At 28.2% G+C, this 144,179-nt stretch overlaps 4 protein-coding genes and 1 long non-coding RNA gene across 6 annotated transcripts; 4 read left to right on the forward strand and 1 right to left on the reverse strand.

The window, feature by feature from the left end:
- The first annotated feature begins 61,128 nt into the window (after positions 1-61,128).
- LOC136075144 (NACHT, LRR and PYD domains-containing protein 9C-like) lies at positions 61,129-116,318 on the forward strand. Of its 2 annotated transcripts, none has more exons than XM_065787487.1 (6): positions 61,129-61,276; positions 84,946-85,227; positions 85,672-85,722; positions 102,930-102,977; positions 103,126-104,475; positions 115,668-116,318. In XM_065787487.1, the coding sequence occupies exons 2-6, from the start codon at positions 84,951-84,953 to the stop codon at positions 116,243-116,245; spliced, it is 2,304 nt and encodes a 767-aa protein (XP_065643559.1). In that variant the 5' UTR covers positions 61,129-61,276; positions 84,946-84,950; the 3' UTR covers positions 116,246-116,318. The 2 variants fall into 2 exon arrangements, with proteins under 2 accessions (XP_065643559.1, XP_065643560.1); XM_065787488.1 differs by lacking the exon at positions 61,129-61,276 and adding an exon at positions 68,293-68,431.
- A 546-nt stretch (positions 116,319-116,864) lies between these two features.
- On the forward strand, positions 116,865-118,511 carry LOC136074800 (uncharacterized). Its single transcript, XR_010635450.1, has 2 exons — positions 116,865-117,310; positions 117,406-118,511. It is a non-coding gene; the product is annotated as an uncharacterized LOC136074800 (long non-coding RNA).
- A 17,709-nt stretch (positions 118,512-136,220) lies between these two features.
- On the forward strand, positions 136,221-137,653 carry LOC136075146 (uncharacterized). Its single transcript, XM_065787490.1, has 2 exons — positions 136,221-136,538; positions 136,871-137,653. The coding sequence occupies exons 1-2, from the start codon at positions 136,399-136,401 to the stop codon at positions 137,646-137,648; spliced, it is 918 nt and encodes a 305-aa protein (XP_065643562.1). The 5' UTR covers positions 136,221-136,398; the 3' UTR covers positions 137,649-137,653.
- Positions 137,608-139,056, reverse strand: LOC136075145 (putative nuclease HARBI1). The gene has a single exon (XM_065787489.1). It carries the CDS (start codon positions 138,931-138,933, stop codon positions 137,734-137,736), a length of 1,200 nt encoding a protein of 399 aa, XP_065643561.1. The 5' UTR covers positions 138,934-139,056; the 3' UTR covers positions 137,608-137,733.
- Positions 139,057-139,630: 574 nt separating this feature from the next.
- LOC136074160 (uncharacterized) lies at positions 139,631-140,107 on the forward strand. The gene has a single exon (XM_065786465.1). It carries the CDS (start codon positions 139,631-139,633, stop codon positions 140,105-140,107), a length of 477 nt encoding a protein of 158 aa, XP_065642537.1.
- The last annotated feature ends 4,072 nt before the right edge of the window (positions 140,108-144,179 follow it).

Raw genomic sequence — 144,179 nt, forward strand, 5'->3', positions numbered from 1 at the left:
TTACATGCATTGACTATTTACATATTGCATGCACAGCCTTAAAATTTAAAACAGTTTAACTCTCACTAACCCTAGTTTTAATGTAATAAATCACTGCACTTACTGTCATTCATGTCAAAAAATCATTTACAATTGTATGCAAGTTGTACTGAACTCAACCAAATGTCCTCTAGTCTCAGTGTCAATGCAGAATTCTGTGGCAATTGTCCTGATGAGATACACTGGAATAGTCCTTTTGGGTTAACAGAAAGGAATACTTTAAAACAAGATACCCTGGTGTACGCCCAGAGTGGAACTTCTTATGGGATATCAGTCTCGAATGAAAGCTGGAGGTCTTCTTGTGTTCATAGTGTACCACAAGGTACGAACCCATGCCATCCTCAAGACATCCTTGAAACCCATATATCTATAATGTAGGTTTATCACGCTAAAAATACAGACCACATAGTAACTACTTATAAAACAAATAATTTTGCTCCATTACTGACACCTTCTATACATCACATTCACGCTCAACGCTACATCATTTCAGTAACAAAATAATTAATGACTCTTACTTTCGTCGACTGCTGTTTATTATCCCTGTTTACATTTACTACATTTTCTTTACAGCAATTTTTAGTATTTTTCTTCTTAGAGGCACTTTGTATTCTACTTGACAACTGTCCTTTTGTACTTTTATCTCACTCTGCAACACTCTTTTTAACTTATTTTGCATCTCTAAGGCGTTAAATGGTCGTTACAAAATATCAAATTCTGCAAAGTACTTCCTTAAACAAAATTTTGTGGTAAATAGTACAATGTTTAATAGACTATATTTTTTTCAACACTACGATATCAGACTGGTCACATAAAGAATACAAATTATTTGCAACTTTAGAAAAGAAAAAACCTTTGTCGGACTTTAAAATTGAAAGTATAAATTCACTACGCAGCCATATTAATAAATTGATAAGTAAAATTCTAATATTAAATTTTTGTACTACATTAAAAATTTAAAAAAATTTATATATTGTAGTCTTTTGACAAAAAAACAGTAGCACTCTATAAGTAGTATATAAGGTGTCTATTATAAAAAAAATTTTAAAACCATCCAAGTTGAATTTACCAAATTTTAGTAACTATTCTAGAGTCCCCTTAAAGCCCATAAATGTTTAAAAGGTATTTCAACAAATAACAGTTTTTACTGCTAATAAAATGAAATTTTGTAACTAAATTTTTCGTTTTTTCAAAAAAAAAATTTTTTTGATTATTTGAGATCCAACAAGAAATACTTTTGAAAAACCTTTTAAATATTATTAGGGACCTGTTAAATCTTCAAGAGCTTTAAAGGGGTTCTAAAATGGTTATCAAAACTCGTTAAAATATTTCTTTATATAGTACACGAATACTGAAATAATAAAAGAGAAAAAATTAATTAAGACGGTTTAAAAGTTTTTTGAAAAGTGGATATCCTATTTTGCATAATGGATATAAGATAGCATAAATTTATTTTATTTGTTTTGCTTAAAAAAAAATTATTTAAAAAGTGTTGTTTAAGAAAAGAAAAGAGGCTTAAAATTGCTTTAAGAGTACTTGATAAATCCATTTATAATGCAATTAAATGTTTAATAAATATCTAATTTAATATTTAATGTAGATAATTTACGTATAAAAAAATTTCTTATGCTTGTTAAATATACAACAAATAATTAAACAAATAATTTTTGTTAGAAAATCATTAGTTTCCTACGGACAGCCAGCTGTCCATTTGCAGTCAATTTGTTCGTTTTAGATTGTTTTGACACACACAAAACAATCTAAAACGAACAAATTGACTGCAAACGTAGATCAAGAAGTTTCACCCCTCCCTCCCAACAAAATATTAATAATATACAATCATAATAAATACTATAAGTAAACTATATCATAGAAAAGGGCTTCCATAAAGCGAGTACCGACTAAACCACTATTTTTGCCACCCCTCCCCACCCTTTTTTTGTACAAAGCATTTTTTAAAAACTCTTCCTGCTTTTGCGGATGTACATACAAAATCAAGGCCGTCTCGTAAAATTTCAATTTCTCGTAAAAATCTAATTTTTTTGTTTGAAACTCACTTTCATTCCTCTTCGGTGTTTAATACACGGGAGAGGACGTTTATTAATTTTCGGAAATTTTTCTTTCCTTCTACAAGATTATTAACTTTATTAATTTTTATTTGTAATCAACAAAAAACGACATTTCAAAACTAAAAATAAACAAAACATATATATACATATATTGAACAATATAATATAGTTTTGTTAGAGAATATCAAATACTCGACTAACTAAAGCTTTGATCATTTTAAAAAATCTATATGTCTTAAAAACAACCTAAACAAAGTAGTCATTTTGTTCATTTATCACCAATAAAAAAGGAAAAAACTCTATGAAAGTCCGTAACGATATCTATAAAACATCCAGCCTGAAGACAATAATGATTCGTCTCTTTTTCATGGACTATTTATTTCAAAGTAAAAAATTAAATTTCTTTAATGATAATTTTTTGATGCAATCATTTTCGAAAACTAACCTTAGTCAAAACTCAATTTTGCATATCATTTCTTGGAGCGTATCTTTGAAACAAAGTTATCTTTTTTTTACAATTTAAATTTTTCTTTCAAAACGAATCATTTATCTTTCAAAAAAATTACAAGGAGTCGTTATTTATATTGGCATATTATCAATTTGAAAAACCATTTCTTGAAAAACATTTCAACAAATGTTCTTTTAAAAATTTCTGTTTATCTATTATTTTTATCGGTTTGTAAGATTGGTATGTATAGTAGCCGTAGCGCAGTGGTTAGAATTCTGACCTAGAACCAGGAGGTTCGTGGTTCGACGCCTAGTCAACCTCAATAAGCAATTTTGGTAATGAAGAAGGCGTGAACCTCCAAGTTGAATGCTTCTCCGAAGTGTTCGGAGGAGCATTTAACCTTAAATATTTACGATCTTCAAATATGTATTATTCTTAAGAAAGATGTGGTAAATTTTTCTTTATTTGAAAATCTTGTTTTTTTTAAAATAACAAAACCTTTCCTATTATGGGTTGTCCATTAAATGTGTTTACAGTTTTTTTGGGTTTTTACCTCACCACTTCTCTTGTCAACAAATTATTAAACTTTCCAAGACTCCTCTGAAAAATGATTTGCAAATTTGAATACGACACCCCCTCCCTCCCTTTAAAATGCAACTTGTATTTGGAATGATCAAGCAATAAAAGTAAGAAAAAACCTTTCGATTTCTGATTCCAATTGTGAAGTCTTTACAATTCAAATCATCAACTCAAAATTTAAAAAGCTTTCACCTGTTTTAGACCATCTAAAGATAATGAAAATTTTCTGACTACTTACAAGATATAATAAAGATGTTGTTATAAGTCTTTTTCCGGTGATAAATCTTTAATTTTAAATGGAAATGTTACAAATAAACTTAAAATTGCAAAAGCCATACCAATATTTATTACCAGAGAGCCGCTTTTGAACCACAACTCTAATCACTGCACCTTTGCTGCCAATAATAAAAACTACTAATTAACGCTGCAATTATAAAACGACTGCTAATAATAAGACTACTAATATTAAAAACTAATAACAATATAAAAAAAAAAACAGTTCGTGTTTCAAAAGCAACATGAAAATGCAATGCTTGATCTCGTAAACAAAATAAATGGCTAATTTTGGAAAAATTAAAAAATGGCATCTTTTTTTGCTATACATCAATGATCTTTCGAAAGTTTCAAACTAATTCAATACTATAGTGGTTAAAGATGATACTTATGTATTTTATTCATCTACTTCAATTACAGAACTTTTTGAATCTGCAAGTATTGAACTTGAAGTACTTAATAAATGGTAATAAATGTTTTCATTAAATACAGAAAAATCAACAACGTTCTATTCCATATAGCATGGGCAACTGCCCAAAGACCAAACCTTGTGGCACTTTAACGACATCAAATACATGCTGCGAGAATTGTCTTTAATAAAGATAAATTCACTCATGCTAACCCATCGATAAAACTTCCAAATATGCAAAACATTTATTATGTTAGCATCTATTAGAAGTTGCTGTTCATGCTAAAATATAAACTTGGACTTGTCTCATCACATTTGTTAATAGAGTTTTTAAATGCAACAGAAATACGATAATTTTATGTACCATATAAAGTCACGCTTCTCTATTTCATACATAAGTGTGCCAAATACAGTTTGTATCTGTTTTTAGTTATATAATAGCTTATAAATGTGACTGTTGTGCTACCTTGAGGCTTTGCTAAACTGAAACTTTTAAACACTAATGTGGTCCTCCACAGTTAAGGCTAACTTTTGATTGCAAAGCGTTATTGATTTAATTTTTACCGAAAATGTGGTTCTTTAAACTATTTACAAAAATCATTAAAATAAAAAGCCTTGATTACCCAGCTTTTTAAAACAATGAATGAAAAAGCTTGTAATTTCTGTGACAAGCTAGCAATCAATGTACTTGTTATATTCAGCTAAAGACTGGTGTGTATATTCATTGAAGTATATTAACGAATGAGAAAAGGATGTTTTAATTTTCGCAGTATATAAAAAGTTACAATATTTGAAACAAGTATGGAAAAATTGGTTGATAAAAATTTTACAAAAATAAAATCAGACTATAGGCTTAAACGAGTTCAAAGTTAACATTTTTGAAGATTTTATTCGAAGCAAAATTTTATTCTCAGAAAACAACAAATATATAAAATGAAAGAATAAAACCATAATAAAAAGAACTTTATAGTTATTTTCATTGAGTCTCATGGATGTAACATATTCTGTTAGTTGAAATTTAGTTTATACAGAGAGGATTTCAAGCAAACCTTCATTAAACTCAATAACAGCTGAATTAACTCCAGACTCTTAGACTATCACCAAAAGTATTCTTTGGGTTGTAGCAGCAATACTTTTAACTTCAGTAAAGTTAAAAGTATTGCTGTAAAGTAAAGGGCTTTTCCTATGATTCTTGCATATTAGATGGCTCTAGTTTTCTTACATTAGGCATCTCAATAGAGTGGAGTGGTTTGAAAAATTTTAGAAACTAGATTTGCCTGAGTTGCAAACAATTGTCTTTTATAAAAAATTAAACAGCCACAAAATGATGAGTGTTTAAGGTTTCTCTAGAATCCAATATTTTTGACAAGTCCTAATTTGAGTGAAATTTTTTTAAAAACTTTTTCACACTGGGACTAAAAAAATAAAATAAATGATTGGAATAAGTTGAATGCTTTGAACTTTTTTAAAAAAATAAGAGTTATTAAGGTTTCTCGAGAATCTAAGATTTTTGACTGGTTCTAATTTAAGTGAAATTTTTTTATAAATCTATAAAAGTTAGCTTTAAAATGTTGTAGACTGCAACAAAAAAATTTACTCGATCTAGATAAGTGTTTACAACATGAACTTTGTCTGAATGAAATTTGCAACAAATGTTAGTGTCATTTGTACGCATACCGTGTCGTCCTTCCTTGTCTTCAAAATCTGTACAGTGAAACAGAACCGCCCTAACAGCTTTTTTCATAGCATAAAAATTGTCAAGATTGTTTCTTATGAGTAGGCAATTAAGTTCTGCATAAAATAGATTACGAATCTAGTTAACTTTACTCTGTCGTGTAAATTCCAATTTTGCGATGTTAGTATTTAAATCTTTTTATGCCACTATCCATTACATTTTTAAATGAGGAGGTGTCACCATCTCCTTTAAAGATGATGAAACCTCTTCCTTTAAAGATGTAATGGAGTTTTTTTTTTAACTACCCCAGCAGATTCCATAGCATCTGAAGAACTAACATGGGATTGAATATTTGCTAACCATCCTAAATATTCTGGAATTGATTTTTTAGTTTCCCAAGAGACACATCCATAGCAAAATTTTGAGAGTATTTCAACATTAATAAATTTTTATCAATGGTTGTTATTGCTACTCCATTCTGGGAGGAATATCCTCGGATTTGCGAAGTTCCCTCAACGGTAACAGATTTTTATGTTGGGGAGTTCCAGTTAAACTGAAAGCTTTCAGCAGCTTTTAGCATATTTTTAACAGCTGCAATATGATATGCTAACTTGATAAAACCTTGATTTTGACAATGATAGCAACTGTTAGAAATATTAAACACGTTCAAGCAAAAGAATACTTCCATGATTTCAAATTGCACACCAATCTCTTGCGCTATAACCCTAAAAATTCTGCTGTTTACAATGATTTTAATAAAAAATACGTTACAGAAATAGAATCTATGATGGTAATTTTTATATCTAAAAAAGCTAATACAATTTTTTTTTTAGTTTTCAGGGGGAGGAGTGGGGGAACCCACCTTAAAGATTGATTAAACTGAAAGTTTTTATTTTTATCATTGACTAATAAAAATAGCTAATAAATAATGATAAAAATTACTGATATATTTTTAAATTTGTAGGGATGGGATAACAACTCGATGTAGATATGGTATTTTTCAAGAAATTGTCGTCATTCAGTTATTGTTTAAACAATCAAGATATTACAGTAAAATATATGGTTTGCAAGATAAACAATTAAACGTTATTAAGAATAAACACCAAAGATCTCACTGAGGACAACAAAAAATCTTTTTAAATTTGTTAAAGGTAGTATCCCAAGAAATAAAAGTCATTTTAAAAAGTTGGATTTGGTTCATTAATCTGTTGATCACAAATACAAAAACTTTTAATACAATTTACCTTCGAGTAAGAATAGTTTGGGTTTTTATCAAACAAGTAGTTTGTAATTTCCATAACAACGCCATAGCCACCTTTATATAAAAAAAAAATTTCCAATCTTCAGTGGTGGCTCAAAAAATTAGTGCCACCATAAAATTTCCACATTTTTAAGGTTTAGGTGCCAAAATCACCTATTTTGGTATACATTAAATTTCTAAAACAAATGGTTCATGAACATTTAGGTATTTTTGAAAAAAAGCGGTGATAACTTTTTTATGTTTTATTACAAAAAAAAAAAAATACACTTTAACATCTACATTGACATCAATATTTTGTATGACCACTTTAAGCTGCAATGACGGCTGTAACTCTCCTCGGCATTCTCTCTATCAAATTTAAGCACTGTTTTTAAATGTTTTTGTCATGGTGCCATACTTCAATTAATCTTTCAATTAAATTTTGTTTATTGGTTACCAAAATTTTAGACATCTCCCGCTTTAAAAGTTCCCATAAATTTTTTATTGGATTTAGGTCTGGTGAATTTTCTGGCCAGGGTAAAACAGTAATTTTTTTGTTGTCTAAATATTTAGATATGCTTTTTGCTTTATGGCACGGAGCCGAATCATGTTAGAAAATAAATTTTCCATCTTGAAACCACTCCTTTGCCTGAGGTATGAGACGTTCCTCGAGAACTTTAATGTACTGATCCTGGCGCATCGTATTTTGTTCAATATACAGCCTTCCTGTTCCCTGGCCGCTTATAACAGACCACACCATTATTTTGAGTGGGTGTTTTACTCTTTGCACCAAACAGTAATCATTAAACTTCTTGCCTTCTCTTCTTCTCACAAAATTGGTTTTATCCATCATGATCTCTACAGTGGATTCGTCTGAAAAGCAAACCTTAAAAGTCAAAGTTATAAAAATTACAAAACACCATTTTTTTAATAAGTAGCCAAAATATGTAAAAGAATTCAGTTTATAAGAATGATTTTTTTCAAATATACGTTTTTCCAATCATCAACAGTAAAGTGTAAATAATTTTTTTGACAACAATGGTTCATTTTTCCCCATTTTTTTCTTAATTCTATCGACTGTTGCCCTAGAGACCTTTACATTCTTTGCTATTTGTGAATAGCAAAGAATGTAAAGTGAATCAGTCCAATTAGAGATGGTGAAATATCCTTTTGTTTTCCCATTGCTTTAAAGATAACAAAAAAAGAAGGTTAGGTTATGTTAAAAAATAAAATAAATAGAGACAAAAAAATATTAGATTTTTTAAACGTTCAAATAGGAGCATTTACCTTTGTTCAGAAAAAAATAATTTGTGAAAAATATGAAAATAAAAGTAATTTGTTCTTGGACTAAATATTGCTGTCAAAAATCCACGTGTATTCAAAAAACTACCGTTAATAACTCAAATGCTACTAACTTCATTACAATGCAATAAAATGTGTTGCCACTATAATAAAATAATTGCAAGATGTGGCGTAATGCATATTTGTGACACATTTACTAATTGAAATCAAATAACTACAAAAATTTGGTATTTCAAATACGTATTTTATGAAGAATTTAGGGCGGCTCTAATTTTTTGAGCCACCACTGTATAACTGCAAAAATCTTTACCCTGCGGACAGTTCTGTGTCTTTTAATTTACTTTAACTAGATTCCTGAGGCGAGTCCCAAGACGTTTTTCCACATGATATATACATGATATATTGTAAATGTTAACAAACATTTTGAGTATTGTATTCTACCTTGCTTATTTTTTGGTCATAAGCTAAATGATCATATGCATTCTTAATATAAAATCAAGATATTAAAAGGTTTGTGAGGCAGTATTTCTAGTATTTTGAAATTTTGCAAGTTATAAAATTTACCGTTTGTACTATTTTAAAAGTATAATGCCTGAAGGTAACAAGCAAAATTTTGTATTTAAAAAGAAAAGAACTAACGTTCACTTTAATAACCGTTTTAAAAATGATAAACAAACAAACAAACAGAGTACCCTCCAAAAACAATCTTCTTTCAAAAAAAAAATAAGTTTTAAGATACTGAGAGCCATCAACCAGCCATACTTCATTTTGATTGATATGACTATTTTGAAGAAAATATTTAAAATTGTTGTATGTAAATTATGTTTTTTAGCTTACAAACTATTTCTACTGTAAATAATGTAGGTGGAGAGTCATATGAAGTGAATATACCTGCTATTGCATTCCGCAAAAATAGATGAGGCTTTCAGGCTATTGAAATTTTTGCAATGAGTATTAACACATACAATATTTCTAAAAACGCTTTTGATAATTAAAAGTAAAAAATAAACGTTCAAGTAATACTGGTTATTTGAATGCTGCAACTAAAAGTAAGAAAAAGGCAGTCCAAGAATGCATTAAAAAGGATCTGGTAGGTCACTAATATCATTATATAACAATCTATAGCATGTGGTTAAAGCGCGGGTATTTATCTCTCAGTGGAGCCACAGCAGCATTGATTGGTAAAAAGTGCATAGACTATGAAATTCTTTTAAAATAATGTAGCGCTTGTCAATGTTTAGAAAATAAAATTAAAATCCCTGAGTATGATGAATGGGGTGTCAACCATATGGCAATACTAACCATAAAGAGTTTCCTGGTTCAATGAAATCATTTGGTGCTTTCTCGATATTTAAACGCTCCGTATAAAGTATAATTTTATATATAAAAAGTATCTTTGAGATGGAGACACTTTATCATTCAATGATATCATGCAAAGTGACCCAATTAGGAGTATATATCATGTGCAAAAACGTCTTGGGACTCGCCTCAGGAATCTAGTTAAAGTAAATTAAAAGACAAAGAACTGTCTGCAGGGTAAAGGTAGACTTACAGAATCAATAATAAACTTTCTCCAAAACTATTATGGTTTAGCAATATTCATTGTTTTTATGCTATGAAGAAAGCAAGCTTGGGTAGAACTTTTTCACTGCACTAAATTTGATGATCAAGAATACCAACATAGAATGTGCCCGCGATACAAAAATAGAGGGTGTATATATCACTACAATAAGATTCATGATACAACCACCCAGTGGGCACCAGATCAAAAAAAAGCGTCTTTTGAACGTTTAAAAAACGTCCAAAACGTTCAAAAGGCATTAAAAGACGTTCGAAACGTTTTAAAGAAGTTCAAAAGACGTCTTTTTTATGTTCCGTCCCAATGGGCACATACAAAGAACATATATTATTATCAATAAAAATTTGGAATTTATTAAAAACAATTTTCCAGGATTTATTAGCAGATGATCTGCGTTCAAAATATCTTCATGGTTGAACACAGAATGCGAGGTGCTCAATTCAATATTCTGAAAATGCTGTCCTAAAATGATTTTTGCTATCCGATCAACACTGGATATTGGAGTAAATTTTGTAATATTGAATTTTAATGATGGTCCGAGTATTTTATCTATATTATCAGAGTTTAGTATTTTTTGTTATGCAAGGGCAATCATAGCAAAGCAAATAGATCTACTCACCTACTATTGTCAATAAAAAAAATCAATCCCCCAAAAACATTTAAAAAGTATTAAAAAAGGATACTCAAATGAAATTAAGAAAACTAAAAAAATATCATATGAACCTGAAGGTTTTTAATTTATTATATTTCCAGAAAGTATATATAATTTTTGCAAAAGATATAATTTCTATTTTGCAAGATCTCAAAATTTACTAATTCACTAACTTTAAAAGTTTGCAAAATGATAACTTTTTGAATAATTATGCAAAAGAGCTGAAATTTTTACAAAATGTTCCTCATATTATTATGATTTATTTGACAGAAGATTTTTGTTCAAAGCGTCTTAGATCTTTAAATCTAATATATATTTATTCTGGTCACTGATTCCCTGATTCCTTGATAGTGTAACACTGACGTATGATGGCATACCGGTCATGTTTCCATAAAAATTGGTTTTGGTGAAAAATTGATTAGACCTACATGACTATATTGACTTTACATAAGTTTTTGTGAAAATACGCCCCTTATGCACAAATAATGTTTTTATAATCAACAAAACTCGATTTTGGAGTGTGCTGCTGTCGTTTCCCTTCAAATATTTAAAATTGTGATTTTGTTATTAACTGAGCAGAAAGAGTATTTTCATGCATTTTATATCCAAGTTTTGTGCATTTAGTGGAATACTTTAATTTTATCTTTTGAACAAGGCAGAGACAGCTCGTTTTAATGAAAATGATGACTTCTTCCCATGATAGCATACTGTTGGGCATGTTGCAATATTAATGAGTTGAGAAAACTTTTTTTTTTATAAGAAAAACTTATTTTTAAGTAAAGTAAAAAGAAAGCGATGGTCCGAAAAATTTTTTTTGGTCCAAATAATACATAAAATGCAGTATATCATATGCGCACGCGCGAAACTTTACAATGTTGCTTTGTAGCATAAAATGGTAAAATAGGATGGTTACAAGTAATTTCTGGGTTTTTTGAGGAAAGACTCTAAGGTTAAATGAAATCATCAAGTTACCCGTAATCCTAACCAGTCCCATATTCCCCTATGCTATCATAGGAGCAGTAGTTGCCTATAATCGCACACTTGAGCTTTTTTTTGAAATAGGAATAACTTATAAAAAAAAACTGATGAAAACTCTGAGGGTTATTATTGTTCTACATGTAACAAAGTGCAATGTAGTTTTACAATGCAAAAAAGTGCTAACTTTTGTGGTTATTGTGCAAACCGTGTGCTGATTGTACAAAATTGTGCTAATTGTGCAATAGAATTTTTTTTGAGGCACCCTGTCGTACATATATAATTAATGGCCGGAGCAAGAAGAAGACGCAAATTGTCTTTTCGTCGAGCCCTGTTTATATTGTCGCCTTGAGTTTACGAAACAAATTAAAAATTAAAAGTTAAAAATTTATAGGTGGAAAATTATATAGTAAAACAAATCGTATATTTATATTTTCTTTTAGCTATTTATTTTTCTTTTTTATAAGAAGAAAATAAGAAATAAATAAAAATAAAAATAATTGAGTAATTATGACTTTTTTCAATTTAATTATATAAGGTTCTAATTAAAAAAAAACTTTTTAAGTTATTTTTTGATGGAAATCGTTTAGATACTCTTTTGAATTGTTCTAAGGAGAAGTTTAGAAGAATTTTACTTTTGATAGTATTTTTCACAAAACTTTTCCATATAAATGGTCCACGGTATTGAATTTGAAATGAACTGAGATTTAAATAATATTTTGGAATAATAAAATTATATGTTAAAAACTTTGTGGGGAATTTATGAGTAATTTCAATGAAGTAAGAGTGAAATATACTAGGAGATAAACCATGTTTTGACTTAAACATTTGAAGCATAACTTGGTTATGTTCTAATAAGTTTATAAACATTCAATTTAACTTTATATAACATCGAGATATTTTTGGAGATTTTGATTTCAATAGATTTAATATGATATTTTGCATGACATATTTTCATCTATAATCACTCCAAGAAAGCTAACCATTGACTCCTTTTAATAACTCTTTCATTCATGAAGAAATTAGGTAATTTTAAAGAAAGGTTATCTCTTCAACTAGTTTTGTGGAATAAAATAAGTTTAGTTTTCCCAACATTTAGTTAAAGTTTATTAATTGTAATCCAGCCATTTATTTTTAATAATTCTTCGTTAGATATTCTAAATAGGTCTTTCAATAATACTATTTAAATAAAAAAAAATTCGAATCATCAACAAATAAAACAACATTAAAAGTTTGGGATACAAAATATAAATCATTTATGTAAAGTAGAAATAATAGCGGGCCTATGATTGATCCCTGAGGAACACCACAAATTATAATATGTTTTTTCTGTTTCATTTGCTGCATATATTATGAATTGTTTTTTGTTTGACAGGTAACTTTTAAACCATGGTAAGCTATTGTTTAGTATTCCATTCAGTTCTAGTTTTTTCATAAGAAAAATATGGTTAACAGTGTCAAATGCTTTTGACAAATCAATCAAAACTCCAAATGTATAGCAATCATTATTGAACCCATTGGATATATACTCGGCGTTTACGGCGAGCAAAGATGGTAGTTTAATTGAACATCAATATTCTTTTCTTTTAAACCGTGGTTATCAAAGCAATCACCAAAGAAAAACGAATAAAGAACATAATCAATTTATTCATAATTCAATATATTCAGTTGTTGTTGTTTTCTGGTTGTTGTTTTTTTCTTGTAAAGTTGTTCAATATATTCAGTTGTTGAAAGTTGTTGTTTTCTAATTGTTGTTGTTTTCTGGTAAGTTTTTTGTTTTGCTTTGTTTTGGTAAATTTGAACAGATTAATTACATTATGATTTGAATTTAATAAATGAAAAATAACTTAATCTTAATAAAGTAAATAAAGAAATAACGAAAGTTACATTAAAAAATATCGAGAAATTAATTACAAACAAACTCGAAGAACAAATAAATAGTATTTTTAAAGAAACAGAGCGCCTGTTAAAAGATCAAGAAAAAATTTTAACTGTTATAATAAGGGCAAATTTAAAAATGCTCACTAATCTTAAATAAAATCGAAAAAGAAGTAGACACCAAAAAATCGAAAGTCTTGAGCATAGAAAACGACCTACGCGATTTTAAAGAAAGTCTTAACTTTCAATAAATATGCATCACGGAAAAATTAAATCAGATCACGAAGCGTGATGAAAAAGAAATGAACAATTTAAATAAAAAGATATTAGATTTGGAGAACTGGTCTCAAAGGAATAATTTAATAATAAACGTAATATATGAAAAACCAAATGAAAATTGGGCTAAGTGCGAAAATGTGGTAAAGGAAATGTTCAAAAAACAACTTAAAATTAACAATGATGTTATAATAGAAAGAGCTCATAGAATAGACCAACCTAAAGAAGATAAGAAACCAAGAACTGTTGTCCTAAAATTATTAAATTTTCACGACAAATCAAAAATACTCAACGCTACAAAAAACTTGCAAGGAACAGGGATATACATGTTAATGTACATATATGTACATTAATAAGGATTTCGCATAAGAAACGATCTAAAGCCGAAAAAAGTTGTGGGAAGAGGTCAAAAAGCTGCGACTTGAAGGTAAGTATGCAGTTATAAAGTATGATAAATTTTTTCTGGAGAATTTCGGAAAAAAATGCGTTCGTTCTTAAAAAGAACTCCTTTTCAATTTATTTGTTATAATTAATCATGGCTTTAATAAGTGATATTGAAACTCTTGCCTTTAATTTTTTTGAAACGAAATTTTTTTCATTACACGAAAACTCCGACCCAGATATTAACTATTTTTGTAATAAATAAAAATCGAATGTTCTTACTATTATCCAAATGAATAACAACATAGTCATAAAAAGAATAGTCTGGAAACGCAGTCCGTTTTCAATTGTTTTCATTGTTTAAGTTGAAAATCGGGTGGTCCGCGTAAATAAGGTGCAAAACAAACTTTAATGATGGATGAAAGTTCAGAAGCTTTGAGTCATTTTGAGCCCATTTTTGAGTTGCATGAAGACGAGCTTGATTCTATTTTTACAGTTATTGACCAGGATTTGTTAAATGCTGCTGCTGAAAAACAGCATGCTTCAGATATACCACAAATAACACTTTTCTGTATATTTTGTAACAAAAAATGTTTAAGCTCGAGGGGTTTTCACATTACTCGGATTTGAAGTATGTAACCATGTATTGTCGTATTTTTCTGGTCAATCAGTTTAGAGGGATATAGTTTCATCTGGAAACGCTTATGTATTTTCAGATAGAGATATATCTGTTTTTATGTAGCCATGTTTTTAGCACATTTCGTTGTATCATGTTTTCAGATATTTATAAGGAAGAATACTATCAACAGTATATTTCTATTTTATTTGCTGCTCAATTTCAAGAAGGCGATGATTTGCCTGAGCACAAACTTGTTAACTCGCATACAAATCAGGCTTGTGGAAAATGAAAATTGAGGCAATATATATTTTTATTACTGCTGAAACAACCTTTAAGAATATGGTTAGTAAGCTTCCTAAGACTTATAGACTTATATACTAAGACTAAGACTTATAGACTTATAAGTCTATCAATAAAATTGACAGCAAAGATATTCTATTCTCACTTTTTGAAGATACAAATTTTTTCATAAAATTTTTCAATGATTGGAAGTGAAACTGATACTTTTGTTATTAAAGAAGTTTGTTTATATGTTCTTGATGACATCTTAAACTTATATGTGAAAGCAAGGACATTTTTCTATGTCAAGGATAATCTACAGGTTTACAAAATTAAAGTTCAACAACTTAATTCCAAGTCACCACGAACATCACTAAAAAAGAAGAACACTTATAAATAAGTATATATTTCTTTTTATAAGAAAAGGTTTTCTACAATTAATCTAATTTATCAAATAAGGATTTTGCTTTACAAAAAATTTGAGTAATTGGGAGTTGAAATCAAAAGATGACTATATAAAATTTACAAACACTTCATTTTGTGGGGATTGTAAACATTACATAGTTAATGGTTTTTAAATAACATTTAGGGCCAACATTTTAGGGTTTTTATTGCCATATTTTAATTTTTTTTAGAAACTTTCCCATTAATTCTGAGCTTATTGAGTCTGTTTATTTAATTTTTTTATTTGATAATATTATTAAATTGAAAAATATGTCTGTTTTAAAAATTTTACTTGATATCAACAAGTTATATCTTTTTTTAAGAAACTAAACTTAAAAATTATAAAATATAAGTGCACTAATAAAAATAAAGCATTTCTATCCACCCGTTTCTTAAGCCCCCATACCCAGTAAGAAATTAATAAACAAGAGCAATTATTTAGCACCTCAGATTTTGATCAATATATATTTTTGAGAGTATATAAAATAAGCAAGTATCAGGGAGGGTTAAGGTTTAGTTTTCTCAAAAATTTTAGGTTTTGCAATCAAGTTTAATCATTTAGTAGACTCACTCTAACTTCAATTTCATCCGATTTTCTAATTTAGATACAAAAAGAGATCATATTTTTTGTACTATTCTTAACTAGTTTTATATTCATCGGTAAATTTTCAATTTCATAGTAAAATATTTTAGCATTCAAAAATTAGGACCTTTTAAAGTTTTACCATCCCTTAATTTAAGGGGGTTACAAATTTTATATTGTCATAATTTTTGAACATAAAGATATTAACAATAAAACTTAAAAATTATTGATGAATATAAGTCTAGTTGAGAATAGTACAAAAAATATTTTATCAAATTCTTGCCCTCACGTTTGGGACTGGGGGAATAAAACTATTTTTTGCAAAGCATCCTTATTCGACATAAGTATAAACATTTAAATGTTTGGAGTTTGCTTTATGTCTGGAAGTTATCTCAAATACCAAAAAATGCTGGATCCGCCACTGACATAGATTGAAAGAGTTTTTCAGTAGTCTATATTTTATGAAAGCAATCAAAAAAATTCAATGTTTGCTTTCAAAATAATGCTTAACAAGGGACATTTTTTACACAAATGTTTTGTTTTAACTAAAGATTTTAAGCAACTATATAAATAAAAACTAACTAAATAAAACTATTTGTTAAATTTTTTTACTTAGTTAATAATTATGATTTGAATATTTGAAAAATACATGGATTAACAATTTTTAATAGTTAATAATTATGAAATTTTAGCCTTAAATTGTCTAATACACAAGTGCCAACCCTGCTTACATTGTCAAATTAATAGAGCAAGAAAAGAAAATAGTTTTTACATAATTACAACTTAGTACGTTACTTAAATGTATTAATCTTTTTTTGAGCAAGTAAATCAATATTTGGTCATAAAGTATCTGCTCATTTAGCCAATAATGTGTTTTAACAATTTGTGGCAATGAAATAGCCGTTTAAACAGGTGTATTATAGAGAAGTTTTTATTAGCTTTCTGCATGGTATTGGTTTTTCATTAATCTTAAAGTGAATATCTTCTTAGGAATTGCCATCTTTTATAGGTCTGAAGACTTTTTGATTTCGAATGGTATTATCATTATAGCTAAAAATCACAGACAGATGGATTATCCTTGCCAGAACCAATGTGGCGTTATGATGTCCATAATAATTTTCTTGTGGATCTTGACAAACTTTTTCTGTTAATACATAAGACACATCAGTAAAAAGTAAAAAATTTATAAACTCAACAGCAGAATTAACAGTAATTTCATAGGTTTACCACGATATAAACCTTTTATATCTATCGTTTAGAGTAAAATTACCTTGACTGTTATTGATAGAAATCAAACACTTTTAAAAATATGGCAAAATTTCTGTTTTAAGCCAGTTAAAACGATAGACATCAACAGGAGAAAATAAGACTGAGAATGGCTTTGACTTTTGAATTTATTCCAAATGATAACTATAATATTAAAAAAACTCTCAATCATTGAACCTATGGTAGCTGTAGCAAAAGCATCTGAAGATTCATAGTTAAGAAGGACTTTACTAACAGTAGTGCTAAGAACTGGAGCTGCCCATTAGACGTTCATAATAGAATAAGTTAATAACTTAATGTGTTCATATGATAATTTTGGAAGTAGATGTAAACCACATGTTTTGTGTTCTTTAAAAATGTCTGCTATGTGACTCAGTTTCTTGTTGTTTTAAGAAGATGCGAGGGGTAAGATACAAAGTAAATATAACTTTCAGGTAGAATAATAGTTTTATATGTTTTATATGTTTTATATGTGACATTTGCATCCTTTTTATTATTAGAATTAGATATTTTTGAAATGCAATTAAAAATTTTTGGTAAAGAGCAGCACCATCACAAGTTGTTGCTTCATCTTTTAACTTGCATTCCAGTTCATATATACCAACAGATTTCTAAAACTATGGAAAAATTTGGGCTGCATACAGTTATATACACTTGAATATGTGAACACTTAGCTTACTTTTATTAACTTTGTGTTCTTCAAAATGCCTCCCGCATTCATGTAATGATTCACTAGCAATTTGTTTTCTTAAAGCGATCTTTTATGATAATCTCTATCAATTTTCTTCTTTCCAGTTTGTGTAATGTGTAATTCATTCTTATGGCTATGATTAAAAGGAATTCTATTTAAGAATGTTAACGAGGAAAGCAACGATCAAATTAGAATTCTTCGCAAATGTCGTAAGCATTAATTGTAAGTTTTAAAACTTACTCGAGGAAACTAAATACTTTTTTAACATTGTTTTCTTAACTGAAACTTAGGCAAACTCAAACAACATTAATAAAAATTCTAATTTTTATCTTTCTCATTTTAAAATGATTTCTCTTGAAAGGCAAATAAATAAGCGCGGTGGCGGAGATATAATTTACGTTCATGAAAATATTAGGCAATTTTGTAGAAGTTATCTTTGCGTTTCTGACGGCGATGGAGAAATATTAATTATTGAGATTATGAATGAACGAACAAAAAACATTTTAATTAACTGTTGTTATCGACCGCCAGATAGCGTGAGCGAGAACTTGAGCATGTTTTTACAGCGAAAAGTTATTGCGAAAGGTAACAACGAAAAGAAAAAAAACTTTCTTGTAGGTGATTTTTATATGAATTGTTTTGACAACAATGACGAAAACAAAGTTAAAAATATTATGATGCAATTTTTGATTCTGGAGCAGTTCCTTTAACAAATCGTCCAACAAGAATAACAAAAAATTCAGCAACTTGATGGAAATATTATTTGCACAGACTTGTTCAAAAGTGATATAAAATGAGGCATCTTAAACAGTTCAAGGACGTAGGAATAAGTCCGGCAAGTCTGGCTTTTGCCGGACCACTTTTGACCAGCTCATATTTTTATTTATTTGATTATTTTAACCTGCGTCTATTCATTCTACTATGTACCGGTACATTCATTATTACGACCGCAAATCGATCAATTTACGTAGTTGCATAAATAAATTTTAAAAAAAGAGAAGGTATTACTAGATTGTAACTATTAATTTGTGAGTGTCCGTGGTGTCATTTAGAAAGCTGACCGTTTGCAACAATTGATCCAGTTTCTGATTCCCGTCATCTCCGATTGGCATTTGCATCCGATGTGGCAAAATTTTCTACTAGCTTTTCTGAGAGTTTACCTTCTCAAACTCATGTATCTAATCCACCTCACCAGCCATCAGTAGGTTTCAAGTTCTTTTGGAGTCAAAAAGATAAAACAGAGAAGTTTCAAGCCACAATGGTTCGCTAGTGGCCTTTTTTACATTATGATGAGGAAAAGGGCGCAGTATTCTGCCATACATCTACTGAAACCTGCAAGCTTAAACGAATTACTGCTAAGAAACCCAAGGTAGTATTTGTAGGTATTTTTGTTTACTGTTTCTATATAACATTGCAATTAGACTAAAACAATTGACATAACCAAATCTAACTTTCTTACATACCCTCTAAAAAACTATTTTGTTGTTAAAAATATCTGTGAATTCATAAACCGTTAATAAATTTCATTGTTGTGGCAGGTGGTGGTTGGCTTCTTTAATTGGAAAGTTGCTACAGTATCGTTCAGGAGCCATAAGTTGAGTTATTTCCACAAAGAAGCAGTCATGGTGATGGCAAATATTCCTTCTACAACACCAGATGTTGGAGAGCTTTTGTCAAAGCAACATACTGCTCAAAAACAGAATAATCGGCACTGTTTGTATAAAATCACTCAATGTATTCGGTTCCTGTGTAGACAAGGATTGGCTCTCAGAAGTGATAATGATGATCAAGATGGAAATCTTAAATAAACTGTGTGTATGAAGGCTTTCAAAAACACTCAGCTTAAAGACTCATTGTTTGGATAATTTCATTTTGTATTTCTGCACTGGTATAAACTTAAAGTTTATACCAGTGCAGAAATACAAAATGAAATTATCCAAACAATGAGTCTCCAGTTGCTGAGAGAAATCATGGCCGAGCTTCAATCTTGTCCTTTTCTGACCATAATGATAGGCAAAACTGCAGACTCATCCTACACGGAGCAAGTTGCATGTGTCACATCACTGAAGAACTGGAAGTGCATGAAGAGTTACTTGGTGTATATGCTGTGGATTCCACTGATGCTTTAGTATCTTATATTAAGGATGTAATGATACGAATGAATCTATGGCAAAACTACGAGGACAATGCTATGATGGGGAAAGTGTGATAAGTGGGATAAGGAGTGGTGTTGCCAAATAAATCGCAGACATTAAACAAAGAGCAATTTACACTCATTGCTGCGGTCATGCTTTAAATTTTGCTATTAGTGACACTGTAAAACAATCCCAGAGAAATGCATTAGAAAGCACATATGAAATCATAAAACTAATAAAGAATTCCCTAATGAGCGAGACACTGTTTGAAAACATTAAAGCAAACTTATTTGATGCTCCAACTGTTGGAATCAGAACACTATGTCCCACTAGATGAACAGTAAGAGCTGATTCACTTGCTATTAAAATTAGCAACTATGATGTTTTACAGACGTCATGGGAAGAGGCAGTTAATGTAAGCAAGGATACTAAAATTAGGGTAAGAATTCATGGAGTATCAGCTCAAATGAAAACTTTTAATTACTTGTAAGGAGTTATTTTAGGTGAGACCATGTTGAGGCACTCAGATAATCTTAGTTTCACTTTGCAATACAAGTCCATGCCTGCTATGGAAAGACATCAAATTGCTCTTATGACTCTTATTGCTACATTATAATCTTTTGGAAATTATACATCTTTTTTTCTACTGTGGGGCAAGGTTAATCTTATGGCATCTAAATTTAATGTCGATGAATCTCGGGTTCCTAGATTTAGGAAAATATCTAAGAAGTTTCATATTGGTAACTCTGATTATGGTTATCATGCAGACCCTAAATCATTATACAGGCAAGGTTATTATGAAGTAATAGATGTTATCATAGCTGTCATACAAGAACACTTTGATCAACCAGGTATAAAAAAATATCAGCAATTGAAAACTCTCTTGATAAAAGCAATTAAGCAAGAGAGGTTGGAAAATGATGTAAATGGTGTTTGCTCCTTATATGGTGATGATTTAAACAAAGGTCTACTTGAGGCACAGCTTGCCACCTTTGGACTACATTTCAGCAGGTCCTTAAGGAGAAAAATGAGTAATTGAAAAATGGTTTAAATATCTTTGATGTCAAGGATTACTTCACCTTTCTCTCTCTCAGGGTCGACAAAGTCTTATGTCTGAAGTGAAAAAAGTACTTCAACTTGTTTCATTAATGCCAGCATCAAATGCAACATCAGAAAGATCATTCAGTGCTCTAAGGAGGGTTGAAACATATCTCAGGACAAAAATGTCTCAGAGACGGCTGAACCATTTATTAATACTTAATGTTCACAAAGAAAGGAAAGATACACTTAATGACTTTGTTAAGGATTCACAACATTGGTCAACGTTGTTTTCTCTGTTTTGATTTGTGAGTTTGCTACTACAGTTTATTGCTGAAAACAGTTTTTTTAATGTGTTATGAATATAATTTGCTGGATCACTCCTATAATGAGTGCTACGTTTCTGCTGTTTCGTATTCTCATACGAAAGCAAATAAATTCAGCACAAAAGTGCCACATGCTAAATCTATCAAAAAGTACAATGCCTTTACTTCTTAAAAGAAAAGAAAAACCAAAAAGTTGCATAAACTTTTGAGAGAAAAAAAGGCCAAAAAGTTTCATTGTTTGGGCAAATTTGGCTAAAAATCCATCATTTTTAAATATTTTCACCCCGTAAAAATACAACAGTTCTAATTTGATCTTTAAGGTTTACTTTTTGTTTATTTATCAGAAATCAGAATATGATAGACTAATAACAGCCATTAATACTACTTTACAGTATATAAAAGCCTAATTTGGGCAAAATTGGTAAAAAATACTCCATTTTTAATTATTTTTACCCCCTGAAAATAAATATCAGTATTAAATTTCTTCCTTGATGTTCAGTTTTCTTTTAATTATGACAAATCAGAAAAATATAGGTAGATAGTAGTCGTTAATAACATTTTACAACCTACAAAAGACAAAATTAGCTGAAAATCCGCCATTTTAATTTTTTTTGAACCCTAATATAATATTTTCTAATAAAGTAACATTTTTGTTAACTTACAAATATATATAAATATTTGATAAATATAAATTTAAATGAGATTAAATTAGTAACTGACAAGTTCATATTTTTTATTTGAATAGAGGTGCTGTTTTAGGATTTCATAAGATAACCATATGTTTTTGAAATTTAATGTATTAGGTACCTCACTTTGACATTAGATTGTGAAGAACGCTCAAGGGGAATGCAAGTGGGGTTTTAAATTTCAGCAATTGAAGAGTAGTAGAGACAAAAAAAAAGAGGCAAAAAACTGCTTTTGCGCTACTTGGTTTCCACTTAAACAATTTTAAGATCTCTATTTACCAGACTAATAATGTAATTTTTTAACTCAGAATTTTTTTAACTTAGAATTTTTTATTTTTAACATTCATTTTAAGTCATTTAAATTTTTAATTTTCATTATTTTTCACTTATAAACACTCGTTAGGTATGCATAATATATATAAGATTTATTTGCCTTCACCGGCTTCCCTCCACTTCTCAAAATAATTATCATTTACAAGTGTAAAAGGTTGCAAAAAAAGGGCGCCCGTGAACTTTCTAATTTTGTTATATTAGTGTTGTTTAGCTCGCTTACATATAGTGTTTCATGCATAATTTCCAAAATATTAACTATTCTTATTTACTTTCTCTTAAATAAATTATGTTGCCATGATCAAAAAATGTTCTAAATTTCATGTTAAAATGACTGGTAGATTTTGAGTAATTATTTCACAAAAGTTTGGTTATTTTGAATTTTTAGGTGGTAACTGAGGTTTTAAGTTTTATAGCTTTTTTAAATTCTTTTTTAAATTATGTAATAATCTGGTAAAAATGAAATTGTGCTCTAGTTCCAATCAGATTTTAATGTATTTCTTGTGGTACCACCAAAGTAATATGCATTCAAGATTTTTTATGTCGTATAATTTAATATAATATAATTGCTGTTTTATTATATTACCTACTATAATTTATTACATATACTATTAACTTCAGCTTTAGTTTCCAGACCTGTGAAATCTCAAGTTCTTCAGTGGTATTTTTAAGTAAGGACTTTGCTCGGTGCTAAAATTATTTTACAAATTGCATAGACAATTGCGACAATAAAATATTCATCAATGAAATAGAAGAAAAAGAGTTACTAGTACCAGCATATAATTTTTTTGTTTTCTTGTACTTGTTAAGTGGAAAACATAACTTTAAGCAAAAAACAAGGTTTTTAAATAATTTATGGATTTTAACACTTTGTAAAAGTTCTAGATCTTTTGATCTATAATCAGGTTTAAATTAAGGACGTTTTTTAACTTTTATTTAAAACACCTTGAAGCAAATGCACTAAGTAAAATCTCAAAGTAGTTTAAAAAGAGACTTGACAAAAATATTAAATTCTGGACAAACAAACAAAATAAAACATTAAGAAATTTTTTAAAACACAAACAAAAGTAGCTGCATTAAGCAAAAATAAATTTTCATTTATTTCATTTTATTTAATATGAATACTAAAGATTGCCAAAGATGAAGTTTTTATAAAAATTTTTGATTTAAGTTTTACTTATTCACCATAACTACGTTGAGTTGGGATCAAGGTCAAGAACTCTAAATAGTCCAATAATATAAAGATTACTGGGCTATGCCATTAGCCTACCCTGTTAAATTTACAAATGTAGTATGTAATAACCAAGCAGACGCCAAAAACTTTTATTACTTTCTTTTTTATTAGATACTTTACTCGATCTGTCAGCAGACCAACGCAAGCGGAGTAAGTTGAGCAACAGTGTGAGTCAAGTCAAGAAATTAACAAATAAATGAATATAAATGGTGCGAAACTTGGGAGAATCATTAATAAAAATTTCACTAACAATTAGTGGTTGTTTATAAAGTACGTACGCTTTTAATTCGATTTTCCATCCTCCCCCGCCCACTCCGCATTTTTCAACACGCTTTTTTGAGTACCCTCCACCTCCTTAAAAGTAACTACGCTTTTAACCTTCTGACTTAACATTTAATGATATTTTTTTAAATACGTACCCAGCGTACGTACTTTATGGACAATTTTTAAGCGTGTGTATTATTTTATAAACTTTTTATTTTGTACCTTTTTAAAGAAGAAAAAGTTTAATAGTAAGAAAGTGTCATTTAATATAAAAATATTATTTTATTCAACTATGTTTAAAGCTTAATTTAAAAATTTCTTATTTTAAATGAAAATAATGTACAATAAAAATATTTCTTATCAAAATTATTTTTTGTGTTTAGTTCAGTTTTTCTTATTTTTTTAAAGGTGCTTAACTTACCATACATACTAGGGCAGGTTGAATTACTACTTATTATGAATTTAAGTGTTTGGTATTATGGTGATATTTTATAAACAACCCAAAAAAACATCCTGAAAAATTTTATGAAATTAAAAAAGTTTTTTCATTAGCGATTTTAGCTTTGAAGTGGTGTCCTATGGCTTTCTGCTTAACAGTACTGCGGTAGCGGTGTAACACAATAACGGCGTTTCCACTACTCTGTTTCCTAAATTCCGTGGCGTTCCAGTCTGTCCAAATTATAAATTTTTTTAGTTTAAAACTATCTTTGAAACATAGTAAAATAGCCATCCTGCGGCTATTTATTTACAAAAGATTTATTTTAATTATTTAAGCAAAAACTTGTCTACCTAAAATAGGTTGCATAACTCAAAAATTATTATATATTTTTATTAAATTTTATTTTTACGTGTACAAGTAGCAATAAATTAGTTTTTGAATTAACAAAAAATATATCTCACCGTCATAATAACATTTAGACATAAAACTCTTTCTATGCTTTCTGCTTGGAGTTTTTCTAAAATATGCTTATGACGTGCTTCCTTTCCAAAAACAACATAAAAAGCCATGGAAACAAGTTGTACAGATCTCACAACATTCTTTAAATGTGAAGATAGATCTGGGAGTTCAATCTTTTTCCAGTCAATAACTTTTTTTCAATCTTTTCATCAAAAAAACCTTGAGTTGTTGCTGGTTCATTATATCATCATTAAAAATATTTATGAGCCCGTACTATATATGAGCTTCAATGATAATTTCTGGAATTTTATTGATTCTGTTTATAGTTTAGTCATCTTTTTTACGATTTCTAATGCCAAGTAATATCTGCATTGTTATTGATCTTATATTTATTTCCTCTGACTTTAACATTGAGTAAAAAATAATTTCAGGAAGTTGGCAAAAAGTATTGAGTATCAAGTTTGCTAAGCAAATATCTAGCCCCTCTTTTCCTTGGAGCTTGACTTCGTTAATCATAAAATGTATATATGATGAAGCTTTGTGTAACTTATTGTTATTTTTATGGAGGAACCATGTAAGAAAATAGATTTAAACAATATAGGTTACGAAAGAAACTTGTTCAGAATCAGGAACTAGTCCTGATTCTGAATAAGTTTCTTTCGTTTCAATCTCGTTGGTTAACTATGTCAATGTTAACCAACAAGAATGATTAAGGGGCTTCAATTTTCTAACTTAAATAATGTACACTCATACTTCCAGTAACAACTCTCATTCAATATTCATATTAAAGCGTCTGGTCACTACTTAAATCAATTGAAATTTCTATTTCTAAAGACATAATAAGACTAAAATTAACAACTAAATGATGCTCATAATTGATATTTGCCAGATTTTTTGTTTTTCCAGCAAAATGGTTAGGTGATTTAGTTGCTCAATCAATTATTTTAAATAAAGATCTAGAGGGAAGCTCATTCTGATAAAGATTACAGCCTATAGTCTAAAAGTTTCGTTCAGTTTTTTTCTCTTACTCTAAAGCCATTTCTGCTTTATGACCTGTGTTTGTTATGACCTGTGTTTGTTGAAGGATTGTCCACTAATACTGCTTTTAGATTGTTTAAAAAAACATACTCTTCAAGAACTTCTTCTAGGCACTGAGCTTGCTTTTTTCCTGTTGCTCCAACAAGAGGTAAAATTTTGTGAGTATGATAATCCCACTGTAAAGGTTAGGGAGAAGTTCTTTAGTCACAGTCATGTGATACTTTTCTCAGTTGATGACTTTAATACACCCTTACCATCTTCTTTTTCTATATCTCTTATAACTTAAGTTTTATTATTAATTTTACCATCAACATCAAGGCAAACAAACCCTCTGTTATTCTAATCGTTTTTAAGTCTGACAATACTTTAACCCACTTCATTTGTCTATTTACTTTGGATTTGTCTAGAAATAAAGTTGATATAGTTGTTCGATCATTAAACAGTCCTGATAGATCAAGCATAAGAGCGTTTCCTAATGCAGCTCCAATTAAACTTCCGTTTCTGATCAACTCAATAGCAAACTTTGGAATCTTCTGAAGATTATAAATTCCTGATAAACTTTTTTTTCAGGCTGCCATATCTAAAAGAAAAATTATAAAGTTCACAACAATATATTTTGATATAAAAAAGTTTTGTGTAAAAAAAGTTTTTTTTTTAAAAAGTGTAAAATAATGACACAAATTTCAATTTTTAAGTTAGTTAGAGCTAGAGATGACCGATTCTCAATCAGATTCTGATAATGTTATTTCTGGAAGTAAATGAGATGTTTCTTCTTTTAATGATTGTTCTATATTTTTATTTTCAGATTTGTGTTTCTTTAAAGATTTTTTCTAGACATTTCACAATCAACTGAACTAAGTTGAAATGACCTTTTTGGACCTGATTTCCCTCTGGTCTTTATGTATGCCCTTTCTTCTTCAGGAATCTAAATATTATTTGATAATATTGAGCAATTGTATATAAAGTTCCATAAACATTATCATACTAGTAATAGACTAATGTTCAGTTTAATTAAAAATACTTTTAATTTATTTATCTATCATTAAAAAATAACATTATACCTTTTTATCTGGATTCCATGAGCATAAAACATGAGTATCAGAATAATAATCTTGACTACACTTGATATTTTTATCATCACATAGAACAGCTTTAAGGTCACAGAAGCAGGAACTAGTGATCGGCCGAAATTCTGTTTCCGTATCGGTTCTGGCCGTAATTTTTATTCGAACCGATACCGAAATAATGTTTCTGTACTTTTTAGAAATTCGGTAAAAAGCGAAATTTCGGTTGAAAAGCTTACCGAAAACCGAAAAATTTGTAAGGTTTTAAATTTTTATCTAATTTAGAAAAATAGTTATTTTTAAGAACTTTCACAAAATATTTTAGGAATTTTCATAAATTAACTTGAAAAATTCTTGTTTTGCAGAGGAAATCTGTCAGTTGTTAACTTTCGCTATTAACTTATATCGTCAACTTATGTATTAAATCTCAATTTGTGAAACACGCGCAATCAATTCTAACTTAATACACCTATAAAAAAAAAAGCAAATGTAAAATTGCATTTTTAAATAAACTTTCTAATAAAATTAAATTTGACTTGCTGAAGCGTCGGTATTGGTAAAATATTTGCCGAAATGTCGGTTTCGGCGCGGAACGAGCGTGCCCAAAATTTTGGTTAATTTCGGTTTCGGCGATTTTTCTTCTTCAGTCATTAGCAGAAACTGATATCAAAAAGCCTATCCAATTTTTTAGAAGTTTTTTCTGTTAATACTTTGCTTTGGTTAATTAACCTGGATATGTCTACAAGTACTCCAACTTTTTTTTCTACACAATAAGTGATTAATAATGGTAAGCAAGTGTTTACTTTTTTCCATATCATAAATATTTTTCAGCTATAAGTTTTATAATGTTGTTAAAATAAATTTTGAATAACCTTTCAGTTTGTGGGTGGATCTGTATTTGCAAGAGGGTTCCACTAAGAGGACTTCAACCAAACTTGACTTTTGTGCAATTATCTACAACCCTGCTTTGAAAGCGTTATTTTTCATTCTCCAAAATTTTCTATTTCCCACATAATTATAAAATTTGTTTATTTTGCATAAATGCGGCAATCTTTAATTTATATGAAAATTTAAGTGGTAAAGATTGCGTTGAAAATTTTTTTTTAATAAAATATATCAATATTTAAAGTTATTTTAACTCAAGTTAAACTTTATTAAAAGAAAAATGATTTTGCCAAACACATTTTTTTCACCTAATAATAAAATCTCTTCATTAGCAAACCTCTGATTCTGAAATCGATCTGCCTTACCCTATACAAAGCACGGTTATACATAAGTTAGGTTTTAAAGAGACATTTAGGAGACGTTAGGCCATTTTAGATTTTAAGAATTTAAGAATATAAGATTTAAGAATTTAGGACATTTATGTGACCTTAGGTTTTAAAGAGATATTTTGAAGAGAAAATTCATTCTCAAAATTAACTGTGAACCGACGTGTTTTAACTGCTAGAAAGTTTAAAAAGGTGAAAATTTTTACAATGGCTCAATTGAAAGAAACTTTGAATATGCAGGATAGTACAATTATTAAAGTTTTTAACGACAAAATAGAAAATTTGGAGAAGAAAGTGAATTTAATAAACAATGAAAGTAAGGCTCTTAAACTAGAAATTGGCGAATTAAAAAAAAGTGTAGATTTTATAAGCTAAAAATATAATAAAGTTTTAGTTGAACTTGCCGAAGCAAAACCAAACAAAAAATTGAAGCAAATTAGAAAATATTGTAACAGAAATCATGAAAGACTAATTGGCAGAGTTCAAAGAAGTAGGCGTAATTATTTGAGAACGAAGGTTGAAAAGATTGCGAAAAGAAAGTTCAAGATATTCTAAAAACAAAACTTGAACTAGAAAGTGATTTTGTTATTGAACGGGCGCATTGAGAAAGAAAATTTGACAATGGTGAAAATAATAAAAAACAGAACAGTCATTGTGAAAATATTAGATTTTTAAGACCAATCTATTTTTATTAATAAAGATTTTTACGAAAGAACAAGAATGCTAAGAAAAAAGTTGCTTACAGACGTTAAAGAACAAAAAGGTAAGTATGCTAAGGTTTTTCATAACAAACTTATGAGGCGTGAATTCTAAAAGAGTTTCTTTTATTTAATTAGGTCTAATAATAAAAAAAAAAAGTAAAAATTCAAATAACTACAACAATTTTGATTTAAACTCATTTTATTTTTTTGAAACTGACTAAACCATGAATCGGATCCGGATTTTAATTAAGTTATGGAAGCAACTGCTGTTCGAAGCAGCTACGCATATTATTATTCCAAAGAAATAAAAGAATTTCTTAATTGTAATAATTTTAGCACTTTGCATATTAACATAAGAAGCTTATCAAAAAAAATTTTGATGAAATTTTCAAAAAAAATATTTCTATTATAATTAATTAAGAATTTTAATACCTTTTCAAAAATGTGTTTCGTGAATAAGTTTATTAATATAATTGTCAATATATTAATATAACTGTGAATTGGTTGCTGCTAATTTTCCCTAGCATTGCCCTAGCAATATGTAAATGTCTTTAAAAATGCAGCAGAGTACCATTTTACAATAGCGACTCAGAATACTCTAGTTACTATTAGCTATACTTTAAAACTAAAACACTTTTTCAAGTTGAAAAGACTGGCATGAAGTGTGTCTGGTGACATAAATAGCTTATCGAAGGCAAATTTGTTTTGTCTTTTGAAGTCTATTTATCTGAATTTTTTATTTTTTAGATTTTAATTAGTAAAAATGATTTCAAAAGAACAAAATTTGTCAAGAAAAAAAAAAGTACCACCAAAGAACGCGTTACAATAGGTGCCATGGAAGCTGCCGGTGTTATTCAAATTTTTCACGTTGCATCCAGAAAAGCAATATAATTTATTCCCAATATTTAGGAGATGGAGCTACTTCCTTTTTTAAAGAAGTTGTTGAAGCTAATCCTTTCAAAGAGAACGGAATTAACGTTGAAAAATTGGACCATATACAAAAGCTGCTTGGTACAAGAGTTCGAATTTTTTTTTTTAATTTTAAAGAAACAAAAACACCAATACATGGTAAAGGGAAACTTACTAGTACTATTATTAATTCCATACAAAATTATAACAAGACCATGGTAGTTTTGTAAGTTAAATGGGAAACCAGTAAGTTTCCCATTACCATGTATTGGAGCTTTTGTCCCTTTAAAGTTTTCAATAAATTACTTCAGGCTAACTTTTAATCTCTAATTTATGAGTCTGGTCTTTTTTACTACTTCCTAGAATAATGCAGAACTATATGCAAAGAAATATTAATCTAATTTGACTTTTAAATATAATGGCTTTACTATTCCTGACAGACAAACAGATTAACCCATTGCTAAACATGGAAATCACTCTGACTTCCAATGCTAAAGTTAATTCTCAGTTAAACACTTCTGCAGATTGTGCTCCAGAATAGATTTACATCATAGTATCAAAAAAGTGTTTTCTAGAACTCAATTCAATTTTTGCCAAGCTTTTAAAAAGTGCTAAATAAGTGGTTTTAGTTTTTCAAAACTCTAGAAAACACTTTGACCTCTTCAACTATCCTACAATTAGTCTTCACTTTGTTATTAGTTTCTTTATGTAAAGTTTTTGAGGTTATTAAATTATTTCTTTCTAACTGAAGTAGTAAAGTTATTCTTAAAGGCCTACGTTCTTCTTTATTTTAAGTAACTTTAAGGGTACCACAAGTTTCTCTCTTTGCTCCTGCATTTTTTCTATCTTTGTTCCTGCATGTTTTCTCTATTTGCTGACGACTCAACTTTTTATCCTTGTCTTGACAAAAAATCTTTACTTTTTAATTGTTTAAAACAAGCAGCCAATTTTAAATCTGATCTCTCTACTGTAAAAGCCTAAGCATTGCAGTGGCTTATGAATTTAAATTCTGGACCTAAAACAAATGTATGCCAGAATTTAATAAATAGTAAATGTAACCATAAAATTAAAATATATTAAGTATTATAAATTTTTTTCTAGCTATCGTTCCCGGCTATCAACTTCTGCTAAATCTGATAAATTTGCTGAGCCGGGCGGGTTTGCAAAAAGTCTCATATTTAGCCGGAATACTTAAGGATTTCTTAGATGTAAGCAAGGAAGTTAAAGTTGTTTTTTATTTTTTGAATTTGATAAAGTTGTTTTTTATTTTTTGACTTTATTTGGTGATAACAGAAATCAGTACAGTTAGCGTAAATTTATAGGCAGTAATTAGCGGCTATCATCTAATAAAAACGCTGTTAAACTTTTTGCGTTGTTAAAATAATATCATTGCGCATAAATAGATCTGTGGCGAGAAAATTTGGTACTAAAAAAAGGAAATTAATTTTTTTATAAAGAAAGATATGTTAGCTAAAAATCAAATCAATTTTTGTTTAAAAAACAATGCATAGAAGCATTTAGTTTTGACTTTATTTAAAGAGGCCATTTATATGTATTATGAGCATGCTCAAATTTCCAAGTGTTTTTTATTGAAATTACCTAGTTTAAAGTGCAAAAATAGCAGTAGTTTTAATTGTTTTTTGAATTAAAACGAAACATAGTAAATAATTTAATAATACTAAATATTTTTCTGTAATTCAAGTTCAAAAAATTTAAATTTTTATCTTTCAAAGGTTTGAGTTAATGAAATTATAAACGAGTTAATAACGAACTAATTTATTTGAGCTAATTTAAAGTTATCTTATTAACAAGTGGTTTGGATATATGAGCACTTTAGCTACTTTTATTAAATCTTTGTGTTTTTAAGAAAATATTTCGGGTTCCCAATTATCTAAATGGATAATGTGTAGGGATCCCTAAATATTGTTTATTTGCAAAAATTTTGAATCCAGTATAGTTATTCATAAAAATATGCGAATTTTCGCTTAAGGTGCTCATTAGGTGCATCATATATATATATATATATATATATATATATATATATATATATATATATATATATATATATATATATATATATATATATATATATATATATATATATATAATTTTATATAATTAGGGCTGTTTAGAAAAGAAAACTTTTAGAGTTTGAAAAACCAAACCGTCTAGATTTGAAGCAAATATGTTTAAACTTACTCACACAAAATTTCAGCGCCATTGAACCACTCTTTCCTTGCCCTCAAAGCACATGTTTTGAAAAAAAAGGACCCAAAAATGACCAAAAACGGGTTACATTATATGTCTTGAGGGGCAAGGCTAGCATAAATATTTATAAAAAAACTTTTTTTCAGCGTTTAGATAAATATCTATATTTTTGATTAAAAAAGTTTAGTTTTTTTCTTTCCAAAAACAGTATAATCTACATTTTAAATTGGCTTAAAAACGTTTATTACGTGGTGCGGCGTTGTTTTTATAACTTTTTCAACAATTAAGTTCAATCTTTGTTATTTAGATTTATACCATTACCAAACCAAAAAATATTTTCTTAACTTATAACTACAATTTTTTTAATTTTATAAGTAGTGATATGAAACAAAATTAAAATAAGATGTGTTGTATATATCATTTAACAAGTAAAATAAAACTATTTAAAATATAGCAAATATTTAAATAATATAACAAGTATTTTGTTTGGCTTTTAAAAATATTCACCAATATATTCTTGGTTATTTAGATTAATGATAATGATAAATACTAAACTTTGCGATAAATATGTATAAAGGAAACGAAAAGTCCAAGTTTGAAAACAAATCTAAGTTAAGATCTAATAAAATAAAAAAAATTGTTCATTATTAAAGCAGCTGAACCTAAAGTTATTGGTACCAGTCTGTAAGAAGCTTGAACAATATAATGTATATAATATATTTAAGAGAGAGTGATCTAAATTATCTCAATAAAATATAATGAACAAAAACAAGTATGCATTTAGATATTCCGCTTCCAACAGGCAGGGATATTGTACAACATCTAGCATACCTGCAATCTATACTGCCTAAAACCACCAAAAAAATCAGTTCGGTTACGTGCTCACTTCGAAAAATTGTGAAAGATCAGAAAATTTGAATTGTAACTGTTTTAGCTAAGGCTAAGAAATCCTGGATAAAAGCAGGGTTTGAAGTTGTTAGTGACACTCAAATATTAAAAAATCTTATTAAACTTGACATGCAGTATTCTAATTTAAAAAAAACAACCGAAAAAGGAGGCTCTTCTAAAGATTTAAGGAATCAGAATAACTTTGAGAATTTCTTAAAAAAGGTTTTTTGGGTAGCCAAGCCAGATTTGAAGAACATTATTAGGACCGACACAAAAAGATTTGACAAGGATAACCTCAAAGACTTGATGTTTTAGAAAGATCAGAAAGGAGAAAGAAAGTTTATTCTTGACCCAGAAGATAAGAAATTTTGTAAAAAGGTAAAACCTAAAAATTAAAAGCGTTAATTGAAATATTTCTTATAAAATATTTTGTGATAATTAATATTATTTATGCTTGTAGACAGCAGAGAGTAATAATAAATAAAAATAGAACAAAGAATGTGCGATCAACAAAATCTAATTATGAAATTGAACTTAATTCTGATTTAAGTTTTGATACATCTTATGATTCCGATCTTGAGCCTAGTAACTATTATCAAAAAGAACCATCTCAATCTAACTCTACAGTAAGTGCAGAAATTCCAATAGGTGTGATGCCGGGAACGTTCCCCTAATGGCTACGTTAAGTGATGTTTCGCCGAATGTTTTGCAAAATGTGACAAGTGCCATTTTAACTGAAGCTGATGTTGAACGTTTAGATATACATTGCAGTAAATCAACAGCCTTTAGAAAGATGAAATTAGCAAATGAAAATATGTCATCCTTAGCAAAAGAGGATGAAAAAAATCCAATAGAAGCTTTTCCTTATCCATGTGTTACACATTTTGAAGAAAAAACTCTTTATGAAATTAATGGAGGAAAAAAGTTCAAGATTGACTGGGATTAAAAACGGTTCAATCATAAAGATGTCCAACGATTAAAATGCATATCTTTTAAAACTAGTATGCAGGCATCACATAACAGAATTAAGAATGGTGCATTTTTGAAAACATGCAATAAATGAGTTGACTACAGGACTAGAAAACTTATTGTTTCAAAAATTTAAGAGCCAATTTAAACATCCTAATTTTAGTTATGCCCCAAGTGATCTGTGCAAGTTTTACTGAAAGTAGGTGAGTGGTAGTATAAGTGAAAAGAATGTTGAAAATTACTTTTAACTTTTGCAAAGCATATATAGAAAGAAAGGGGATAACAGGAGTAGATAAACTTGAAGTCAGAGGAAAGCTGGCTGAATTAGTTGTGACTTATCTATCACCTTCTGTTTATAAAATCAGGAAAACTGGATTTATCCATCATGCTTGTTTTCTTGGTAAAGTAATATACTATCTGAAAATTAAGCTATTGTTTTATCATCTTAACTTGGTTGTAAAACATAATCTCATAAAAGAAATCAAGCTTATTGCGGAGTTTGTGGTCCGTTTTTTTGCCAAGTGGTATTTAGAACCGAATAATGTGTCAAAGGCCCCCAACTTAGATATTAAAACTATCCATTAGATGCATCAATTTAGAAATGTTAGTTGGAGCCCAAAAGCAGTTAATGATGTGCTTGATTCGCTTTACAAGCACACTTGTTACTTAGACTCAACTATGATTCCACTAGCTATATTGGATGAGGATTTGCCTTTTCATAAAAAACAAAAAGTTGCAGATGCAACTCTTTTATTTAAAATACCTAAGACTGAACACTTTAAAAATAAAAACAAAACAAAAAAAACAGACATCAGAAAGGAGATAGAAAAAAAAGCTTATACTGAGGAAGATCTACAAAACGTAGCCCTTTTGGTAGATAAGTTTTCTTGCCTTATGTTAAGTTTTAGGAATTTAATTGAAATAAGAATAAAAGACTGGCTTTCACTTTCACCGCAATACTAGCATACACAGTTTTTGTTTAAAATTTTTGAAAATTATGCCAATAGCCTTTTGTTGTCAATGACCATTCAGAAAGAGCTTAATTAAAAAAAGATAAAAAATCTTTAATTCATTATTACTGCATTAACAAAGATAAAACTTCAGGGGTGAATGTCTTTCCATTTTTAAACTAGTATTTTTTGAAACAAATGTTTGGTATTACAAAATCTTTTCTAATCAAGAGATATTGATACTGATTTATCATAACACTGTTCTACATATATTGGCTAAACGGTTTCATCTAGCTTTTCAAGTTGCCTCAAGTGCCTCTTCAGTGTAGTAACCAATTGGCAGTTGTTCTAATGCCTAAGATATATGCACACCATGTTCCAAGAGTTTATGAACTGTTGGGGAAATCAAATACTAACAATAGTTTTTGAGTATAAGAGCTGTAGTTTCATTGTAATATTGACCAAAACTATCAGAGATCAACTCATAACAGGAGCATCCTGATATTAGAATTTAACTCAGCCTAATAATTACATCTACCAACACTTCCATTATATCAGCAAAAGTTTCAGCATTTTCATGCCGTTTTGGCCGTGTTCCCATTGTAAGTGTTGCCAAAACCCTGTTTTGGCATATCCACTATAAGACTTAGCTTATCTCTAAACCTCAGTTAAACATTTTTTTCTATATTTTAGTAATGCTTTTTCAGAAGGGGATCCTAAATGTAAACATATTCAAAAGATTTGAGCTAGTCATGCATAGTAGAAGGACCCAATAATAAATCTTTTTCAATGATTGATTTATATCTGATCAAGGCTGGAATATTAAGTTCACTTAGCTTAGCTTTGCAATCATTACATGATTGAGAGGACAGAGTGTTAGTGAGTGCATTAACCACTTTACCATGAAACATGGTTAAATATAGTATAAATTTAAATTTGATAGTCGTATCCGGTTTTCTTTCTTCAACTGTCAACTTTACCTCAAACTTGACTGGTCTATTCATTTCTGCTTTTAAAAGTTCATATTCATTTTTTATCAATTCTTTCGTTTTCTTTTGATGATTGAGATGCAGAGGTCACAGTAATGTGTACTAGAGGGCTTCTTATTTAACCATACATTTTCATTCATGATGGTTAATTTAAGTGGAACAATAGCTGTCTAGAAAAGACTTTGCTTTATACCTATAGGTATTGTAGTAGGGGCAATGGAACAATTGTAAAATTTAGCGGGTACTTAGCAAGTTAAAACTAGACTTGGTTGGAAGACTATTACCAAAATCTTTCGGGATTGAGATTTTGAAATTTGCGGTGAATGCCCGAGGCAGTTGGGATAATGATATAGAAGCTCAAAGTGCGACTTGCTGCACGTATGACAGTTGAGCAATAACTGGATTGATGAATGAATGAATCACCGTTACTGAATTGTTATATGTTGACAGCATTTAAACAACTTTCTGTTTGTTACCCAATTTGTCTTTAGTTGCACAATATTTGCAGACTAACACTTTATTGTCTTTGCAGCTTTTGTAAAAAACAGCAGTCCCTTCTGCAAGTTGCTTATTTAACATCTCTTTGCTGTAGTATTTTCAATTTGCGCGAATATTTCTACAAATATAAATCTTTTTGGACGAAAGGAAGCTGGCAAGAGTAGGGCTTGTTTCGTTATTATCAGTAAAGACTCCATGACTTTAATTTAGAAATGGTCCTATCAGATCTATTGGTATACGGTATACGTTGGTTTGAAGGCATTGTAGAATTTGTATCATCATCATAAATCCCAGTATTGCATTACCCTAGAAAATCAAGAGTAATACCATTAGCTGTAGTCAACTCATGTATTCTTATTCCAAATAATACTTTAAACGAATGTTTAAAAGAATGTGTTTTTTTTAAAGAGATTTCTAAGTACTGCAAAGTTACTTTTCCGTATGATCTTTTTTTTTTTAATTAAATTGTAATTAAAAAATTGCTATTATAAAAATATCCTCCCAAATTTTATGATTTCTAAATATATCATTTTATGTTTGATATTGATATTATATGCGTCGATTGATTTAATATTTGATGCGTACCTCGAGCATCAAATATTTCTTATATTAAAAATTATGCTTTAGCTGATGCATATAAAGTTGATTTTGTATAGATTCAATAAAATACGCAAGCATTTTTATTTTTATTAACTTTGATCAAGTTGTTTTTGGAATATGTCATATGGTTTATATTGCTGCATATGATTAACTACTTTAAAAAAAAGGGAGAATCAAACCTTTAAATAAAAATGAATTATCTGCAACACTTCATTCAGTTTTAAAGAAACCAAATTCTGATGAAAAAGATAAGTTTACAAAAGATTTAAAAAAAAAAGGAAAAGTGAGACTAAAATAAAATTTTTATATAAAATATTTTTAATATCGATTTCGCGGATGACTTTAAAGTTATGGAAAAAAAGAAATTATTCAGAGTGAAATCAGCTTTTGAGGGTATTGAAGAATACGCAAAAGTGATACAGAGTGCGCATAGTAATTACTTGTATAACTTTCTGACAAGCAAGGCTATTTTCTGCATTTAATTTATCAGGTAATCTGCTTTTCTCAGTTGAACCAGATTTTTGATAAAATTTATTTTATTTTTATTTTATATTTATTCTGATTCACTCCAAACAAAGTAGCGATTAATCATTATCAAGTTAGGAGTTACTAGAAAACAAGGAATATTGTGGCAAAGCAAGAAAACGGACAGAAGACTTGAAAAGTTGTTGGTTGTTTGAGTCAGAATGTTTTTAGAGCATGGTGTGACAGATCCAGTAAAAGAATAAGTCATAAGAGATTGAACTCTGGATAATGGAATTAAAAATAATAGCTCAATGATAAGCACAATAAAAAGAAACAATCTTAACATTTGTTAATTTAGCAATCAGTTGTAAATATGGTTTACATGAGAGGTCAGTAGTAAACAAGAATCCTAGAAGACATAAAAAGGACTCAGTTAGAGGGTTGCCGTTCATTATTGTAAGAAAGTTGAGATTTTATTTGAGTGTTAACATAGTTGTTTGCAGCAAATAACTTAGTTATGTTGAATTTAAAATTCGCTAGCCTTAAAAAGCTTACATCCGTTACAGAATTGAGATCATATTCTAGATCGGTTGCTTGTTATAAGGAATCCTAAAGAAACTACTTTTTTTCAAGACAGGAGTAAAAAACAATCACCAGCAAATAGAGCAACTAGAAACGCAAGGTTATCAGAAAGATTATTAATGTAGATAAGAAACCAAGCAGGACCTAAGACAGCACCTTGAGATACCTCATAAGTTTATGGAAATGAAGAAGGTTGTTGAGCTTTGAAGATTAGTTAAAGGATTTGGTTAAAAAAAATGATTTCATAATTTCAAAAATTTCCCAGATATACCATGAGATGCACGCTTTTGAAAAAAACTAGCATGACAAACTTTATCGAAAGCTATAAACATGTCAATTGCAATAGCTCTAGCCTTGCCGCCTAATGCAATACAAAACCTTTCCATAGTTAGCAAATGAGCCAAAGAGTAAGAGGATCAAAAATCTCATTGATTTGATACTTGACTCTAGAGGGAATGTTAAAAATTTGTATATAAAAAAATTTTTATAAACATTTAACAGATAGAAGACTGATTAGATTATAGTTAAAGTAGAAAAATGTTCTCTGTAGTTTTAAAAATTAGAACTACATATGCCATTTTTAAGCAAGTAGAAAAACAACATTCAGTCAAATACTTATCAAAAGTTTAGAAGGAAGTGAAGAATGTTCTGGAGAACACTTTTGGAGAAGACATGAAAAATTGTCATTACTACAAGCCTAGAAGAGTTTCATAGCATTTGAAACTTTTCTAGGCACTTTCATAGACTTTGATAACAGAAGCCGGAGTCATTTAAATCGAATGGATTTACAAAAACAGGTTAATCCATTGTTATGCACAATGGATTAACCTGTGCTTGTAATGGAAGGAAAAGTATGACCAAAAGCATCAAAAAGCTAATAAGAAAAATGTACTTTGAAAATTTTTCTGTCTTATTTTTACAGAAAGTTTGTTCTAGAGAGTGTTGTTTTTTTTGAAAAAAAAGGAAGAAAATGATTACAATTAGATTTAGCAGCCAAAAAAGAAGATAAAATTAAAGTGCAAAATTAAGTTTGATTTGAAACAAACAAGAAGTAATAAAAGCCTCGATTCTTACCTGGATCCAGGTGGTTACGAAGGAGGCACGATCTGTAGATAGAGAAAAAACATTAGCACAAAGACCATCAAAATGAAAATCTTAAAAAAAATTCGAGTCAGTTTTATAGTAATAATATAAAGTGAGATGATAGAGCTAATCTAAAGAAAGAAAAAAAAATAAAAAGATGAAGAGGAAAAAAAAAAAGGAGAAACAGAACACAAGTAGGGTCAGAGACAAAACACAAATTAAAGAGTGTAGGAAAGTATTTTAGTTCAGTGATTAGTGTTGTCTGAAAAGTGAGTTACAAAGTTAACTATCGAAGTAAGAGATTAAGAAATGCAGAAGTTATTTGCTTAAGTCCTAGCAGGGTCAGGGATTTCTTGATGAATAGATTTATTGGTGTGCAAGTATGCTCCCAAGCTAAGAAAGCTATTATTAGAGCCTTTATCAAAGTATCCTTCAATACTAATACACATATATATATACATATATATATATATATATATATATATATATATATATATATATATATATATATATATATATATATATATATATATATATATATATATATATATATATATGTATGTATTACATATATATATACATAAGGGCGTTCCAGTCTATCAAAGTGAAGTTTTTGTAATTTTCAAAAGGCATACCCTTTTTATTTTTTTCATTTGACTTCAAAAACTTAAATTTTAAACATTATTGAGATCGAATAACTATAACCCGTGCCGGCTTGATGTCAAAGTTTAGGTTGAAAAGTTAGTACGGCTCAAAACGGACATTGTGTAGTTTATTATTTATATTCCGTAAATTAAACACAATTTATAATATTTAATATACATTTATAGTAAAAAACACATTAATTGTTACGTTTACTTTTCAATGTTTGGTTATTTCAATCAAGATACACGTTTCTTTGTTCTTGTACGCAACTTAATAAAAATTGATTTTGCTCCTCTTTAACGGTGATTGAACCATGTAAGTCTTGCATTAATTTAACCGCTTTTTCTGCCGTATCATTAACTGCTCTCAGTGTCAATAGTTTCGTTTTAGCTTGTTGGAACGAATCATTATTTGACCAAAAACCAGGACACTTCTTAAAAAAAATGTTATCAATTTGTGAATCGATTAAATCGGAACTTTCTTTTGACATCAATATTTTTCTCTTAAATTAAAACAGGAAGAACTGATATCAATCATATCGTAAACTATAGATAAAAATTGAAGCATAATGACATATAAGACATAACAAAAAACGAGCCACAAAGTTCTTCTTTGGATGCATTGTAACGTTTATGGTAACAAACATCCAACAGAGCTGTCTTATCATTGTTTAAAATTCTGAATTAGGAGCTTAGTAATAATATTTTTAACGAATAAATGGCTCTTGTTATCCACCGAGTTTGGTGCATAGCACTTGGGTGCCGAATCCTAAATTTTTTCTCTGTATCTCCACCAAAATATATAGTGAAAAGCTTAATTAGTTCACAATAGTCATTTCTAGCTGTTTATTTAGTCAATTTAAGTTGGTAGAATTCTAGCGGTTATCGATTTCTTAAACATTTAAACAAACTTTAGCGTTTCGGCACTTTTTAAACAACAGAATGTCTAGGCTTGTAGTTATTAGGCTAATTTTCTCTTCAAGTACATTTTTAATACTAGTAATACTAGTTCGTAGACGTGATAAAGGCTATCAAAAAAAGCATTTTTTTTATCCAGTTTTTGTCCGAGAAGCACACATGAACCATTAATACGGTTTGTATTTGAAGTAGTAGTGTCTGCACTATGTCCTTAAAATTCCAGTTGATAATGGAATTGATAGCTGATCAAGAGGCAAACAGCCTGTGCTTGTTTGCCTCTTGATCAGCTTTCCAATTTTGCTACAGCGATAAGGTGTTCGTTATCATCATATTAAACCAGAAAGCATTCTTCTTTTGATTTACGCAAATCTAGAGCCGGCAATAGTTTGCCATCCCAGTGAACGTTACCGTTGACTGGGATGGCAAACTATTGTATACACCGTTCACGTTTTCAGATTGTTTTGAAAACTAACATTTATAGCTTTAGCCCGCTCTCTATTCACATTTCAGAACATTTGTGTTAATAGTAGCTTCAACAACAAATACAGAGTATCTCACACTTAACTGACATCTATCCAACGCGGCAACAAACTTTGTAGAAATATATTCCACATACAAGTTTTATTAGGCTAAGTGGAAGCTCCACTTAGGCTAGCTCTATTTTTTTGAAAATTTTTTATTTTCGAATGAGAAGATGCCCAGCAAAAAATAAAACCGCGTCCCACATGGGTTCCACGAGGGTTCCGTGTGGGATTGATGGGATTTACGTGGGACGGATTTTCCCATTTGGTATCCGTATGGAAATTTGTCACTGAAAACCCATGTGGGTAATCCCACATGGGTTACATGTGGGAACCATATGGTATTTACTCACGTGGGAAATCCCACGTGGATTTCTTGTGGGATTTATATGGGAATTTATTTGAAGGCTGGAATTTAAAAAAACCTTAAACTTTAAATTCGACATTGCATTGCGACGAGGCTTCATTTACACTGTGTATATATATTTTATATTATTTTAGAGAATGGCAAGCAAGTATGTAAGTACCACAAATAACGTTTTATTTCTTTATGGAAATAAGATTAAGATTTGTGCAAATAGACATATTAGGATAATATAACAGTTTTTTGAATATAGTTTTTGAGTATAATATCTGCAAACAATTAACTGATGCAAGTTAAATGTTGTCAAAAACCAAGCATCCATGCATGGGACACTACTGTGTCCCATAAAGAAATGCAGGTTTGAAAGTCAAAAAATTCCCAATTTTCTTTATTAAAAAAGAATAAAATAGGGAGGGTGGTGGTGGGGGAGAAGTTTCTGTAACTTTTTTTATGCTCCGAAACTTTTAACTTTAGATATAATAAGGCCCTTAAGACTTAAGGGACTTACAAACTACATTGAGGAACATAAACAGGATATTAACAGAAACTTTTAAATTTTTAATCTGGAGTACCACAGTGTTATTGGGAATATAGACTCTGGTAGGTATGCTACATGAAATTTTTTTATTGAATAAATTCTAGGTTGTTATAAATCATTAGAAAGAGCTTCTATTGAATATTTTAAAAGTGAAAAAATTATTAAAATCAAACAATTTCACATAAAGTTATGATGTTTTAAGTACCGATTTTTAGATATATGGATTTGTTGATAAAACTGTGTTCAAAATAAAGTTTTTTTTAACTAAAATTGTTATAACTTTGTCAACTCATATATATATGCCTAAAACTTAGTTTCAATAGATAGATATAAGAATAGCCTACACATTAACACTGTTTTACACCCTCAGGGTGTATCTGGTAGGCTAGAGTGGCCACCCAACCTCCACCTTCACTGTCATAATATCAATAATTCATCTTTAAAAGTATTTTTTTTTTTTATTGCTCGTTTTTATATGCAAGTAGTTGTTTTTATTTCCTTCTAGAACAAATACGAGAGGTTGATTTTTGAGTCAGGGTGTATGTGGGGTTGGGGGAAGCACCGTATTATTGAAAGCACCCTATTAAGGTGTAAGACCCCTCATAAATCATTAAAGAATCAAAAAAAAATTTTTGTGTAACTCTGACACGAAATTTATCGCTGAACTCGAATTTAAAAACCATTTCTTTAAGTAAGATTTAGTTCTTGAGATATAAATCTATTCCTTCGACTGGGTAAATTTGATCTGCCTAGCAACACACATAGCAACAGGTTTTTAATCAGAATTGCAAGCTATTTATTTTTTTCTTTTTTTTTTGTCATTTAAAAAACTTTTTTAACAATGGGTAAATCATGTAGAGTCAAACAAAGTACTCAAAGTAAAAAATCCAGAAAATTTCATGGAAATAGATACACTAAAACTTTGCCAATCGATTCATCTCTATCAGTTGCTCCTGTTATTATTTATAAAAATGACCATATTTCTTGTAAAACTTCTTTAAATTTATTGATATCTTCAATAAAAATTGAGAAAATTGAGACAACTCAGCATAATAAAAATAAAACCGTTGGTTATTGAACTGTTGGTATTGAAATTTTGTCTGGTGTAATTAATCAACTATGTTGATTAATTACACCAGACAAAATACAGCAATCAGAATTCAATATTTCAGAATGTTTCTTCAAAACAAGGACTCAACTCAATGTTTAATATTTGCTGCTCTAACTGCAATGAAAAAACTGAATTTTATACTTCAAAGAAATATTCTGGGAAAAAATTTTGAATGTAAATAATAGAATAGTTTATTCAATGCGTCATGTGGTCAACTTATTTCAGGATTAGAAAAGTTTACATTTTTAATGAACATTCCTAAACTTATGATTAAAAATGATTACAACAAAATAAATAAATCTGTCTCTGATTGTGCTAAAATTATTGCAAAAGAAACAACAATTGATGCTGTTTAAGAAATTTGTCAATCTTCTTCAAATATTGTTGACACTGCCTTATCAGCTGATGGTAGCTGGCAACATAGTGGGTTTTCTTCATTAAATGGAGTTATTACAGCAATATCAATGGCCATAGGTAAAATTCTTGATTACGAGCCAATGAGTCGGTCATGCAAAGCACGTAGTCTAAAATTAAAACTTAAAGAAAATAATCCTTTTGCATTTGAAGCTTGAAAGTTATCACATGTTTTTAAATAAAATTATCGTGGCTCTGCTTCTGGCATGGAAGTAATTGGTGCACAAAGAATATTTGGTCGTTGTATTTCACAAAGTAAACTAAGGTATGTTAACTATTATGGTGATGGCGATTGCAAAAGCTTACTCTTTATACCTGGTATATATACTCTTCAAGGCTGTTCAATCATAAACAAAAAGCGTTTAATTTTCATAGAGTATTAAAATCGACCAACATCTAAAAAGCGAAAACAAATTATTCGTGGATGCAAAAAAAAAGAAGATGACTCAGAGAATGACCAAGAAGGTTATCTATATGATTCTGGCTCTTGTTCTTATAAACAACAGATTTTAAATTGAGTATTTGACATATTTATTTGGTAAAGTTGTTAATGTAATATTTAAATGCTTTTTTCTCAAATTATCAATTTCTAACCTCCTGGCCATCTTATCTCATTAACCGTATGTCAGATGAAATTTTCACCAAATGTTTATTGCATCTAGTTTTACAATTGGAACTAAAAATTTTACAATACTGTTAGGAGTTTTTGATTTATAGAAGATTTAGTTTACAAGAATGCATTTTTTTAAATACGTCATTTTGAAAAACTCAGCATAGCTTAAATACTTTGGTTTTTAGAACAATTTTAGTTCAGTTTGTAGATTACTATGTTGTTAATCATATGCCAAAAAGTCATATTCTATATGCTTTCGGTTACTGAGATAGAATGGCTGGGGTGGCCTAAACATTTTTGGGTGTTTTAAATTAAATTTATTAGTTGCCATTTTACTTTGTAACCATGGCAACTAATAAATTTATTTTGGATTATTTAAAATCCTGTTCAATCAATCAATCAATATATTCTGAATTACATGATTTTACAATTCAAGGATGTTTACAAATAGTATAATTACTAATGATGCGTAAACACCTAATAATAATGAATATAATAATAAAGAACATAAGAATAAAATAATAACAACTCTTAAAATCATAACGTTAGCAATAATAATAACATTAATAATAACTATATTAATAAAAATGGTATTAATAACAATAAAAATAATGGTATTAATAAAAATAATAATATTAATAAAAATAAAATAAATAATAATAATAACATTGGTATATTTAAATATGTCTATACTTATCTACATACGCACATACATAAATATACATACACATTCACACACATATTAACACACAACACACATACATACACATATACACACATTTGCACACATACATATACCCACACACGCATACATATACCCACACAGGCATACGCACATACACATTCAATCATTGTACAAGGACGACAAAAAAGCTGTACATAAATGTAAAGAATCTAAAAAAAAAAAAAAAAAAAAGATAAAATAAATAAAATATACAAGAGAGAGTATTTTTAATAAGACTATTAACAGTGATATATTGCTTTTATTGGTGTTATTATTCTAGTAGCTATCCAAATAGTTTTTAATTTATTGTGAAATTAAATCAAGAAATTGAGTTTTCAGTTTTAAAAGAATGAGGGAGATTGTTCCAAGCATTGGTGCACTGATGTTTAATTGATTCGCTGCCAAATTTTATTGTCCAAGTGTGTTCTACAAAGATATTGTTGCATGAAGAGGATCTTAGGAAATGAGAATGTTTGTTACATATTTGAAGGAAAAAGATCTTGAAGGAAATTGGAAGTTTATCATGAAGAAAATCTCATACAAATAAACAATTTAAATAAGTAATATTGTCGTTAAGCCGAAGAATTTTAGACAATTTATGCAGTAGAGAAACATTGTCAAATAGGAAATTTTGAAAGTGAATAATTTTAAGGGCTTTGTTTTGAAGTGAAACTAGCTGGTTTAATGGACCTTTTTTTTTACCCCAAATCTGACACGCATACCTAAGGTGCGATCCAAATATGGCATGATAAATACTCATAAGTGTTTCAAAATTTACGAAATGTCTGATCTTGGCTAACATTCCAACTGATCGGCTTAGCTTAGTCTGTAAGTAATTTTGATGGTACTTTTTTTTTTTTTTTTTTTTTTTTTTTTTTTTTTTTTTTTTTTAGATTATTCACCTCCCCAAGGCCCGAGGGGGGCCACTACAGTCGAGGAGGCTACTCATTTTTTTGTGTTTTTATTTTTTAGTTGTTATTCGTGGTGCAACCCTCTCTCAACTCTTTAACTCCGAAACACGAACCTTGCCGAGCAAGGCCGCTGCGCGGAGAAACTAAGTTGAGCGCGGTACTTCCAGGGACGTGGTGGGAGTCGAACTCCGAACCTCTCGCTTACAAAGCGAGCGCTCTTACCACTACACCACAAACGCATTTAAAAGAAAGACTCTCATCCAGCCAAACTCCAAGGTACTTCACAGTTTTTGACGAAGTTAATATTTTTCCATTAATGTTAAAAGTGCATTGTTCCTTGTTTTTTTGGGTTTTGGTTTTAAAGATAACTATTTTAGTTTTTGTAGCGTTTAGTGAAGTTCTATTTGCTCTGAGCCAATTAATAACAGAAAATATGGCCTCATTAGTTTTTAACTGCATTTTTTCAAGCGAATCTTCAACAATTAACAGGTTAGTGTCATCGGCAAAATGGTATGTTAAAACATTATTAATGCAGGTGTTTAGTTCGTTGATGTATACAAGGAAAAGCAGAGGCCCCAATATTGACCCTTGTGGGACTCCCAAAATTATAGTTTTGGTTATTGAGGATGTTTCCTTAACTGTAACGTATTGAAGTCTGTTATTTAAGTAGGATTTAAACCATTTAAGTAGAATTCCACGTACACCATAGTATTGTAATTTAGCAAGAAGAACATCGTGATTTACTGTGTCGAATGCTTTTTGCAGGTCAAGGAAAACACCACAAACAAACTTATTTTTATCAAGGGCGTTTCTTAAAGTTTCTGTAAAATCAATTAGCGCATGTGTAGTAGAATGATTACGTCTAAATCCGTATTGTAATTAATGAAAGCAATTAAAGGTATCAAAAAAGCTGTACAGTCTCTTGTACATAGTTTTTTCAAATATTTTTCCGATGTTGGATAACAAAGAAATAGGTCTGTAATTAGATGGTTCAAGCTTTGACCCATTTTTGTGAATTGGAATAATGTTAGCAATCTTAAAAACGTCAGGAAAAATTCCTTTTTTAAATGAGTTATTAACCATTTTAGAGATAATTTTTTCAGATTCAGATATAATTTTTGAAGATAGTTTAAGAATTGAAGTGGGAAGACTATTAGGGCCAATACTTTTCCTATCATTCATCACGGAAATAATTGCTTCAATTTCTTCTTTTGTAACAGGTGAAAGAAAAAAGGAGTTAAAATTTGGGATTTTAAGAAAATCGTTAAATTTATTAATTGAAGGTTCAATTTTTTCAGAAATATTCACTGATATATTTAAAAAATAATCATTAAATGAATTAGCAATAGTTTTATTATCGATAATTAAGTTGTTGTTGATCATAAGATTATATAGTTATATAGTTGTTTCTCAGAATATACTTGGTTTTTTATGAAAGAGATTTTTTCAATAAATAATTTATTGAGGGGTCTTATACCTTAATAATTTTACACTAATAGTAATATTATTACTAATAATAATAGTATTACTATTAGTTTTACAGTTTCCATTCAAAAATCAACAAATAAATTTCAAAATGAAATTATTAAAATTCTTACAATTTAACTTTTCACTCATTTTATCTAAATAAAGCAACATTATAAAATTATTAATTATGACAGTAATAATAGTAATTTACACTCGATTTATTTAAAATATTACTTCAAGTTTCACGCAAATAGCGATTATTAGATGTTACAAATCTAAAAAAAAACAAGGACAAAAAAAATATTAAAAATACCGTGGAGTGTCTTCTTTGATGACATTAAAGTTATTCATCATATATTTGTTTTCATGGCGACACTTAGACGCAAGTTCGTTTCGCTTATTTAGTAAAGGCAATGGGGATGAAATTATATGATATTTTTCCATCAAGCATAAATTGCATGACTCACCACCAGGTTTAAACGGTTCAGCCTGGTCTAAAATTTTCCACGAAAGGACAGGATTTAAACCTTTCTTTTTAACACTCCACACAAACTTAGAAAGTTCAGTTGAGTTTGACCCACTTTCATAACGAAAGGAATTATTGTGCTTGTAAAGGCGATCTTTAAAAGTTTTTTCTGTAAGCCCAATATAATATCTGCCTTCATCTTGCGGATTTGTATATATATATATATATATATGTATATATATATATTGTTACTAATAAAATCACGTTCAACAATGATAAATATTCTTACTGTAGTAAGAAATAGTATTAAATAACAAATTTGAACAAATAAGTATAAAATTAACAAAAACAATGAACAAATAAGAACTTTATTTTGAACTTTAACTAAATCTTGAATTTGAATTAAGGGTCAAATCATTATATTTCAACCAATCGCCTGTGGGTCACCATCTCTGATTTTCCTGATTTTTACATATTGTTATGTGCATTATTTAGATAAGTTAAATTTGAAATTTCAGACTTCCAAGTACAACTGCCCCCTTTATTTGTGCCCCTATCTACTATAAAGAACAGATCAGGAAGAGGACAACCAACTTTATCTTTCTTTTTATTAAGAAATTACTTATGTTTATTTGCAGCCTTCATATAGGCTAGTTGGCAGATTAGATGGGCACTAGTTTCTAGTTACACATTCAACCGTTGATGATTGAAAAATAGGGTTATTTAAAAATGATGGCATTTTTGGTGTAGATTCGACAAGTTTATAATGTTTGCATTTTCAGATAGTTGGGTCGAATGGTCTTATATGCTGCTAATCTTAGATCAAAACAAAGTATTAGAAAAATTTACAAGCATCTCAAAATGGCTGAAAATTTGACTTTTTAGGCAAGTGGACATGTTGCTTTTAGATATATTTAAGTTTCCTATATTTTGCCCATTTATTGCAGACAGTAGTAGCTAATCAGAAAACTTATCTGTAAAGACATGCGGATGAACAGAATAATGCTACAGTTAGTTTCATTTTAACATATTTTAGCAATTTTAGGATTTTTTCCAAAGTTGAGGAGGTCATAATTTTTTTCTAGTTTAACGCAAGTTAACAAAAACCACTTTTTTAAATAGAGAACTATCCAGAAAATAGTTTTACAAAAAATGAGACACTTGTTAAAAGTCAGAAAAAAGTTATACAGCTCTAAAGTAAAGTCTGTTTTGACCATTTGAAAATCAAGGGGGGCCACTATGTCATGTTTTTTAGGCTATAATTTCCGAACCGTTGTACTTGGAAGTCTGAAATTTCAAATTTAAGAAGAAGATAAGTTCTGTTATATCACCAAGCCCCTTTAAATAAAAATGTCAATAATAAATATACTAAACAAAGTAACTCGTAAAATAAACGTTAAACAAAACGTTGCGTTAAAATAAAATAACGATAAATAAAAACTAAAAAACATTTTACGCTATATTACAGAGTAATATATCCAAAAGTATACAAAGATTTTTTAATTAATTATTTTAATTAAATTTTTTTTTCCTAATTAGTTTTAGATTTATAAACCTTTTGAATTTAAATAATAAAATAACAGATAATACACGAACAACAAACAAACAAAAAAAAAAAAAAAAAAAAACATTTTTAAAAATATTTTTAGTATCATAATGTGTCTTTTATATATGTAAAGTTTATTATATCAGATAAAAAACAACGTCAAAATGTACAAATTGAACTGTATATAGAATATATATTTAAACCATATTTATAAAGAAATAGACAACGTTATTACTCCTAATCAAAGGCTTCAGAAAAATTTTAATTCGTTGTCATTTATTAAAAGCTTTTGCTTAAGTTTGTTTTTAAATTGTTTAATAGAAGAAATAGTTTTTAACTCATTATTTATAATATAATATAATATAATATAATATAAAAATTGCTGTACAAACTATTTGAGTTTGGTGAGTCAAAACTACGTAGAGTTTTGACTGTAACAGCCGTTAAATGTAAAATTTCGTAAATAAAATTAAAAAAAAAAAAGTTCGTAATTGAATTTTGTATCAAAAGTTCAAAATTTTGTCTATTCTATTTTTGAACGTGTTTTTGTTTGCAGAATCGATTGCATCTTGTGACAGTAAATTCCAATCGTCGACCACTCTGTTTGTTAAATAATAATACCTGCATAATTTCTTAGTATATTGTCGATGAAGTCTTTTATTATGACGATAGCTGTACATGCTGTGATAAAAACTCAAAGGCTCTTCAAATCTAATATATTCGGTTGAATTTAATATTTTAAACATTTCTATTAAGTCGCCTCTTCTTCTCCTTTCTTGTAAGGTTGGTAAACCTAATATTTTTCTTCTTTCTTCGTAACAGATACCTTTCAATGATTCAATCCTTGTCGATCTACGCTGTATTTAATAGCATGTTCCATAGTTTAGGACCTCTGTTAGCAATTGAGAACTTAGTAACAGAGTAATAGGTTTTAGGTTGAACATAATTGTTTTCTGAAAATCGTGTTGGGTATAGATGATATATTTTTTCCAAAAAAGAGTTAAATAAAAGAGGTGCTATTGTTTTGTTAACTTTGAACATAAAAATAAGAATTTGATAAAGATTTAGTTGAAATACGTTGAGAATATTTAATTTAATGAATAGAGGTTTAGTGTGTGAGAAACGATCTACATTTCCAATAATTTTTAAAGCATGCTTTTGTTTAATTAATAGTTTATTTATTTTAGTTACGTTAGTGCTACACCAGGCAACGTTTGCATAACTTAGGTAGCTATGAATAAATGAAAAATAAATGTATTTTAAACAGGTTAGATTTAATAACTGCTTAGCTTTGTAAAGTAGACCAATATTTTTCGAAATTTTATTTTGAATTATTTTTACGTGCTCCTTCCAACTCACATTTTCATCAATAACAACACCAAGAAATAACAATGAACGCTCTCTTATTATACAAGAGTTATTTACAACTAAAATTGGAAGATTTAATGGGATGAGTCTCTTTTTATGAAGACGATGGAAGAAAGTATATTTTGTTTTTTTTTTGTTTATGGATAATTTATATGCTATAAACCATTCACTTAGTTTTGCAAGCTCTTTGTTTACTGTTTCAAATAAAGAATTAATATCCTTATCAGAATAAAATAAGTTGGTGTCGTCTGCAAATAGGATTGAATTTAAGATACTTGAAAATTTATTTAAGTCATTTATATAAATGAGGAATAAAAGGGGCCCTAAAATTGATCCTTGTGAGACGCCGCAGGAAATTGTCGCTAAATCCGTTTTACTATCATTAAACGAGATGTACTGTTTCCTGTTTGCTAGATAACTTTTAAACCATGCTAAGTTAAAACTTATGATACCATAATTTTTAAGTTTGTGCAGGAGAATATTATGATCCACCGTATCAAAAGCTTTACTTAGATCAATAAAGACGCCTAAAGTAAATTTGTTTTCATCAAAAGCTTTAAATATTTCGTGTACTAGATGAAGGATTGCATGGACGGTTGAATGGCCAGATTTGAACCCAAACTGTTTATCGTAAAGAATTTTATTATTAGTTAAAAAATAAAACAGTCTGTTATACATAACACGTTCTAAAATCTTGGAAAAGCAGGTAAGAGTTGAGATTGGTCTGTAGTTTGCGACATCAGAAGGATCACCTGTTTTATAGATTGGTGTAGGCTTTGCACATTTTAAGTATTCAGGAAAAACTCCGTGTTTTAAAGATAAATTAAAAATATGTAAAAGTGGTATTTTTATAAAACTTATTGATTTAATAATGACAATACTACTGACATCATCAGCACCCGAACTTTTATTAGGTTTTAGTAAAGAAACTGAGTTTAATAATTCATCTTCTGTAAGTTCATGATTAGACATGTTCAAGCATAACCTTAAAAAATAAGTTTATATAATAAATTATATGTATAACTAGTTATACATATAGTTAACTATCAGGAGTTATGTCTAACTATATGCATTTTAAAGCATTTTATTTAATTTAAACATTACTTTAGATCATATTACTTTGAAAACTGGACCCATAGGCTTTATTCCCAATAACACTGTGGTACTCCAGATTAAAAATTAAAAAGTTTTTGTAAATATCCTGTTTTTGTTCCTCAATGTAGTTCGTAAGTCCTTTAAGTCTTAAGGACCTTATTATATCTAAAGTTAAAAGTTTTGGAGCAAAAAAAAAATTACAGAAATCCATCTCCCCCCCCCCCCCACCCTTTTTTTCCTTTTTAATAAAGAAAATTGGGAATTCTTTGACTTTCAAACCTGCATTTCTTGTGAGACACTGCAGTGTCCCATGCATGCATGCTTGGTTTTTGACAACATTTGAACTTGTATTAGTTAATTGTTTGCAGATAATATACTCAAGAACTGTATTCAAATATAATATGAACATGGTAGAGAATGTTCGTATGATATTTGAATATCACAAATTTAATAATAGCTAGAATTGTGATGTGTTATATAAATAATACCATAATAGATTATGATATGAAAATAAGATAGGATATGAAGACAATGATCAAAGAATAAATTTACTTATAAAAATTTAGATGTTTGTTTATTAGTTTCAGAATATTATATTATGTGTGACGAAAAAGTAAAGATACTTTTGCATCCAGTGTCTATTGCACCCGATGTCTACATCATTGTAAAGTAGGTTTTTACATTTTTGTTTTTGTTTTTTTGTTTAACTACTTGTCCTAATTAATCACTTTTATTCAGGATTCATGGGTACAAGCTCATTACGCATAATATGGGTTCAATTACCCATAACACGATAGCCATTGTCAGTAATAAATTAGGAAATAATTACTTGTGAAATATTGTAGTAATTAATGACTTCAACCTGGCAAATAATTAAAATTGCTCGACTAAAAAGGTTCCTTATAAAAATTGTTCTCTCTCTCTCTCTCAATATATATATATATATATATATATATATATATATATATATATATATATATATATATATATATATATATATATATATATATATATATATATATATATATATATATATATATATATACATATATATATATATATATATAATGAGATATATATATATATATATATATATATATATATATATATATATATATATAAATATATATATATATACATATATATATATATATATATATATATATATATATATATATATATATATATATATATATATATATATATATAATGAGATATATATATATATATATATATATATATATGTATATATATATATATATATATATATATATATATATATATATATATATATATATATATATATATGTATATATATATATATACAATATTGGACAAAACATTTACAACCAACAATGAACAATGCTAAAAAGTGTTCCTAATTTTACATGTCTTAAAAACGAAACGAACTATACTACCACAGCAAACAGCTCAGAAGTCTGGAGTCAAAGCATGCCATGGCATGAGCAATCAGCTGACAGGTGACAGCACACAGGCAGAATTTTGTTGACAAGTGCCATTTTGCAGCGGACAAAACAAGGGCAACTTTTTTGGTTTGTTTCATTTTCTTAAGTCTGGTCCGTGTCAACGTCACGGAAGTTTTTTAATAATTAAAGGAAGTATCCAGAAGTTTTTCGAAGCATACAGAAGGTTCCAGAAGTTTCCAGAAGAAGCATCTTGAAGCATCCAGTAGCATCCAGAAATATCCAGAAACATTCAGAAGCATCCAGACGCATCCAGAAGCATCCAGTAGCATCGAAAAGAAGCATCTAGAATCTTCCAGAACAGGTTCACACAGGTTCATTTTACTAAATAAGAGACATGTAAATCGACATATAATTCAGTCAGTATATGGAAGTCAATCAGTCAGTATTATCAAGACAGTTTATCGAAGTGAGTTTTATCAAAGTGTTTTATCGAAGAACATCAATACAAGAAGTGAAACACAACAAGTGTTTCATTACATCAATACAGTCCACATTCAACCAAGACGTTGTGTTCCATAGAGCATTATTGTATCATCACATGGTAAATATAACTCGAATAGCCTTTAGAAGTGTAATTATTTATTTTTATTTATTTTGACTTCAAGTGCAAAAATGGCTTCCGACAGTCTTGGATTGGAACTAAGAAAGAAAAATATTGGCGATAACGTAAGTGGAATGTCACAAAAAAGTATTTGTGATAAATATCGCGTGAAAAAATGAACCGTATCAAGACTATGTTCCAAAATCGTTCTACAAGGAAGTTGGCAGCAGATAACAAAGATGGAAGACCGCGTTCCACCATTTCTAGAGAGGATTCTATGATCGCCAGATCCGTCAAGAAGGATCCCTGGATATCATCAGTCGAGATACAAAAGCATTTAGAGCTGCCTGTATCGGACCGAACAATCAGACGACGTGCTGTTGAAGCCGGATTGTTTTCTCGACGCCCTGCAAAGAAACCGCTGATTTCACTAAAAAACCAGAAGAATTTGTCGAGTCGAAAAAAGCATTTGTCGTGTACGTCGACCGGCCGGAAAACGCTTCCATTTACGTTACTGCCATAAGAGCGCGAAGCATGGTGGAGGCAATGTAATGGTCTGGGGGTGTTTTTTTGCTAACGGTCTAGATCCAATACATCGAAACGATGGAATAATGGACCGTTTCATATATAAAAATATCTTGAAAGATGTTATGTTACCTCATGCTGAATGGAATATGCCAATAAAATGGGTTTTTCAGCAAGACAAAGATCCGAAACACACTGCAAAAGTAGTCAAGCAGTGGTTTCAAGACAACCACCTATCGGTGATGGATTGGCCGCCTCAATCTCTGGATCTCAACCCTATTGAGAACCTGTGGGAGATCGTCAACCGCAGAATTAATCGTGAAGGTGTTCGTAATAAAGATCATGTGTTTGAACAAATCCAAAAGGCCTGGGCAGCGATTTCACAAAGTTTCATTGATCACCTGATCGAATTTATGCCTCGAAGATGCAAGGCTGTGATCGTCAACAAAGGATTCGCTACGAAATATTTATAGGGAAATACAGCTTGGTCAACATTTGGTCGAATTGCACTAGTTTTGTCCACAAGGAAATCAACTTTTTTTAATACTTTTGATTAATTTATTAATTTTCGTGTACAAATAATGAACTTTGTGATGAATAAAACTTGAAGAACTTTGTCTCTAAACAGTTACATAGTTATTTCTCTATATTGAAATAATGCAGCTCTTTTATATAAAGAAACTAAATTAGCGTTATTTGGTTGCACTCGTTTTGTCAGATACTGTATATATATATATATATATATATATATATATATATATATATATATATGTATGTATATATATATATATATATATATATATATATATATATATATATATATATATATATATATATATTATATATATATATATATATATATATATATATACATACTTGTATTTATATTTTTTTTTTCAGAAAATATTTGAAGAAAGTTAGAAGATGCCTTGGTATTATGCAAGCCGAGGCGATTTAATTAATTCAATCGACAAAAACGGCGCGTAAATCGCAAAAGAAAAAATAATATTTTGAATATTCATTTTGTATTTATTAATAACATTTATTTTAAAATAAATTCATTATGCAACACGTTTTTTAATTTTATAAATTTCCGTCATAATAGTTTATGGTAAATCCCATATAGGTTTTAGGTGGAAAACATCACATGTAAAGGATCAAAAATGCTACACATTTTGAATACCAAATGGGATAAAGTAGTAAATACCAGATTAAGTTAAGCCTCTGAAAGCTTCGATGACTAATTTTAAATTACTATTCAAGTAATTTTTTAGTTAAAAGACTTTTAAAAATTATCATAGAAGCATTCGGACTTTCATTTGTTTAGTATCGACTATTTTATACCATTTGGATTAAAATATGTGGCATTTAAGATCTATAACATGTAGTATTTTCCACCTATATCCCATGTAGGATTTACCATATAATACCCATGTGGGACTTAACATACGAAACCCACATGGGACAAAATAATAATCCCCATATGGGTTACATATAGTAAAAACCCACGCGTATCCCATATGGAACCCATGTGGAATTTACCATATGAAACCCACATGAGACAAAATAATAATCCCCACATGGGTTACATATGGAAAAAATTCACGCGTATCCCATGTGCGCTTTTTCACTGGGTGAGTTTTCTGGTGGCGGTTCATAATTTAATGTTGATGGAGCTATTAATTCATAACATTTAGCATGTCGCTTTTCCTCATCAATGCTTCCAAGACACGTCTTTTCTACTTCTTCTGTAAATTTTTGTTAACTCCGGCTTAGCGACCAGGCTGACCTGGTTCTTTTTAATACACCAAGAAGATCCTATCTTAATTTATTTTAATTAGTTGAAGCGCATCGGCATGATCAATTCAAAAAAAAATATTTTAAGTTGGAAAAAGAAATTAAGTTGGAAAGAAAATCTTGTTGTTTAGACGCTTCCCTTTTTTTTTGCATTTTTTACAAATCTGTCTTAATTGGTTATAATGAAACTAGCTTGATAACACAGTTGGGTAATGATTTTATCGGCATACGTGCTTTTCCCAGTAAATTATACACTAAAGAATAGTGAGATTTGCACTATCATTGACACTTAAATTCGTTTTACAAATATTATAGGACAAAACTATTAGTACTTGTCCAATAGAGGCAAGTTTCGAAGCGATGATTTGATGCTTTATTCTATAAAAGTAAAAATTAAATCAATTTTAAAACGTTTTAAATTATTCTTTTAGAAACTTATCTTTTCAGCTGTTTTGTCAGCTTCTTTTTTTAGCACAACAATACATATTTTTGTGATTAAAATATAAACAATAAATTATAAGCAAAAACTTTTGATTATGCACATTTGTTTAAATCAAAAACTTAACATTCTGTTGATTGTTCTAATTTTTTAGGGATTTCGGTTTGATCCACTAAAAGTTGTAAACACGATGCATAAAATATATTATTTTATGAGAAGTGCAATTAAAAGTTTCTATATAAATTATATCCATATAAACTATATCCGTATATATATCCATATAAATATCCATATAAATACAAGTATAAATGATGTTGTTGAATGACAGCACTCTTCCGCAAGTTTCTATCCTTGGCACTAGAATCTTTTTAATTTAAATTAACAATCCCCAGAAAATTCTCACAGCTAAGTTGGCGTTTTTTGCAGATGTACTCGTCTTAATAAAAAGCCAACAATCTCACAATGTTAAAAGGGGCCTTTTGAGCTTTTAAAGGATGTCATTTTTGCTGGGGTTCTTATAAAAGTTCTAATATTAAAGCGTAAAACTTTTACTAAAAAATTCAGTATTAAATAATTATTGTTTGATTGAAAATGCATGCTTCCGTACCGTAGTCATAACAAAATATATAGAAGTAATAACTTAAAAATAAATAAGCAATTGTTAAAAAATAGTTATGGTAACATTTTTATGGGTTTCAATGACATAAAACTTTCTTTTGTTTTTTATTTCACATTTTCACTTCTAACATAGCTGCGCACAACCACTATTAAAGTTGAAAGTGCTGGATGAAAAAAGATGATATTTATAAAGCAAGATAACGAATAACAGACGACTTAAAAGATTGCAAATTAAATGAATCAGAAAAATAAGATGAAGGAAGCAAATTCCAAAGCACAAATTTTTGAGAAAAAAACTTGACAAATTTTTGGAGCACTAAGGAACAGTAAATCGATAAGATGAATTAAATGAATAGTATATGTATGTATATATATATATATATTTATTTGTATATATATGTATATGTATATATATATATAAATATATATACACATACATATAAATATATATATGTATATATATATATATATATATATATATATATATATATATATATATATATATATATATATATATATATATATATATATATATATATATATATACACATATTGCTACTCTTTATATATATATAAAGAGAAGCAACCTTGCCACGATGTAATAATGTTTAGAGTTCGGCTGTAAGAGCAGGTCTACCTATGTTTAAAATGCAGAGAAAAGTATGAAAATGCAGCATTGGATGATCCACCCCAAATAAAGCAACAGTATTGTAAACAAAGACGGTTTTGAGATTAATAGAGGTAAAAAATTGAATCCAAAGTAATAAAATGGCGACCTTAGGAAACATTAAATTGGCATTCGATTTGATATATGGTTTTCAAGAAAGCTCAAAAGTAAGATTCAAACTTAGAAGACTAAGGGTAGATTACTCATCAAGTACATTACCATTCATAAATATAGAAAGATCTAAATTATATATTGATAAGCAAAAATAAATTTCGATTCTATCTTCTGAGTTAAAGTTCAGCAGCCATAAGAACCTCAGCAAAAATGACATCCTTTAAAAGCTCAACTGCCCACTTTTACCATTGAGAGATTGTTGGCTTTTTATTAAGACGAGTACATTAGCAAAAAAGGCAACCTTAGCTGTGAGAATTTTCAGGGGATTGTTAATTTAAATTAAAAAGTTTCAAATGCCAAGGATTGAACCTTGCGGAAGAATGATGTCATTCGACAACATCATTTATACTAAGATTTGTCAGGAAGAATTCAATAATTTTAAAGATGTTACCTGAAGTATTGTTAGAGGAAAGCATTTGGAAAAGACCAGCATGCCAAACTTTATTAAAAGAATCTGTCAAGAGCGATAATCTTTTGAGCAATTACCGTTAACAAATCAGCAGCAGAACGAAAAGACCAAAATCCATATTGATGACCAAAAAGTAAGTTAGAAAATTTAAGATTCAACATTATGTTATTTAATAATTCAAGACTCAAAAATCTTGTTTATGATAGCAAAAAAACTAATTGGACGGTAATTAAACGAGTCAGATTGGCCTTCAAAATTTTTCAAAATAGGCATAATAGATGCTGTTTTCCAACTGGTTGAAAATCAAGACTCTAATAAGCACTTGGTAATTAGTTTTGAAAGTATAGACAACAGGTTTGGAGAACACTTCTGCAAGATAATAACAGGTATGTTGTATGAACCACAAGCTGTAGAAGAGTTATAGAAGGAAATTACTTTAAATACAGAAGTGGAGTAAAACGAAAGGTGAGGCCTTGTCAAGTTTTACCTTGATACCTGTTGTTTCAAGTAAAACGTGGCTAGTGGAATCAAAAGATAATAACGATAAGATGTTCTTAGCACACAAATTAGACAAAATCTAATTAAACAAAGAAAAGTTTAATAACAGACTTGTTATAATTATAGATACTGTTAAAACTCTCCAGAATTACGAAAAACTAATTTTAAAAACGAAATACGAGATTTCAAGACCTATAATTAGCGGGCTTTGAAGTTAGGCAAAATTTTTTTACAATGGTTTCTAACAGTTGTAAAAAAACTTTCTGCAGAAATGTTTTGCCGAAAGATATGAAAGTAATGATTACGATTGTAAATTGCAGTAGCACAATGAGAGGAAAACACGGAGTAAGTGAGGATTGACTTTTTTTATGGATTCATAATTTTCCAGAGGGAATAAAAGGTTCTATGCCAGTCTCAATCCAAGAAGTTACGTAGGAAGCCCATTTGTCAGAAACTAGATGAAAAATTTTTACCCAAGACTAAATACTAAAAAAAATCATGTAAAAAGTCTTAGTAATTTTTACAATAGTTGTAAAAAATAAAATGATAGGGTGATTCTGATGATAAAAAACATGAGATAATAGTTTTAAGTCGAGTAGAGATTATTCAAACTGTCTCGAAAGCGTGTTAGAAAACTGAGAAATGGAGAAGAGTTGGGCTTTAACGCCTTTAGAGGCAATACTTCAGAGTTACTGACATTACAGTCATGCCATATTTTGTGATGAGCATAAATGTTATCAATAACAACGATATTGGCTAAAGGTAAAAGTTAGACAGCTCAGTCAATTTGATCAGAAATAAAATAGAGTGCAGTTTTAAGATAAAAAAGAGCACTAGAAAACATAAAGAAAATTGATGATGGAGTTAAGATTGATGTGTTGCTTAACAAAAGCTCAAAAAAGAATAGTCCGTAGATTCAAACTCAAATATGTGACTTCTCACGAATGTAAATGCTGGTCCAATCATGTGACTAGTTAAGTGATCACAAATTAAAATAAGATAATCGTCAACACTAAGATTACAAGATGAAACAGCTGAACTTAAGTTAGACTAACAAAAAGCAAGTGGTTCTGGTGAGCCTTGCAACTGATTAGATTCAACAAGAAAGAAATTTCTGCAAAGGCCACAAATATTAGTGAAGGAGAGATTCAGAAAACTCCCGTATGACGATGGTTTTGTGCTTTTTATATTTTTTGGTAAATTAGTTATTTTAAAATTTGTTAAAGAAATTGATTCATAACACAGACAGTGTTCAGTACACGATTTAATAGTTCAAGCAATCACCTCATTACTGTTAATAAACTCTAAGCCGTATCAAAAAGCTTCAAATGTAGCCTCGACAATGTTCACCGAAAAGATGAACAGGGACAACATCCATGCGCACCATGGCTTTGTAGGTACTCTGATACTTAACAGCTGTTGATGGAATCAGCCTCTCGGAGAGCTACCACAGAGTTTGGAAATCTGACTACCAGTCGGCCTCAGAACCCTAAAACTGAGTTTCCTTATTAAGAGATAATAGAATGAGTTGCCAAATCATAAAAACAGGGACACAAGCAAAACCCATGCGTTGAGTCACAAAGAGCCAGTATTAAACAATTTAAACTGGAAACAACGTATTATTAATAAATTTGCGCTAGCCTAATAGATGAGGAGAGGGTGCAAGGCTGGTCAACAGATATAATCTGTTTACTCCTTAACATTTTGTCTAGAAGACCTTCCACAAGACAGTAGCCGGATGCATTTAACGTGCCTAAATTTAACTGCCCAAGATGAGTATTTTATGAGACACTATCTCTATTGTGTTCATCGTTTAAAATACACTCAAAAAAGTATGTTATTTAAACCAGTCTTTTTTACATTGGAAAATGCTACGTAGGTTTATGGAGTTGATCTCAGTCATAACATTAATACCTGATTTTGCATTCTAGAAACATGCAAACCTCCTTATTTACATTTTTAACAATTTTTTTCATGCTATTCTGCATAAAAAGAAAGTTGTGTCAAAATATGACAATTAAGGCGCGCAGAATTATATTGGATTTCCGGCATAGACCGCTTTGCGAAAAAAATATAAAGTGTGTTTAAGCTTGAAGTGAATTTTTATTTTTTTGATGTAAACATTTTTACTGAATAATAAATTAGACACGCGGCAGTTGACCACTTGCAGCTCGGTAAACCTCTTATGTTTTAGTAAAATGTATCAACACATGATGGCATAAATGATGTTTAATTTGAGTAATTTGCTCAATTATGTTTAAATTCAGATGTTGAATAATTTGAGGGTTATTAACGTAAACTTTGCTTTTCAATAAAACTTTTGCTTATTTTTTAATTAACTTAAATAGATTTTAACAATGAAGACGCGTTGCTCTATTGTAAATTTGTACATATTTACTATCTGCATTGTTTATATTTGACAGCTGTCAATCTGTCAGCAAAAAACATTTTTGTACAAAAATTACAAGTGGCGCAAATTTAAAAAAAATTAATCCATATTTGAACAGCCTGTATTTCTGTCACCAAAAATCAATAACATATAAATTAATCAAAATAATGTTATATCTCACGAAATAACCGCCACGATGATTTATAATTTCTTTTTCAAACGCGTTTAAAAGAAAGTTCAATGCAACAAGTAATTTTTTTTTTAATATAAGTTTAATAAAGTTTCATCATTTTTTTTAATGGCATGTTACTTTTCATTAAAAATGACAATTATATCGTTAAGTTTTAATTAACAGCAAGAATTCAAAAACAATATTAAAAATATTTTTATATTTTAGATAAGTCAACAACGCATAAATACAATTTTTTTTTTTTCTGTATACAGCTTATAATTTTAATTTGATATTTTTCATATTTAAAAAAACAGATTGACATTCGAGATTTTTATTATTTTTTGCTTATGTACATAGTCTTGGAATATGATACTAATCTTTCATTTATTTAGATACAAGATTGTTATATATTATTAGTAAGGCAATTATTACGAGTTAACGAGGCCATTATAATTAAATTCAATAAATTCAAATAAATCTACTATTGGGAAATAGGTTTTCAAAAACAAATTTTGACAACACCATTTATCTCAAATTCTATTTTATTACTAAACTCTTTTCACTCTGAACTCTTCCTCGGTTTCTTAATACATGTTACTTATATATAGTCATCAAATTTAATTTTTTCATTTTAAGTGATATCGTTTAAAAAAAGATAAAAAATTCAAAGTATTTCATATTAAGATCTTTATACTGTTATACTTAGATTAAAACTTTTTCTAAATAGTGAATTATTTGTAAATAGCGCCTTCTATCTGCCCTGATCATATATTATTTTTTCATTTATATTAATGATCTTTAAAATGTCTCAAATTTAAAACAGGAATGTTTGCTGATGACACAAACTTTTATCTGTCTAGTCGGCACTTCACATGGTTTTGATTTCTCTACTATCTTTAGCCATAATTATTACCAGAATATGTGAAAAATATAGATATAGATAAATATAGACGATTTCAAAATGAAATCATTTTTTAAATTTAGATAATTGCTTTCCGAGTTATGACAATTTATGTGCTGCCCAATAATGCTTATTTTGGGTCGAAATTTGAGGATTTTTTCTTAAGGATTTTTGGTACCAAAATTCAAAATTTTATTTACTTTTCAATTGACATTGACGAGGAGACTTACAGTTGAGCACAAATAATAAAGTATATTCATTCTATTCTTTTTTGAACAAAGGAATGAATGAATCAAACTACACAAATGGTTTTTGTGATATAGTTGGCCTAGGCGTTGTTTTTCCCTTTTGGGGCATTTGAGTCAAGAGCTATAAAATCACGGTAACAATAGTAAAAATTAACTTTAGTCGAGGAAAAAAAGAGCTTTTTATTATGTAATTAATTGTCAGAGTGAACTAATTCGTACAAACTTATGAAAATTTAGAAACAATATTGGAATCGCAGGGCTCGTTTCCCCCATTTGGGGTAATTGGGCCAAGAGCAACAAAATCTCTAAAAAAGTTCAAATAATAACTTTAGTTAAAAGACAATAACCTTTTCAATCTATAAGAATGAACAAATTCATAAATTTATAAAAATCCTAAAAATATGTAAAAATCCAAGGGCTTGTTGCCCCCATATGGGGTAATTGGGTCAAAAGTCACATTTTTTTTGTAAAAAGCATAAAAATTAACTCAAAAAACAGTTTTTTTATACTATAAGAGTGAACAAATTTATATAAACTTATGAAAATTCTAAAATAATGTAAGAATCATAGGGCTCAAATTCCCAATTTGGGGCAATTGAGTCAAACAAAAACGATTTCCGCGAAAGCCGTAAAAAACAAGAGTTTTTTCAAATTATCAAAGTGAAAATACGCATATTATGAAAATGAAAAAAATATGTAAGTTGGTCATAAGCAGTGGAAACCATATAAAAAACTTTAGTTGAAAACAAGAGCTTTTTCAACCTTTAAAGCATTTCATAGTGTTCATATGTTCCTGAAAGAAAAATGTTTATAATAGGTTTCATTATCATTAAAAAAATATAATAGATTTACCTTTGTTTACATTTAAATAGTAGGATTTGAAATAAAAATCACAAGATTTTAAATTAACAAATACTAAAAAAATTTTTTAGTGATTATACCTTTCAGTGATCATAACAAGATCTTATCTCATTTATCAAAGTCAGATAACAGTGGAAATGTGTAAATACTTCCAGCTTCTGCTTTATAAATAACATTATATAATGTTTGCTTAATTTTTTTAACCGACTTCCGTTATTCTAACAACATCTGCTTTGCACCAAAAATACTTTTCTTCATCAACTTCTTTTATTTTATGAATAACAACTTGCCCAACTAAACTACCTGGATCATCTGATAAAGTCGGAAAAAACTGGACCTTTTTTTGTCTTGCAAGATGTGACATTCTAGAATCCTTCAACTTTCTAAACAAAAACTCTTCTTTTTTTTCCTTAATCAAGTCATTGCATTGGCTTTTTTCTTTTAGTGTATTGTTCCTTTGTTCTGGTGGAGGCAAGTTGCATGTGCGAATGATAGTTACCAAGTTCTCCATCAGCTCACTTGAATTTAAATCAATACGCTTATTTCCAGAAACTTTAGTTTTAAAAAACAACTTCAAAGAACATTTTTCCTCATTACATAACGATAAAAATCTAATTGGTTTTTAATAACTTGCTTCTTTAAAGTATTATTATCAATTTTTGAAGATTTATCTTCTGCTTCTTCTACTGTTATCCAAACTTGTGATTTCAATTGAATAAGCACATTTACTTTATTTGCTGTTTTTAGTGGTTCTTTCTTTTCTGCATCTGCTTTGAGTTGCTGTTTTATTCTCAACATTGAAGTTTTCTTTGAAATTAACTCTACTAGTCGCTCTTTATACTTTAATTTCATTTTTTCAACATTATGAGAAGCTGTTTCAATTAACATGTAACGCTCTTCTTCTGATTATGTATTCAACCATGCTAAGGTTTTGTTTCGGTACCACATTCATACCGTATATGCTTTGAATTTGATCATCTGAGTTCCAATATTTACCGCCTGGGAGCTGATCAATTGCTTGTCTTTCAAGTATTTTTAGAAATGCATGGGAAATAATTTCTAATAACTGTTGCTTCAAGACATCAAATTCTATATTGCCAGTATCCTCAAATAGTTTTTCATAAAGGTTATCTTTATGTATTTTAACATCTCTTGGTGTTTCATTGAGCATTGGAATGCTCAATGAAACTATATATCTTCCTTAATATATCTTCCTTAACTGCCTTCAGTAGATTATTAGGATTTCGCCATAGACACAAAAATTCTTTAATAGATTTAGAATGAATATACAGTGCAAACCTATTACAAAACAAAGTGTTAAATCTATTGCCTATAAAAGGAGCAAACGTACACTTGTCTTCACCTTTTTCAATGAGAAAAGAATTGAAATATCCTGCCACACCAGCTTCATCACTACCTCGTTTGTGGAATGCTTTACAAGCAATGCGTATCAGTCTTGAAGCCCCAGATTCAAAAGATGCAAAAATGTTTTTATGAGCATTACTCAGAGCAATTTTTTCAAATGAATCTAGGACTTCATCTGTCTCAGTTGCAAAGTTTGTTAAACGATGTACCTTGCAAAAAAAGTTTGACATACTCTTAAATTCATTTTTCTGTTCAATTGTTAAACTATCCCAATGTTCTATAACTTTTGGTAACAATAGCTCCCTCATTTCTTTGAACTTACTTTTAAACAGTTGATTGACGAAACCTAAATCTGACATTTTAATTTAATCATTTAAAACAGTTTTAAATGAACTGTTTTAAATTAACAAATTAACTTTGCAAAGTTAATTTGTTCATTTAAAACAGTTGTTTTAAATGAACAAATTGACTTTGCAAAATTTTTTTTCCTGTCCTTTGTGTCTATAATATCACAAATACCATATAACATTTCTGTTAAAGAACTCAAAGTTGATGCAGCATCCTTAGAGACCATTTCTGATAGTCCACATGATATTTGGCTACCAAAATACTATCCAGTTGATAGTATTTTGGTAGTCAACTGAGAGTTTTGATAATGTCTGTAACATTTGGTTGTTCTATCTCCATGTATACAGTTTCCTGTGACTTTTTCAATATTGTCGAACATTTATTCTGATAATTGAAGTTGTGCAAGAATTAAAGCTTCTAGCATAAATCTAGATCTTCTACCTACTGAGGGAAGTTTTGTAATTCCTTTTTTTGCAAGTTTCTCTACAACAATTTTAATAACATCATTGACCTTGTTCATACTGAGATTTAATAATAACAGCTTCCTACAATTTCCTCATCTTCCAACAATTCTAAAAGACCATTTAAACAAATAATGTCTTTGTTTAACGATTCAACTTTTGTATTAAGTTCTTCAACTTCTGACTTTAAATAAGAGAGATTTTCAATTGCAGAAAAGGAAATTGTTTCCTTTGTTTTACTTAAATTATTTTTCACACGGCTTAATTTCTTTTTGAGATTTAATTTTTCTAGACACAAAATTTTAACTTTTGCATTTTTATATTCTAGCATTTGATTAAGGTTATTGAATTCCATTTTTAAAGTTTGAGATTTTCAAATTGTGCTTTTAATGCATCAATTTCTTTTTCTTGTTTTTTCAACTTTATACCTCGATAAAAAATCTTCTTGTTTAAATTTCGAACTTTGTTTGTTTTATTCTTTAGTTTCAATACGGTAAACTTTTTTTCTAGACTCAACAGGCTTTTTGTTTGTTGCTGTATATAGTGCTTTACGCTCACTGCATGGCTTACAATTTTTAATTTCTCTTCACTGCTGGTTTTTACAGCTAATTTAAGTTTTTTATTTTCACTTTCAAGACCATTCAACTGGTTACAGTAGTTTTCCGAAACTTTTTTAAAATTGTCAATTTCTTTGCTCTTAAGAGTTTTATTTTTGACTTTGAGATGTAGGTCTTTCATAAAAATTTTTTCATTTTCAGATGACGTTGATTGTAAAAATGGTTGAACATTTGTTTCAGATAATGGTGATATTAAATTTAAAACCAAAAGTTCTTCTTCCTTTTTTTTAGTGAGCAACCTAACTTTTTGAATCACTCTTTTTTTTTCGAAAACAAAGTAAGGTTATTTTAAGCAACTTGGAAATTGGAAAAGAAGTGTTGTCAAAAAACTGAGCGCACATTGGCTAAGCTTTTGTCTTCTAAATTTTGATACCAGAAATACAGATCTTTATTCTGCATTTCAAACAGCTAGATATAAAAAACTAACTATATATCAAAGTCACCTTAATAAGCGCTTTCTAAACATCTATGTAGATAACTAACTATACAGGTTTAACGGAATACCATAATGGAGCGTGGGAAAAAATCAAAAGAATGATGGGAAGTGTATTTTTTAAATTGATAAGTCCAGATATAAAAAGAAAATGGTTATAAAAACTTATTTCAAAGACTATAATTTAATAACCTTAATATTCTTTTTTGAGGTGCTAGAATGCCATAAAAGCAATGTAAATCAGCATATTTACCTGTCAAAATGTGTAAATTAACGTAACTATGAAGAAAACGACTTGAAAAATTTTCTGGCCTTTTTTTTAAGGAACTTTAAAAAAAAACCTTCACAGAACAACATTTTTATTTAATATTTGCGAAAAGTATACAACGGGAAATTTGGTTTGAAATTAGATCGCTTTAACATATATCATAACACTATTTAATGACATAAACATGAAGCTAACTAAAATTTTAAAATTGTTCAAGACAAATAAGTTATCAGTTAACATTGAAAAAACTATTTTAAAAATATGCCTCAAATATAGACAATATTCAAATAAAACAATTAAAAGTTATTTTTCTCTTGGTGTTCTTATTGATGAAAATCTGACATAGAAAAATCATATTGAAACCTTGCGCAACAAAACATATTGGAGTATTATACAATGCGGGAAGTTTTGTAAATAGACACAAATTAATTTTTTATTTCTCACTTATCCAATGTCATCTAAATGCAACAGAAGCATCTAGCACGACTAATAAACTTTAAAGATGGTTTTACTGATGCAAAACCACTTTTATTCGAAATTAATTTTTTTAATATTTACCATCTAAATGTTTTTAACGTTCTTTACTTTATATTCAAATGTAAGATAATTTTAACTCTTATATCTTTTTAAAATTTATATGCAATAAAGCCCAAAAAAAAATTTGATCCAAGAAATGAAAATTTTATTAAACATTATTCGCTAACAATTTTTAGAAGGTCTCTTATATCTTGTTGCGGAGCTTTTCTGTGAAACCAAGTAGTTTAAAAATTTTTTTATTTTATCCCAAAGTTGGCATTTTTCTACTTTCAAAAAAAACTAATAAAAATTATTTTCTCAATAGATAATATATTCGAATTCTTCTGATCTCGTTTCTCTTTTATAAGTGTTATCTAAATGTAAATTAAAATATTTGATTTATCTTTTTATTGCTTTGTTAAACGGTGTCTTATAATTGAGATACCTTATTATATTTGTATGTAGGTTTTCTTAAACGGTATTTACTTTTCATTTTATATTTTTTGAAGAAACTGGTTTATCATTATTGTATTGTTAAACGGTTCTCGATGACAGGATTTTATGGTCCTCTTCAAGTTTTTGTGTTTTTAAATATTATGTATAACGAATTTTATCAGAAAAACTGTTAAAAGAAAAAAAAAATAAACAAAAAATAATGTTCAAAATTTATGATGAAGATGACAAACATAAAATTTTAATATATATTATTAAAATCAGTAGAAACATTTATCTAATTTTTCCAATTGGTGAGAAATGGAGGATCAATCACGCAGAAACAATTTAAGGGTTTGACGGGTTAACTGAAAACAATGGTCAAACTTTGATTAACATTGATTTAAGTCACTAAAGTTTTTTTAGAGCATTTGGGATTAAAAAATGTTATCATTGAAAAAGCTCATAGAACTGGTCAGTGAAAGTTCAGCAAACCAAGAACAATCGCATTAAAACTTTATACTTTAAAGACAAAGTTGAAATTCAGAAAAAAATTAACGCAACTAAAATGGAAAATTATTTATATTAACCCTTACGTTCCGAAGTACGCCTTTTGGCATTCTTGCTAGATACAAATACATATATTTATATTAGGTCCACATCAGTCCGGATAAACAACAACTTCGCATGGTTTTAATACAGACTTTGCTTGTACTTTTACTATTAAAACCAGTTACATCTTGACTTTGAAGTTGAAAACACTATTGATGAGCTCAAAAATAGTAAGAATAATGATTCTAATGATAAATAACTGATTTGAATGTATATATAATTTTGTTCTCTTTTTCTAACCTTAGAAAGTTAACTTTGGCTTATGATTTGAAATCTAAAATGTTATTTACACTTCTTATCGACCTTGTTTTATAGACATTATTTATGTATAAGTATATGTAAAAAATACTAAAGAACATGTAATAAAGCTATATTTAAGTAAGGTAAAACACAAGTACTCTACAGAAATGTATTTTCATGTTCTTAGTGTCAATATATTTTCAATGCAACTTTGAAGAGTTGCATTGAAAATATATTAACACTACTATTATGTTGGTTTCCTTAATTATTTACTCATAGTTTTGCCGAAACTATGGCTACAACATTTTTTAAATATGAAAAAAACTGTTATATTTTTATTTATTTATTCATTTTGAATATGCTTATGGGATGTTAAAAAATTTAATTTTATTACCTACATAAATGTTTCCATCTGTTTTTTCAAAAAGTGTCTCTTTTTAAAAAGTGCTAAGTGAACTATTTCCTAACAAAAAAAAAAGAGGTTTTTAGACCAATACTGTATAAATTTTATGATAGGTATGATGTTAATCTATAAAGGTTATGTAAATACTTATTTGCTTTTAGAAAAACTTTACTTCAAGGTTCAGATGTTACGATAACATAACAAGATTTTGTTTTTCACATACAATTATAGCTAAAAATACTGCGTGCTGAGTGGTCAAACCTAAAAAATTGAGCGGAGCTTTTAGTTTAATGAAGATTTTTGTGCCAAAACTATCAAAATTTAAATAGTTTTACAGGATGAGATGAAGGTTGAACAAGCAGCCGGAAAATATGCATGCATCTCTTACATTAGGCTGATCATTTGGTTTTGGGCTGCCAACAAAACAAAAGTATCATCTTCCTAAAATATTTATATACACTACATTTTTATTTTGCATATATCATTGTTTTATTAATTATTTTAAGTTTTGCTTATTAAAATGGACCACATTTTTTCATTAAATATTATTGATGAGAAAAATTTAATCGGAAAAAACTTAGAAAGCGAGTGCAATTTATTGCACTTTAAAATATTTTTCATCTTAATCTGCTCCATGTCTGAGTCAGAGCAAAAAACTTTTTTCATTTTGTATGTAAACAGATAAATTAACAAAAAAATTTGAAAAACTCAAACTTTTATTGCACTTTAAAATATTTTTTATTGAGTAAACTTGGCTTAAAACCATTGAAAAAATTCAAATTTTGAATTAGGAAATTACAAATCAGTTCACCAACCACATCATAACTACGCTGGTGGTGGTGTAAGTATTTTTGTTGATAAATCAATTTGATTTTTTTTAAACAATTAAATTTATTTTACGTCATAATCTCAATGTTGAAAAATTAGGTTGTGAGTTACTGTGTATAAAAGTTATGAAATTATATACTTTTGGGGCCCCTTAATCCATCACTCCCCCTTCCCCAATATAATTTTTGTTACTATGGGCCTGTAATTAACTCTATTTATATTTAAATTTTCTGTATTATCTATAGAAAATTTTAAACTTATCTAAGCAGTTTTTCAGCCACATTTAGTAAAACCTGAAAATATGTTTACTTATCTGGTGATCTTAACTTAAATTATGCTTTAAATATAAATGTTCAATACTTAGCTTAATTATACTTTAATTATAAATGTTCAATACTTTTTAGATAATCTTATCCGATATTATCTAATACCAACTGTAAATAAATCAACGAAAATATAATAATACAAGCCCACAATGCACATTTATAAGAAAAAAAGAAGAAAAAGAAAAACACATTATATGTGCTGTGTCTAGGGATTGCAATGCCAGGCTTGATTTACGATCCCGGGATTTCAGGATTGAAGAAGTTAAAATCCCGGGATTATATATAATGTGAGGTATTTGCTAAAAAACAGAGGTTAATACTGCATATATGAATATACTTTTTGATGTTATTAATTTTTTATTTAATTTCATTATGCCTTTATAACTTGAGTTAATTTTCTATGGCGCCTTAAATTGTTTCAATTATGTAATAGGCAGCAGATGTATATAAAGATCTTAAAATGATGCAGAAATATATATACGGTACCTTCCATATTATGTTTTAAGATTACAGACTTTACAGAGTAATCTTTATCAAATAATGGATATGTAAATAACATTTGAACATTTAAAGTGTATTTGACTAAAGTCACTAAACAATCAAAGTTTCAAATTAAATTTGTAAACATAAATTTTCTTAAATTTGGCTACCGATGTCGCAGCTGTAGCAACTAGCTACTTTGTAAAAAAATAACAAAATAAGTTGTTTATTAATATTGAGTAACAAAAATTAAAGAGAATCTTTATTTTATATTTATTAATAAATGGTAGTTAAATAATAAATGTAAAACAAAAAAACAATTCATATTAAATGCATATTTTATTTACAAACTTTCTTTTTGTGTCTGAAAATATTTTTGGAGGAATAGTAGAGCATCTAAGGTTTAGTCATTTAGCCTACTCCTTATTTTACTTCCCAAATATCCAGCTGCAGAAAATGCCCGCTCAGGTTCGATGCTCGTCGGTGGAATAGATAACAAATATTGGTATACTAATTCCAAATTATGCCCCCGGTTTCCACCATTTTCAAACAGATGCATTTCTTTCTTTATTATTGACATTAAATTTGAAGTTTGTGTTTCTGGTCCGATGGCTTTCATGCTTTGTGCAATTTGTTCTTGTAACTTTTCTCTTAAAGACAGGGAGGTTCGAACTTGTGATTCTTCATTTCTAACAACAGCCATTATATTTTCATCAACATCAATACTTGATTTTTTTAAATTATCATTTTTAAAAGCAGCTAATCTCTCAATAAGTTTTTTTATCTGCTTCCTGATAAGGGTTTGAGGAGGAATTCCAAAAATTTTGCAGACATTTGTTTTATTATTCACAGCATCATATTTTGGATTTTGAAGGTATTTTAAAACACTAGAAATCTCTTCACATCGTCTTTTTCCATTCTTGTTTTTATAGCTTGGAACGTTTTATTAGCAAAGGGAGATTGTTTTTGAACAATCTGCTGGAATAAAAATAGGAGTACTGCATCTGCAGTGCATAGATTAGCATCTCATCTGCATAACGCATCTACTGCTAATTTGACAGGTGCAAGTACTTCTATTATTTCCGAAAGAACCACAAAATCACTTTCCTTTAAAGAAACTGGGTGGTTTAAGTCTATTAAAGCTTTCTGTATACATATTTTTAAAGCAAGGAAACGCTCTAGCATCAATAGAAAAGAGTTCCATCTTGTTTTGCAATCCAAAATGAGCAAAAGCTCGCTGCCTTTCTCTTCTTTGACATATTTTTGCAAGACTGCATCATTTTTTGTTGGGGATTGTTTAAAAAGAACAACTACCTTACGGACTTTTTTACTAGTTCATTGATATTTTAACATATTTTATATATGGTTTTCATGACAAATTTTTATCTAGTATTACATCTAGAAAATTAACGATTTGTTCCCCTTTAATAAATGTTTTATTGATAAAGAGATTCTGTAATATTAATGGAACATTTTCACCTTTACTATATTTGTAGAATATATTAACTTTAGATTTTTCTACATTTAATGAAAGTCTGTTACTTGTAAACCACTCGTTTAACTTTAGTAGTTCTTTATTAAATATATTTAAAAAAACTTTGATGTTTTTGTTGGATTAAAATAGATTGGGGTAGTCTGCAAACAATATAGCATAAAAATTTGTCATGAAAACCATATATAAAATATGTTAAAAAAAAATCTCAAGATATATTTCCATTTTATATAAAACAAAACCATTTCTCAGATGCATCTTTATTGATTCTAAAATATATACTTTTCATTTATTCACACTTTTATCTCCTACTGAATAATGTATGGGGTATTTAGAACTATGGTAAATTAAAAAATCTTTATAGTAAACAAAAATACACATGTAGGATTGTATAAGGTTCACACAAAAGTTTTTATTTCAAAACTTTTTTAAAGAAACCTTGCGCCTTGAGTGTTCATTAAATTAATATAACCAAGTTCTACAATTTATGTTTACAAGTTCTACAAAACATTGACATTCTCCTTCTGTATTCAAGTTGCTTTTTAATAAAAGTTTGCAAAAATATCTTTCTCAATTTTCAATTAACAACTTTGTTGTTTCAAGAACTTATTTAATTCTAGGCTCTTACCAAATCCAATACCATGGACCGTTTATATGAAAACATTTTTCAAATTTATTACAAAAAAAAAACAATTTTCAAAACATCTCTTCGGAACAGTATAGGAAAGAATCTAAGAGTCTCGTATTACAAGAAGACGAAGAGTCTTCTTGTAATACTCTACAAGAATTCTTGTACAATTCTTGTAGAGTACAATAGAATTACAATTCTCTGATTGTAGACTCTACAATTCTTTTCAATTGTAGATTCTCGAATTGTAGACTCTACAATTCTTGTAGAGTCTACAATTCTTGTAGAGTATTACAAGAAGACAAAGAGTCTCGTATTACAAGAATCTAAGAGTCTCGTATTACAAAAAGTTATCCTGCTACTGGTAACATGTAAACCAGTACAATCTGCTTCATGTCCTGCTGCCTTGTAGGATACGCCTTTTTAGGCAAAGGCTAGGAGATGCCAACTCCGATTTAAAACACCCCCTGCCTTGGGGCTCTTGGTTGAGTAAAGGCTAGAGATGGTGTCTCGATAAAAATACTCATCTTGGGCAGATGTTAAATGCACCCAGCTACTGTCTTGTAGAAGGCCTCCTAGGCAAAGACTTAAGGGGTAAACAGATTCTATCTGTTGACCAGCCTCGCACCCCTTCTTCATCTATTAGGCTGGCGCAGATGTATTTTAATACATTGTTTCCAGTTTAGGATGTTGAATGCTGGATCTTCTTGACTCAATGCATGGGTTTTGCTTGTGTCTCTGTTTTTATGACTAGGCAACTCATTCTATTATCTCCTAATGAGGGTACAGCTCTAAAACTTAGTTTTATGGTTCTGAGGCCAGCTGGTAGTCAGGTTTCCCGAACTCTGTGGTAGCTCTCAGAGAGGCTGATTTCATCAACAGCTGAAAAATATCAAAGTATTAACATTGCCATGTTGCGCATGGATGGTGTCCCTGTTTGTACTTTTGGTGTGCATTGCGGAGGCCACATTTGGAGCCCTTTGTTACGGCTTAGGGTTTATTAGTAGTAATGAGGCAATTGCTTGGGCTATTAAACGGTGTTCTGAGTACTATCTATGCTTTGAGTCAAGTTCTTCAATCCAATTTAAAAATGAATAAAGTACCAAAAACTATAAAACACAAAAAACCATCATCATCACCAAGTTCTCTAAACCTATCATTCACTAATATTGGTGGTCTTCGAAGTAACTTTTCTTCTGTTGAGTCTTATCTCTTGCAAAGTTCACCAGACCTACTTGCTCTTTGTGAAACTAATTTGAGTTCGGTCTCATTTTATGATCTTAGTGTTGATGGTTATCTTCCTCTAATTCGTAAAGACTCCAATAGTCACATGCTTGGCCTGGGCATTTACATTCGTAAGAATTCACCCATTTGTTGTGAAACTAGGTTTGAATCCACAGACTATTCTTTTATGTGCTTTCGTTTAGCACCACTTCACTCTATTGCCTTTCTCTTTGTTCTATATCGCTCTCCTTCATCTCAAGACTGCACACTTTTTGACGTTATTTCTGATCATATTGACCAAGCCCTCTCTCTTTATCCATCAGCTAATATAGTTGTTGTCGGTGACTTTAATGCTCACCACTCTGAATGGCTTGGCTCTAGTGTAAGTGATTTGGCAGGCATTAAAGCCCACAACTTTTGCCTTTCACAATCCCTAACTCAAATAGTCAACTTTCCAACCCGCTTTCCAGACAACCAGAATCATTTACCTTCTCTACTCGACTAATGTCTTGTTTCTGATCCTAGTCAGTGCTCAGTTTCTCCACGTTCACCCTTAAGTTCTTTTGATCACAGTTTGATCTCTCTAAAACTAATACTTCATTCTTCTTCATCACCTGAATCCCCCTATTATCGAACCTCTTACAACTACAGTAAAGCTGACTGGGATTTTTTCTGTGATTTTTTTCTTGATGGCCCTTGGGTAGAAATCTTTTGTCTTCCTGTCGACAAATGTGCTTCTTACATAACTTCGTGGATTCAGGCTGGCATGGAATCTTTTATTCCCTCTCGATGATTCCAGGTCAAACCTCACTCTCCTCCATGGTTTTCTTCACACTGTGCTGCTGCGATTGCCAATCAAAACCATTACTTCCATATTTATCAGCAAAACAATTCTCCGGAAAACAGACGTCTGTTTATTACTACTAGAAACAATTGTAAAAAGGTTTTGTCTAATGCTAAAACCCGCTAATATCAGGTCATGAAATCTCGTATCTCATCCAAAAAATTAGGCTCTCGTGACTTCTGGAGAATCTTTAATAATATCAATAATAAGGGCAAATCTATAATTCCACCTCTTTTGTATGGTTCAGACTTTGTCTCCTTACCTAAAGACAAAGCCGAATTGTTTGCTAAAAACTTTTCATCAATATCATCTCTTGATTCCACTAGTTGCCTTCTACCTGATATTGCCAACAAACAGGTTGACTCATTGCTTGACATTCATATCACTCCAGCATCTGTATCTAAAGTGATTTCCTGCCTAGACTCTTCTACAGCTTGTGGCCCGGACAACATACCTGTTATTGTCTTGCAGAAGTGTTCTCTGGAGCTGTCGTCTATACTCTCAAAACTATTCAACAAGTGCTTATCAGAGTCTTGCTTTCCAGCCTGCTGGAAAGCGGCATCTGTTATTCCTATCTTCAAAAGTTCTGGAGAGCTATCTGATTCGTCTAACTACCGTCCCATAAGTCTTCTTCCTATCATAAGCAAGGTTTTTGAATCTTTAATTAACAAACACTTAATTTCTCATCTTGAATCTAATAACTTACTTTCTGACCATCAATATGGATTTCGATCTTCTCATTCTACAGCTGATTTGCTAACAGTAATAACTGACAGGTTTTATCGTGCATTAGATAAAGGTGGAGAGGTTAAGGCCATCGCTCTTGATATTTCAAAAGCTTTTAATAAAGTTTGGCATGCTGGTCTTCTCCATAAGCTTTCTTCTTATGGTGTATCCGGCAAAATCTTTAAAATCATTGAATCCTTCCTTTCCAATCGTAGCATAAAAGTTGTCCTTGATGGACAACACTCTTCTTATTCTGTAACTTTAGGGGTTCCTCAAGGTTCTATCCTTGGCCCTATACTCTTTTTAATTTACATTAAAGATCTTCCAAATATTCTCACATCTAAGGTGGCATTGTTTGCTAATGATACTACCATTTATTCTTGTCGTGATAAGAAACCATCACCCTCTGATTGCTTGGAGGGGGCATTTGAGCTTGAAAAGGATCTCACTTCTGCTACAGCATGGGGCTCACAGTGGCTGGTGAACTTTAATTCAGATAAAACTCAATTTTTTTCAGCCAATTGTTATCGCAATAATTTAGATCTTCCTATATTTATGAACGGTGATGTACTCGATGAGTCACTTACTCTTCATCTTCTAGGATTAACTCTTACTTCCAATCTTTCTAGGAAACCATATATCAAATCATTTGCAAAATTAGCATCTGCTAAGGTTGCATCTCTTTATCGAGCTCGTCACTTTCTTTCTTCGGATTCTATTCTCTATCTCTATAAATCTCAAATCCGGCCTTGTATGAAATATTGTTGCCATATCTGGGGCGGTTCTTCTAATGATGCCCTTTATTTTTTAGACAAGGTGCAAAAACGCATTGTAAACATAGTTGGACCTGCTCTTGCAGCCAACCTCCAACCATTATCACATTGTCGTAATGTTGCTTCTCTTTCTCTTTTCTATAAATACTATAATGGGCACTGCTCTAAAGAGCTAGCGTCTCTTGTGCCATCTACTATAATTCATTCTCGTGTTACTTGTCATTCAATTAAGTGTCATCCTTTTTCTGTGACTGTTCCTAAGTGCTCCAAAAGCGCTTATTCGTCTAGTTTTTTTCCTCGAACATCAGCTATTTGGAATTCGCTTCCTTCATCTTGCTTTCCTGATTCATATAATTTGCAATCTTTTAAGTCGTCCGTCAATCGTTATCTTGCTCTAAAATCTTTATCTTTTCTCTTTCAGTAACTTCCAACTTTAATTAGTGGCTGCTTGCAGTCTTGTTGGAAGCGAAGATGTATTAAAAAAAAAAAAAAAAAAAAAAGACATTGATTTAAAATACCTTATTTAAAATAAAAAGGGAAAGAAATGGTTGGCGAAATTGCAAATGTTTTGAAAACCTTGAGTTTGCAAAACTCTTAGCCATGAAACAATAATACTTAGTTGATATTATTATGTTGTCATTACGATTCATTAACTACAAGAATTTTTAGTTTGCAAGTAGAAAATTTTGAAATAAAAATAAAAAAATAAGTTAATACATTTTTTATCTGGTCATGTGACCAGGGCAAGATGACTTGATATACAATGTTTACCACCAATTTTACAAACTTTTCCTCCCAACTAACTATCAGCTACTCTAACACAAAATAAACACACATTGCAATAAAATATTCCTTAAATAGTTATACCGGAAAGACACCATTCATTAAGAATAATCAAAACCAAGGTATTTCTTTTTAATTGCAATGGCCAAACTTCCCGTTATTTTTCGGAAATAAGCATTGCATGTAAACAAAAGTTTCTGTAAATATTGGGATATTTCAGGTTAAATACAATTGGGTTTTTTTTTGTTAAGCAAGGAGAGGTTTGGTTATCGCAGCTGCCAGATAGTTTCTTCAAATAAAAGGAATGTTTCTGTTAATATTTTGAACATATAAAAGTTTGAAAAATTTGTTTCTAGCAAGTAATTTAGATATAAAATAGATTGTATGTTATCGAAAAAATTATCTAAAAACCATTTTTTTTGATATACATAAAAATTTAAATTTCTCGTGATTTACATTTCATTTTAACGGCCAATACACAAATAAATAACAACTTAGCAAATAAAAAATTTTAAAAAATTATTAACAATTTAGATAAAGTATAAATAAGCACATAACAATATAATTATATTACATATTCCTATATACATTTACAATATAGATATACGTAAAAAATCATTTTTGAGTAATATATATTGGTTTCACAAAAAATAAAAAAGTCAACCCAACTACACAAAAATACAGTCATAACTTTCTTTTCCATTTCAAATCAACAATAAATCTAAAATGAAAACAAAAAAAAACAAAGAGTTTTTGAGAAAGATTTTAATATTTAACAAAATAATAAATTATAAAAAACACTTATTATGTGCAATGGCTACCTTAAAGTTGTAGAGGTAAATAGAGGTTTTAAAGTGCAATGTAACCAATCTCAGTTTGATTGTAAATGTAATGGTGATAGCTGAATTTTCTGTTTATAACATTGTTGGCGCCATATGCCAAATTTACTCCTAAATTTAAGATTAAACTTTCTTATATTGTTAAATGACTAAAAAATTTTTTCAACTTCTTTAAAATCAAATTCAAATAATTAATTAATAAATTATTTATTTGAATTTAAATTGGACAAAACAACTCAACAGTTTAACAATGAAACCCAAATTTTCATTATAGAACAGAAATTTTTTTTTTTCTGTTCTATAATGAAAATTTAATTTATCAAATTTCTATTTTTATTTAATATAAACCATTTTATAAGTAAAATTTAAAATTTAATAATAAAGACGCATACTTAGTTCTAAGCATTAGCTAGCTAAAAAAAAAAAATTTATTAAACATAACCATAATATAGAGGAAGGTTGCGTAAGAGGACTTAGTAAGGATCTTAAGATGATATAACCTCTTTTAAGAGTAGACTACTGATTTTTTGCGAACTTTTTTAGTTAAGTATATTCGTACAAGTCCAACAGTGTTATTTATTTAAATTTCTTGGTTGTATTTAAAATGGTTGTTGTTAAAATTCTTTGAATGTTTTATTGCATTTTAAAATTTACCATCCCCATTTAATTTTTTTATTATTCAATATTTTGTAATTACGCCAGAACGAAACAAGGTCATCAAAAATTTATTACATCCTCAATATTTTATGCTTATTTACTGCTAATTCCATGGTTTATATGTGATAATACATAAGCTGTTGTCATGCTATTTAAATTATGATAGTGCTTAGTAAAGTTGCTAAAGACGATACGTTTTTAGACGCTCAAGATGAGATGCGTTTTTTATTTAGAAAAGCGCGTTCTATTAAAGTTATTTTTCACAGAGCTTTCATTTGGTATTTCAAGAGCCAAAGTGTCTTCAAAAAATAGTATTGCAAACTTTTTTAGAGATAGAAAAGATTTATTTTTGTTTTTTTATAATTGAGATAATTACTTTTTACTTAAATATAGTCCTTAAAAATACATTTTTATTTAATTTTTTTGTGTGATTATTTTTTTGTTATTTTGAATTTTTTTAGTTCTGTTAAAAAAAGCTCATCCTAAGAAACTGGTTTCCTAAGATGAGATGATTGGGTGTGTTAAAAGTAACACTATTCATTTATATTCTAGATTAAGTTTAAGATAAAGATTAAGTTATGATAATCTGCAAAAATAAATATAAAAGTATTATAATATTTTGGTTTTAAAAAAACAATAGACTATTAACATGCTCAACATTCGCAACCTTCTCCTAACAGAAAATTGATAACTTATAATAGAAATAATTTTTACCTATCTGCTCCATTATTATCACGAAAATGCTTTTTATTATTTAAAAAAAAAGTTATTTTTTGTGCTCATGCTAAAGTTAAAAATTGTTAAAAACCAAAGTACAATTTTGCATTGCTTTTCGCGGACCCCACCTATGAAATAATATTGTTTTGCGGAATTTTGATCTACCAACTTCCTTTGCTTCAAGACTAGTATACAACAAAAACAAATTTACTCATGCTCAACCCTTACTGATACAAATGAATGCACTAAATATATTTCAAATAAATATTTTTTTAAATATACTTTTCATGTTTAAATATAAACATGAAAATATAATTCTGGTTCCAGAACATTTTACAGCACACTTTTTTAAAAACAATTCAAATAAATATAATACAAGAGACACAGGCAACTTTAAGATACCGTTTGAAACAACAAGACTCGCAAAATTCTCAATTACATATCGTAGTCCCTATTTATTTTACAAATCCAGAATCGAATCACTATTAAACTTAAACAATGAACACTCTCTGAAAAAAATGCTAAAACCAACAATAATCAAACTATACAACTTTAAGGAATTTTTTAAAACTTAAATAAAAAAATGTAAATTAACTTTTAATACAAATTGATAAAAAAAAAAATTTATGATATTAAAAAGGTATATATGCATATATATTAAATAAGGTATATGAGTTAAATCATTATATTTCAACCAATGGCCTGTGGCTCACCATCTCTGATTTTGCTAATTTTTACTTATTGTTATGTGCATCTTGTAGATAGGTTAAATTTGAAATTTCAGACTTTCAAGTTCAATGGTTCAGAAATTATAGCCTTACAAACATGACACAGTGGCCCCCCTCGATTTTCAAATGGTCAAAACAGACTACTTTAGAGCTCTTTAACTTTTTTCTCACTTTCAACAAGTGTCTCATTTTTTCTAGAACTTTTTTCTGGATAGTTTTCTCTTTAAAAAAGTGGTTTTTATTAACTTGCGTTAAATTAGAAAAAAAGGGGTTGAGGGGGTGATGGAGGGGGGGGAGATTTGGGGTGGCACCAATCAAATTCAACTAATTTTTAGTGATTTAATTAACTTTTGTTAATTTCCTTTTAAGACCATTACATTGTATATTTGCTGGAAAATCTCGCACACATTTTTGATAGTAAAAGTAAGAAAAAATGCAATAAAGATCTAATGCCTTTAATTTTATATTCATTAGAAAATGAATTATGTATGTTTCATGCTAGAAAATGAATGCTTATATCTTTGTAAGTTGGTTGCCCTTCTTCCCCTTTTGATTGGTGCCACCCCAAACCCCATCACCCCTCACCCCACCCTCACCCTCACCTTGGAGTGCGTGGGGGGGGGGAGGGTCCAGACCACATAAACACCACTGATTACCTACAATAAAATAGAATTTAAAGAAATAATTGTTTCATTTTGAAATTAATTTAGATATTTAGGTACTTAATACTTTAATATCTAAATTAATTTCAAAATGAAACCATTATTTCTTAGATATTTAGGTATTAAGTACCTAAATATCTAAATTTATTTAGAGACTTTTATTTAAACCATAATGAAGATCTCTAAAAAGTTACTGCCCTCTTTATTTGTGCCCCTATCTACTAAAAAGACCAGATCAAGGAGAAGACAACCAACCATATCTTTCCTTATATTAAGAAATGACTTATAATTAGTTGCACCCTTATTAGAGGGTGTAGGATTAGAGGGGCACTGGTTTCAAGTAACACATACAACTGTTGATGATTGAAAAATAGGGTAATTTAAAAATGCTGGCATTTTTGGTGTGGATTTGACAAGTTTATAATGTTTGCATTTTCAGATAGTTAGGTCTAATGGTCTTATATGCTGTTAATCTTAGATCAAAACAAAATGTTAGAAAAATTTACAAGCATCTCAAAATGGCTGAAAATTGGACTTTTTAGGCGAGTGGACATTTTGCTTTTAGATATATTTAAATTCTAAACTGCAACAAGCTGCCTATATTTTGCCTGTTTTTTGCAGACAGTAGTAGCTAATCAGAAAAGCTATCTGAAAAGACTTATGGATGAACAGAATAATGCTACAGTTAGTTTCATTTTGGCATATTTTAGCAATTTTACGATTTTTTCCAAAGTTGAGGAGGTCATAATTTTTTTCTAATTTAATACAAGTTAATAAAAACCACTTATTTAAAGAGAGAACTGTCAATAAAATAGTTCTAGAAAAAATGAGATGAAAATGAGAAAAAAGTTATACAGCTCTAAAGTAGTTTGTTTTGACCATTTGTAAATCAAGGGGGGCCACTGTGTCATGTTTGTAAGGCAATAATTTCCGAACCGTTGAACTTGGAAGTCTAAAATTTCAAATTTAACCTATCTACAAGATGCACATAACAATATGTAAAAATCAGCAAAATCAGAGATGGTACAAAATTTTCTTCAAATTGAGATGGTACAAAGTTTGGTACAAAATCAAAGATGGTACAAAATCAGATGGTACAAAGTTTTCTTTAAATCTTTTCCCACAAAGTTTTCTTTAAATTGGTTGAAATATAATGATTTGACCCATATACACTATATACTATGTTATATATATTATATAAGGTATATATAATGTCTCTGAAAAAGTTACTCAATGACAAGACTGACTTTAGTCTTCTGCAAGCTTCCTATAACTACAAACAAGTAATTCTTCTTATCAATCTTACACAAATTTCATTTTTATCATATTTATACACAAACATTTTTTTTGAAATGTGGTAAATAAACTTATAGTGAAACATCTAAACACTCCTCCGAAAAATCAGCAGTTTTATTTTTATTTATTGTATTTTTTATTTTTATTAGAAGAATATAGAGATATATTTCTCAGATTAATTTTACATACACATAATAAAGTGTAATTATATTGTTGTAATTGGTATTTATTTTAATCATGTCTTGGAGTTGTATGCAACTATATTTTTATTTACTTCGTATATTTCAAACTTTTTGTTTATAATATTTATATTTGTATATCTTTACCGTCAATCTGTGATTGGCTACTTGTAAATACTTTGTAATTGTAAAATAAACATGTTTAAATATATATATATATATATATATATATATATATATATATATATATATATATATATATATATATATATATATATATATATATATATATATATGTGGTTGCCAGATGCCGGGCTATTACGAAGAAGAACACGGTAAAAAATCTATTTTTACAGGTTTGACGCTGTATTCTCCTCAGATAAAAATCAAAAGTCTGGCAATTCTATATATATGCATATACATATACATATATACATACATACATACATACATATATATATATATATATATATATATATATATATATATATATATATATATATATATATATATACACACACACACACACACACACACTGAACAGATGAATGATAATAAAATCAACATTCAGACTAAAATCTAATGTTGCCTTGCTAAACAATACAACGGAACCAATAAGTTGTTGAATTTGAGAATGAAGTAGCACAAAACAAGATGTTGTCTGCAGCCATGGAACTGTCAACAATTGAGGTGTACAAAAAAGTATATGTAAGACCTGATCACACTCCTGATGAGCAGGCTAAATTTGCACAATTGAATAAAGAGAGAAAGGAGGCAAATGAAAACTTACATTGCAATAATAACCTAGACCAACCCTTATGATTTGTCATTAGAAGCGGAAAATTGTTGTGTATTGACATCACTACAACAATAGATATTGGCAACCGCAAAGTACTCATTTGTCAAAGAAAGCATAACCAAGCAGCCCATATCAGCCAATCTTATCAATCTCATCAAAAGTTACATAATGAACAACTACCTATTTATTTGAAGCAAAATAATAAACTAATGCTACCTCATTTAACTCTAATAAATTATCAGAAATTTCCTTGTTTTAATATTTATTTCAACATAAGGAAAATTTCCGTTCAATTTTCTCAAATGGGTACTTTCCGTACTAATAACAGAATATAATTTTGTAAAGATACAGTAACTTTTAATAGTGTAGTAAATGTGCATAATGAATTTATTTGATAATGAGGTAGATTGTTATATTTTGATTGATATTAGAATTTTTTGTCATGGTCATTTTGGTAATATCATTTTACGTGTAGACTTGTTTATCCATTTTGCTTAGAAGTAATATTCAGTTTTGTTTTTTATTTAAGCGTTGCAATAAAGTAACAGATAAAATTGATGAAAAAAATCTAAGAATAAATAAGCATTTTAATTTATTTTTAATCAAGTGTCTATCATTGTTGTCAATTTATCATGAAGTTTAATAAAATTTTCAGAGAGCGGCCCAAGGTAGAACATCTAGTGCAATTTAAAAAAAGCTTACTGTACCTAATACCAATAATTTTTATACCCAACTATATGGCAAACTTTTATAATTTAAGACAATATATCAATATTAATACAGCTAACTAATAAATTAAGTATAACTAATTAATATAACTAGTAATGAGATGTTATCATACCTCATTACCTGGCTCTGCTTCCTCACATGCAAGTTCAACTAAAAAACGACTTTGCCTAATTAATGACATAGTTTAGTTGAAATAATTATTTCCAATAAGCAAGTTTTGTTTTTAGCTTCTTGTAAATATCAAAAATGTGCATGAAGAATACGTTATTGTTTTTTATCTAATCTTAACTTTTATTTTGTTGTTTAAGCAATATTACAATTTTTTCATATAATCATCTATATATATATATATATATATATATATATATATATATATATATATATATATATATATATATATATATATATATATATATATATATATATATATATATATATATATATATATATATATATATATATATATTGTTATAATCAGTCAGGGGCTCAAAGAAGGTAAGAATGATGCGTTAGGGTTAGGGTAAATAATTATTGTTTATTTAAAACAAATGAATGCACCATTTTGTTAAAAAAAAAACTTCAATTGTTTTTTCATGAAATTGGTTCTAATATCAATTACTTCAGGATTTTTGCTTAACAGTACTGATAATTTTAAATTATTTGTTTGCTTTTGATTAGCCTCTTCCAAATAATAGAAAATAATATTTAAAAAAAAGCCATTAGAAAATTAAAAAAATTATATAAAATGATAGAAAATAATATTTAAAAAAAGCCATTAGAAAAATGAAAAAATGATATGAATAAATAAAATATGATATGGGCATAATATTCATTTAGTTATTGATAAACATTTTTTCAGCGGGGCAAACACTACTTGAATGGATTTGCATTTGCATTTCAATTAGCATTTTAAATGACTAATTGTGATTTGACTAATCAGTTACTCAGTGGACTATTTGCGGCAAACACCTAAAGTGGCTTGATAATGACTAGCCAGTGTATCACATTTTGGAAAATTATTAACTTGCAACTTAAAGTAGATGCCACTAAATGTCCTAAAAGTAAACATTGAGCAAATCCACTGCATAAAATATTTGCTGGAGGTATATTTAAAATAAGTCATTATTCTATTTGAAGAGTAGGTAAAATGATTTTATGATGTTAAACAAGCTATTAGACTTGGGCTCTACAATCTTTTTAATTATCACAAAGCCTGATTATTGTTATAACTGTTGCTGATAAATCTCCTTAACTTATAGCATTTTACATTTTTTTTAAATAATACAATGTATATTATTTGATTAAGTTTTGAATTTTGCTTTGTTTTTTAGTATAAATGGATGGAGTTCTACAAAATCAAAAATTTCAAATTAAGTTGTCGGAACTACTTGATCAAGATTGGTTTAAGATTGGAATTTACTTAGATGTTGAAAAGCATAGTTTAGAATCAATTAGAAAAGATTTGACAAATTTTCAAAAACAAGAAGACAAAGCTTATGAAATGATACAAAAATGGCTCAATGTTGATAATAATCCGAGATTTGAAAAGTTAAGACTTGCCATTTTAGATATTCCAAAATACGATTTGTTGAAGAAGGTGGAGGATCTTGCAAGTACACATTTTTTTAATTATTATTTGTATTATATAAATTTTCCAGTTGTCATTTGTCACTTTCATTATGTTTTTTTGTTATTATTTTAACTTCCTCATCAAATTCTCTGCTTTCAGAAAAATTTGATTATGATGATGATGATGATGATGATGATGATGATGATGATGATGATGATGATGATGATGATGATGATGATGATGATGATGATGATGATGATGATGATGATGATGATGATGATGATGATGATGATGATGATGATGATTACAGAAATATTATTCATAAATATAAAAGGCAAAATTTTAAATAAACTAATCTGCCCGAAAAAATTAATTAATTATTATAGTTGTTGATAAAGACGATATTTTATTTTAATATTATTTTTATACTTTGAGTTTTTAAATAGTGTTAAACCAATTAAAAATATATTACTGTTTATTTAACCAGGTGGGTTTTCTACAATGCCTTCATATCCATCAGACAGTGCTTCGAACACAGGTAATTCTTAATTAAATAGTGGTAAATAAACAAAATAAATGATGAAAATAATAATGATAAGAATTATCTTGAATATGTTGAAAAACATGATCAAAATGATGATGATTGCAATAATCATGATGATTATGTTGATTATCAAGTTAGTTTAAATATTTAATGTAAAACTAAATAATAAAACATTTGAGTGTAATTATGTTTAATTATAAGTTCAAAAATTGAACTTATATTTAAACTTATCTATATTTTATCATGTTATCATGTTATTATCATGAATTTATCAAGTTATTTGTCAAATAATCTCTAAATATTTTATATTTAGAGATCTTAAAAGTATATATGGTATGGTTAAAAAACTAATATAAAAAATATATATTTCTATGGACAGTTGAATAATTTCATACGGAAGAATGTTTTTCATAAGTTAAATAAAAATGAATTAAAATGGAGTACTTGCATTAAATACTAATAAACATTAAATTTAAAATTAAATACTAATTTTTCTTTACTTTTCTATTGAAAAGTTATCAATCAAAAAATCTTCAAGTGTTTTTAATAAATTGACATTACTGGGCAATATAGGAAAAATTATTAAAAACATATTGTGGCAGTGTTAATCTTTAATAGCTATCAATTTATTTTATTTGGAAAAGCCTACTCCACTTGAGTAATTCGTAATCATCAAAAATAAAAAAGTATTAAAATTTTAGGATAGGAAATGCTAAAACAATTTATTTTGAATCAACTTGAATAGAAATAAATGTGTCAAGGTAGTTTCTTGTAAATCACTTTTTATAAGATTATGGCTTTGCTGAATTTCATGAAATAATAAATTATCTTCATAGTATTGTTTAACGATTTCTTAACCACTTTTTTTCAAATTCTCATAGGAAATATTAGTATCAAAAAAAATTCCAAAAGTATGTAATTTTCCTCATACAGTTTTTTGTTTTAAATTTGAATATATAGTGTCAAAAATTTTAAACAATAAACTGTTATTGAAATTTTCAATTGGGCATTTACATTTACGTAGTTTATTTAGGATCGCTAAAAATCTTTCTATAATTTGACGTTTTTGTTTGCAAAAACAAACAAACAAAGTTTCTGAAAAAAGATCATAAAAACCATATCATCAGAATCTTTTACAAGTTTACAACTTTTTAAAATAAAGACATAAATAAGAATAAATTACAAATAATAATATAAAAAGTTTGATCTCATTGTCAGAACCTATATATTAAGAATTTTTCAAAATTATGTGTCAGTTTTACTACCTTAAAAGTTTAACAGATATAGATTTTAATTTTAATTTTATTTTTTTGTGTTTTGCTATTTATGTTTGTATCGATAAAATATACAATAAAAGTATTCGCACAGTATTCGTATATCTTATCTTTAACTTATCTTATCTTATTAATGTTAATTGGATAATATTAATGCTTATGGGTTGTTCTTTTAAAAAATAAAAAAAATTAATTAAACATATTTTTCTGATGTTTTTTCGTTAAAAATACTGTGAAAAATTTGATTAAAATTACCATCTCGATTAAACTTTTGTGCATAGCTGTGTAAATATTTAATACAAAGCAAGCCCGTAACAACCTGGGTGGCAGCAAGGGTATTTGCCCCTAATATTTTTCAAATAAATAATTTTGAAGAAATTGACTGAAAAACTGACTTTAAAAAGGTCTTTAAAACTACTTCATGGTAGCACTGCCCTTACATCCCCCTCCCCCCTTCAATATAATTTTTGTTCCTACAAAAATTATATTGAAGTAAATATATTAAGACATTTCTTTTTAATAGGAAAAAAAAAGTACATAAGTCTTACAGTTATTTTAAAGTACAAAAGTCTTACAAGGGTAATTCAAAATTTTTAGACTTTGTATTTCAAATTGTTTCAGATACAAAAATTTTATTTCTAAGTTTACATTTATTAATTCTGTTTGGAGAAAAAAGGTCTTTAAAGATAGATAAAGTTAAATTGATTTTCTAAATGTAAATAAGCTTAAAACGTTAAAAATATTAAGCTCGTAAATATTAAGTTTTTTCAATCCATTTTCAATTAGTGATCGATGTAATGTTATGTGAAAAACTTCCTTCATCTAGCCAGAGACAAAATATTTCTAAGTATCTAACACTTCGTAATTATCCATAGGCTCACAAGAGAACATTCTAGGACGGTTCATTAAATAACGATAAACATCATGGTTTTGAACTCATGGCTATTCAGTTGGGTCATCATTCCAAGTATTTGCAAGAAACTTGTATGGACATTGTTTGATTCCAAAGATTGCAATTTTGTTTATATACCTTTCTGCGAAGTTTAAATCAAATTTTTCAAAGGATTCATAAACCAACATTTCTTTTTTTAAACTTTTCAATTCACTTTTTTCTCCAGCTTTATTAACTCAGCTAATCATTTGTTTTCTCTCATCCAATATGGTAACAATTCGCGCTATTGAAATTTTGCAATACCACATGACTTTTCGACTGAAGAACAAGATTCAAATTTTTAATAGCAGTTTTATATATATCTAAAAATTGTATTAGATCATTTTAAAAATGGTTTCTTGAATTAGAAACATCAATTATTATAAACATAAGTTAAATATATATATAAGATCATTTTTAAAGTAGTTTCCTGAATTTATTAAAAAAAATAAGGATTTTCAAATCTTTCGAAATTTAAACATATTGTACTTAGTACATATTGTATATAAAAAATTTGATTACTTATTTTTTATGAAAAATATTCCTTTCGTGTTTTTAAAGTTCGCTTCACTTAGTTACTATTTTTGTTATGATAGTTCATTCTAACTCAAACACTTAGCGGTACATTGAACAAAAAGCAAAAACAAGCTACAGAGAATGTTTATTATAACCACCGCAGACTAAATATGAAGGGGAAAACCCCGATTGAATTGTGTAAAACTGAATTAAGTTTAAAAAACTCTGCGATGAGTAAAAAAATTTATTATTGAGACCAGATGTTTTTTTTATGGATAAAACTATCCAGATTTGAGAGCCTAAAATTAGGCTCTCAACCGGAAGTATAATGGCAAAATAACAAATGCTTTTGTTAATATCTCAATTAATAATTTGTTTTGGAAAGTTTAATTAGCTTTCAACTCATTTTCTAATGTTTATCTATGACATGAACACAACTTGTCTTGGCACTTGGGGATCCCTTTAAAGTTAAAATTTTAGTCTTAGATTTTTCCTTATTTTATTCTGTTAAGCAAAAAAAAAAAGATTTTTTTTTTCTCAAATATAACCAGCTAAAAAAAAAAAAACTTGTTGATAATGATCCATTTTAAATAATATAATGAACAAAATTTTTGATCCTTTTCCAAATAAACAAAGTTTAGCTTGAATCAACATAACTGTCAATATTTTAAAATAGAAATTTAGTAATTCATAAAATACTCATTATTAATAATGTTGTTTAATACAATTTATAATTAACAGTGACATTATTTTCATAGTATTATAAACTTTATAGCAACTAATAAACCATAAAAAGTAAAAACAATGTTTTTATTTTTTAACTACAATTAAAAAAGATGCAGAAAATAAAATAACCTTATTTTAAAAAAAGTCTTGATAAATCTTATTTTTTCATAAAATTTTGTTTCTGGTACTGCCACGCTTTACTTAATTCTTCGCACAGTGGCCTTGTTTGTCAAGTTTGTCAATGTTATATCTGAATGTTTTCAATACTAGAGAACATGTTATTTAAAAAACAACATACCAGAAGATAAAAGAACAAGAATACAGTTTAAAACATGTTCACTTTTTCTTAGTTCTGCTAGTGGCCATAAGACAAGATACTGGCCATAAGACAAGAGCATTAGTTGCATTTTCTTTAAGCCATGTCTGACATGTTTTGCCTTATGCCAAGTTGCCCTGTTGTGCTTAAAAATATTACACCTTCTAATTCGAGCCAATTTGACACTTTGCTAAGTTTTTAAATATTTTACAGAATTGACTGTTACTTTTTAGGAAAGGTGATGACCAGCGCATTTGTTCTCAGTAATTGCACCCTCATAATTATTGCAATGTTTTACCATAAATAAGTACAATTGACATACAATGACATTTTGTATCATTGTGGTTACAACCCTCTCAACTCTTTACTTTCGAAACATTAAACTTGACAAAAAAGACTGATATGGCAAAACAAATTACTAGCCCAGTACTACCAAAGTTGTAGTTAAGAGTTTTATATATATATATATTATATGTATGTATGTAAAATACGTATATAATATATAATTTATAATTTTGATAAAAATTTGATAACAAAACATCATGTTACATATTACTTTTTAAATTTTTTTTTATTAAAAATATTGTATTTAAATTGAAAAATTTTCTTATATACCTAACTACTAGAATATGTTTATGTTTTCAGAAATGTTGGTTATAATAATTCATAAAGTTATAAAGTATCTTTAAAAAAAACCAATAAAACTTAGATGGCCCGGGTTTATTTCTAAAAATCTCAAATCCATCTTTTTATGAAAAACTGTTGTAGATCTGGAATATCTGGAGCGGATATTCAAATGATGCTCTTTCACTTTTAAATGATTTACAGAAACACATTGTAAACATAGTTAGCTGCTCTTGCAGCCAACCTTCAACCATTGTCACATTCTCATAATGCTGCTTCTTTTTCTTTTTTCTATAAATGCTATAATGGGCGCTGCTCTAAAAAGCTAATAACTCTTGTGCCTTCTACTAAAATTCTTTCCTGTGTTACTCGTCATTCAATTAATTCTTGCCCTTTTACTGTGACTGTTCTTTATCAGTTTTTTTCTTATTGATGTTTGCCATTTATTCCAATTATATAGAATTTCATTTCTATAGTTTCTTCATTTAATTTGGAATGCTTTCCAACCTTCGATTTCCAGTTTTGACTACTACAAGTTTTTCACTTTTTTAGCCTTTTCTTGTATTTTGAAAGTATTTAACATGAAATTCACATTATTCATATGAAATAGAAACCATTGAAAACAAATGAAAAAACTTTGTTTGACCAATCAGCATTAGATGTAAAAATAATGCTGATTGGTCAAACAAAATCATCACTATCTTTAGAGATCTCTGTCCTCCATCTTTTTATAATTATTTTGTTATTAACAACAATGGGTCAGTACAATTAAACAATATCTTTTTTAAAAAAAGTATTTTCTTGTTCTTGAATTAATTTTTTATCATATTGCATATTCTATTTGAATAGCGTGACCTGTTTGTAACTTCAGCATAGGTATTTTCCTCTATTCCAGATCCTCCAATGTTGCTTATCTCCTAGTTCTTGTTTGTTTCACCTCTTTCATGCCTTATATGTAATAGGTATACTTTAACCGAAAGAACAATATCTCTTTTCTCAAGTTTTGAAAAGTGTGGTTAAAAAAGTAAAGTCTGAGGTAAAATTAAATTTAACTGAAAATACGAAAAAGATGCAGTGTAGGATTGTTCAAAAAATAACACTTTGAAAAATATTATTATATTGGTACCCATAATTTGTTCAATTTGATTAAATATTACTGGATTATAATTACTAGCAGTGCTAATTATTAATTGCTATATAATTACTAGTTTTCAATTACTAAGCTAATAAATAAATATCTAATAACAATTTAACTGAAATAATCTGAAAAATATAAAATACAAGTTCGTCTATATATAGGGCTGCATTGTCCCAGTTTTTACGTTGAAGAACACTATAAAAGTTTTAATTAGTTTAGCATTGTGCTCTCCTCCATAAAATTTGGGACAATGGCATCCCTATCTGTTTAAATTAACTTTTTGGTTTTGCTTGCTTTTATTTGTCTTGGAACATAGTAAAGACGACATAACTTAATTTATTAGGTTCTTTTTAATAACAGCGAGCACCAGAGAAGAAAAGCCAATAACAACTTACCAATACTTAAAAAGAAGAAGAAGTAAAAAGGAAAATGATCATATTAAACTACAAAAGCATTATTTTACATATTTATTATTGCGTTTTAGAAAAAGTTTATATTATCTATTGGTTGTTCTATTATTATTTTTTATTTTTTTATTATTGTGTTCCAATAATGCTCCCCTTTTCTAATAAACTTTTGTCAAACAGAAAGGAGACTTTAAAGACACTGTTAAAAAATAGTTACAATAAATTATTATAATTATAACTTAAGGTATTGTTTTTAAAATTAAAAGAAAAAAAAAACTATATATATATATATATATATATATATATATATATATATATATATATATATATATATATATATATATATATATTTATCTTATAAAGATAAACTTTGAACATAATATATTTTATAAACTATAAACATTAACTTTATTTCACACGAAAATATAAACTATCAATTAACAACATTTGAAAATAAATTTGTGTACTTTTTTTTACCACGAACCACTATATTAGGTTGCGGGTAAAAATAATAAAATAATAAAGAAAAATAAAAAAGAAAAATAATAAGATTTGGTTTACCAGATCTTTTTATTACTTTTACTTTTTAATTATTGCAATAAAATAATTTTATTGCAATAATTAAAGTTATTGCAATTATTGTATAAATAATTTTAAAAGTTTTTTTTTAAGACTTATTAAATAAATAAAAAAATATAATGAACCCTGATCTAGCTTTATGATTGTTACCAAGGTTGCTTTCATCTTCATGTAAGGCATCAATTCATGCTTTTCAGTTTGCTTTGCTTATTTCTATGAATGCTCTTAAGTTTTCAAATTTGCACCAGCAGCATATTACTGAAATTGTTTTTTGCCATAAATTATTGAACAGAAGTTTTGTCTTATTGAAGGTCCATAATTGTAAAACTGAGATAATTTAACATGATTTCTAACCAATGTTGCATGTTCAGGGTTGCGCACCAATAATGTTATCTCTTGGAAAAGAAAGGTTAATAAACCCTTGTATCTAAGATAGCTGACATCTTCAATATTACTTCTTTTTTTTAATATAATGACCTTTTGGGTAAATAACTTCCCTGGAAGCAATGGAGCACCATCTTCTCCAACGAATACAACTTCACTAATTATAGTTTGCAAATAAAACATTAAATTATGTATGCAAAGTTGATTGCTATGTTATTGCTTGCCAATATTTACTGCTGCAATGAGGTCAGAGATATACAGTTGATAATGTTCGGGGAACAGCTTGATCTAATCTAAGATTACCCACACAATGAAAAACTCGTACGCATATTTTACAACATGGTGGCTTATGATTCATAGGTTAAACCATATTCTCCTGTAAATCTTGCAGAAATAGTAAAAATGGAAGCAAAACTAACTACCATTATAGCAACATAAAAAATATGTTTCATCAAGAGATTTTTTAGCACAACAATCCTGACATCTATGTAAATTTATGTATGACAGCAATCTCTGAAATCTATGTAAATTTATGTATATAAACCTGTATATATAATCCACAAATAACAGTCTTATTTTATTAAACTTTTACACTTTATACATCATTATACATCAATACACTTTACACTTTATACATCAATAAAGTTCCAACTTAAAATCAAACTGAATGGTGAGCTTACTCAAATCAGAATCAATTTGCTTAAAAATGCTTACTTGTATTAATTCTTCTACTAACAAAAAGTAACAATAAAGTAAATTGAAGTAACTAAAAAGAAATTTAACTCTTTCCAATTGCTATAAAAAAATAAAACAAAACCTGCTTAAAATATTTTTAAAAATATTAAGACAAAACTTAACCAAAATGAAATTGCACAGTACTAATAATAAAAAACTTTACCAGTCATTTTAGTACTAACTTCTTGTAAAAATAGAAAACAGGCTGTAAAAATTAGGAAAATAAAAACAACCAACAACAAACATTTATTTAAATTTTCATTGTAATTAAATTATATTGGCATTTCCATCTGCATAATTTCCTCTAAATAAATCTTGTAAATCATGCAGAAATGGTGAAGGTTGCGACAAAACTACCTTTCCATAATGGCAACACAAAATATGTGTTTCATCAGGAAATTTCTTAGCACCACAATGCTGAAAAATATAATTCATTTCTTCTAAATAATAATAATCTGAAATAGTATTACTTCTTGCTATACAATGCATTCTTTTGTGTCTAGCAGTATTTCTTGTATTTTGTTGACTATTAATTTCATCTCGCCTAAGTCTATCACTTTCATTTCTGCAACGATTATTTTCAACTTGCCTAACCACTCTCTCTTCATTTCAGTTCAAAGTATTTGCAGCTTGCTGAGCAGCATATCTAGCATTTTGTCAATTATTTATTTCATCTCGCCTGAGCCTCTTTCGTCTGTTTCATTTCTGCCCCAATTAACTTGCCTATTAACATTTCCATTTTCTAAACTAATATCTGCTTCTAGCCTAATATCATCTGTTTGAACTTCACTTTTAATTGAAAATAGTACAAAAAATCTTGAAAAAATCTTGAAGATTGTGATTTTTTCTATACAATTTTTTTTACTACTCTAAATAGCACACAAATAGTTTTTATAAAAATGACGTTGCCATTAAAAATAATACAATAATTAATAAAATAAAGTTATACAATATTCTTTTTTTTTAGTTTAGTAAAAATATTAATTTAAATGTTCTTTTAAAAAATTTTTAAGTAAACGTTTTTAAAATATTCACAAAACTTTACAATATTTTGTTCTTCTATACCACGTGAATACATCATATGATAAATCTGAAATAAAAAATGTAATGAATAAGTAAATAAAAAATAAAAACATTACATACAAAAAATGGAAATCAATGTACCTAATAGAGAAAAGCTGTGACAATTTACTAGAGAAGTAGTTAATAGTAGTAGTAGCTAACATGAAATAATAATATTATTATTTCATGTTAGCTTTAAGAAAATAATTTATGCTGGTACATCATGATTCCAAAATATTTATAGCAAAATCATGTTATGAACGGTGCTAAAGACAAATAATCAAATTGAGATAAAACAAATTGTACAATAGCAAAATTTGTCTTGGCTTTTAGATTATAAAATAATTTGTTACAAAATAATTTGTTTTAGTTTTGTGCTTTTAGTTTTATAAAACAAGTTGTATATATGGCAAAATAATTTGTCTTGGATTTTAGTGAATGAATAAAAGCAGTGAGATCTACCTATTTATTGAAACTACCTATTTATTTTTTTTAACAATAGACACCAACATGAATGTAAACCAAGTGTCTATCAACTCAAAAAAAAAAAAAATAATAATAATAATAGAACAACCATAGATAATATAACATGTATAAAACAGAACTTAAGTTACATAACATTCATATATAACAGAACATAAATAACAACATTATGCAAAATGTTATTAAAAGAAGTTATTATGTATTTCCAGAATAATTGATAATAAATTGCATGGCTAGCAAGGTTGATAAGTCTTGCTTGGCATGTTTGCCAAGTCATAGCACTTCGAAAACAACATAATATAAACATATGTACCAACTATAAACACAAAATATATATATATATATATATATATATATATATATATATATATATATATATATATATATATATATATATATATATATATATATATATATATATATATATATATATATAACCTTATATAAACATATTTAAACACATTTATAAAACAATTATATAACACATATTACCACATACACAAACAATAAAAAAAACATTTTCCACTATTATAAAAACACATTTGTAAAACAGTTATAAAGCTCATATTACCACATACACATACTTATCAAAAAAGTATATATTCAAACAATAAACATATATAACTTGAATTGTGCAAACAAAAATTTTAAAAATGACATGAGAAAATTTAAAAAGGTTCAAAGTATATAAATATATACACAAACAATACTCTTTACCTTTATTTTTTTTTTCATTAGAACTGTAATCCTCATAACAAAATATAATTGCCACATACATGTCAGTGTTGGCTCAAAATTTAAATTTATTTTTCTAAATTTCTTAAAAAAGTACAAAAGAGTTAATAGAATCACAGAATAACCAATTTTATGGAAATAGCATTAGTATTACTTTTTTGATGCAAAAAAAAGTGCATAAAAAATAGTTAGACCTCATCTGGGCCCCCCCCCCCCCTCCTTCATTTCCCTTATAAAAAATAAAATATGAAAAGCTCAATAAAAACAAAAAAATTAAGCTAAAAGAAAAGCTAAAACAAACAAAATGTAAACGATTTAAAAATTTAAAAGGAATCATCTTTTCTACTTTATATGTAATAAAAATGTGATATATAAATTACTAAATTATTTCCTACAGTTACTTCAATTATAATATGATCTTAAGTATTTTTAAGTATTTTATAGTACAATAAGTATTTTTCCCTTTTTTCTTTTCCTTTACATATTGAGCCTTCTTCGTTAACACTTAAAAAGTACTCTCGTTGCTAAAGCATACTTTAAAATATTATATAAGGATTGTTAAGTAAATCTTTAAAGTTTGATGTACGAAAGTGAATATTTTAAAATCATTTGAATTAATTTAATTGATTTCCAACCATCTTCCGTTAAACTTCTGTATTTTTTTGCCCAGTCCAGCTTTTTTTGCATTAATTTTGATGTCAATTTAGGCTTAGTTGGACGTCATGAAATGTAATCAGGTTGTGCAGAAGATGATGATCCGTTCTCTTTGACATTTTGACCCCAAATTGCCAAGCTTTTAGGTTACTTTAATGTTGGTGGCCTGCTTATTTTCTAGAACAATCGTTGTATTCTTTCTCCATGTGTTAGGATTCTCTTTTTTCTCCACCTACCAACCTTTTTTGGTAATAAGTTCTTGACATAAGTTATTTTGTGTGTATATTTTGTACAAAAACCCACAAAAATACCAAGTTTTCTGGCAATTTTTTGTTGAGTATATATTATTATTAGTATTTATTAAAAGCGTCCTAAATCTGCAATTTTTTGTACTAACAAGTCCTTTTTTTTTCCCCATAACATATCATAATATAATCGTAATATGTAATTATAACTTATCATAACATAATATAAATAACATAACATATCGTAATATAAAATAAAATATCACATTTCAGTACCACAGTTAAGATATTGTTAGGTACTCATAACTTAAGAATATCACATCAAATACAATTGTTTTTACTTTAAAATAATGAGAAATATTCAAGAAATAATATTTTTATTAATTTAAATAAATATTTTGAAGGTAACTTGATAAACAAATTCAAAATTTTGGTAAAACTCAACAAGTGTGCAGCGAAAAGTATATAAATAAAATGACATCATACAAAATAGCTGTCAATGCCAGTATTAGAGTTAATTCTATTACAATAATTGACTGTAATTAGAGTTAGGGTAAAACATCTAGTACTCACCATGCGCTTGGTATCTAAAATTCACCTAGTACTCCCCATGCTACTTGGTATCTAAAAAACACCTAGTACTCCCCATGCTACTTGGTATTTAAAATTCACCTCTCCATGCTACTTGGTCTCTAAAAAGGTTATGTATCTTAATTTATAAAATTGTTGCAATTATCAAATTTTAGTCAGTTATGATGCAAACATCAGAGTTTTTTTTTAGACATGATTTCAGAAGTTTCTAGCTATTAGTTTTTGGCCTGTATGCTTATTAGCGACCAAGTGGCAATGGCTAATTGCAGGGCAATTACTGAATATTTTACTCTAGTGGTTTATTGTAGAACTTCATGAAGAGTCATGGAAATGTCATGGAAAAGTCATGGAATTTCATTCAATTTCAAATTTGAGTGGCTCTGCAACTGCACCATAAAAGAAAAAAAATTACATAACAATATAAACGATAGACAGAAATATATACAATATCTATAAATTACATTTTGTACAGATAATCAACATATAAGGCTAACTGTGTTCAACTTAATTGTAAAGAAGTTGGTTTGATGAAGAGGCTTTTGAAGAGTGGCTTTGTTAATGTACAGATATACATGACAATATAAAAAAATTGACAGAAATATATACAATATCTATAAATTATTTACAACCAACAATAAAATTTTTCATGCATGTCTAGTTTTAAGATATAGATAAAAATGATTCAATTTTTGTCTGATAGAAGTCATCTTCCTTAGTTCCTGGCTATCTTTTCATAAATTTACAAAATAAATCTCAATCAGCTAAAGTAGTAAAAAAGAAAGTGATAGTAGAGTGAATAGATCATAGATGAAGTAGAGTATTTCATGGACCAAACCAACTAAAAAAAAAAAAATCACAAATTTATTAGCTTTAGAGCCACCAGTGTTAGTGTTACAAGAGCTAATGTATTTAGTGTGTTGAGCCAGAAACAAAGCCATAAAGGGTGCTTGGTAAAATTTTTTGAAAAGAAAAAGATCAATAAGAAAATTACACCATTTGCTATTTGGTAGGAGACAATTTGTTTACATATACACCAGCTTATTAGTTGAAATAAAATGCTTAAAATGAAAATGTTAAGTTAATGTCTATTAAGATTTGTATGCTTTTTTTTATCTGTTTGTTTTGCCATAAAGTTTGAAAATAACAAATATGTTTAATATTTTACAAAATGGGGCTGTTCTTAAATAATGTCACCAAAACATGGGAAGGGGTTTGAATTTTTTTTTGACATTTGTTGACCAGGAGGATGAGGGGAAGTCTAGACAACAGTATTACTCTTTTAAATAAATTAGTTACTTAAATAACGAAAACTAGGCAGTATTTGCAGTCCTGTTTTACTCACTTGATCAACATTCAGTTTTTTAATAAAACTATTTATTCCTACTTTTTAAAAATGGTGGTGTGCTTTGAAAAAACCTGACACAATCAGAACTTGATAAGCACACACATGTTGTTTACTCGTAACACAATTATTCTTTCAAATTTTTTTTCTGTTAGTCTGCTCTGCAAATAAAAATTTGTGTGAGAAAAGTCTTTATTACATTATTTAAATGTTTATACCAGGGTTTGCCAACCTTTGCCTCGCAAGCCTCATGTGGTTTTTTTTATGTATAGATGCAGCTCTTTAGCTCCACGCACAAATATATATATGTATATATATATATATATATATATATATATATATATATATATATATATATATATATATATATATATATATTTAGCATATTTAGCATATTTATGTGAACATTTGCTCACTTTTTTTGCTTATCTAAATCAAAACGGCTTTTTTAGAAAATGAAGAAGAAAACAAAAAATAATGATTGAAAAGATTGCTGCCCCCATCCCAAACCCTCAGTTGATGTAGCAGCACTCCACTGCGAGTCAGGCTATTTGTCAGTCGATGTATGCACTGAAGCCCCCAGCAGCAGGCTATTTTAGTATGACGTCACACTGCTTACCTAAATCAGCAGTATAAGTTATATATGTATGCATGTATATATATATATATATATATATATATATATATATATATATATATATATATATATATATATATATATATATTTAGTTGTTATCTTGCTTCCCGAAGTCTATACGGCTTTTTCACAGAGCACTTAGGAAGAGCATTTGACTAGAAAGTTTACTTGTCGCTTATTGGGCAAGAGCAGACGTCAAACCTCTTGGTTCTGAGCCAGAATTCTAACCACTGTTAATATATAATACTAAAATAAAAATGTTGGTAGTTATTTAAAATTTGAAAAGTTTTAAAGTTGTAACTTTTGACTGTTTTGCTTTAAAAGGTTGCTGACCCCTATTTTAAGTAATTTATTAAATGCATTTTTTTTCACTTTCACTGTTAAATTTTATTAGGTCTAAAATTAAAGTAAATAAGATTAGTACATTCACGGATTGCGACTTACTGTACATAAATTATGACAAATATTTATCACTATCAGTGCAATTGATTAATTGAGGGAGGAGGGACTATTGAATTTTGATTTAGTTTTATAGGAGGGTCTCTGGAAGTTTAACAAGTTGTTGACAAGGGGAAAGGGGAGCTAAAAACTGCCAATAAATTTTTGACAAAGTTTATGAACAGTCACTTGTATAAACTTGTACTTGTTATAAACTAGTCATTAAAGTTAAACCTAAATAAAATTAAAAATTAAAAAAAAAAAAATAATAATAAAGGTATGATATAAAAAGTAATAAAAAACGAAGAAGTGAAAAGTAAATCAAAAAGGTATGAAAGTAAACTTACAAAAAAAAATTTTTGGTAAAGTAAGTATTGTCAACAGCACCACAAAAGAAAAAATATATAAATACATTAAAATATAAACAAATACACCTAAGTACATGGCAGTATAAAGCATTGCACAAAAATACATGAATATTTTCAAATCCATTTTGTTGGAACTTTTTTCTTTTGTTATTTATAGTCATACACCGGACACTATAGTTCCTAAAATCAAGTAAAAGTTAATAGCTTAATATGTTTACTATTTTTTCACTCAATTAAATTTATTTATAATGTTAATTTGTTTTATTATTTTTTCACACTGATTGAATTTTTTTAATTTGAGTTAAATAATTTTTCACACTTTCATGTTAAATAATTTTTACTTTTGCACTTATACTGTTGAAGTTAAAGTGCAAAAGTACACATAGTAACCACAAAAGTGAATTGTTTCTTCAATTTCAAAAATCTCTATAAATCTGTAACTAAATTAAATTTACTAAACATAAAATGTCAAAAAAATAAATAAAAAAGAAGCCTTATACTGAGGAGACATTAACAAGAACATTGGATAATGTTGAAAATAGTGGGTTTAGCTTAAGTTGACTTAATTTGAGTTAAGCTCAATTCTACCTCATACCAAAATGTTATCCACCATACCAATGTTATCCAACTGAAAATCAAATAAGTCTTTAGTAGTTGGTAGTCGCAATACAACAAAAAGCATTTGTATTAGGCAAAAATAGGTATTAATAAAGCCATGAATTTGTGGAATTCTGATCAAACTAGCTTCAATGTTGACAAAGGCGATGTGAAAACAATTACCAGATGAGGTGCAATGTGTCCACCAGTATTAACCGGAAATAATGAAAAGTACACTGTTCTTAATTTTGTTAATGCTGATCCATTCCTTCCATTGCATTACCTTTTGTTGTTTACAAATCAAAGAGTCAACTCTATGATGATTGGATTAAAGGAGGCCTATCAAACACACTTTACACAAAATCACCATCTGGTTGGATGAAAAGTAATCATTTCCATTGGCTTGATGAAATATTTATTCCTCACTTTCAAAAAATTGGTGGTCAACATATTTTACTTTTGGATAGCCTCAGTACACTTGTGTCATTAAGTGTAGCCTTAAAGTGTAATGGAAACAATATAACACTAATTTGCATTCCCACCCATTCATCTCACATTCTGCTGCCTCTTGATTTTGGTGTATTTTGCCATCTCAAAGATGTTTGGCATGATATTTTAAGAAAATTTTATGCTGAAAGTGGTTTCTGCAGTTTATCAAATAAAATTCTTTCCTTGCACAGTTGTTTAAAAGCACCAAATCTTACGCTCGTACTGAATTTAAAGCTGGTTTTAAAAACACTGGGGTCTTCCCATTAAATCAAGACAGCATTGACAAATCAAAATTACAAATTTGTCAAACTTTTCATAACATCTTAATACCATTATCAGCAGTTCAATATCACTGCGCAACCCAAGATTTTTGCCTCAAACTGCTCAAAAAACGCAAACCATAATTCCGCATGCAACTCTAACTTCAATTCAAGTTTTAAATTTAACTACTCAAGATGAATTAGCGAGTCAAAAAAAATGCCAAAAAAAGTATGAAAAAAAGTACAAAGAATTTTTGAAACTGAAAAGCTTGAGGTGCAAGTTTTATAAAAATCTTGTTAAATTCAAGTTGCAGTTTGTGGCTCTGTGAGCTCTGCTTCTGCTTGCACAAAAAGTTGCAGAACCTATTTTATAATTTTTTTTATTTTATTTCAAGCTCAAACTTGATTATGTTTTTTGATTTTTTTTTTTTCTAGATTTTTCTTTTTGTATTACTATCATGTGTATATTTTAACATTAAAAATAAAAATATTGAATATATCAATTTATCTATGTTTTTTTTTGTTCATATTATTTAGAACTGCTTTTAGGGCCTGCTTTTGGGGACAAAATGCTGACACTTTTTAAAAAAATAAAATCTTATTTTCAATAGAAACTTGAAATTTAAAAATAAGGGTTTGAAAATCTACAACAAGGTTATGTCGAAAAGAATAAAAAATACAGAAATATAATATTAGTATTCTTTAGCAATTATCTATAACTAATACAATTAATTAGTTTATATACTTATCAACAGAACGTAATCTCCTAAAGCGTCTGTTCAAAATGCATCAGAATAGTTTAAGCTTTAACAACAACTATAACAACTGCAATGATAACTTGTCATTTTAGTTGTTATAGTAGTTGTCATTGTAGTTGTTATAGACAATGCGCTTAAGAAGTGTTGGTCCCTCTTTTTTTTTAATAGTAAAAGGTTGCTATATACAATAACTCTAAAATTAATGAAATTATTTTAATATTTAAAATTAAATGAAGACATTGCATATAAAATATAGTCAACTTACCTGTTGCTGTTTTCATCGTTGCTGCATCATTTATTGTTTTAGCAAATGTTGTCATTGCAGTTGTTATAGTTGTTGTATAAAATAGTTAATAGTACAAAATTCACACATCAAGAGATCATAAAGACTAACCCTAACAATGATTATTATTGTTAACTTGATGAAAACAATATAGTAGCACAAAACGTCAATCACATGAATAACCGTAAAAACTAGTTTTATAATGTGTTACTGTGCAAACATTATTCTTATCTTTTTGTTGTGTTAATTGTGTAGAATTCCATTGAGTTGTGTAATATTCAATGGGTAATAAAGCACTCAACATGGTTTTCTTAACAACAGCCTCATTTGTTATGGTTTCTGTTTTAAAGATGTAATTTTTTATCTCTATCGAGATTAAAAATTACATGTTGTTTGTCTTTCTATTTTAATGGTATATGATTAATATAGGACTATATTTATACATATGAAAATTATTCACCTTTTTTAATCTTTAATAGTGAGATGTTAAAGTATTTGAGGTTGAATTTAGTGTTCATGCACAGTATTAACTTTATAGATTATAAATTTGTTAGATAAATCAAAAGATAATTATAACCTTAAATGAAAACATTGTCAGAAGAAAAGTTTTTTGCATAATTATTATTTAGACTCTTCAAATCCACCTGATATTGCTAGCAGAGTTCATGTCAAAAATGGTAATTATAGTAGTTTGCAGCTATAACTTTAATTATTCTTAAATAAGATGTTTTTTAAAAGTTCAACTTCACATAACTACATTACATTTTAGTTATGATTTAAATCACCAGAAATTGCTAGCATATTATAATGATGATTTATGTTTAGATATATCAGAAGTATGCACAGCACTAAAAAATTATTATCAAAAAAATTATGGGAAAATGAATGAAGTTCAACCACTATTAAATGATCATGCTAATGTTTATCTAATAGAAAAGTTTGTTGATCTGTGTATTGTTGATGCATATAATGCTCAAATCGATGTTGTTTGTAGTGACGAACGAAAGAAATTTCTTGAAAAGCAAATGAGTTATAAACCAATTCCATACAGTGACATATTTATGAAAGAAAAATCTGCAATATTAATATCTGGAATAGCTGGTATTGGGAAAACATGGTTTCTCAGAAAGTGTTTGCTCGATTGGTCAAATAATTCAATTTGGAATAATGTTGAACTTGTTTTTTATTTGGAATGCAGGAGGATTAATCAATATCAAAATATTTCAAGTATTAATGAATTACTACATGTTTTCTACAAAAGTGTTATTAATGGTTTTGATATTAGTAAGTATACTACATTGTTTATAATTGATGGATTAGATGAATTTAAATATTTAAATGAATTATTAAATCCAAGTTCAAGTTGTACCTATCCGATTGTTAATGCTTTAGCAGAAATTCAAAGTTATAAACATGTAGTTGCTGGTAGAGTTAATGCAATTGATAAATACCAAAAAATATATACAGAGCATAGTGATAAGTTAACAATTCAAATAATGGGGTTTAACCAAAATGGAATTAAATATTATGTAGAAAATCATGTTATAGAAGAAAAAATAGAAGTTGTTAAAGCAACTTTAAAGGAGTCTCCAATTGCAAAAGTTATGGCATCTGTTCCATTTTATTTATATTCCATGTGTAAAATTATTAGTGATTCAAACAAAATATATACAACTTCTTTCTTAACGATGACAGAATTGTATGCAAATATTTTTTTATACTTTTTGCATAATCACATTATCAAAAACAATGGGTTGGTTTATGAAATAATGGGAAATGAAAGTAATAAGAAATATGTTTTAAACATTTGTAAGATAGCTTTTGAATTGTTTATTGAAAATAAATTTATTTTTTCAAAAGAGGAAGTTTCACTATTTATCAATGACTTCAATGAAGTTGATGAAAGTCTTTTTGGTTTCATTGAAAGGATTGAAACACATCTAGGCTATTGTTACCAATTTGCGCATTTGACAGTAATGGAGTTTTGTGCATCTGTTTATGCATATAATTGTTTAAGTTGTGATGAGATTATGGCCAATGAAAATTTAAGGAGTTGTTTATCAATGATTTGTGGATTAACTCATAAAAGCAAAAATAGTTTAAAAAAGTTTCTTGTTAACCTGAATTCTTCAAAAAATCCCTATAAAGAATCTATCCTTTTGTATTCTATTTTGGGTAAGTTCAAAAATTTTGTGGCATTATTGTGAGTCATTTTTAATAACCACACAGGTGTTCAATAAAATATAAATTACATAGAAATTTTCACTTTTTTTAAACAAGGAGTTTCTATTAATAGCAAATATTTTAGGGCAAAGAAAGTATTTTTGTTAGTTTAAGATTTTTTCTAGTTTTATAAATTTATGATTGAGTTTATTAAATTAAAAAAAAACAATTTTTTATACCTTTTTTTTTCTAAATGATATACTTTTTATTTTTTATATTTCATGTTTAACAACATTTGACAAGTTTTTTAAAGGGAATTTAAATAAAAAGTTTTCATTAAGTTATAGTATATTAAATTGCATAAGAATTCAGTAATATGATTGTGATATATATTAGTGTTGATCAGAATTTAATTCTTTTAAGTGTGATCATTGCTTGATTTATAAATGCTGGAGGTGGTAATGTAGTTTTAATCATTTTTAGGTTTAATTTTTTCAGGTATTTTGAGCTATATCTTTTTAAATTTGGAATTTATTGAAAGATTTTTTCTTAGGAACGAAACTTAATTTAAAAATGTTGTTCGCGCAAGTCTTTATATATATATTAGGGGTGCTTTTATTTTACAAAATTTTTTTTATTTAAATATGTATGAAAGCTTAAACGACGTTTAAGATGTGTAATCGTGAGTGATTTCAAAATCAAAATGATTTTTAAAAAAATATATTATTTCACCTTGGCTATACCCAACAACCCAAAGTTTTGAGAAATTTGTAACTTTTCACAAGATTTCATTTCACTGGTACCCAAAGAATGGGAACCTTAGCAACTACTCCAAGTTCAATTTATAGTTTTTAATTAAATTAGTTTAAACTGATCTTATACCTTCAAAAAACTATTTTTATTAAACATCTCAATGGCATCTATAAAAATTTCAACTGCATTGAGAAGCAAATATAGTTTTATATAATGTTTAATAAATAATTATAAAAAATTGTCTGATAAGTACATTTTTCGCCACAAATTCGACTAAAAATTTAATGTATTTTTTAATATACTCTATATGCATATGAAAAACTCAATATGCATATGAAAAAATAAAATACAAAATGTATTAACATTTACTATAGCATTTTTAAGCGCAACGTATTAGCTTGAGCAGGACTTAAAAATCAACACAAGGAGTGCATCTTAAAAGATTCTATGAATAAAATTTACTAAATGAGACTAAATAAAAAACTTCCCGTCATTATCTAAGAACAAATATCAAAAAAAGTTTTGTTTACTTGATTAACCACTTCCATCGGAGAAATAATCCTGATACACCGCACCAGTAAACATTACATTTTAAAAATAATCTAAGGTAAAAGTTTTTTAAGTTTTTACCTTAGGTTAATATTTATATTTAAATATTTATAACAAATATTTAAAAACATTTAAAAAATTTAAACTTATCATTTTTGTGATTAAATATTTAAACTTGGTTATAAAACTAAAAAAAATAACTTTACAAACCTTAACAAAAGAGTTTTCTAAGAAAATCCTGTCAGAAAACCTTTATACATCATATGGTTTTCATGTGTTAATAAAACCTTATCCGAGTCTTAAAAACTTTTTTGCGAGACTTTTTTTTTCAGTGTTGAGTTACATTTAAATCCGGTTTGAAGTAAAATATAATCAGTTATAGATGCAGTTACATTGTCCGTTACTGGTTTTATTTATCGGTTTGTAAAGCTCTTTTATCTGACTTCTAAACAATTTTACTGAAATGTAGATTTAATATGTTAGAAGTTACAATGAGTATAAATAAAAACAAAATAAGAAAGTGATCAAATTTGGTTTGAAATACCCCCATTCCTTTTTTCTTTTTTTTTTTAATTAAATAAAAATTTTAATTCAATTTTTAATAAATGTACAAATTCAGAGATATTTTTTAAATTAGACTTTTAAAGTTGATCATACCCACCCATCCATTACTTTATTGATTGCTTTTTGCTGATCCCTCTTCCCCCTAATATCCTTTAAATATGAGCGCATGTACCAAGAATTATTGCGAGCGATTCCATATTGGGGTCCGGAGATCGAATTGCAAACAATTCGTAATTTACTTTATTTTTAAAAATTTGTTTTAATGAGGAATCAAAAATAAACTTTACTTTTGGCGGATATTTATTCAGACACCCCTCCATAGTAAGTGCGTAAAACACAGTATAACACATCTTGCGCAAGATGAGTAATATTGAAAACACAGCCTGAAACCCAAAGCCGGAGTTAAGCTACCCATGCCTTTTATTTGGGGGGCGGGGGAGGCCTTACAAGTTTTTGTGTTCTTTTGCAAATTTAAGGAGCTTTTTTTAGCAATACTTTACGGATAAATTTTTTAAATATAGGTCCAATGAGAGGTTTTTTAGAGAAACTCTAACCCCTAAGCCGTGGCACTGCTAAAACCTATTTTTTGCGGACTCATAAAAAGTGGTTGCCCGAAATACAAGTCTGCCCTACTCAGGTCCAGTGTATAAGGGGTGAAATGTGTGTTCATAGAGGGAAATTAAACCCTTGACTCCCCTTTAACATACATTTTTTTTTTGTTAGCAAACTAGGATCTTTAGTCAGAAAATTAACTTTTCTATCGGTTAGCTGGCGAATTATGGAAAACGATGATACAGTATGGTTGTTTTTTTTAATGTTGTTAGTTATTCAAAACATTTATTTCTTAACGAGTATTTGAAAATTGTGATAAATTAGAAAAACAATTATTACGAAGGAATTTTTTTTAATTGTTGCGTATGTAGGGGAAAGCGTCCACCCATGATCATAAAATCCAGGGCGCATTATGTTAATAATATTCTCCTAAATTAATTATAATTGTAAAACTAATATTGACTATAAAAAATATATATATATATACTTTCTTAAAGTTTATTAAAACCATAAATATAGAAAACTCTAAAATAGTTTTATAATTTTGTCTTTCGTAAATTTTTGTGTAGTTTTTTTTCCTCTGGATTTTAGGATCAAGGGATACTTTCATGCATACTTTTCCCTACTTTTAAATTGAAGCCTCATCTTATCTCTGAGCATTTGAAAAAAGGTAATTAAAGTATTGAACGTTTGTTTATTTTATTGAAAGTACCGCTAAGTACCAAATACTTTATATAGGTCACTTTAAAAATTATATAAAATTATCCCCTGCAAGTTGTAATACATCTAAAATAAGTGATTAAGATGAAATATATTCTGAGATTTTAGTGTTGTTTCATTATTTCTAATTTATCAAAAATTTTTAATGCATCAGAAACACACCAGAAACTGTTGCCAACTATTAAAAAATTATTAAGAATAATGTTAACAGCATGCATCCATAGGTACATCCAGGGTTTTCAGAGAAAAAGTTTGTTGTTTCCAAAAATTATGTTTTTTTATTGTGCTTTTACCTATTAAACGCGTTTTTTAAAATTTGTTGCTATAAAACTGCAAAAGTCATGGCCCTAACGGCTTCCGCAGCGCCGGGGATCATGTCATCAGATGAACGAGCGGTTAGCAAATTTAAATTGATCATAAATTATTTTAGATCCACAATGCCCGTTGATCGACTACAAAGTTTGATGCTTAGTGTTAAGAAGCATCAAATTTTGTAAAGTATAATGATCTATTGGACGTAATTGATTTAAAAAGGGTTGTTGGAAATGGGCATCAGTAAATCAAAAAATCAATTTTTTATTAAATTAAGATTCTTTAGTTTAAGAATCGTCGTTATTTTTAAAACAAGAAAAAAAAAAACCTTTTTTGACTTCATAAAGAAGTTTTAACTGAGAACTTATTATTATTGCAAATGTTTATTAAATTTGCTTCTTTAGTAATTAATATTACAATACTAGAATGATTAAATTTAATAAAAATAAAAAAAAAATTGTCGACATTTAAGCCATTTATTTTGAAGTAGCATAAGTCACTTTTTCAAAAAAATCAAGTTACTGATAGCAATGATTACAGGGTAACGGTATCTCTGCATTTGTGAAATAATTTAAACCAGTTGTGTTGAAAATTATTGAGATATTTTGGAAAGAAGTTTTCCTAGTTAACGGTATATGTTAAAACACAAACCTTTAAAAATCTTTGTTTAAAAACTAAGTGACTTATGCAACTTTCAAAATGTGTATATATATATATATATATATACACACACACCCCTTCACCCCCACCCCCTCCCTCCACCGCTGGTGCCCTAAACCTGGCCAAAATCACCACTCAGGCCTACTTAGTGCCTATGCCAAGTTTGGTATTGATTGGTCCAGAGGTGTTGACGCCATAGCTAACATCAAACATACTAACATTAACTTTTATATAGAGAGAGATGTATGTATGTACGTATGTATCTATATATATGAAACATTTAAATAACAATGATAAAAAGCAGGCTGTATGATAAAAAAAGTACTTTTTTTTTTTTTTTGGTTTTAATCTTTTCGCTTTAACAACCAGCTACCGTTATCAAGTATTTCAAAATTAATTGCGATAGTTACAAAATCATTCTTTAATGCGATGCGTTTGTTTTTAATTTTTATTATTACAGTAGATTCCCGTTAACTCGGACCCTGGATAAGTCGGACAAGTTTTCAATTCCCCTTGAATTCTTTATACATACTGAAAGCTTCGCTTAACTCGAACATTCGCTAAGTCTGACAAAATATATATATCCGTTCAGAGTTCGAGTTAACGAATTCTACTGTATTTTCGAATTTATGAAACAATTTTTTGAAGTTCGTTGATTGAGTTTTAAATTTAAAAAATCTTACTTTTCGATTTTTTTCTTAAATTGCTTTACGTTATCATTTTGATATCATTATTTATTAAAATTCATACTGGTAACAAAACTTTAAATTTCATAAGTATGCTTCTGTTTTATACTCAATTATTTGTTGTCATTTAATTCTAACTGTGTCATATTTTTAATTCTAACTGTGAGACTATAGTTAATAGTAGCTTTTTTTCTTGTTTTCAGCGTAAGTTAAATTTCCCATTAAAACTTGTGTTCATTTGGCCACTTCTAAAGAGAAATATTAATTTTATAAAATGATTGTGAAAGTAAAACTTTTCTTAAAAATAAATGTTACATGAATTATAATTTTTGCTTTTTAGAACAAAATTTTATTTATCTTTTTAACAAACATGCATTAATTTAATTAAAACATTTATAAAAAGTTTTAAATTTGTTGAAAAAGATTTTTGTTTATTTTCAGCGACTTTAGTTGCTTTTTTTTTTATATTTTAACACTTATATATTGTGTAGCCTTACTCAAGAAATGCAAATTGCATCATATACTTTAATTTATAAATTTTATACAAATATATAAATCTTCTTTCAATTTTGAATTTCTTCTAAGTTTCCAATCGACGTCGAAATCGAATCATCAAATATTTGAATCCTCACTCTTTGACGTTTTTTGTGTTTATTTAAAGAATTTATTTCAAAAAAGATTGTGAAGGAGATTTTTGATTGTAAATAGACATTTCTCTAATTCGATTGCGCAACTAATTTCTCAGCTTGAAAAAGAGGCCAGTAAGGACAAAAATGTAAACAGATTCAAACTCTTTCTCGAAATGATAAAATTAAAAACATAATTTCGCTCCAAAAGATGTCTTATTCCAACTCAAGCATTTTCAGACCAAATGAAGTGAAAAAAGGTGGAAGAGGGATGTATTGCTGTATTCCATTGTGCGGAAGTTCGTTTTATAACAACAATATGGAAAAGACTAACATTGCTCTATTTTCTTTCCCTAACAAAGAAAAAAAACTTGATGTTTACAGAGCTTGGTGTAAGGAAATATTTAAATATAGACGTAAAGGAGGTGCTGATAAATTTGAAATTATGAAACACACGAAAGTGTGTGAATTTCACTTTAGGCCTGAGGAAATAAAAGTTAGTTCAGGATGCGGTAAAAAAACTTTAAAATCAGGGAATGAAGTTCCTAGCATTTTTTCATTCAAGACACCACAAGATAAGTTACCTAGAAAATCTCCATGCAAAAAGTCGAAATATCCAGTGTTTACAACTGATATTGATACTGAAACTCATACAATAATCGATTCGACCAAAAACGTAGATTGTGAAAATTGTAAACTTTTATTATCCGAAAAAACAATCATAGAAAAAAAAATAGAAGTATGTCATGAAAGTTACAGAAGCTTGCTTGAAGAATATAAAACTTTAAAAATAATAAACGACCAGTTGAAAAATAATATTTTTAGCTTTGAAAATTTTGAAAAAGATGATAAGTATTTCAACTCATTTACTGGCATGAAAAAAGAAAAATTTGACATTTTATTTGAATATTTAAATCCTGGAAATGAATGTGAAAACATGAAATATTATTATCCTGAGCATAACTCTGAGGAAAAGTTACCTGAAGAATTATTTTCATCTCCTTCATATTCTACACCGGAATCCAAACCTGGTCGTAAGTCAAAAATGAAATCGGTTGATCAACTATTTATGTTTTTAACATGGCTAAGACTTGGTTTTTCTTTAAGTTTTACTTCCTGGTTATTTAAAACACCAAAATCTACTGTTTCAAGATACCTTATTACATGGTCAAATTTTATATATCTTAAACTTGGTGCTATACCAATTTGGCCAAATTTAGACCAACTTAAACATAATATGCCAAAATGCTTTAAAGAGACATATCCTCAAACGAAGGTTATTATTGATTGTACTGAGTTGCTTTGTCAAAGACCTTCCAGCCTAACGATTCAAAGAAGTCTGTTTTCACATTATAAGCATCACGTAACCTATAAAGGATTAGTTGGCATTGCTCCTTCTGGTGCAGTAACATTTGTTAGTGAACTATTTGTTGGCTCTATTTCTGATATTGAAATAGTTAAGCAATCAGGACTTTTGCAAAAAGAGCTATGGGAGAGTGGTGATTCTATAATGGCTGATAGGGGTTTTTTAATTAATGATCTGCTTAAGCCTTTAGGTGTAACACTGAATATTCCAGCCTTTTTAAATGGGAGAGATCAGCTATCACATGAAGAGGTTATAGAAAGTCAAACAATAGCAGCTTTAAGAATTCATGTAGAACGTGCCATACAACGAATTAAGAAAAATAAACAAATACGAAATGAAATACCTCTTGTTTTATATGGATCAATTAATCAAATCTGGACTGTAAGCTGTTTATTGTGTAACTTTATGGATCCTCTTATAAAACAGTAAAAATATAAGATATGTAATATTTATTACTGAGAAACGTAGAATGATAAAATATATTTTTTATAAAAATCGCTTAACTTATCGATAACATCTAAAAAATAAAATTCATCAAAATCAACATTTACAATAATAATTCCTTTATAAACATAAACTATGAACAAACAATGAGTTAGTCCAGATAAACCCATGGCCATTTGGACTTGTGTATAATAGCCAAATAAGTGATCCTTCTTTAGAAATAATTCTCCTGTAGGTAATGAACCAATATAAAATGTTTCTTCCTTAACTAAATCATTAGGATTTTCATTTCTTTTTGTGTAAGGACACTTAATTTCAATTAAACATGGCTTTGAATCAATTAAAACAAGTCCATCTGGACTTGCACCAAGCCAAGGGATGCATGGTTGAACTAATAATCCAGTCTCAAGTATTTTGATATTTTGGTTTAATCGATAAATCATTACATTTTTAAATTTTTCTTTTGCAATGTCTTCATTAATATTACCGTGATTTAGCATTTCTTTAACATTGTTGGATTTTTTAATGTCTTCTGTAAGTTGTTTTATCAAAAATTCAAAGTTACTTTTCCTAATATAAATCTTATGTGCATTTGATGATGTTATTCTATATTTTCTCTCCTTAAACCATTGTGCACATTGCCTTTGTTTTACAGTTTTTTTTTGTAATGATATACTTTCTTCTTGTGAGACAATTATTTTTTTCATAAACTCCATTTCTTTTGGGGAATAATTCCATGTATCAGGTATATCTAAAAATTTACTAGGTAAGGTAAGGTTAGAAGTTATAATAGACTCGCATTCAACATTTTGACATAAGTGTGATAAAACAATAAAATTTCGTTCAACTGGTAAAAGTTGATATGAAAGTGGGGATCCTAAACACTGCATGCCAAATTTTGTGATTTCTGAATCCATGAGAATTTTATTTGGTATAATATGAGCATAGCCAATATTTGGGTTAGTTTTTTTTAAATTATTCTGTAGCTTCATTACAGCATTTAAGTTATCTATAAAATTGAAGTTACGTCTTGCCTCATATACTGTTGGGTTAATCCCTTTTTTTGTAAAATTAGCATGAAGTACGTTTTTCATTACAGGATATATTTTTTTCTGTTTCTCACCAGGCACTCCCCATTTTCTTAAAGTACTTGTGCAAGCGATTTCAGAAGGAACAACTTTAAAAGAATTTAATGAGTAATCTGCCAACTCTAACAGTAAAGCCATAATGTGATTGCAATAACCACTTAATCCAGCTAGGCAACTGCAAGAAGCCTTATCAACTTGACTATTTTTGCGATTTATATATATTTGCATTTTACGAATCATTTTTTTCATACTTGCTCGACAGGTACATTTTGCAATGAAGTGTTTGAGTGTTCGTGTTGTAAATAAGCTGTCTGTAGAAATGTAACGTTCTTGCTTAAATTTCAGTCCTCTTTCTAACGTTTTTTTAATAGTTTTTCCTTTTAATTTACCGCATTTGTTCATATGATTATCAATTTCACGTCTGGTGAACACTGGGAGAAACTCAAGAGATTTTCCCCAGCACATATCTTCTTTTAACGATACTTTTTTTGTATTTAATTCTATCTTCAGATCTCTATTTATATCGTCTAATATTAGATTTTGAATTTTTTTATCTTTAAAGCAGTCACTATTAAATCCATTCATTTTTTATTAGACAAGTAATCTATTAAGAATTATCCTTTAAATTGTTTGCCGCTATTTGTTTACATTTTTGTCCTTACTGGCCTCTTTTTCAAGCTGAGAAATTAGTTGCGCAATCGAATTAGAGAAATGTCTATTCTAAATTTTGATGAAATGCGGCTTATTAAAACACTGAGTTCTTTTCAATTTTGCTTATAATTAAACATGTTTTCTTTTTATCTTCTTTATATAAAAAAAGTGATGAGATTTGTTTCGACAATGACAATATGAATAAATAAAGTATTTTTTCTAGCTTAAATAAATTATTAATCTGTTTTATGTTATTTTAAGTAAGTTGTATATATATGTACAGTGCTGGCAAAAAGTCTTGCATCAAGGCACAATTTTACACAAATCAATGTTTGCAATGTGTACACAAATGCAAAAAGTCTTGACACATCATAATTACTTTTCATAATTACTTCCAAAAACAATAATACTTCCAAAAATATTTTCATCAAAAACAAGTTCAATTATTTTTATTACATTGTATAATCATTTCAAACAGATGTACTATTAATATTTGGTAGGATATTCTTTGTTTTTTAACACAGCACTAATTCGTTTGGGCATGGATTTGGCAAGATTTCACTAAGTCCTGATGTAATTTCTGTACACCATACATGACGAATAGCATTTTTTAAACCATCTAATGAACTGCAGTTCTTAGCAGATACACCCTTCTTGATTAACATCCAAAGATTTTCAATTGGGTTGAGATCTGGAGAATTTCCAGGCCAATCAAGCAAGTGTATGTTTTTTGATCCAAGCTAATGCTTCACAGACTTTGCAGTGTAGCATGGTGCTGAATCATGTTGAAAAATTGTGCACTGATGAATAATCATGAAATTGATTAGAGATTCATCCAAAACGTTAAGGTAATTTTTTGCATTCATAGTTTCTCCTTTGGGCAAAAAGTATAAATCTCCGAAGCCATGAGCAGAAAAACAACCCCTCACCATTACAGAAGGTGAATGCTTTACAGTTTTGCATGTGTATTTAGTATTGGTAGGATTAGAACTAGTAGGTCGACAAACAAAAAGCTTAACATCAGAGAACTGGCGAAACATGGACTCGTCACTAAACATCACTTGTGTCCACTGTTCTTCTGTCCAATCTTCAAGATGCTTCTTGCAGAACTCAATGCGCTTTTTTCTCATCTTTTCAGTTACTAATGGCTTCTTAAATGGCCTTCGTGCAGGTAAGTTTAATTCCGCAGGTAAGTTTAATAAAGTGTGTGACGGATTGTGCAGGTAAGTTTAATAAAGCCTGTGACGGATTGTGCGCTTTGAGACATTAGAAAGTGTTGGTATGCTGTTCTGTAGGTCACCAGAGGTTATTGAAGGATTCATCTTGACCATTGTTACCATCCTGAGGTCAGTACACTGTGAAGTGACTCTAGGACGTCCAGACCTCTTTTTAGGAGACAGGGGGATAACCTGCTTTACAACACGCCAAATTGTAGTGCGTTCAACCATGTAAATTGTTGCAATGTCTGCATGAGACATACCACTTTTAGCAAGACGTTGAATGCATGCTTTTTCTTCTTTACTAAGCTGCCGAATCTTAGCCATGAGTTTCACTGAATTAACTGTTTAAGCTACAAAATTGTCTTTATAAATATATTTATACCTAAAGATAAAAATTTAAGATAATAACACTGAGCCTACTGGCGTGGAAACATTGATTTGTGTAAAATTGTGCCTTGTTGCAAGACTTTATGCCAGCACTGTATATTATAAGTTATTATAAATTATAGATATGACAACATTTATAATAAAATTTAATAACATAAAAATTATGTTAAAATTAATAAACTTAGTATATTATTTATATTAAGGAATTATTTTATTTAAATGTTTTAATAAGTTTCAGAGCCGTAACCGCCGGGGGGACCAGGGGGCATAGGACCTCCCCCCAATAATTTTTTTAAAAATATTTTTTTTTAGGCCATGCCTTGAAAAAAAAAATTTTTTTCAATCGAAGAAACCCTAGGGTCCCCCCCCCCCTCCCAATATCAAAATTGTGGTTACGGCTCTGAGTTTTATATATAGTTTTATATTTTAGTATTAATGTGTTTATGTTTATAAAATTATAATGTATTGTTAATATAATCTACTTATTAATAATAAGAAACTGTATTCACTTTTTTATTTATTTATAGTTTAATATTAATATATGTATATGTAAAAAGAATAATATATAATATCACAATAATAATATATTTTGACTATCATTTTGAATATTGTTCATTTTTCTTTAGATCGTTTATCTAAAATTATTGAAATATTTCCTGTTGATGGTTATGATGTTTTCTACGAATGTTTTTATGAAAGTCAATTGTCATTTACTGATGAAGTAAAATCAATCGTTGATAAACAATGGTTTCGGCTTGGTGGTTGGAAGATTTCGATTAACGATAGAAAAACTTCTTACGCAACTTCTTGCGATAATTACTTTGTAAATAAATTCATAAATTCTGGAAGAAAGTTATGGTTGTTAAGTGTTAATAAAAATATTTTAAGTGATGAAGAAAAAAATCTTTTAAATCTATGTTCAACTAAAGTTCGCGATGTCACCTTTTGGCAGCTAATTAATTTCGAAGGATGGAAACCGAAAAATAAGATTAAAAATTTGGAAATATATTTATTTAAACGTTATTTAATAACAAAAAAAGTTTTTGAAGAAAACTTTCTTCCTTGGATTAATCTTTGTGAAGAATTAATTCTCTATCTTCACGACGACATTGATTTCTTTAAAGACATTTGTGAATGGATTCGTTGTTCAAATATCAAGAAGTCTAGGATCACGTACTGCGGAGAAAATATTTTAAATATATAAATAAAAGCAGTAATTATAAAATATTAAATAAAATATTTCGTTTACTTTTTTATAACAAATATGCTTTAAAATATACGAATTTTTACATTTTCGGACATTTGGCAATTGCTTGAAAATGGTAAAATTAAGCTAATGATAATTGTTTTTAATAAATACAGTTATTATATTTTTAATTTATTTTTAGATCAATCTATTATTTAGATTAATTAATTATTCTAATTAATTATTATTTAACATTAGTTATTATGTAATTAATTATTATGATATAGTATAATTAATTATATAATTATTATAATATAATATTTATATATAATTAATATATTTTTATTTATTATTAATTATTATAAATATTATTGTAATTGTTATTAATAATTAATATATATTTATAAAAATTAATTTTATTATTTATAATAGTTATTATATATTTATATATATTATTTGTAATAATTAATATATATTTGTAATATTTAATATATTATAAATATTAATAATAATTGATATATATTTACATATAATTATTAAATATTTATATAAACTTAATATGTATAACATTGACATATATTTAATAATAAAATTAGTTATAATAATATTATAAAATTAATTATTAATTAATTACTTAGACAAAATATTAAGTAATGATAAAATTAAGTTAAATAAATAATGAAGTTAAATAAAGTTCGATAAATGTTTTTCGATAAATGTCTTCATGAAACGAAATTGTTTTGAATAACTTCATGAAATGAAGTTGTTACGAATGTCTTTTTGAAATGGAACTGTTTTCAATGTCTTCATGAAATGAAATTGTTTTGAATGAAGAAAAAAAACAATTTACTAATAGTAGTTTAGTTTTGTTCTCTTTTTTATTTAGTTAAGTATTTATTTCTACTACTTTAATAAAAAATTTTATAATGGTAATAAATAATTAAATTTAAAATTTTAATAGCTGTCCACACAATATTTATGTCTGTCACATCATTAATAACAAGATTTAGTGATCATCCTTAATTCAGAATGAAAATTTACGGTGCTTTATACCAGTAGAAAGGTCAGGAACTATCGATTAGGGTATTCCTAAATTCTTGTGTTCACTTTTAAAATATATTAAAAATATTTTCAATTTTTCTGTACATATTACTTAATTATTTTATTTTGAACTTTAGGTTAAACCATGAGCTGCAAGTGCGTAATAGGAAAATCTCTACTCTTGTAGTGGCTGGTCATTTGTCAAAGTTACACCTTATATGCCAGTTTCTTTTGTTGGAGTAAGCAAACCGTCTATTGATTCACTTCTATTTATAAAACTTGAGTAATACGGCATTGATTGGTAAAAAGTGCATTTATTATGAAGTTTTTTCAAAACATTGTAGTGTTTGTCAATATTGTTAAAAATAAAATTAATACCCCTGAGTATGATGAATGGCGTGTTAATAATATATGCAATATCAATCATAGAGAGTCTCCTGTTTCGATGGAATAATCTAGTGCTATCTCGATATTTAAACACTCCAAGTGACCAATATAATGAGCATAATATCACTCCTGTAAAGTTAGAATGTATCGGTCATGCGCAAAAAGTCTTGGTACTCGCCTCAGGAATCTGGTAAACAAAAAAACACAGACCTGTCTGCAGGGTAAGAGTAAACATACAGAATCAGTATTAAACTCTTTCCAAAACTATTATGGGTTAGCAATTAGAAACAAATTCATAGCTTGTATGCTATGAAGAAAGCAGTTTGCGTAGTACTTTTCATTTCATCAAATTTGATGATAAAGAATACCAACATAGAATGTGCCTCCGAGATGAAAATAGTTGATGCACATATCACTACGATAAGATTCATGATACAACCAATTACAAAGAAAATATATCATTATTAATAAAAACACTGGAAATTGGAGTAAATTCACCGATCAACACTGGAAATTGGAGTAAATTCTGCAATATTGAATTTTAATGATGGTCCGAGTAAAATCTGTATTAGTCATTTTGGTTATGCAAGGACAATCATAGCCAAGCAAAATGTTCTACTCACTTACAATTGTCAATAGAAAAATTAATCCTCCTAAAGAGACGTTAAAACAGTTAAAAAGTATTAAAAAAAGGACAATCAAATAAAGTTAAGAAAACTAAAAAAAAATCATATGAACCAGGAGGGTTTTAATTTATTATATTTCTTCCAGAAAGTATATATATATAATTTTTTACTTTTTGAGTAATTTTTTTTTTTTTGTGGCAAAATCTCAAAATATACTTCTTCACTAACTTTGAATGATTGCAAACTAATAACTTTTTGAATAATAATGCAAATAAACTGAAATTTTTCACAGATTGTTTTTCATATTATTAAAATTAATTTGACAGAAGAATTTTGTTCAATGCGCTTTAGATTTTAAAATTGTGTTATATTAGTGTTGTTTAGCTTGCATATCTTTTAGTGTTTCATGCATAAATTCTAAGCAGGGGCGGATCTAGGGTACGTCTAATACGCCTTAAGACGTACCTAAAAATATCAAAAATATAAATTATACTATATTCGATTATTAATTGAATTTTAAAAAAGTATATATCTTTTTTACTGAACTGTCAACTCAATAAGATTTAAGTACTACGCTTGCGTTTTACATTTACAGGCAATTGTGAAATAAAAATACCAATAGTTCCTGTTTAAAGCGATTTTTAAAACGTATATAAAAGTATCTTAACCGGAGGTTTAAGCAATTCTTGATAAATAATATTTACCTAAACAGATCAATAGACGTACCCAATTTTATTTTAATATATAATTAAAAATCTTTTTAAATTTTTATTTGGCTTGTTAAAAAAATAATTGAAAATTTTCTTTACTTATAACAATTTTTGGACGTACCTAATGCATAACACCCTTAATAAATTTTTGACGAAATCTATTGTTTTGCAATCATCAGGAGGTAAAAATAATAATAATATTCTATAAGTGATAAAATACATCAATAGACGTACCCAGTATTATTTCATTATATTATTTATCTTTATATTTAATTTAGTTTTCATTATTTATTTTTTAAATATTCTGTTTTTTTTATATAGAAAACACTGTCGGACGTACCCTAACACATACACCCTAATATACATACGAGTAATTCAAAATATTCAAAATTTGTTTAATTTTAAATGTTCAAGCATTAATTTGTCTGTCCGAGTATTAATTTAAAATGTCAATCAATCAAGAAATTAAAAACATTATGTTACAAAATGATAAAACAAAATTGATTTCTTTGAAAGATATGTTAGAAAAAAATATTAGTTCTTGTAAAGATATTATTATTGTCGACTCTTGCAAAGCAGAAAAAACTCTTAAAATTTTTGAAATCTATCTTCCAAAAAGTTTTAAAGAAAAACATAATGGCAATTTTGTTGTTTTAAGGTAAAGATGTTTGTTCAGGTTCCATAATTTTCTAAATAACTATTTGGTTAATTGTAATGTTATATTGACTGCTAGCTAGTTAAAAATATTTATAAATTTTTCATATAAATACATTAATTATTATATTTTATGTATATCTCAGGTCTCAATCAACTGGAAACTGTCTGTACAGTTCTATCTCCTTGTGTCTAACTGGAAATAACTGTATGGCTAATGATTTAAGATTACAGACCTCAATTGAATTATTCTTAAATGCCGAATTTTATTCTAATCATCCAACTTTTCATAATGCTTTTGTTAATAATACTAGATCTTTTCTATGCTTTGATAACATTCTTCCTTTATCAGTATCACTAAATTCTTTGGATTCAGGAAAAAAAAGTATAGATTTAGTTCAAGAAGAAGCTATTAATAATTGTAACAATGAAAACTGGTCTTCCTTCCTTTGTATTTTTGCATTATCAAGTGTTTGCAATAAGAAAATAGAATGTTTATATCCAGATTTTGGTCTACATAAGTTTAAAACTTTATTCAGCTCTACTATTGTACCTCGTATAACCTCTTTAAACAATATTGAGTCTTTTTATCTCCTTTTTTGTTATGAAGGTGTTTTATATGATTTTTCTGCTTCTTTCCAACACAACCATTATACCCCTGTGATAATAAAAGAAAACTTAAAACGAAAAATTTTAAATGAAAGCACCAAAATGTCGCAGACTAAAATAAAATTTTATTTCGAGGCCAAACATCAAGATAGTAGTCTTTTATTGGATAATATAAAAAGGAAACCAATGGAAGTCTCTACTCAACCACCATTATCATTATCAAAATTTAGTAAAATTACATGTTGTGAATCATTTTCTTTACCGTCCAATAATTATGATATTGGTTATTTGGTTTCTAACTATACTAGTTATTCAAATGTTGCAAAAACCTTAAGTAATTCTGAACTTCAACATTTAGTTAAATCTGTTTTCGTACCTTGTAAAACATATTCTTTTCCTAAAAATCTGAATGGGCGAAGTTTTCAATTTATGTGGATGGAAAAATTTCCATGGCTCACATATTTGAAAATATTTGATGGAGCCTTCTGTTTGCCATGTGTACTTTTTGGGTGCAATTTTCCATCTGAATGTAGTTTAGTCGAAAGATTATTTAGTAAGCCTTTTGATCGCTGGAATGAAGCTTCTCGTTACTTTCAGATACATGCATTTGGCAAAACCAATGATAAGTCTGTCTGCAGAAATAAAAGCTTACATGTAAAAACTGCTGAAGTTTTATTTTCAATGTCGTCCATTTGGTCTTGTAAAACAGAATCAATAGATATTACATCTCAAAAAATAGTTCAATCACAGATTTCTAAAAACCCACAGTTATTACAACCTATTATTGAAACAATTATTCTCTGTGGACGTCTTGGTCTTTCTTTACGAGGCCATAGAGATGATTCGGAGTTTCATCCTGAAAATGGTGAGTTTTCTAATCATACTGTAGGTAATTTTATTGAATTGTTACATTTTCGTGTTAAAGCTGGTGATAAAGTTTTTGAAGATCATCTTAAATATCATCAACGAAATGCATCTTATATATCTAAGACATCACAAAATCAGTTAGTAAGGTGTTGTGGAGAAGTTATTACTGACACAATAATAGCAGAAATTAAAAATTCTAAATATTTTTCTATTATTGCTGATGAAGCTTCTGACAGTTCAAATAAAGAACAGCTATCATTAGTTATACGATTTGTTGATTCAAAGTTTAATATAAGAGAAGAATTTATCAGTTTTTTACATTACACAAATGGTGTTACTGGTGAAGGGTTATTTGATATTTTGTTAAAAAGTAATTCAGATTTTTCTTTAGATATCATGAATTGCCAAGGACAGTCATATGATGGTGCTGGAGCAATGGCTGGTCATACCAAAGGATTGTCCTCTCGCATTTTAAATCTAAATGAAAAAGCTTCATTTGTTCATTGCTATAGCCATAGGCTAAATTTAGCTATTTGTGCCTCGTGCAACGTACAATATGTTTGAATCTTCTGACACATGTTAAAGAAGTATCATATTTTTTTAATCTTTCACCTACGAGACAACAAAAGTTAGGGAGCATATCGAAAGTACTGTTCCATCGGACACGTTTGCAGAACACGTTGGGTGGAAAAAGTAAATGGACTAGACACTTTTCAAGAACTTTTTATTCCTTTGGTCTCTTGTCTTGAAGAGATGTCTTTAAATGTCAGTAAGAGTTTTAATCACTCAACATCTTCAAGTGCATCGTCTCTTCTGAAACTAATTACAGGTTTTGATTTTATTGTTTTGTTTATATGTGCATAACAAGAAATGTGTTTGACTTAACTCTTCCCATAACGCGAATGTTGCAGTCAAAGAGTAATGATATTTGAGTAATGATGGTTTAAATCTTATTCAGGCGTTGAAAGATGTTGTATCTTCACTTAGAAATGTAGTTGATCAGCACCATCAAATGTGTTATGAACAGGCTTTAAAAATTGCACAAAATATTAATGTAGCCGAAACAAAGCCAAGAACTTCCTTTATTTCCAAAAACAGAGATAATACACCTTCTGAATCTATTTCTGATTATTTTAAGTTTGTAATCACGATTTTTTTGTTAGACCATCTCAGTGTTGAACTAGACACAAGGTTTGATGATACTACCTTAAAATGTTATAAAGCACTTGTGCTAGTTCCTAGAAAAATGATTTCAGTAGTGCAATGTTCTCGTGACACCAGTTGGAAAGACTCTATCATATCTTTCAGTGACTTTTATGGAACAGATTTACCGAATCCGCTTGCTCTGTCTGGTGAGCTTGATTTATGGGAAGCCTTCTGGTTAAATTTTAAAGGAGATATCCCTTCTAATATTTCTGAGACTTTAAAAGCGATAAATTTTCTTGGTTTTGAAAACATAAAAGTTTGACTAAAGTTACTTGCTACCTTTCCATTAACTTCATGTGAGTGTGAGCGGTCATTTTCTTCGCTTCGGCGCCTAAAAAATTACATGCGAAGCACCATGGTTCAGGACCGCCTAAATGGTTTAGCATTAATGAATATTCATACAGAGATAGTTATAGATATAAAAAAAGTCATTGATAAGTTTGCTACTATTAATCGTAGATTAACTTTTAAATAAAATTGAAATAAATATAAAATATATTTAAAAAAAATTTAAAAATATAAAGTTTAAAATAATACAAATTACTAAAAATAAAAACAGAACAAAAAAAGTCATCTTTATTTGCGACTGGTAAAAAAAAAACGGCTATTTTCATAGCCACAAATTTTTTTAAAACATTATTTGGCATAAAGAAATTATTGGCATACATTGCGTTACATACGTTGGTTTCAGATATATCGTTGTTGCTGTTATCATTCTTTGTAAATGCTATGTTGTAATAATTATAGTGTAAACGTTTTTATTTTTTGAAGTTTTATGTATTATGCAAGTTTAAATAGAATAAAGATTTTAAAACTTACTTTTGCTATGCAAAATGTAAAACTAAGATTGCGGCATCTAATTTCTTTATATAAAGTTCAATATTTATTATTATAATAAGTAATTATTTTGTTATATTTATATTTTTTATGTTTGTTACAATATGAACATAATATATAATTATTTACGATAAAAATATAAGATGTGTAAAATGTGTAAGATTATAATTTAAAAATGGAATGTGAAAATATTAAGCTAATTTGTGAGTATAAATAAATCTAATTGTCAATATAAATAAATTTCTAAATTTTATGTAAATACACGATTTTACTATGGTAAGATGTCCTAGTAATATCCTTGCGTATTTTTTTTATAAATACAGAGTTGTCACTAGGGAAGAGCGGTGTCTAACCCCCCACCCCCTAAAAAAACTTTATTGAAAAATTAGTCGGCAAATTTAGACTTGTATTAGGCAAGTTTTTAACTATAGTCAGCAAATGTCAGTAAACGATGACTTTTTTTTTTTTAGAAGTAGCTCGGCAAAAACATACGTTATTTCCTCCCCCCCCCCCCCTCCTCCTCCTTGAAGATCTTTTCGGAATGGCCCTGTGTATATATATGGTGTATTAATCCTTCCCCTCCAACTCCGGAATTGTGTGTGGGGGGGGGGGGGGAGAAAAATTGCTCGTGGAAAAATCAGATGTACCCAAAAAATTTCCTGGATCCGCCCCTGCTAAGGTATTATTTATTTTCATTTATTTTCTCTCAAATAAATTGTGTTACCGTGAATAAAAATGTTCCAAATTTCATGTTAAAATGACTGGTAGATTTTGAGTTGTTACTTCACAAAATTTTTGGTTTTTTTTTTTTTTTTGGGTAACTGAGGCAAAAATTTCAACTTATACATAATTTAATTTGATATAGTTGTTATATATTAGCTTTTATTATACTAACTACTATTAACTTCAGCTTTTAATTTTAAAGGATTATTGTTATCTATTCGGTAAGGTGAAGCTGCTATAGGTTTTGATTATTTCGAAGATTTTTCTTTAAAATTAAAGAAAGTAAAGTTTTAATTTATATTATAAACGTTCATTTGCGTTTATGATATAGATATTATTTTTAAAATTTTTTTATGGGTAGAGCGGGGCTAGTTAAGCAACTTTTACTAAATTTAACAGATCTCATGAACGTTGCGTCGGATTTACATAATTTTTTTTAATATTTGAAAATTAATTTAACCTGCTAAAAAATTTTCCAAAAAAAAGTATATTATTATTTTTTTTTTTGAGAAGATATTTATAGGGAAAGTTGAGCAATAGTGTGGGTCAAGTTAGGTAATCAACAAATAAATGAATATGAATCGTACAAAATTTTGGTGAATCATCAATAAAAACTTCAATCGCAGTAAGGGGTCGTTTGTAAAATACGCTTTAATTTTGATCGTCCCCCCCCTCCCTCTCCTCATTTTTCCATACGCTTTTTTGAGTACCCTCCACCTCCTTCAAATTAACCACGCTTTTAACCTACCTACCCAATATTTAATATCTTTTTTAATTTAGTATCTCCTTACCTTTATATTTGTCCTACTGCCCCCCATCTCATATACGCCATTTGCAGATCCCTTTTTCCCGGGCATACGTCCTATATGGTACTATACGTATCCATAAGCGTATAATACGTATCTATAAATTTATAAACTTTTTATTTTGTACAAAGACGTAAGTAAAAAAAGAGAAAAAATTTAATAAAGAAAGTGTCATAAAATAAAAATATATAATTTTATACAACTTACTTAAAAGCTTTATTTAACAATTTCTAATTTTAGATAATGTACAGCAAAAATTATTCTTATCAAAATTGTTTTTTTGTGTTTAATAGTTTAGTTTTTCTAATTTTTTTTCAAAGGTTAACTTACCCCATACTAGAGCAGGTCGAATTACTACTTATTTTGGATTTAAGTGTTTGGCATTATGAAGCTATTTTCTAAACAAACTATAAAGACATGCTGGAAAATTTTATAAAATTAAAAATTTTTCTTCATGAGCGATTTTAACTTTGAAGTGGTGTCCAAAGGAGTTCTGCTTTACATTTACTGCGGCGTTTTCGGCCTTTGTATTATAAATTCAGGACCCTACTAATTTATATATCAAATAAAATAAATAAAAAGCAAAAAGGCAGTTATTGAGAAATGAATAAAAGCAAAATAAAATACTCTATATAAAAAAGTACTCTAAAAATAAAGTTTTTTCTAAGTTATTATTTTAACAAAATCGTTTTATAAATTCTGGTCCAGATTTTACAGAGAAGCACAAATTAAAAATATTGAAAAGGTGCTTAATGGTTATATCAGGAGTCGGCAGCAAGCAGCTTGCGAGTCTAGTACTACTCTGTTTTCTAAATTCAATGTTTCTCCAGACTGTCCAAATTACATATTTTTTGGTTTAAAACTTTAATTTTAGTTACATATTTTTTTCTTTAAAACAAAGAAAAAGTGTAATCCTGCAGCTAATTATTTACAGAAGATTTATTTTAATTATTTAAGGAAAATAGGTTGCAGACGCCATTATTGTATAACAGAATATTTGTAAATTAGAATACTATCCTTATTTTTTCAGATAAGTTGAATTTACCCAATAAGTTAAATTTTAATGACCCAAGTAAAAACCTTTATAAAAATACAAGATTCCATTTTAAAAAATTTCATTAAAAATAAGGCCTTTTTATTTATTTAGAAATTATTTTAACAACGTTCAACCACGTGAGGTAATAACTAACTCAAAAATTACTATGCATTTTTATTAAATTTTATTTTTACGTGTACATGTAGCCATAAATTAGATTTTAAATTAACAAAAAAAATCTCTCACCGTAATAATATTTAAACATAAAACTCGTTCTATGCTTTCTGCTTGGAATTTTTGCTACAATATGTTTATGACTTTCTTCATTTCAAAAAACAGTATGAGAAGCCATAGAAACAAGTTGTACAGATCTCTCGACACTCTGTAAACGTGAAGGTTGATCTGGGAAGTCAATATCTTTTCCAGACAATAACTTTTTTATAATCTTTTCATCAGTAAAATCTTGAGTTGTTGCTGGTTCTTCATCAAAAATATTTATGAGTCCATAACATATATGAGCAACAATGTTAATTTCTGGAATTTTATTGATTCTGTTTATAATTTAGTCATTTATTTACGATTTCTAATACCACGTAAGTATTGAATATCAAGTTTGCTAACCAAATATCTTGCCCCTCTTTTCCTTGGAGCTTGATTTGGTTAATCATAAAATATATAATTGAAGAAGCTTAGTGTAACTTATTGCTATTTTTATGGAGGAACCATGTAAGAACAAAAACTTGAACAATATAAGTTAACAAAATAATTAATTCTGAATCAGGAACTAGTACCCGGACATATGAAAACATTAATAGACACGTTAAGTAACGAGAATGATTAAAGGGACCAACTTTTCAACTTAATTATTTAGCAATCATATTTCCAGTAACAATTCCCATGCAATATTCATACAAAAGCCTCTGGTCACTACTTAAATCATCTAAAATTTCTTTTTCTAACAACTTAATAACACCACAATTAACAACTTAATAAAGCTCATTTGGCTTTTGACACATTTGACATTTTTCTTATTTGTCCAGCAAAATGGTTTTGTAATTTTGTTGCTCAACCAATTTTTTAAACAAAGATCTAAAGAAAAGCTCCTTCTGATGAAGATTACAGATTATGGTATAAAGTTTTTGTCCGAGTTTTTTCTCTAACTCCAAAACCATTCCTGCATTTTGACCTGTGTTTGTTGAAGTATTGTCAACTAAATTAGCTTTAAGATTGTTTAAAGAATCATACTCTTCAAGAACTTCTTGCAAGCACTGAGCTTACTTTTTCCTATTGCTCCTACAAGAGGTAAAATTTTGTAAGTAAGATTTTGTAAGTAAGATCCCACTATAAAGGATAGGGAGAAGTTCTTTAGTCACAGTCATGTAATGTTTTTTCTCTGTCGATCACTTTAATACAACCTTACCATCTTCTTTTTCTATTTCTCTTATAACTAATGTTTTAATTGTTTGCTCATTAATTGTTGGATCATTAAACAACCCTGATAGATCAAGCATAAGAGCATTTCCTGATTCAACTTCAATTGAACTTCTTTTTTGATTAACTCAATAGCAAACTTTGGAAACTTCCGAAGATTGTAAATTCCTGATAAATTTCTTTCAGGCTACCATATTTAAAAGAAAAATTATAAAGTTCAATAACAATAAATTTTGATATAAAATAGCGATATGTAAAAAGAAATGTAAATTTAAAAAGTGTAAAATAATGACCCAAATTTCAATTTATAAGTTAGTTACCTCACCAGAACTAGAGGTGACAGATTCTCGATCAGATTCTGATAATGCTATTTCTGGAAGTAAATAAGATGTTTCTTGTTTTAATGATTGTTCCACATTTTTATATTCAGATTTATGTTTCTCTAAAGATTTTTTTTTCAGATGATTCACAATCAACTGAGCTAAGTTGAAATGATTCTTTTGGATTTGATTTTCCCTCTGGTCTTTTAAGTATAACCTTTTTCCTACACAAATCTAAATATTCTTTGATAACATTAAGCAATTGCATATAAAATTCATAGCATTAAACATTATCATACTAGTAATAGATTAATGTTCATTTTAATTAAAAATACTTTTAATTTATTTATCTATCATTAAAAAGTAACATCGTACCTTTCTTTCTGAATTACATGTGCATAAAATATGAGTATCAAAACAATTATCTTGACTACATTTGATATTTTTATTATTACAAAGTACAACTCTAAGATCGCAGAAGCAGGAACTACTGTTTTGGTATCGGTTTTGGCCAAAATTTCAATTTGAACCGAGACCGAAATATCGGCTAATGTACTTTTCATAAATTCGGTAAAAAGCAAAGTTTAGGTTGAAAAACATACCCAAAACCAAAAAATTTGTAAGATTTTAAATTTTTATTTATTTTTGAAAAATAGTTATTTTTGAGAACTTTCACAAAATATTTTAAGAATTTACCCTAAATTTTCAAGAATTTTCACAAAATAGCTTGAAAAGTTCTTGTTTTGCAAAGAAAATCTGCCGTTTGTTAACTTTTGCTATTAACTTATAACGCCAACATATTTATTAAATCTCAATTTGTGAAACTTGTGTAATTAATTCTAACAGAATACATGAATAAAAAAACAGCATATGTTAAATTGCATTTTTTTAAATAAAACTTCTAATGAAATTAATTTTGACTTGCCGAAATGTCGGTATCGGTAAAATATTTGACGAAATATCAGTTTTGGTTTCGGCACGGGGCTAGAGTATTCGAAATTTTGGTTTATTTCGGTTTCGGCCTTTTTTCTGTTTCTGTCAATCATTAGCAGAAACTTATATCAAAAAGACTATCCAACTTTTTAGAAGTTTTATCTGCTCATACTTTGCATTTACTTCGGTTACTTAACCTGGATTAACTTCGCTTAATTAACCTGGGTATGTTTAGAAGTACTACAACTTTTTTTTCTAGACAATAAGTGGGCATTAATGATAACTGAGTGTTAACTTTTTACCATAAAATGATAATTTTTTCAGCTATAAGTTTTATAATTATATTTATACTAAAACTTGGTAAACTATTGTTAAGAAAATAAAAATCCTAACTAACATGTTATTTTGTGGGTGGTTCTGTATTTGCAAGAGGGTAAGGATTTCCACCAAACTTGACTTTTGTGCAGATTTCTGTAACTCTGATTTGAAAACATTATTTTTCGTCCTCCAAAATTTTTTTTCCCACATAATTATAACATATGTTTATTTTGTGTAAATGCGTCAATCTTTAATTTATATGAAAATTTAAGTGGTAAAGATGGCGTTGAAAATTTTTTCTAATAAAATATATCAATATTTAAAATTATTTTAACTCAAGTTAAACTTTATTAAAACAAAAAAGATTTTGCCAAACACATATTTTTTACCTAATAATCAAATCTCTTTATTACCAAACCTCTGCTTCCGAAATCGATCTCAATACAATCTCAATACAAGGTCTTCAATTGAAAGCAGACGCGTTTAAAGCTTAGAAAATTTTTAGCTGAAACTTTTTTTTTATTTTTGTTGTTATTTTTACTATTATTAAAAACTTTTTTCTTCTATTTTCTTGGTATCGTTCAAATTCTTGTTATGGATATAAATTGTATTGAAAAATTATTCTCTGAAATGCTTGAAAAGCAAAAAATCGACATCCTAAACGAAACTAGAAAATTATTAAAAGAGCACGAAAAAATATTTGCTTCTATAACAGCTGCAAACATGAAAATTATTACTGAACGACTTGATAAGAATGACAAAGATAGTATTGATAACTCAAATAAAATAATCGCCATTACAAACGACCTTGAATTAACAAATAAATCCGTGACGTTGTTAGTAACTGAATTCAGTGAAATGCAGAAATTCATTCAAGCAAACGATGATATTATCTCAGGTAAATTAGAACTACTGAAGAAAAAAACAAAAGAAATTAATAACAAGATAAAAGATAATAGTGAGATCACAAAAATAAAGAGTAAACTTAGAGAAATAGAAGACCGCTCAAGAAGAAATAACTTGAGAATTGACGGATTAAAAGAAAGTGAAAACGAAAATTGGAATGAGACTGAATTAAAAGTGCAAAAATTCTTCGAAGATTTACTTGGATTGAAAAATATAAAAATTGAACGGGCCCATAGGACTGGGATTAGAGACTCGAAAAAGATTAGAACAGTTGTTATAAAACTTCTAAATTATAAAGATAAAGTTGCTATTTTAAAAAACGTCCAAAAATTAAATGGAAAAAAAATCTACGTTAATGAAGATTACTGCACAGAAACAATATTAATAAGAAAAGATCTAAAAGAGCGAATGAAAAAGGAACGAGAGCTTGGCAAGTTTGCAATAATATCTTACGATAAACTAATCGTTCGAGAGTGGATTCGAAAGGAATAGTAATTATTATTTTTTTATTTTTATTTATATTTGTTATCTTAAATTTATATTTTTTAAATGGAAACTAATCGATTATTTAGGAATAATTTTGATAATAGCGCTTTGAATAATATTGACATAAGTAATCTTGAACCTTTCCTAATAAACAAATATATACCTTAAAAAATCAATCAGATATAGATATTAAATTTTATAATGATGAGGAGGGATTATTAAATATAAGTCCTTATTACTATAGTTCAGATATCTCATGTATTACTGCTGACATAAATTTAACTGCATTATCTATCCTACACCTTAATATAAGGAGCCTCCAAAAAAATTTTGAGAAATTTAAGCAATTTTTATTCAGTGTCAAAATTAACTTTCAAATTATATGTCTAACCGAAACATGGTGCCGCGATAAGGAAATTAAAAACAATTCTAATTTTCAACTTAATAATTATAAAGTTTTGCATCAAATTAGAGACTCTGAAAAAACAGGCGGAGGATTATGCATTTTTATCCACAACTCCTTAGATTTCAAACTACGCGAAAATTATTTTGCTGTTACGCATGATTTTGAATTGTTATCAATAGAAGTTGTAAACAAAACTTGCAAGAACGCAGTTGTACACGTCATATACAGACCGCCTTCTGGTAATAAAAAAGCATTTAACAAACAAATTAAAAGCTTAATTATAAGCGAAAAATTATGTGGCAAATGCGTTTACTTCGTAGGCGATCTGAATTTAGATTTACTTGAATACAACAAAAACAAAGACGTCAGAACTTTTTTCAATATTATGTTTCAAAATGGATTTATTCCTACTATAAATAAACCTACTCGAATTACAAAAAATACTGCTACTTCAATTGATCAAATTATAACTAATAATTTCAAAAACATAAAAATTAAAACTGGAATATTTATTACAGACATATCTGATCATTTTCCGGTTTTTATAACAGCACAAAAATCGTTAAATCAACCTTCTAAAAAAGTAAAAACTAAAAAACGAATAATTAAGGACGCTTCTCTTGTGACATTTATTAGCTATTTATCGACAACAAACTGGGAATCCGTTTTGAAAACAAAAAATGTTAATGAAGCTTATGATAAATTTTATCATATACTTGAATGTCACTACAATAAAGCATTCCCAATAACAACTAAATTTATTAAAACAAAAACTCTACAAAATCCCTGGATAACACCCGGAATCATAAAATCTTCGAAAAAAAAGCAACGATTGTACGAGAAGTTCATTAAAAAAAGAACTTTTAAAAATGAAACAAACTATAAAAGCTATAATCGCCTTTTTGTGACGATTGTAAAGCGCTCAAAAAATTTTTACTATAGTAGCCAATTGCTAAAATACAAAAATGATATACAAAAAACTTGGAACATAATAAAAGAGGTTATAGGTAAAAAAGATATGAGTATTAGTCGTTTACCAAAAAAACTAATTATAAATGACTGTGAAATTATTAACGACACAAAAATTGCTAATTCGTTTAACCATGCATTTGTTAGCACAGGTCCAAGTTTAGCATCAAAAATAAATAAAAGTAAAACTTGCTTCAAATCATACCTAAACTCTAATAATAATATAATGGACAATAATATGCTAACAGCAACAGAATTGCTAGATGCCATGTACTTACTTAAACCAAATAAAGGTAATGGAGTTGATGATGTTAGCAATAATGTAGTAATTAAATCAATGCCTTATTTAAAAATTCCGCTTTTGCATATATTTACGCTCTCTTTAAACCAAGGAATCTTTCCCGATAAACTTAAAATTGCAAGGGTAATACCTATACTAAAATCAGGAGATGAGACTAGTGTCTCCAATTACAGGCCTATCTCCATACTATCATGCTTTTCAAAGTTATTAGAACACATTATGTATAAAACATTGTATTACTTTTTAGATTTAAACAATATTCTCTATAGTAAGCAATTTGGGTTTAAAAAGAGCCACTCTACTGATCAGGCTATTGTTCATCTTGTTCATGATATTTTTAAATCATTTGATGAAAATAAATATACATTAGGTGTATTTATTGATCTCAGTAAGGCTTTTGACACTGTCGATCATTACATTTTATTAACAAAATTAGAAAACTATGGTATTAAACATATAAATATTGCGTGGTTTAAAAGCTATTTGTCAAATAGAAAACAATACATTTCTTATAATGAAGGTAAAACAACCAATATGAACATAACATGTGGGGTTCCTCAGGGATCTATATTAGGGCCACTCCTATTTCTCATTTTTATTAATGATTTAAGCAAAGCTTGTACTGAACTAGATACAATTTTATTTGCAGATGACACAAATCTATTTTATGCACATAATGATATAAATATTCTGTTTAAGTCAGTAAACAAAGAGCTATTAAATCTTACTGAATGGTTTAATGCAAACAAATTATCTCTAAATGTAACCAAAACAAAAAAATACTTTTTTCCATCGTTTTCATGACCGAGATAAAATTCCCTTGAAACTTCCAAAACTTTGTATTGCCAATCAGGACATAAAAAGAGAAACCACTTTAAAATTTCTCGGCGTGCTTCTTGATGAAAATGTGACGTGGAGAGATCACATACAATATCTCGAAAATACAATCTCAAGGAACATAGGCCTGCTATGCAGAGCTAAGCCTTTTTTAAACCCAACTTGCTTAAAGCTTTTATATTTCTCGTTCATTCATTGCCATCTTAATTATGCAAACATTGCTTGGTGCAGTACAAATAAAAATAAAATAAAAAAACTATTTAACTATTTGTGGGCCGTTATACACACTCCCAAGCATTATTTGTTAATTTAAATATAATGAATGTTTATCAATTAAATGTCTATCAAGTTCTTATATTTATGTTCAAAATAAATAAAAATATATCTCCTAAAATATTTTACCCATTATTCAAAATAAATCAGAATAGATATCTCACCAGATTTTCAAATAACAGTTATATTCAACCCAAAAGTTATTTTGCGGCGACCGAATTTTCAATTTCTACTAGAGGGCCGAAATTATGGAATAAAATATTAACTAATGAACTTAAAACAATTTCTATGCTAAATGAGTTTAAGAATAAATTAAAGCAAAAACTACAGATGTTCGACGTTGCGCTCAGCTTTTTCTGATGTTTTATTGTGGTTTGAAAAAAAAAAAAAAAAAAGTATATATATATATATATATATATATATATATATATATATATATATATATATATATATATATATAATTATGGTTTATAAGAATTATTCACATATTTAAAGGTACATGCTGGTGTAAAAGGAAAGCTTCAGGATTATGCGTATTTACTTGCTTGCTTTTTAGTAATATAGTTTCTTTGTACAAATTCTTTTTTCTCTTTTTTTTAATTTTTCTTAACCAACACAAAAACAAAAAGTTAAAGTAGGACTTTAACTTTTTGTTAAAGATTGATTTTTATTCTATTAAGTCTTTAGAAAAACGTTTTATATTATATAGTGTTGCGTTTTTTAATTTTTATTGTCTTATATTTACGGTATAGACTAAGGGGCTTGGTGATAAGACCAATTATGTCTTCTTCTTGCCCCTGCTATTTGTATTTATATTATGCTTTACGACTTTAATAAATTTATATGGCAAAAAAAAAAAAAAAAAAAAAAACACATCTGCAACACCCAATACTAGGCAAAGTGACACACAAGTTAGGTTTTAAAGAGACATTCAGGAGATGTTAGGTCATTTTAGATTTTAAGAATTTAAGAATATAAGATTTAAGAATTTATGACATTTAAGTGACTTGAGGTTTTAAAGAGATATTTAAAAGCGAAAATTAATTCTCAATATTCACTGTGATCGGACGCGTTTTAACTGTTTGTTTAAAATGACGTAAATTTTTTCAATAGCTCAATTGAAACAAATATTTAAATGCACAAAAAAGTACAATTATTAAATTTTTAATAATTGTTAAATAGAAAATTTGGAGAAGAAAGTGAATTCAATAAATAATGAAAATAAGGCTCTTAAACTAGAAATTAGCGAATTAAAAAAAAGCGTAGATTTTATAAGCGATAAATATGATAAAGTTTTAGTTGAACTTGCCGAAGCAAAGCCGAACACAAAAATCGAAGCAACTTAGAAAATATTGTAACAGAAATCATGAAAGACTGATTGGCAGAGTTCAAAGAAGTAGGCGTAGTAATTTGAGAATAAACAAAATTGAAGAATCTGAAAACGAAAGTTGGAAAGATTGCGAAAAGAAAGTTCAAGATATTCTAAAAACAAAACTCGAACTAGATTGTGATAATAGAAAAAAACAAAGAACAAAGACAAAAAGGTTAGTATGCTAAGGTTAATTATAACAAACTAATAACTCATGATTTCTAAAAGAATTTCTTTTATTTAATTAGATCTAATAATAAAAACAAATAAAAATTCGAGTAACTACAACAATTTTGATTTAAACTCATTTAATTTTTTTTTGAAACTGATGACTTTTTACTAAATCATGAATCGGATCCGGATTTAAATTATTTTATGGAAGCAACTGCTGTTTGGATCAGCTGCTTATATTATTATTCCAATAAAATAAAAGAATTTCATAACTGTAATAATTTTAACACTTTGCATATTAACATAAAAAGCTTTTGAAAATTTTTATTGGTATTATATTCTTAGTTTAAAATAATAACGGTCTTGTTATTGTTACTTTTGTAAAAGAACGGAAACGTTGATGCGATTCTTAAAAACGTAAAATCGCTAAAAACCTCAAACGTCATACAAAAAAAATTCTAAATTTTGTGGTTTAAAAGTTGCATAAGTAAGTAATAAATATCGACTAATAAAAACATAACGATGAATTTTTCATTTTTAAATGTTTATGTTTTCTCTAACTTATGGTGTTTGTTTTGTTTTCATTTTACATTAAAAAAAAATGTTGATGTGCCTATTTAAGTTTTAACTGTGCTTTTTGACTAACACAAGTTAGTCAGAAAGGTGAAGAAATGGCAAAAATTATATAACTATCATATATAAATATGTGATACATCAATACTATCGTATTTTGGGTCAAAAAATTTAAATTTGCTATTAAAAATAATTTTACGTAAAGCTATGACGCGTGTTTACGCGTGTAAGTAACATTCACGAGCGCAAAATATGATTTAAATGAAAAAACTCCGATTCCTTGATCCTAAATACCATAAAATAGAATACTACCTTTTTTTAAAGACTCTAACACGTAAACGCGTTTGTAGTACGCGTAAGACGCGTACTACAAACGCGTTTACGTGTTAGAGTCTTTTACGCGCACAAAAATTGACCTAGGGTAGATTAGGGTAATTTGAGCACTTTGGTAATATGAGCATACTTTAACATTTTTAAGATGGAAGCTGTAAAGTTAAAGTTGCTTTGTATTTTTTGAATCGACTTTATAGGCCGGGTGAATAAAAATGAGCAATTGCTTTTACTCAGTAATTGATCAGCTTTACGTGATTAAAAACTAAGCAGTTTTGCTTAAATTTTTATTCACGTAAAGTTAAGCAATTTACTCAGTAATTGTTCAGCTTTACGTGAATGAAAAGTTAATCAAAATTGCTGGGGTTTTTATTCACGTAAAGCTGACCAATTACTGAGTAAAAGCAATTGCTCATTATTTATTCACCCGGCCTTATATGGTATTAACAGGAATCAGTACAATTAGTGTAAATTTATACACAGTAATTAGCGGCTATCATATAATTAAACCATTGTTAAACTTTTTGCGTTGTTAAAATAATATCATCGCGCATAAATAAATCTGTGGTGCTAAATTTTGGTGCTAAAATAATGAAATTAATATTTTTATAAAGAAATATACGTTACCTAAAAATCTAATCCATTTTTTTTGAAAAACAATACATAGAAACATTTAATTTTGACTTTATTTAAAGATGCCATTTTTACAAAATATGATTTTACTCAAATTACCCAATGTTTTTCTTGGAAATTAACTAGTTTAAAGTCGTAAAATAGCAGTGGTTTTAATTGCTTTTTGAATAAAAAAAAAACATAGTAAAAAATTTAGATAATTTAACAACACTAAATATTTTTCTGTAATACCCCGTTCATACTGACGATAAAACACGTTTTAATTGTCGTATTTTAAACGCGTTTTACATTTTACTATTCTCATCAAATTTAAAATTGGTTTTAATTAAAACACGCAACGTTAAAAGTTGTTTTAATAAAACAACGTCGCGAGGTTGTTTTAATTGCGTTTTATTACCCTGAACTGTTTTTAAATGGCGGAGGAAAAAGCTGTTGCTGAAGAAAAATTTAAATCTAGAAAGAGAGCTAGACATTGGGATGATGAGGAAACAAAAATACTAATTAGTAAATGGTCAGAAGATAATATCCAAGAAAAGTTGAAGTCATGCACAAGGTTTTGTTTTGTTTTTTTCAGTTAAGTTGGATCAAATTGAAATAACTTGTTAAATAAAATCAAACCACTCGTTACTAAATAGTTTAAATAAATCACAAATAGACAAGAAGTGATTACGAATTACATTAATATTGAATAAACAAGGAAATGAATGTTTATAAATTGTACTTTTTACAACAAGATATTTATTTCTCTTTGATAGTTAGCACAATATATATATATATATATATATATATATATATATATATATATATATATATATATATATATATATATATATATATATATATATATATATATATATATATAACTTCATATTTTTTGGATTTTAGAAAAGGAAAAATTTGGGAGGAAATTTTGCTATTCTTGCAAGCTTCTGGATATGAAGACAGAGATAAAGAGATGTGTAAAACAAGAATTCACACATTGACAAGTGCATATCGCAATTATATTGATAATAAACGAAATACAAGTGGGACTGGTCCTTCCAAAAAACCATCCTGCTTTGATGAAATTGATAAGGTTCTTAGTGACAAACCAACCACATTACCAACTTTTTTGAAAAGTTCCTCAGGCATGAATGTTATTATTGAAAAAACTGCAGAAGTGAATAATTTTAATAATTGTGTTAATGAGTTAGTAAACTGTGAACATATAGACATTGAAACTACTCCGTCAAGTTCTAAATCTGAAGAGTTGGTAAAAAAAGATAATAGTTTTTACTTTAAAAAATCCAAAAAGAAAAAATCAAGAAGTGAGGTAATGTTTGAACAATTAAATGCCACTGTTAATAAATTTATGACCTCTCAGGCTGATATTGATCATAAAATTTTAGAAAGTATTTTAGAAAACCACAAACAAGAAGAATCATGTGTTATATTAAAAGTTCGTCAAGTTGAAGATTTATATTTTATTGAAATAGAACTTTCATTGGCAGATTTGACACTAGAAAAACTTACTTGCACAATAAAAGAGGAATTTTCAGTTCAAGATAATGCATCTTTATTGATTACCAAGTTACCAAATGTACTTATCCGAAATGATAAGGATGTTAAACGTCTTAAAAGTGGGACTGAGATAGAGTTTTTAATTATGATTAAAAAAATGTGAAGCAATTTCTTTGTTTTGTTATTTTTTTCTCAAAATAAAATAAACCATGCCTTTTACAACATTGTTTGAAAAAAATCATTTACAACTAAACAGTTGTAAAATAATGTTTTTTTATGGAATTTCTAATAAACTCAGCTTTATTGTCAAGTTCAATGCAACTGTGGTTTAATATAGGGTTTACTAAGTCAATTTCTGTTTGTTCAATCCATTCATTTAAATACTTTTGCTTTGTCAAAGTACAGAAGTTATGTAGTATACAACATGTTGTAACAATATTGACTGTGTGTTCAACTGTTGTATCTAATCTCTTTAAAAGACATTGAAATCGACCTTTTAATCTTCCGAATCCATTCTCCACCACCACACGACATTTACTAAGAGAAACGTTAAACTTTGCTTCTTCTATACTAAGATTTCCACGATCTGAGTAAGGTTTCATAAGCCAATTTTTAAGGGGATATGCTGAATCGCCAAGGATAAGAGGACCAATTTCAATATTATCAATTATTTTAGATAAGTTTGTAGGTAAAAAGGTTCTAGCCAGACACTCTTTATATAAGGGAGAATTTTTAAAAACCCTTGAATCGTGTGATTTGCCAGTCCACCCTACAAAAATATCTCTAAATAAATACTTGCTGTCTACCAATCCCTGTAAAATAATGGAGTGATATTCTTTTCTGTTTATATAGTCCTCTGAATTTTTATGAGGAGCCTTTATTCTTATGTGACATCCATCAACTGCTCCAACTACTTGTGGAAAACCATATAATTTTTCAAAACTTACTATAATCTCCATTGTTTCTTCCCTTGAGGGTAAGGAAATGTATTTCTTCATTAAGTTATCAACAAAATGTTTACAAATTCTGTGAACTATTGTACAAACAGTTGATTTTCCTAAGCCAAATAAATTGGCTATTGTTCGGTAATCTGCAGATCCACTTAAAAAGTAAAGTGTCACAGCTAACTTCATTTCTAAAGGCAAAGATTTACGAAAGTTAGTGCCTTGTATAGGCATAAAAGGTGAAACTTCCTTGCACAGATAATTAAAGGCTGCTTTAGACATTCTTATGTTTTTTATCCAATCATCTTCGTTCCAACAGTTTACCATTGTTTCGTACCAAAAGCTTTGACTGCGAGGTTTAGTCCAAATTTTTCTGTAAACCGCAAAATTATAAGCAGTAATACAGTTTATCAGTATGTGCTGCAATTGCAGTCTTCTTTTTTTCCTTGATATGTACAATAATACTCGTAACTTCGAGATCAAGTTTTTCTTTGAGAGCGCCATTTTCGAACGTTAATATAAATACTAAAGAACGTTCAATCTGAACGCAAGAAAACTGAAAACATGTTTATTATAAAACTATGTTTACATTAAAACATGTTTATTTAAAACAGAATTTAGTGTGAACTGGGTATAAGTTAAATTCAAAAAATTTGAATGTTTATCGTTCAAAGGTTTTATTTTTACTTTCTGACCTAATAAATAAATAAATAATTGCTTTATTAATCTTTGAAAGTCATTTTCTTGTTAAACGATACAATATTATTAAAATTCAATATATACGGCTGCGTATAAACTTTTTTGAAAAAAAATATTTTGCTTTTTTATTTCAATATATATTATTCGATATTTCGCTTATTTATTGTGATCAGCGTCATCAGGTATATTAAAAAACCATTACAAAGAAAATCGTTATAATAAAAACAAACCGTTAAAAAGAAAACATTAAAAAGAGCATGAGAAAATACAAAATAGGATTAAATGCTGACACAGATAATCTAATATAAAATGGCCCCCAAGCTTTTGTTGTGACGTTATCACCATCATCCCTTTTAAGAACATTTTCGCCACTTCCTAACGCTTGTCGAACTTTAGCTTTGTTTATTTTCAGGGATTCCCGAATTTTCCGAATATGATTTTCTGGAGCTACTGATATGGTTGTCGGGTTTAACCAGTCAAACGTACTTTGGCATAATTTGGAATGCTCAGTAGCACCAGAACTGGCCAATTTTCCTTTTTTACTATTTTTCTGGTGCTCTATGTTATTTTGGATAAAGCAACAACTGAATTACTTAATCTAGGTCTAAAGTTTGTGCCATTACAGAGGAAAATCCTTTATATGGACATTATAACAAATGTTGAAATGTGCACTTTGCGACTTGAAAAACAGGGTAAATCAAAACAGGCAGAATCTCTAAAACGAAACTGTTCTAAAATTTTGACAAATTCGTTCAAACTAAGATTAAAAGATAATTTAACTAAACAACAACGTATATCTATAAGAAAATTAAAGATGACTAAGGATATTAGAATTTATTCCTTTGATAAAGGCACAGGTTTTGCATTACTATACGAAATCAATGCATGTCTTAAATTAGAAGAAAAAATTAAAAATACCAGAATTATTGATCATGACCCACACTTACTACCATATTTCAAAAACAATTGTGTAAATTAAGAAAAGAGGGTAAGTTAGACACAACTACGTATTTTAAAATGTATCCATCAAATTGCGTACCACTTAGATTATACGGAATAATTAAAGCGAAAAAAATTATCCAATGCGTCCTGTTGTATCAACAATCAAAACACAACCATATGGAACCTCCAAATACCTAGTTAATATCATTCAACCAGCACTAAACAAAAACAAAAAAAGACTTATTAATTCAAATAATTTTATTAATGAAGCCAGACATTGGAAAATAGATCCCAATGAAGTTCAAGTTTCCTTTGATATAATTAATTTATATCCGTCCATACCTAGTGAACGGAAACTTTCGGCTTCAGCCGAAACCGAAATTTCTGCTTCAATAATTTTTTTACTTTTCCTGTTTCGGCCGAAACTTCGGTTCAAACCGCAACCGAAATGAGCCGAAACTTTTATAAGATTTTTTTTTAAGTTTTAATTTAGAGTGGGATTATGATGGTTTCCTAATTGTAATCGTTTGTTAGTAAATCAATTTTTAATTATAACAATTGTAGAAATTTTAATTGAAATCACGTTACATAATAGTTTTAAATTACTATTCTCAAAATCATTCTTAAAATGAATTAAGATTTAAGTAAAGCAACCCAAACCAATAGTTTCATCAAAAGTTTCTCAGTACTAAATTTTACAATGGAAAATAATCGATAAAAAACTGGTTTATGGAATCATTTTACCGTGACAGGTAGTGATTTCAAACACGGAACTTGCAATATCTGCAATTTGAAAGTATCTCGTGAATCGCACAATCCAAAACTTCAATCACTTAGCGGACTTTCATCACATTTAAGAAGTGGTTTACTCTAAAAAATCTCTTAACTGAAAAAGCAATACAACTACCGGCAGTCCTATAAATCTCAAAAATTGATTCAAACTTCAAAGAAGGTCTGAAGTTTCTTGTGCGACCGTGGCGCAGTGGTTAGAGCGCTTGCCTTTTAAGCAGGAGATCCAGGCTCAAAACGAGCTTCGCATATATTTTTGCGTCACGGTAATGAAGGAGGCGTGAACTTCCTGGTTAAATGCACTTCCGCGGTGCTCTGTGACAAGACCTATAGGTCTTCTTGGGGCACCTAAATAACAACAAAAAAAAAAGTTTCATAGATTTATATTAGAAAACAACATTAAAAGCAAAGTTTGGTTTGCAAAAGTAGCAAAGAGATTCCTTAGACCTCCACCAACATCTGGCGAAGTTAAAAGATTGTTTTTAACTGCTGGAGAAATTCTTTCAAATGAAAGAAACAGACTTTTGCCAGAAAACATGAAAAAATATGTATTTCGAAGAATATGTATTTCAATTATTACCTTTAATTATTGAAATGTCTTGACATATTAGAGTTTTTATCAAACTATGTTACATGGTGATTGGCTAGATATATGTAAAATAGTTTTTTTTTGCTTTAATTCGGTGGTCATAAAAGGTTCAGGGATTTTAAACATTCATTTTCAAATTTCGGCCGAAATTTCGGTTTCGATTTCGGCCGAAATTTCGGTTTCGGTTTCGGCCGAAATTTCGGTTTCGGTTTCGGCTTCACTGAACCGAAATTTCGGTACTTTCGGTTTCGGCTGAAATTTCGGTTTCGGTCGATCATTATCCATACCCATTAACGAAGCGATTCCAGTTATTATTGATATATTAAATAATGACATTGACGACTTAGAGTCTCGAACAAAACATTGGCTTATAGACATACACCAATTAATAGAACTTTCATTGAGTGTTTGCTATTTTTTATATGAAAACAAAATCCGAATAATACTTAATTCAAGTCCTATTGGTTTGTCCTTAATGGTTGTTATTGCGGAAGCGTTTCTACAAAACATAGAAAGAAAAGCACTTAGTATAGCTACTATTCAAACATGTGAACCAAAAACTTTCATTAGATATGTAGACAATTGTCACGCTCGCTTTAACTCAATAAAACAACAACAAATGTTTCTAAATATCCTAAACAAACAAAATCCTGCCATAAAATAAACTGTTGAACTTGAAAACCACCAAAAACAACTTAATTTTCTAGATATTATTATTACGAACACAATGCATGGAGCTTATGAATTTCAAGCATATCGAAAACAAGCAACAACTAATATTCAACTTAAACCAAATTCAAATATCAACCCTAATATTATCACTGGCGTATTTAAAGGGTTTTTAAGCCGTGCAAAAAGAATATGTTCTCAAAAATATCTCCAACAGGGAATTGATTTTTTAATAAAAATATTTGTTGAAAACGGACATGACAAGAACAATTTAACTATATCGCCAGAGACTATATTAAAATAGATAAAAAAAAAATAACAATTATCAACCAACTGACAACCAATCGTTTATTAAGCTACCATGGTTACCGATTGTTGGCCTTAAACTTAGAAAAGAATTTAAAAAACAAAACATAAAAATTATATTTACATCATCTCCATTGTGCGATTCACGAGATACTTTCAAATTGCAGATATTGCAAGTTCCGTGTTTGAAATCACTACCTGTCACGGTAAAATGATTCCATAAACCAGTTTTTTATCGATTATTTTCCATTGTAAAATTTAGTACTGAGAAACTTTTGATGAAACTATTGGTTTGGGTTGCTTTACTTAAATCTTAATTCATTTTAAGAATGATTTTGAGAATAGTAATTTAAAACTATTATGTAACGTGATTTCAATTAAAATTTCTACAATTGTTATAATTTAAACAATATATTCTGTAACAATAAAACAAAACTTTCTCCAAATACAAACCCAGGCGTCTACCAAATAAAATGTTCATGCAACTCTATATACATTGGTGAAACCAAAAAGAAAATTATATCAAGATGTATGAGCACCAGAAAAATATGAGCACCAGAAAAACGACACCTGAAATATAATAAAAAAGGAAAATAGGCCAGTTCTGGTGCTACTGAGCATTTCAAATTATGCCAAGGTACGTTTGACTGGTTAAACCCAAAAACTACATCAGTAGCTCCAAAAAATCACATTCGGAAAATTCGAGAATCCCTAAAAATAAACAAAGTCAAAGTTCGACAAACGTTAGGAAGTAGCGAAAATGTTCTTAAAAGGGATGATGGTGATAACGTCGCAACAAAAGCTTGGGGGCCATTTTTTATTAGATTATCTGACGTCAACATTTAATCCTATTTTGTATTTTCTCATACTCTTTTTACTGTTATCTTTTTAACGGTTTCTTTTTATTATAACGATTTATATATATATATATATATATATATATATATATATATATATATATATATATATATATATATATATTTATATATATATATATATATATATATATATATATTCGAAATATTTTTTTAAAAATTTTTTACCTATTTATAAAAAAGAAAAGAGTACAAAATTTACGAATCGGAATCTTCCAAAAGTAGGCATACATGCACCCCTAATATATGATCAATCTATATATTTCTGAAAAAGTTGGTGGTTACATTTTAAAATTGGTTACATTTTAAAATTGGTTGGTTACAAATAGTAATGTTACTTTAGTAACATTAATAGTAATATTAAGTAAACACCTATTGAAAATGATGAAAATAATAATAGTTATAATAAAAAAAAAAATATTTGCAAAAATAATCGTTAAAATCACAACATAAAAATACAGAAAAACATTACTAATAACACTCATAAACAAATAAATTTTTTGTGTGAAAATCTTGTTAACTAGGTGGTTTTTTAAGACAAATTAAATAAGCTGATTTCAAATATGCAACTCATTTTTTACGATCACATCAAGTGATAAAGATATTTAGGTTTAAATCTTTAGTATTTAGGGTAAAATCCCTAATATTGTCGAAAAAAAAGTTATCAAAAAGTCAACCAGGGTCTCAAAAAAAGCGTATTTTCATAGAGATTTTTAAAATATTATACTTTTGTAATAAAAATTAGTACTTTTTGTATTATTGCTGAAAACATTCTGTAAAAATTTTTTTAAGAGTCTATAGCATTTTTTCACATAATTTTTTGTCAATTAATTTTAAGAAAAAATATTTATGTTTTTTTGATCAGGCGAAGATACATCGTC

Source organism: Hydra vulgaris, chromosome 01, assembly GCF_038396675.1.
Source record: "Hydra vulgaris chromosome 01, alternate assembly HydraT2T_AEP".
Lineage (NCBI taxonomy): Eukaryota > Metazoa > Cnidaria > Hydrozoa > Anthoathecata > Hydridae > Hydra > Hydra vulgaris.

Coding starts and splice junctions, on each gene's coding strand:
- LOC136074160 (XM_065786465.1), top strand. CDS start 139,631: ATGCTCAGTAGCACCAGAACTGGCCAATTTTCCTTTTTTACTATTTTT.
- LOC136075144 (XM_065787487.1), top strand. CDS start 84,951: ATGGATGGAGTTCTACAAAATCAAAAATTTCAAATTAAGTTGTCGGAA. Junction 102,978..103,125: donor CAGAGTTCATGTCAAAAATG/GTAATTATAGTA, acceptor ATTTATGTTTAG/ATATATCAGAAGTATGCACA. Junction 104,476..115,667: donor CCTTTTGTATTCTATTTTGG/GTAAGTTCAAAA, acceptor ATTTTTCTTTAG/ATCGTTTATCTAAAATTATT.
- LOC136075145 (XM_065787489.1), bottom strand. CDS start 138,933: ATGGCGCTCTCAAAGAAAAACTTGATCTCGAAGTTACGAGTATTATTG.
- LOC136075146 (XM_065787490.1), top strand. CDS start 136,399: ATGGCGGAGGAAAAAGCTGTTGCTGAAGAAAAATTTAAATCTAGAAAG. Junction 136,539..136,870: donor AAGTTGAAGTCATGCACAAG/GTTTTGTTTTGT, acceptor TTTGGATTTTAG/AAAAGGAAAAATTTGGGAGG.